The 121,896-nt window shown below is 39.3% G+C and overlaps 1 protein-coding gene and 2 pseudogenes across 1 annotated transcript; 1 reads left to right on the top strand and 2 right to left on the bottom strand.

The window, feature by feature from the left end:
• Positions 1 to 12,962: 12,962 nt before the first annotated feature.
• IMPG2 (interphotoreceptor matrix proteoglycan 2) lies at positions 12,963 to 121,446 on the bottom strand. Its single transcript, XM_053565260.1, has 19 exons — positions 121,143 to 121,446; positions 120,464 to 120,712; positions 105,793 to 105,959; positions 99,042 to 99,073; positions 82,966 to 83,015; positions 81,389 to 81,471; positions 76,929 to 77,090; positions 71,607 to 71,665; positions 68,747 to 68,767; positions 47,372 to 47,616; positions 43,516 to 43,598; positions 29,357 to 29,660; positions 27,177 to 28,411; positions 26,386 to 26,605; positions 20,542 to 20,752; positions 17,978 to 18,166; positions 16,271 to 16,469; positions 15,632 to 15,711; positions 12,963 to 13,113 (listed from the first exon to the last, which is right to left on the bottom strand). The coding sequence occupies exons 1-19, from the start codon at positions 121,225 to 121,227 to the stop codon at positions 13,101 to 13,103; spliced, it is 3,687 nt and encodes a 1,228-aa protein (XP_053421235.1). The 5' UTR covers positions 121,228 to 121,446; the 3' UTR covers positions 12,963 to 13,100.
• LOC128567764 (E3 ubiquitin-protein ligase makorin-2-like) lies at positions 64,132 to 65,360 on the bottom strand (annotated as a pseudogene).
• LOC128568342 (uncharacterized) lies at positions 81,550 to 81,665 on the top strand (annotated as a pseudogene).
• Positions 121,447 to 121,896: the final 450 nt, after the last annotated feature.

Below are 121,896 nucleotides of genomic sequence, written 5' to 3' on the forward strand. Positions count from 1 at the left end.
TAAAAAAGCACTAATCCAGTCTGGGTAGGCATGGATCTGGATGAGGGTGTCTGTGCATCTACATCCATGTGCATATGGGCACACATATGCATGTTTCAGAACCTGAAATTGATTCACATTAATTCATTCCCTAAAACTCCCAATCTCCCTGGTATCAACAGCATGAATTTATGGCTTGGTGAGTTCACAATTAGGACCAATTTGAGTGTGAATGTCCACACTCAAAGAACAAATTGAGTTACTTTGTTTATCTTAAAACAAAAAGAAATAAAACTTAAGGTCTTCAAATCAGTAACACTATGCTAATTAGGTAATTAGGCTGGAACATAAATGGCTCATTTATAAGAAAAACTTCCTACTTTTCAAGACTAAACTGTTAGCCTACCAGTCAACTATCTTCCCACTCCCAAATTTACAATCTAGCACTCTAATAACAAAACCTCAGAAAACAGGGGCCCATGGAGAAGCAAAATCTATTTTTTTTTGGCGTCGTTATGAATCAGCTTTATTCCACTTTAACTAGGTTGCATACAATTACATCAATTGGTTCAATTGTTTCAATACACACTCTAGAACTAATCAAGACAAAGTTTAGCATAGAAAAGTTGTAAGAAATAGGTTCCTAAACTACAGAAGTTACAAAATTCAAAAAGAGCATTAAAAACTAAATTTGAGAACCCCCTTTATTGTTCAAAGAAATACTTTCTGTAAAAATATATGCAATTTTTACAGACATACAAGTTGTTTTTGTCTTAAAAACTGAGGATCGCCGGAAAGGCTATGTTAACCACTGTGATAAAAATGTGTCAAATGGCTTATGAAGTGAGTGTATGATGCCCCATAATCATATCATTGTATACAGTTATGATTTAATAAAAAAAAAAAACTGAGGATATTCCATACCTGTAAGTAATTATTAAGACTTAAATCAAGTATTCATGGTCATTACACTAGGCTAATAAACTAAGAATCATTCAAACGAAGCTAAATCAAGTTCAGTTCAACAACAAGCAAACGGGCCATGGAGGAGGACTTTTAGATTTCATGAAGACTGTAGGCTGAAAAGACATTTTCTTGTTGAGACCAGGAGTGTGGCCAGTAGTTGGATTAGTCATAGAATTCATTAAATATGCTCACAAATTCTTGTTTTCTTGAGGAATAGAAAGTTCAAGTGTTCAGGCAAAATCTATTTTTAAAGCTGCCATAAAGTCACACCAAATCTAAGCTTTCCTGTTTCTAGTTAAAGACTCCTTAATGCTCCTAGGACCCAAAATCAGAAAATTTAGAATTGATTTTTTTTCCTTTTCCTTTACTTCATATCTAGCCAGTCTTCAAATCTTGTCAAATTTTCTCTCATAAAATTCCTTAAAAGCATTCATTTCTCTAAAATCTTCTGCTTCCATATCTTCATCACCTCACACCTGAACTATGACAACAGTCATTTAACTGGCCTCCTTACCTCCATTCCTTTGCTTTTCTAATATGATACACCACAGAGGCAGGAGGGAAAAATGACAAGGTCCCCCAGTGCTGCCATCAGGATGTTTCTTTCCTCCATCAGAGCAAGTTTAAAATGCTGTCTGGGGCTCCACAGCGGATGGCCACTGCCCCTCCCACCCAGCTAAAGTTATCCCCCCACTACTTTCCACCCTGAATGCCCAGCCTGGTGAGGCCAGTCTCCCTCCCTGCCCTTCTCACCTATAACATCCACTGGACACAACCACCCTTCCTGGTTCAGCCTGTGGATCCAACAGCGTGTCCTCACTGCCTCTGAGCACTGGGAGGGAGTAGCCTGCTCCACTGAACTAGTGGAGTCATGTGCCACGTACTAAGACAAACTACTTATATGATAGTGGCCCTGGAAGATCACAGTACCGTATATTTGCTGTAACTTCTCAACATTTAGGTGCACAAATACTTCTGTCATGTCATGACTGACTTCAGTGTTCAGCACAGTAACGTGGGGATGTGCTTGCAGCCCAGGAGCCGTGGGCTTCAGTACACAGCCCAGGCGTGCAGCAGACCATGCCCGCTCGGTTTGTGTAAGTGCGATCTGTAATGTCCACCCGGCAAAACTGTCTAATGACACATTTCTTAGCATATAACCCTGCCGTAAGTGACACATGAATGTACTTGATTTTATTCCCTGAAACTTTTCATCTATTTGTGTCTTCCCGACTAGATTGTAAACTCTGTAAGAACAAGGATTGTGTTTCATACATCTTGGACTTTCTCACAGGGTGCTGAGGATATGGAAAATATTTAATAGCAGTTTTTGAAATTATCTTCTTAGAATGTTAAATTAAAAAAATAAAATCTAAGGCCAGGTGCATGCCCATATTCCTAGCACTTTGGGAGGCCAAGGTGGAAGGATTACTTGAGACCAGGAGTTCAAGAACAGCCTGAGGAAGAGACCGTACCTCTACAAAAAATAAAAAGACTAGCCAGGCATGTTGGGGCTTGTAGTCCCAGTTACTCAGGAGGCAAAGGTAGGAGGATTGCTTGAGCCCAGGAGTTGGAGGTTGCGGTGAACTATGATGATACCACTGTACTCTAGCCTAGGTGAAAAAGCAAGACTCCATATAAAAAATAATAATGACAGAAGATGAGTTGTAGGATGTAATCTAAAGAAATGAGGATGAATGGAAGGGAAGAAACAGTTTTCCCTTAATAAAAATATCAAGATCAAATGAAAGTTATTCATCTTTCTATATTGATAGTTTCATATAACAGGCTTCTCATTTTGTGTGGAAAAATTTTCATTCAATAGAACTTTTATCACAGAAAACAGATAGTATTCCAAGCATTATAGTCATACACTGAACTTCACCCGAGCCCTAAACTCGAAATTTCTCACAATTCAGTGATAAAAGGTGATTTTAAATGTAATTTGTCTGGGAAAGGTTAGTTCAAATAATGGCCAACTGATTTAAAGTATATGTTTATTATAACCTATTTCCCTTTTTGCTTCCTATTTTGTCAATATGGCTCATTCTAGTCTTTATTTTCCACTCTGTATTGTTCTAGAACAATTTCTAGACAACAATTTCTTTGGAGAAAGAATTTTTGGAGATTGAAATAAATTCTAATGAAGCAAATTCACCTGTATCCATTTTGTTTTGATTAGTCAAATATGGAAATTACATTGCATTCTCTAAACCCAGATTAAATAATAGCAAAAGCAAATTTACCTTACCTGTTAAGAAGATATAAAATATTACCCTGGGTAAATAAGGGTTGCTTGTTGTCATATTTTTCAATAATTTCACAATCATATTGGATACCCAAACAAGTAGGAGACCAAAGAGAGGAATGTAACCAAAAACAGCAGAACTCTCAGAAAAAGCATTCCTTTGGGAATGGAAATTTGACGATAATAGTCACAAGAGACCACCTGATTTTATGTAGTAGTGTTCATCTAACAGGAGTGGTTAGCTTCTGGGCTGTGGAGAAAGATGTAGTATCGTTTATCTGCCACATTTCTACTGGACGCTTTAACAACAGACTGTACTTTCAGCCTCTGTTTGCAGCCACTCAGTCCAAGGAACGCTGGGCACTCATCCACTCAGCACAGTGTTTCACAACTTCAAACACAAGCCTTCTGTGAGGGTGATGACTCTGAAACTCAGACGCTGAGCTCACTTAGAAACCACAAGTATACATGGGTCACTATGGCCAGAGGAGAAGAGGATGCCAGAGCTGGAAGCCATCAGCAACTCACAACATGCAGATGAACAAGAAGCACAAAAGGGGGAGAGGCCAGATCGGACGCACCCATCAGTACAACATCACCTCCCCCCCCAGGGGCAGCTCAGACAAGAGTTAGGTTTACAGGCCTAGGTGGGTTTATGAGTTCTGTACCATCATGGTTGAGGTTTTGGGGAAGCAGATTAATACTAGAAAACTGAGTCTCACATGGCCACCTCTGCTGTCTAGAGTGACTGTTCTTTCCACTCTTATGGATAACAAGAGGAAACTTGCAGGGAGAGAGTTGTCAAGATATTTTACTTATTTCTGCTGCTGAGGCACAGTTTGGGAGTATGTAATATTCCTGGACTGTGTAATATTCTCTCCTCCTTAAATTAGTATAGGAGAGGTTAAAGAGATTACATTTTGGTTCACAGGATTTGGCAATAAAAGATGATCTCAACAGTGAATGTCTTAGGTAATAATTTAACCCGAACCTCTTCTCTACATCAAACCATACTGGGCACAGAATTTTCTAAGACAATTAGATGGAATCACTCTAGGAATGGAATTACAAGTTAACACGTATGTGTATCTACTCAGGTAACACTGCCCTCTTTCCCCAGAAAGTTCCTGAACGGGGAGCAAGGGCTTCAGTTGGTGCCCTGCTGAGCATTCCAAGTGGAGGAGTAAGGTGCTGATGTAAACGTGTTCACAGAAAGCAGCATGTGTCTCACAGGCCAGGAACAAGAAGAAATGATTCAAGCCATCAGTCAGCGTGGCTCTTGCCTGGGCACCACAAAAATACTGGCAAAGCTAGTATTTTTATAACAAGTTCATTAATATTATCAGATTCCTAGTCTTTCTACCATGGCTTAATAAAACTGAGAATCATCTGATTTTATAGATCTTTCCAAATTGTCCATTTTATGTTTTTAAGTTAAAATTAATTTAAGATTGTCCTCAAAATAGAATAATGTCTAAACCTTTTCATTAATGGAAAGACCATTTAAGCTTGCAGCTTTGCTATTCCAAGTTAAATTTTGACTTTGAAACATCACTGGCAAATCTGAAAGTAAAATAAGAAAAAGTGAAGCAATGGAAAAATCTCCCCTGGCCCATAGAGTTGTATAGAAGGCATTTCCAATCCTCACATGTGTTTTAGAGCTTTCTTTTGTGAAGAAGAAAGATCATTCCATTGCCATGTCATGGAGATCACTTTATAACCCAAATAAATCTCTCTAGAAGTGGATTACCTTTACTTTTGCATTTCCAAAAGAAACAGACAACATTTTTAAAGGGCAATTTCAACTTAACAGTCTCCTAATAAAGACATTGAAAAGTGTCACCTGCCCTGGTAATAGCCCATAAAATCTTTTTTCCTGGTAGCAACTGCAGCACAGATTACTGATTATCTACCTAAAAGGAATTGTCACTAAACGGTAGGAGGAGTTACAAATGCTCATTTTATTTGTGGCCTCTCAAATTCAAATAGTATTTCTTTTTTTTTTTTTTTAAGACAGAGTCTCATTATGTCGCCCTCAGTAGACTGCCATGGCGTCACAGCTCACAGCAACCTCAAACGCTTGGCCTTAAGCAATTCACTTGCCTCAGCCTCCCAAGTAGCTGGGACTACAGGCACCTGCCACAATGCCTAGCTATTATTTGGTTGCAGCTGTCATTGTTGTTCAGCAGGCTGGGCCGGGCTCGAACCCACCACCTTTGGTGTATGTGGCCAGCACTCTACTCACTGAGCTACAAACGCCAAGCTTCAAATAGTATTTCAAAAAGAAAAAGCAAAGAACATTTTTTCATCAACTTCTCTCATTTATAGTAAATAAGTTACTGAGATATGAGAAAGCATAAATTATTTGAGGAAAAAATATTTCTCAAAATCTTTCTATATATTAACTTCAAAGGTGGAAAAATGGTGTCATGGTAAAAGAAAAAGGCGGCAGGGAAAGGGATAGCTGAACCAATTATCACTAAAAAGCAATTAGAACAAGGGCAGCACCTGTGGCTCAAAGGAGTAGGGCGCTGGCCCCATATGCCACAGGTGGTGGGTTCAAACCCAGCCCAGGCCAAAAACTGCAAAAAAAAAAAAAAAAAAAAAAAAAGCAACTAGAAGATTAGACTAAATTCTGTTCTTAAGTAACTACAGTTTAGTTTTCCCTCACATTTTGAAGAATTCCTGTTTTATTTATTCCGAGCAAAAGCAATTTAAAATTTGAATCAAAAATGGGCTGTTCAGGCAAGTGCAGTGGCTCACACCTGTAATCCCAGCACCTTGGGAGGCCAAGTGGGGGGATCACTTTAGGCCAGGAGTTTGAGATCAGCCTAGGCAACACAAAAAGAACTTTCATTACAAAAAAAAAAAAAAAAAATTAAAAATAGCCAGGTCTGGTTACATGTGTACTCCCAGCTGCTCAGGAGGCTGGGATTACTTGAGCCCCAGAGTTAGAGGCTGCAGTGAGCAGTGATTGTGCCACTGTGCTCCTGCCTGAGCAAGAGAGTGAGATCCTGTCTTGAAACAAAGCAAGGAAGAAAGGAAGCAAGGGAGGGGGGAAGGAAGGGAGCAGGGAAGGAAAGGAAAGAGGGAGGGAGGGAGGAAATGAAAGTTAAAAATGAATTTTCTACAGTCATTATAGCAAATAGTTAACATTTGTTTTGTTGTCACACAAACCTTTGGTGGTTACACAGTAGTAGCAGTATAATCCTTGTTGAGTTTTGCCAATTATCTAACACTGAGCAAAATGAATACCTGTTCCTGAAGAGTGTAGAACCAAATAGATGTTTCCAAATACCTGCATCAAGCTGGGGGCAGTACAGGAATCTGTCCTGAAGCCTTCTCTCTGAAGGGCCTTTGTTGTGGAGCACCTGAACACACGGATGGAAAGTCAAGCAATTTTCCCCTCACAGTAAACCTGGGGAAACTTAGAGGAAATAACAAAATTGGGAGCTGCTAGGTTCAGGACAAACAGGAACAATTTTGAAGGCATATCCGGACTAACTTTCAAGAAAGATAATTACAGAAGCTTAAATAAAACTAATGGGTTTAACCAGCTACTTATCACTCCAGATGGTAGTGTTTTATTAAGAAAGGGAAAAACTGGCTCAGCACCTATAGCTCAGCGGCTAGGGGCACCAGCCACATACACCAGAGCTGGCGGGTTCGAGCCCAGCCCAGGCCTGCCAAACAACAATGACAACTACAACCAAAAAATAGCAAGCATTGTGGTGGGCGCCTGTAGTCCCAGCTACTTGGGAGGCTGAGGCAAGAGAATCGCTTAAGGCCAAGAGTTTGAGGTTGCTGTGATGCCATGGCAACTTACCGAGGGTGACATAGTGAGACTCTGTCTCAAAAAAAAGAAAGGGAAGAACCAAGTGACACCTTCATCCACATCCTGCTGATACCTAGGTTATTTTTTCTTGCTCTACACAATAGAATAAACGAGGAATAAAATCGCTCTTTTGTAAAAACTGTTTTTTAAGTTTAAACAAATGCCTTCCATGTGCATCATACTCCCGACTCTAAAGACAGAAAGTTGAATATTTGTCCCTACACACCCACCTATCTTTTCAAGCTTCTCAATCTTTACCCCGCCCTCTACCCCAGCACCTGAAGCTTTTTTGTGCTCTCTCAGCACCACTTCTCAAACCCCTCCCCCTCTGCATCCTGCCTTCTCCTTGAGTCTATGGTTAAGAAACTCAGGTCACTAAATCCGCATATAGCGGTCCATACATTCTGTGAATTACTTAATGAGCATAAGATAGATATAAACATATCAATCTGATCTCTTGAAATACTTAGGGTTATTTTGAAATCTCTATAAACCATTTCTTTAAAAGTGTTCTGGAAACCACTCATAGGTCCACCTAATCTCTTCTTGGAATACAAGGTAATCATTTGCTTGCTGGTCATGAAAGAGATATCTGTCCATTATTTCAAGACAATACAATTACTAATTATTGTAAACGAACTCTGTATCAAGTACTCTTTGGTTTAGAAAATAACAAATGAGCACAACATGGCCCCAACATCAAAGAGCTGTTTAGTGAAAATTCAGTGATGTAAATAAAAAATTATAATACAGCTTCGGTGAATAACAGAATGGAATACATATACATAAAAGGGCATAAACAAACAATTTCTTGAGGTTCATGGAAAGGCCCACCTGACAAAAATATGCATGTCCTTCCCCCCTCCTGCCACAATGTGTGCAATATTGACAATCAGAGTTACTCATTTGGGGGGTGGCACCTGTGGCTCAAAGGGGTAGGGTACTGGCTCCATATGCTGGAGGTGGCGGGTTCAAACCCAGCCCCAGCCAAAAACTGCAAAAAGAAAAAGCAAGTTACTCATTTGGGGTAAGGAACTGTTCTCCCAAAGTCCATATGCAATGTAAGCGTTACTTGGAAAGACTAAGTATCTAATTAGCATGGTTTCATTTGTTCTTAAAAGGGGGGCAGGGTGGGACACAAGATATGTGTGTTTGGATGAAGATAATTTAATGGTTGGTTCATGGGGTACAGCCAGTAAGGACGAGCTCAGAAGTCTAGAGAGCAGACCAGCATCGTGAGGGCATGAACTGAGATGAACAGGACTTGTCCAGAACAGCCCTCTTAAAAACAGGGTTATTACTGTTTCTCCTTAAACTAGGTCACTAATTAATCAATTAGGCACATTTCTCCCACATTGTGTTTTCATAACATGGCCTTTGGAGTCAAATCAAGACCACCCTCATATTTTGTAAGATGGATTTAGGATTTCCTCATGTCCTATTGCCAGCAAGACACCATGCAGATGTGGGAAGGAAAAAATTCTGAAAACTGTGGTTTCTGATGCTGCCATATTAGGAAATTGTGTGCTTAGATAACCAGTAGCTGATTTTCCTTCTGTCCCTCCCAGGCAAGTTTGCTTTGGGTTGTTGTTTCCATACGTACGTGTTCTCTGTCCTCTTTAAACAGGTCACCAACTTCGCTTCTCCTTACAGGCAGCTGGAACTAACTACGCCATCTAATCTTTGTTTAATCCGCTCCATCAGTTTCTTTCCATCCTACTTTAAGCAGATGAGGGTGAAAAATGAAAGTTTCTAAAACTTTAAAAGAGAAGCCAAAAGTTTAAAAGTTCAAGAAAGGCCAAATAATCACTAATTTTCACCAAAACTCAAGGTAACAATTAAGCTCCAGATTTGACTCCTGTTCTTATAATCCTGTATAAGGATAAATCTAATACTGATCTTCATTTTCACACTGTGTTCACACAGTATGTGTCTTTGAATGGTAATTACAATTCAACTGTTGCTAAGATCTATGATTTTTCTTCTAATTGACAAAAAAAAAAGATGTAGACAGATTCTTGAAACAGATGTTTATTACTAACGAAAATAGTACAATTATATACATGGGAAAAGAAAAGATCCTTATATGTACACAAAAACTTTAAAAGCTTTCTTTTTCATTAGCCAATAATAAGACCAGAAAATTTCAACAAAATCGTACAGTAATATGAATTTATGTGATCTACAATCTAGATAAAATGTCAGTATAAACAAAATGAAAAAGAAAAGTCTTTCACTATCCATACTCTGTATTAAACACACATTATGTACATTACCACGGAAGTGTCATCACATCAAGCTGATATAAAAATTACACCTGTATTCTCTGATATCATGATTATTTTTTCCCTATAGATGTGCTTAATCTTTAATTAAATATAAGAGAACAAAAAAAAGGATGACGAATCACTTAATCTATGCTGTGGCTATTAATTGTGGCTGAGGGTAGTATTTTTAACCTGTGTCCTACTATCCTGAGGGGAGTGATTTAATCTTTCTCTTATTAATTCACAAGTGTAGTGTAAGGTTTTAGAAAATGCATGAGTCAAGGAAATTTCCTGGCAAATTCTTAACATCATCAATGACATTATGGTACCCTCCCACCTTCCCACCTCTAGCCTGGACCCTTTGTGGAACACAGTGCAACGGAGTTGAGGATTGCGACCTTCACATCATTTTTCTGCATTTATTACACAACTGGGAACAGAGGGAGCTAGAACCCTGATTCATTGCAGCTAGATTGTAAATAAGGAAGGCTTGCCCCACCCATTCCTGCTGGGAATTGATAGAAATATTTTAGAAAAAAAGAAAAACACACAACGACCCATATTTTTCCTGGCTAAAACAATCCTTACTTTGATACACTTACTCTCCTCTATCAACTCTTTTCTTATAGAGTAAATATATTGTCTTCTCTTCCTCTTGCAAAATGGAAATTCAAATCAGAGACTAAAACATGTCAAAGTATTTGTTACTGAAAACAGAGAAATGACACAAAAATACCACCTACCTAAAAAATGAAAAAACGGAAGGCAAACTTAGAAAACAAGCATGCAAACCAATAGTTCAAGAATCATATTTGAGTCAATCTATGTTTAGAGCCTACAAAGAGTATTTGTACAGTTCAATTTTTTTGTTAGAAGTAAGAGTAAGACAGTGTTGTTCAACTACATTCTAATTCACTACGGTGGCAAATATAAAAAAAATTAGGAGGCAGGGAGCCAACTCATGGTGACTAGACAATGCGAAAGAAAAATCAGATAAAACCTGCACTCATTTTATTATGTAAAGTAAATAGTGAACAAATACCCTCAAGCCATTGCAATACTGAAAATGGAGCCCTATTTATCAAATAAATTTACCTTTATCCATAACCCATGAAAAAATAATAGTGTACTAACTCAATTATAAAGGCTATGTTTGTAAAACTTCACAGTAACTTCTGAATCAAAAAAGAAAGGTTATTTACCATCCATTTTTAGTGCTAACTGCATTTTACATGTATTGTTTTCAAAGAAAGTGATAGGCTTATTTGAATATTATGTTGCTAGGTTAATGAGGATGTTCTTATATTGAGAACATTTCATTCCTCAATTGTATAGCCTAAATGAGAATTTAGCCTAAGACTTTCAAATGAATACATGCCATCCTACCACCTTGAGAAAGCTCTTTTGAAAGGAAGGTCTTTCACACTGGTAGCTCCTTCCATGTTTTACTTCCAACGTGAGTGAGTCTTCTTCATGGAGACTGCCTTCTTCGATCAGTTACCAGTGATTCAGTTATCACAAAGGTAGGACTTAAGCCTTTATTCCTGAACTGAGACCTCCTTTTTCCCTGATTGTTGAGGGGTTCTTTGACTCTTCCATTTCATTGGTGTAGAGCATACATTCATACAGAGCAAAGTATTTTACTCTTGCATGAAAAGGTCACATGAAAAGAAATTAGAGATGCTCTGGGAGGCTGAGGCAGGTGGATTGCCCTGAGCTCAGAGGTTCAAGACCAGCCTGAGCCGAAGTGAGCCAGAGTGAGACCCCGTCTCTACAAAAAAAAAAAAAAGAAGAAGAAGCCGGGTGTTGTGGCCAGCTTCTCTATTCCCAGCTCCTTGGGAGTCTGAGGGCAAGAGAATTGCTAAAGAAAGAAAAGAAAATTTTTAAAAATCTTCAAATGAAGACAATTGAAAGCCAGTTGAAAGCAAAAAAATTTAAAAAAAAGAAAAGAAATTAGAGATGTGACATGTGTCAGAATTCCCCAATTCCCACTTCACTGTTTGGCTTGCAAAAACCAATGATCTCCTTTGGCTCAGTCTGTGCTTCTCCTAAGTGTTCTGCATGGTGACCAGCCTTTGATGGATTTATGTCCATCTAGAATTCTTCCAGCAAGCACAGATTCAAAGGGTTGCATTCTAGGATTAATTTGTGATAAAAAAAAAAAAAACGCATTTTCATCTAACACAAATCATTCAGTAAAAATGTTAAAAATAATTAAGCAGAAAACTTTGAAGGTTTACATTTACAATCAAACATTTAGTGGCGATAGATATTATTAGCACTTATAATGCTTTAAAGATAATGGTCAATTACTTTTCAAATGAGCCCCGTCGCAAGTGTCCCAGGCATGGCTTATATCACAGGGTGTAAGTGTCCCAAGAGTGCTTATACCTATGGTGAACTCATGGAGGATCCATTATGTGAGAAAGGAATAAAAGGGAATACTGAAATAAAGGAGCTATCTTGATACATACAAACACACACCAAAAAAACCTGTTATCCATGCATACTTTGCAAAATATCGAGGCTCTCTTTTGTAAGCAAGAATTAATGTCGACAGGAGGCATTATACAAAGGAGAAGCAATGCAAATGAGCTAATCTATAGTATGTGAGGTAGTGAAGTGCTGTTTCTCAAATTAATATACCAGGAACTAGGAGAGATTCAGGATTTTTTCCACACTTTTAGGTCTCAGAAGCAATCAGGGAATGTATTAGTTCCAACTCAGTCCACCAGTCAGTTGGCCAAGTTTATTTTCAGCACCATGGCCTTGACTGATACCTACACCCTTCCTGCCCATGTGATCAAATTCATCTTTACATTCTTAAGGATCTTCTAAACTTTATACATATGTGTTGTTCCTAAAAGCTTATAAAAGTAGGATATTGACATACTCAACATAGCAACAGTGCGATCTTAAATAAGAAGCTCAGGAAATTAAAAACGCTGGTAGAAGCACAAAATGCAAGCTTAATTCTATACTGCAGCAGCAAAAAGGTTGCTTTTTCTTTAGCAATTTGATGATAAAAAAAGAAGACATCTTATTTAGACGAATATCTGATTATAAATTATATTATGACTCCTTCAGGCTCGGCGCCTGTGGCTCAAACAGCTAAGGTGCCAGCCACATACACCTGAGCTGAAAGGTTCGAATCCAGCCCGGGCCGCCAAACAATAATGACGGCTGCAACCAAAAAATAGCCGGTGTTGTGGTGGGCACCTGTAGTCCCAGCTACTTGGGAAGCGGAAGCAGAAGAATCGCTTAAGCCCAGGAGTTGGAGGTTGCTGTGAGCTGTGATGCCACAGCACTCTACCCAGGGTGACAGCTTGAGGCTCTGTCTCAAAATAAAAAAAAAACTCCTTCAAAGGCTTCCCCATTTCACCTGACAATAACAAATATGCTACAAAATATTCACTTTCTGATTTCACCTTGTTCCAACGGTATCCGCTTGTTTTCCTGCCGGGAACCCTGAGGCACGGTTCTTAGGAGACATCCTCAAAGATTCAGAAGCAGACAGTAATTGCAGCCCTAACTCCAAGGTCCAGCTTTTTTCTTATAGAATATTTTCCAGAACTCACATAGTTTTGAATTTCTTTAAACACAGATTTGGGTGTTTGAAGAAATAACATCTGTTACTACATTCTGAAATTATAAGCCAGGGATAAAAGTGTACCCTACATTTAACTTTTTTAAGGAGAAAACTCCTCTTCCAACAGTGTTCAAAATCCAGATTAATCATATAACGTAGATATCAAGCAATCTCCATCTTCTCCAGGCTTCTAATCCATTTCAAAATAGGAGTGGGTTAAAGCTCTTCCCTGCCATGAAAAAACAGAGAGTAATTCATTGAAAAATTAAAGAAGTACTGAAATGCATTTTCATTGTAATACATCACTAAGCTATATTCCTAAAATCACCAGTACTTTCTGTTTTTCTTTCTTTCTTTGAAGGAAAGTTATCCTGTGCTATGCTAAGTTTAAAACAAAAATTCAGTCTACAAGACTCTGTAATGCTTTCACTAAATCCTAAATCAAGTTGATTAACATTTTCTTGGGCTACCTAGTGGGAGAAAACTCTGAAACTAAGTGGAAATGCTGTATGGATTATGTACCCAACATGTTTTCAATGCCATGCTCCCTCTGCGAACATCTCCCTTAAGGTTGTAGTATGTATGTGGGCTTTCTTTTTTGCAGGATTTTCTAGTTCCAATCTTTATTTTGTGGATTTTTTTGGTGTATTTTAATGTCATGGAGTTCACCAGAAGAAACTAAACCATGTAATCAATTTTCCTGTCCCTTGTTAGGTTCTTCTAAGTCCTTTCTTCAGATATCTTAGCCTGGATGAGATACATTTTTAATTTAGGGAACACATTCAGGCCTGTGGCTCTGAGAGGCTTATAAAGGGTCTTAGGAAAGACAAAAATTTCATCCATGTTCTTTCTATTGGATACTACAGAAATGGAGCCATGGGCTATCTTCTGGCTGAAGATGCAGGGATGACTGTATGGTTCGGTTTAAAAGGCAGATTTAAACTGGCACGCGGTGACCCATGCCTGTAATCCCAGCACTCTGGGAGGCCGAGGTGAGTGGATTGCTTGAGCTCAGGAGTTCGAGAGTAGCCTGAGCTAGAGCAAGATCTCATCTCTAAAAAAAGATATAAAAATAGTCAGGCATTGTGGCAGGTGCCTATAGTCCCAGCTACTTGGGAGGCTGAGGCAAGAGAATCCCTTGAGCCCAAGAGTTTGAGGTTGTTGTGAGCTGTGATGCCACAGCACTTTTTTTTTTTTGTGGGTTTTGGCCGGGGCTGGGTTTGAACCTGCCACCTCCGGCATATGGGACCGGTGCCCTACCACATTGAGCCACAGGCACTGCCCGATGCCACAGCACTTTACCAAGGGTGGCGCAGTGAGACTCTTTCTCCAAAATAAGGCAGACACATAGTGATATCGCTCTGACAGCATTCTGCAAGGTTGGTAGCGCCTCCTGGGGGGCAAGTCAGACATTCAGAGGTTTTTTTAGATGAATCTCCATCATGTATAACAAATTGAAAAAAGATCGTCCTCAGTTTCCTTAGGTATCAAAGTTTCCCTTTGATATCAGAGAGGGACATAAGTAAAGAAGCTGCCTATCAGAGAAAAAGGACATGGAGCAGAGGGGCAGAGGTTCCACTCAGGACCATGGATATTATTTTGATCCTTTGTCGATTTATTTTACAAGCACATATGAATTGCTCTTGTTTCTTCTTCTAAAATCCAGGTGAAAAATGCCTGGCTCACTCTCCTGTGGGCAAGCACCTCTGTGAAGACAACATTAGGAACTAACATCAGTACCAGATTGCAATCCCATCCACTCCACTCAGCTAATGCCCACGATGATCTCTTTACAAGATAGCTTATTTGTGCAACCTAAATCTGGTTATAGATCCTGCAGAATAAAGAAAAAACATGACAAGCACTTGCCTAAAACGCATGCTTGAGAAAAGCAAATGGAAAGAAAGAGTGAAATTGATATAAACTTGATAGAGGCAAGAGATGTGTGATTCAAAGCACCCTGAAAGTGTCTATGGAGATGGAAATGGAGGATATGTTAAAACGTGAGGATTTATGGCTGTTCAGATACTTCTCATTGAAATCACCTACAAAAAAATGAACCATGAAAGATTGAAAGCAACTGAATTCATGCAAAGTTATGTGTTCCTGCCACAATGGCATACAACTAAAAACCAGTACCTGTGAGAAAGTCAGATAGTCTCCAAACACTTGCGAATTAGTCAGCACACTTCTACACAATCCATGGGTGAAAGAGGATATCTCAAGGTAAATTTGAAAAATATATAAACTAATGGAAAATTAAAATACAATGTATCGGGCGGTGCCTGTGGCTCAAAGGGGTGGGGTGCAGGCCCCATATTCCGGAGGTGGCGGGTTCATATCCAGTCCTAGCCAAAAAAAAAAGAAATCACCTACAAAAAATATTTTATAGCATTAGATTACTAGTGAGATTTAAGATAACAAGAAAGTAAATAAGGCATAGCCCAGGGATCTCTAGTTGAAAACAGTGTCTCAGTTTTAAATCTTCTCTGCCACCTCCTATCAAGTAAGTCCCTTCAACTTTCCAAGGCTTCCTTTCTTCAGACAAAAACACTCAATTTATAAAGTCATCATACTTAGTAAATGAGATCATCTGTGTGGATATGCACAAACTTTAAAGAGTTGAAGAAATGTTGGGTAAGTCAAGTCCCCCGTCACACGGACAGGAATGGCGCGCTCACCCTGGTGGCACCACTCTAAGGCAAGCAGTGTAGACCCTGGGTTGGGAGTTTCTTTCAAATGCTTACATTTGATGTTCTCTCACAAAAGCTGCAAACTCAGGGTCATTGGCATACAGCTCCAGAACCCTCATTCTCTCTTGAATTTCCTTAAGGAAAAGAGCATACACATTGCATTAGAAAAACCTCAACAGGTTTATAAGAAATTGTGAGTTTCTCGGCTATTCAGGGGAGAGCTCTAAGAAAGAATTGCCCTTTCAGAGAAATGGAAGGTTCCCCACATAACATTTCTCTGGATATTGCATATACTGCTCTAACGCAGAAATATTTCTTAAAGAAGAAGGAGGGAATATAGAATATTCTGCTACTACCCTATTTCCCTGAAAATAAGACAGCTCCCAAAGATGTGCTAGGTCTTATTTTCAGGAGATGTCTTATCTTTCCTATAAGTAGGTCTTATTTTCAGAGGATGTCTTATTTTCAGGGAAACAGGGTAACAGGAAAAAGAGCCACTGGGTGGGAAATAGGAACAGCTGAGAACGGAATACCTTCTATATGTTGCACTGGGAGGTAAGAGGTAAAAAACAATCATGGGATAATTTTCACCTTTTCTGGAAGCCCATGTACCTGCACGCACACACACACACACACACACACACACACGCACGCCAGCAGCAGCAGTGCACCAGCAGAAATGCAGTTTCCTACCTCTCTAGAAAGCTCACTGCTCTCATACATCTGTCTGATTTCTTCTCTGCTCAGGCCACCAATCATCTCTCCACCAGCAGAGCTGCAGAAGGGCAACTGGGGATAGAGTCCCTCATACTGCTCACATCTGGCCATGTGGCTTTCATACACGGGGTTGAACTTCAAAGCATTCTCAATGGATGAGAGGCTGTCAGGCTCCCTGATGGAGGCACAAAAAGAAAGATGTGATTAATTCAGGTTCTTCTTAGTAGGCCCAACTACTTGGAAGGCTATTTACCTGGAACAATACTTCTGTTGGAGAAGAAAAGAGGTAAACTGGACACATGTTGGGGGTGGGACGGTAGAGCGTGCAGTGTGAAAAATAGCCAGATCATCTCACAAATGACTTATCAGGTGTTATCATTCTCTCTCAAGGACCCAGCAAGTCGCCTGTGGAAGTGACCCATGTCTCATCTACCTTATTTTCCCTCAGTGCCTGACACTCAGTAAATGTTGGTTGGGAGCCATGTTTGCCAATATACGATATTTCATTAAACAAAGGCAGGTCTCTCATTCATAGAATTATACATATCAAAAATCAGTGTGTAGCCACACAGAGAATCTGATCAAACTATAAACTTTGGGGTTGGGGGTAGCTGGGCCTCAAATTTGATTCAAATCTATGAATATTTACTAAGCATTGATTATGTGCCTAGGACTGTTCTAGAAGCTGATGATACAAAGAATTTGTTGCAATCTCTACCCTGAATGAGACTACAGTCTAATGAAAAGTCAGACTCGATAAACAGTATAAGAACAATGATGGAAGTATCTCCTGGGTGCTCTGGGAACCCAGGAGGGGTATCTCTTTAGGCAAGGAGGGAAGGTAAACTAGCCGTGAAGTGGTAGTTCTTGTAGACTCTAGCACAGAAGCAAAGTGCAACCCAGGATTACGACCACATAACAGCTCAAAGGATCCTTGGATGCCTAGCAGAGCAAATGGACCAGGTTTTATCTCCCTTACCACTGAAGCAACACTTAACTAACAGAATCAGATTTCACATAACAGCCCTGGATGCCTAGCCCAGCAAATGAACCAGGTTTTATCTCCCCTGCCATCGAAGCTACACTAACTAATAGAATCAGATTTCCTTTCTTGCCAGATTCTTACCTAGATTTAAAATCTGGCTAACTGCCACTGATATGAGCCAAAGGGGAACAAGTTGTCACAGATCTGCTTCTCACACAAGGGAAACTAAACTTTTCCATCTCCTCTCCACCAACCTCTCTCCAAAGGCTCCCCACTGTGAAACAGGCATTCTGGGCATATGTAACAATACTTCCCTGCCCTCCCCCTAAGATTCATGCTTGCCTCCCCAACTTTGCTCATGCTCATTCAACTAGCTAGAGATTATCCCACCCCAAGAGTAGCAAAAGCCTACTGTTTGGTCCAACTAAATGTTTACCGGTCAACAACTATCATTAAAAATTTTAAGACCTCTCCCCCAAGCAAAACTAATTTGTGCCTATTCTGGGCTCATTAGCATCTTACTCATAGTGCTTTTTGATTTGACACCCTTTGAGGTCAGTAGCCATGCTTTTATTTTACCTGATAGCTCTCTCCCACCCAGTCCTTGTCCAATATTTGGCACATGGGAAGTCAAAATGAAGAATAAATCAAATGTGATTAATTTTTGAGTTCTTCAGAGAGTTCTTTTTCTTATTTACCTGGAGGGCCTCTCTCTTTCTCTCCTGGCATGCTGTGCTTGAAAAGTTCTCACAAGGAAAAAGATGACAGCAGAAGACAGCAGAAGAAGTCCAACCACCGAGGCTATGGTGATGCCTATGACCAAGGGCTCAGACACAAACTCCTCACAGTGCTCTCCTCGGTACCACCAGTTCTCACCCACTCTGCATCTGTAACCAACAGTCCAAAATCTGAATCCATCTGCTCAGGGTAACACTTAACAGCAGAAACTTCAGCGGGATTGAGAAAAGGTTGAGAAATAAATGCTGACCACAAGAAGCTTCATTACCGAGTCAAATATGCAGGTTAAATGACCATACAATTCAAGGCTGTGTATAATGCCTGGCAGAGACCAAACAGGCCCTCAATGACTGTAAATGATTGAACAGAATATTGAATAGATTTAAATTATTAATACCTCCATATATGTACATAACAGAACAGCAGGCCCAGGAAAGGCAGAGCCTGGCCTTAGGTCACACGATTAGCTACAGAGCCAAGTCTAGAGCCCAGGCCTCCAGACTCCTCACATCCTCTCACCGTACGTACTAAAGAGGTCCTTCAAACCCAAAGGGCTTATGAAACTAATTTATAGCTTTCAAATGAAAGCTATAACCCAATTATAACCTAAGAATATGGGGAAAGGGGAAAGGGAGGGGAGGGGAGGGAGAGGATGGGCGGAGGGAGGGTGATTGGTGGGATCACACCTACGGTGCATCTTACAAGGGTACATGTGAAACTTACTAAATGTAGAATATAAATGTCTTAACACAATAACTGAGAAAATGCCAGGAAGGCTATGTTAACCAGTGTGATGAAAATATTTCCAATTGTATATAAAACCAGGGTATGGTGTACCATGATTGCATCAATGTGCACAGCTATGATTTAATAATAAATTAATCTAAAAAAAAAAAACCCTAAGGGCTCAGACTGGTGAGAAAACATTTTCAATCCCCACAGCAGCAAGGAAATCACTGCATTTCAAAATAATTCTCATTTCTCTGAACACCAAGATTGTTTTTACTCTTAGTAATCCAGCTAAATTGTATACTTTTTTCACATTCTAACATTTTATTCTAAAATAATTGTGTACCTACAGAAAAATTACAAAAATAAAAATAAATAACATAGAAGCACTAGCATACTCTTTATGCAAATTTACATTTTTAACATTTTTAATGCATTGTTTGAAGATGTTACATAAGAGGAGGGATATTTTCTTACATAACTACTGTGTACTTTTTCATGTGGAAGAGGCTAACTCATCTCTACCTGTCTTCCTCTATTTTTGGCATCCATGCCAACATTTTCCCATTTTGACTTTACGAATTTATGTTTCTCCTGCTTATTCTCAGCATCCTCTTCTCTTACAATACATCTTTGTTGTGTGTGGTTCACAGGCTAATTTGTTTGCCTTTGTTTAAGAGAAGTGGCAGAAAAGGGTATTTAGGCTGAGTCTGCAACGTTCTCCTTGCTTCTACCTTTAAAATGGATCTCAGAACTGCTTTCCTTTGTTTTACCTGTCATGATCAATAAAGTGAGTTCTTTGATGGAGTGAAAAAAAAAATGGATCTCAGGTGTACCTGAAAAACATTTTTGTCTCCACTTTGAATACTTCAAATACTTGCTTTTCTTTATTTTTTAATGAATACTCAGTAGGACTAAAAGGAGTTCAAAGTCATTAAGAATATAATCCAAGTAGAACAATAAAATTCCTTCATTTTCACTTTATGCCTAAACCTCACTTAAAAACCTTACAATCACCATTAAAAACTACAACACGGGCTTGGCGCCTGTGGCTGAAGCGGCTAAGGTGCCAGCCACATACACCTGAGCTGGCAGGTTTGAATCCAGCCCAGGCCCGCCAAACATCAATGATGGCTACCAAAAATAGCCAGGCATTGTGGCGGGTGCCTGTAGTCTCAGCTACTTGGGAGGTGGAGCAGAAGAATCGCTTGAGCCTAGGAGTTGGAGGTTGCTGTGAGCTGTGATGCCACAGCAGTCTACCCAGAGGGACAGCTTGAGGCTCTGCCTCAAAAAACAAAACAAAAACTATAACACAAAGCTTTCCAACTACTCTAAGTAGGAGCAAATATTTTAGATAATATAGAGGGTGCCTAAAAATATATACACATTTTCAGAAAGGAAAAAATGGTACTAAAATTGTAATACTCAGTATATAGCAACAATAAAAGATGAATACAAGTTACATTGAGTACCTCCTATAATTGCAGAAGTCAAATGTGACTTGAGTATACAATATAGCTTTTTTCCTATCTTAAAATATCTATACATTTATTTGGTATTCTCTGTATTTTTTATAGCTCCCTAATGCATAAAATAACCAACTAAACTATGCAAAATCCTGTCCTATTAAATGACTTGGTTTTTACATGATAATTAGATGTCATCCAACGATTGGCTAGATGTAATTTCTATAATAAATACTATCATAATTATCCTAAAATTATACATGCAGATCCCTTTTCTTTAGAGGAAGTATCTACAGCCTACATAGCCAAATTCCCTAACTACAGCATACCTACAAATGGCCCCATGCCCAGGCATAATGTCACACTTCCCATCGTTCAAGCAGAAGTCAGGCTGTAGGTCACAGACACTCTGACAGGGCAGTTCTTCCACACTCAAGTACCCAGGGTAGCATCTGCACATTGCTTCTCCACTCCAGGGGTTGACCAGACACTCTGAAAATTCATTGCATGCCTGAAACTTGCAAGGGTTAGCTTCATCACCTAAAACATCAAACAAACCAAAGAATAATACAAGGAAAAGCAAAGCACAGAAATTGGGGTACACAAAACCCCTTACTGAAGCTCTCCCCAAACCTATCATGGGACAACACCCTTCCTGAACCATTAAAGTACACTATTACCACCAATACCATGAAAAGTTTCTGGGTCGACGCCTGTAGCTCAGCAGTTAGGGCACCAGCCACGTACACCGGGGCTGGCCAAAAATAATGACAACTACAACAAAAAAATAGCCGGGCGTTGTGGTGGGCGCCTGTACTTCCAGCTACTTGGGAGACTGAGGCAAGAGAATCGCTTAAGCTCAAGAAAGAGAGTTGGAGGTTGCTGTGAGCTGTGACGCCACAGCACTCCACCAAGGGGGACATAGTGAGACTCTGTGTCAAAAAAAAAAAAGAAAGAAAGAAAAGTTTCTGATTCATCTTAGATTGATCAAGCTTTTGTCAAATTACTCTAAAACCCAGAGCCAGATTATAAAACCTATGATGTGGCTAAGCTTTAATATGTTTTATCTGGGGGGGGGGGATGTAGAAGCTTTAAAATCCATGCTGTGTAACTGCAGATCTAAATTGAACACAGTTTTCATGTACCACTCTTGAAGGGTAGGCTTCTGCCTACCCTAACCTGCTGTAATGGACTGCCACTCTGTATACACTGCTACATGTCCCACACAACACCGAGAGTATGAGGTGGAGAGCCCAGAGAAGAACTGGTAGGAGCCTAGGGAATGGATATAGGCCAGTAAGATCAGTCAAGGAACAGTCAAGATTGGCAGAAGCCAATGTTAGAAAAATAAACCAGCCCTGCACCTCCTCAGGCCATTCTCAATAATATTTTGACTTCAGTAACTTCATTTTTCATTGATGGGGTGAAGGAAAATAACTATTTTCAAAAAAATTAATTAGGACGGCTCCGTGCCTGTAGCTCAGCAGCTAGGGCACCAGCCATATACACTGGAGCTGGCAGGTTCGAATCCAGCCTGGGCCTGCCAAACAACAATGATAACTACAACCAAAAAGTAGCTGGGTGTTGTGACAGGCACCTGTAGTCCCAGCTACTTGAAAGGCTGAGGCAAGAGAATCCCTTAAGCCCAAGACTTTGAGGTTGCTGGGAGCTGTGATGCCATGACACTCTACCCAGGGTGACATAGTGAGACTCTGTCTCAAAAACAACAAAAAAATTAATTAGGAAAATAACTGTGAAAAATGGTTGAAGACATTGACCATGGATGGGCCTTTCATTCTGGTCTCCCCGTGTTCCTCACTAGTGTGTGGCAATCCATGAATGCCAAATGGGCAAATGATAACACAAACACTGAAAACAGAGGAAATTGGTGGAAGTGATCCGTGGAAGCACCCATATAAAAAAGTATAAAGTTTAGCTAGAAGCCTACAGGGAATAAAAAGAAATAGCATAGTCTTTTACTTTACAGAAAAATTAATATTGCTTTGAAAATCAATGATTTTCTTGCTAGTCTGGAAATTTAAGACAACTTTGCACAAGGCCACCCTCTTGGAGTTTAAATGATCTCAGAAGCTGATCTCCTTTGGTCCTACATGGGAATAGGGGGATGTACTTGGTTGAATAGTGTTCCCCAAAAGTTCACATTCACCCAGAACCTCAGAATATGGCCATATTTAGAAATAGAGACTTTTTAGATAGACCAAATTAAGAAGAGGCCATACTAGATACTAATTCAATTAGGGAGACCCTAATCCTTATAAAAGAAATATTTGGACACAAAGACACAGGCACACAGGAAAGAAACTATATACAGACAGAGGCAGAGATTGGAGCAAGACACTGACAAGCCAAGGGATGTCAAGGATTGCCACAAACCTCAGAAGATGGGAAAAAGCGAGACAGGCTCCTTCCCTAGGGCTTTCAGAGAGAGCAACACTGATTTTGAACTTCTAGCCTCAAGAACCATGAGAGAACAAATTCCTGTTGTTCTAAGCCACCCAGTTTGTGGTTGTCTTCTCAGCAGCCCTAGGAAACTAATGCAGGGGACCACTACCAAGGTGCTTACACAACAGCAAAGCAGACAAATGTGCTGCAGAGGGGCCGTTTCGACAGGGAACTCAACAGCAGGACTTCGCTCTGTATTTCCTAAGGCTGCACCTCTATATCCAAGTATTCATTTTGTGATTTTGCAATCAAAAAGTAATATAATCCTGACCAGCAGTGAGGAATGGGAGTGTATACTGAGGTTGGGAAGATGGCATTGCATAGATTCACTTTGTTAATGGAAGTTCAAGAGTTTCTGAGACATTACATGTGAAAATAAATTAGGCAAGAGAAAAGTGTTGCTCTACGTGGGCATGGTGCTCATGCCTGTAACCCCGGCAATCTTGAGACTGAGACTTGAGGTGGGAGGATCCCTTGAGCTCAGAAGTTCAAGACCACCCTGAGCAAGACTAAGACCCCTATCTCTACTAAAAATAGAAAATTTTGACAGGTGTTGTGAGTACCTGTAGGCCCAACTACTCATGAAGCTAAGGCAGAAAGATAGCTTGAACTCAGGAGTTTAAGATTGCTAAAGCTAGGCTGATGCCACAGCACTCTAGCATGAACAACAGAGTAAAACTCTTCCTCAAAAGGGTACATGTCAAATCTACTAAATGTAGAGTATAAATATCTTAACACAATAATTAAGAAAGTGTGGTGAAGACTATGTTAACCAGTTTGATGAAAGAATTTCAAATTGTATATAAAACCAGCACATTGTACCCCATATATGCATTATTGTACACAGCTATGATGTAATAAAAATAATTGTCTTTTCTCTAGTCAGGGAGATATGGGGAAAAAGAGCTCACTCCTAGGTATCTTAAGTTTGAAATGTGCAGAATACATCTAAGTGGAGAGTAACAAGAAAATAGTTACATACTGATTCTGGAGCTCAGAAATAAGTTTGATCAGCTTATAAAAATGTGGAGAGTTATTGATACTCATATAAGACTTAAAACATTAGATCAGGAACCAGGCAAGGTTGCCCATTGTCTCCATTGCTCTTTAACATTGTAATGGAAGTTTTAGCCATTGCAATTAGGGAAGAAAAGGCGATCAAGGATATCCACATAGGGTCAGAGAGATCAAACTTTCATTCTTCACAGATGACATGATTGTATATCTGGAAAACACTAGGGATTCTATTACAAAACTTTTAGAAGTGATCAAGGAATACAGGCTACAAAATCAACACCCATAAATCTGTAGCCTTTATATATACCAACGATAACCAAGCCGAAAAAACAGTCAAGGACTCTATTCCTTTCACAGTAGCACCAAAGAAGATGAAATATTTGGGAGTATACCTAACAAAGGACATAAAAGATCTCTATAAATAGAACTATGAAACTTTAAGAAAAGAAATAGCTGAAGATGTTAATAAATGGAAAAACATACCATGCTCATGGCTGGGAAGAATCAACATTGTTAAAATGTCTATACTACCCAAAGCAATATATAATTTTAATGCAATTCCTAATAAAGCTCCATTGTCATATTTTAAAGATCTTGAAAAAAATAATACTTCATTTTATATGGAATCAGAAAAAACCTTGAATAGCCAAAACATTACTCAGCAATAAAAACAAAGCAGGAGGAATCACACTACCAGACCTCAGACTATACTATAAATCGATAGTGATCAAAACAGCATGGTATTGGCACAAAAACAGAGAAGAAGATGTATGGAACAGAATAGAGAACCAAGAGATGAATCCAGCTACTTACCATTATTTGATCTTTGACAAGCCAATTAAAAACATTCAGTGGGGAAAAGATTCCCTATTTAACAAATGGGGCTGGGTAAACTGGCTGGCAACCTGCGGAAGATTGAAACTGGACCCACACCTTTCACCATTAACTAAGACAGACTCTCACTAGATAATATATTTAATCTTAAGACATGAAACTATAAAAATACTTGAAGAAAGTGCAGGAAAAACTCTTGAAGGAATCGGCCTGGGTGAATATTTTATGAGGAGGACTCCCCAGGCAATTGAAGCAGTATCAAAAATACACTACTGGGACCTGATCAAACTAAAAAGCTTCTGCACAGCCAAGAACATAGTAAGTAAAGCAAGCAGACAGCCCTCAGAATGGGAGAAAATATTTGCAGATTGTACCTCCGATAACGGTCTAATAACCAGAATCCACAGAGAACTCAAACGTATTAGGAAGAAAAGAACATGTGATCCCATCTCAGGGTGGGCAAAGGACTTGAAGAGAAACGTCTCTAAAGAAGACAGACACACGATCTACAAACACATGAAGAAAAGCTCATCATCCTTATTTATCAGAAAAATGCAAATCAAAACTACTTTGAGATATCACCTAATCACAGTAAGAGTAGCCCACATAACAAAATCCCAAAACTAGACTTGTTGGCGTGGATGTGGAGAAAAGGGCACACTTCTACACTGCTGGTGGGAATGCACACTTATACGGTCCTTTTGGAAAGATGTTTGGAGAATACTTAGAGATCTAAAACTAGACCTGCCATTCGATCCTATAATTCCTTTACTAGGTTTATACCCAGAAGACCAAAAATCACAATATAACAAAGACATCTGTACCAGAATGTTTATTGCAGCCCAATTCATAATTCCTAAGTCATGGAAGAAGCCCAAGTGCCCATTGACCCACGAATGGACTAGCAAATTGTGGTACATGTATACCATGGAATATTATGCATCCTTAAAGAAAGATGGAGACTTTACCTCTTTCATGTTTACATGGATGGAGCTGGAACATATTCTTCTTAGCAAAGTATCTCAGGAATGGAAGAAAAAGTATCCAATGTACTCAGCCTACTATGAAGCTAATTTATAGCTTTCACATGAAGGCTATAACCCAACTATAGCACAAGACTATGGGGAAAGGACCAAGGAAGGGGAAGGGAGGGGGAAGGTTAGGGTGGAGGAAGGGTAATGGGTGGGGCCACACCTACGGTGCATCTTAGAATGGGTACAGGCAAAACTTACTAAATGCAGAATACAAATGTCTACATACAATAACTAAGAAAATGCCATGAAGGCTATGTTGAACAGTTTGATGAGAATATTTCAAATTGTATATGAAACCAGCACATTGTACCCCTTGATTGCACTAATGTACACAGCTATGATTTAACAATAAAAAAACTTCAAAATTTGTACATTTTAAATGTGTATTAGTTATTTTACATATTAATTATACCTCAATAAAGCTAATTGGGCTTTAAAAAAAAAGACTTACAACAAGTGGAATGGAAAAACAATATAGAAAGGCAGGTAGTCCAGATATTTTGGGCTTATTTGGGCTGGACAACATAAAGACATAGCAAGAAAAGACTCAATGGCTAAGTAAAAGAGAAAAGCCAGATAGAATAGACAGAAATGGGAATGAGAGGTGAGATAGTAAAGATAGCATGTGGACATCACTTTGAAAAGAGACTAATATTGATGTCCTTAAAAGAAATATCTAATTATCAAAATGTGGAAAATTTGTCTGACATAGAATTCTTTTTTTCCTACAAGTATTGGATTCACCTTGACTCAGTGAGGGAGAAAATCCATAAGAATAATCACTGGATTCCACTAAAAAACCACAAGGGTAGGCAATGTCATTACCTGATTCCACATCAAGGGAGTATTTATCAATAGCCAAGTTCATGGTCTGGTAGGCAGTGGTACAAAATTCTTCCAGGATCATGTATACAGCACTGTTGACATTAGGAGGGACAGAATTGACAAACTTCATCCGGCTGTTCACCACAATGCTGCCATTTCTGAAGTTGAGGATTTCCAAATTCTGGAACCCTGTGAGATTTGACTGGAGGTAGGGAACCAGCTACAAGACATGGAAAATGGTAAGATTATCGACAGGGTTTTGCATTTTGTTCAATATATACCAAAAAAAAAAAAATGAGCTCTTCCCTCACTTTTCTAGATTGTATTCTATTTACATTTAAACTTTTAATTAACAAAAGTATCGATTAGGAATGATTTTGAGAGCATAAATTAGGAATATCATGAGATTTTCATAGTGATATTTAGGAACCCCATGGAACTCATAAACTGTTCTATGAGAGTTTTGCTCTCTGTTTCACTGAAGGATCACAACAGTGAAAGCATCAGAGATATCCACAAAACATTGGTCTCACAATAACATGTGAAAAGAATTTTCAAACTTATTGCATTCCCACAATTCATGGAATACACTCTTCCATGTAACCTGTCACATCACCATCACTTCACTGTTGTGTTCTCTGTCTCTTACTGTTTTCCTACCAACCTTGACACTCTGTGGGTGACAGAAAATGAATGTCCACAGCAGATCACACTTTCTTGGGTTGGAGGAAGGGAGGGGTGGCTCATACATGATGAGTCCCTAATGCCCATGTTTCACTTTTTGTGCTTACCAGTTCTAAGAATCTTTGCTCCAGGGCTTTGTACTCCAAAGAGTTTTTATTAAATAGATCTTCTGAAAACAACATATTAGTCACTCGGAGGCTGAAGAAAACCACCAAAGCTCCTGCAGTCTGAGAATAACTCAAGTCACCTCCTTTTGTTGGCCGAGCCACACTAGCCATCCCTGTGGGGTGGACTTTTGTAGACATTTCCACATAACTACCAACCTTGCCATTTTGTTCTTGGATTAGCTCAGGCTGGTAGTAATCTGTGCCTACCCGGTCCAGTTCTAATGAAATATCCTGTACGCCAATAATTACTTCATCTTCCAACAGGGTGGAGCTTGTGGTTGGAGGCAATTTTGGAGACTGTGTCATGGAAGCTTTCAACCAGAGTCTGTCAGTACTTTGGGGTATACTTGCCAATGTGTCTGTGGACAATTTCCCTAAGGAAGAAGTTCTTGCCCAAACTATATCTGATTCTGGCAATGCAGTCCACAAAGGTTGCATATCAGGTTTCACCTTGCTGTCAAACCATTCTAGGTTGGGTGACTCTGTAGTTTGTTCCATATCCTCCCTTAGGAAGGTATCTACTTGATCAGGCTTATCAATAGAAGCAGAGAATGCCACAGATGCCAGTAGAAGAGGGCCTTTTGTAACTGAGTAATCATCAATGTCGGGAACCTCTGAGGTGTGCTTGGGGAGAGTTAGAGATGCTGACTGAGTTCCACCAAGGGGCTCTTCCTCTGTAAAGTTTGTGGACCTATCATCATGCCCATATTTTGAATGGTCAATAATTTGGTCTGTGGAGTCCATTTTGTCTACCATAACTAGTTTCTCATCTTCACCCTCAGTTGGCAAAAGTGAATCCTCATCTTCTGGCCATAACTTAGACAGAGGTTCAGTGCTCTTCTCTAATGAAATCTCACTCCAGGGCCAAGTGATCAGATCTGCCTGTTGCCCAGACCCTGAACCTAAGCCACTCTCTGATATGAAGTCTTTCTCCATGGATGTGTCCGGCAGCAAAGGGCTCACTTCTAATTGGTCTTTGACCAAGCCAAAAGGTACAGTTATTTCTTTAGCAAGATCTAAGCGGACAGAGGAGGTCAGATATGGTGAGGATGTTAAGGACACACCATAGTCTTCCAAGAATGGGACTGTTTCTTTTGGCACAGGTTGAGTGAATGAACTTGAAGGCAATGAATCAAAAGGAAGAAAATCTTCTGACTCTTCAACATTGGCTAATCCTAAAAATAAAAAATTTTATTAATTAATCTACAGAGATACCAAAATATATTTCTAGTTCTTCTAAAACAACTATTTTCTGTTTTTCCCATTAAGTTGGTAGGGATACTTGCTGACTTTACTGGGCTATATCTAGCAAACAACAAGAAGATATAATATATTTTTAATATAGTCACTCATGAAAATACCCTCCTTCTTCAGGAGGACTATAAAAATAATCTTCAAACACTTAATTTTTTTATTCCAGAAATATAAAGAGCTAATAACAACATTGATACCAAAGACTAAATTCAGTGGTATTTCAGAAAGAAAATTCCCTTAAAAATGTGTTTCTCTTTGAATCCTCATTTTTTCTGTTGTTTATTGTCCCTCACCCTTCCAATTTACATAATGTTCAAAATCCTGAACTCACTATTTATATCTGTGTTCACCTTCATCTTTGAAGTCACACTGATTTTTCCTTTCCTCTCTACAACATCTAGAAGACCATCTGTTTCATTTTCACGTCTTTATCTCTTTTGTGGCTGCCCTAGTTAAGGTCCTCTCCTCAAGCTAAAATCTTTAGACTTGGCCTCCCACAATTAATCCTATTATAAGCTCCTGGAATAATCTTCTTTGATGCTGTTTGTTTACCACTCTAAAATTAAGTAAGGTGGTTCTTTAGTAGTAGTAGTAATTGAACTAAATTAAATATTCTTCACTATTACCTTCAAAATATCTACTAATTGATCCCCAACCCAGGTCTCCAAGTTTATTTGTTACTACTTTACCAATCTGGACTCTCACTTACAACCAATTAAATCTGACTGATTCCTCTCTCACACAAGTTTCTAAAGACATTTTCCCCTTAATAAATGCTTTTCTCATAACCACAGTCTTGTCCTCTCATCACAACCCTTGTCATCTAATATGATAAAGAAGTACAAAAAGTGATTGGAGCTCCTCACCATCTTCTAAGAAGTGAGATCCAGAAGTCCTCTCCTCAGGAGCCACAGGCACGCCAGTCTGAAGCACTGCCGGGGTGACAGAAGGAAGAGTCAAGCTGCTAACCTCTAAACCCTCTGGGGAAGAGCCGAGGCCCATTTCCGAGGGGAGGGCTAATTCGCGTGTAGACACTAAATCACCCAAAGGACTTTCTGACCAGAGTTCCCTGTCAGTGGCTGAGGGAGGACCAGAGCTGAAATCAAGTGGTGAGACACTGCCGGAGGTGGATTCATCTGCTGAGGGCCATGCAGCTTGAAGGGTATTATCCTGGGGGAAAAAAAGATAAATCACATCATAGATAAAAGAAACACATAGAAAATTATTTCAAACCCCTCCTATCTATATTCCTAGGTTTCCCAGGGACAAGGGAACAATGTAATACGATGGGTGGAAGCAGACATGGGCTTTAAAGACAAACAGATCTGTAGTCAAATCCCAATTTAGCCACATACTATTGGAAACTGCAGAGAAAATTTGTTATATGTAAGCTCTCAAAACTCATGTGTAAAGTGGGGAGAGATGAGATAGCATATTTAAGAGACCCCCCAACACCGTGAATTTGTGGGAGAAATGTTTCTCTTGCTTTACATGCTTCATTTCCATCTTTTTAGCTTAAATGAGTTACACAGAAGTTACTAACACCTGTAAAGCCCACAGCAGTAAGATTAGCAACTTTACCCATCATTCTGAAAGCTATTCAATTAATTAAGGCCCTCCGTGTTGATCAGAAATGTCAACACATCAGATGAATAGAAACACCTGTGAAATGGCATCACACGTACAAAATAGAAACAATCTCCTCTTTCTAGTGACTTTTTACTAATGTAGTACTAATCTTAAATTTTAGCTTCAAGAATAGAAAAGTAGAAAGAAACATAATCTTGAACATAGTAATTATTTAATTTTTTTTAGGTTTTTATTTTTATTTTTTTGAGACAGACTCTTACTATGTCGCCCTCAGTACAGTGTCGTGGCATCACAGCTCACAGCAACCTCTAACCCTTAGGCTGAAGTGATTCTCTTGCCTCAGTCTCCCAAGTAACTGAGACTATAGTAGCCCGCCACAACGCCTGGCTATTTTTTGTTGCAGCGGTCATTGTTGTTTAGCTGGCCCCAGCCAGTTTCAAACCCGCCTGCCTCGGTGTATGTGGCTATCGCTGTAACCACTGTGCACAGGCGCTGAGCTGATGGTAATTATTTAATCTTATGAAAAATAGCGTATGTAAAAAGAAGGTTAATGATGATATCAATAGGTAAAATGGCCATGGCATTTGGCAGTTTATGTATTTCCATCCAACCTGGGGGATATGAATAACAAAGAACAAGAAGTACCAGACACATAGAAGGAAATCATAAAATATTTCATGGGTATATGAAAACTAAAGAATGAAAATAGAAAAGAACAATCATTCTCAAACATAAACAGGTATTAGAAGAAATCACACTGAAGCTTTTTAGAAACACCACTTCCCAGGCCCCCTACCCGGGCACTCAAACTTAATTGGCCGGCGAGTAGGACCTAGATACTTTTAAAAGCTCCCTAATACAACAAACAGCCTGATAATGTTCTGGGTATGCTATTCCTGCCTGGGTTTCTAACACACTTCTATCAATTGCTAAATAGTTACATTTCTTATCAACTGGAAGATTTAAGAAATTCCTCATATTTATAAACCTATCCAAAGACTAGATAGAATTCATAGAAGAGAATAAAGTGAAGCCCACGAAAACTAATAAGAAACTCTGAATCTAACTCTCCATCCCTCCTCCAGGACATTCCTATCAGTGGAAGTGAATTTGCACTGGTAGACGCTCTCAAGCCTAATATGCTTTTTGAACAAAAGCACACAATTTTAAGGTGGCTAACTAGAGTTCAGTCTATGGCCATGAAATAAAACAGAACCTTCTGGCCTATGGAGGAAGTCAACCCAACACATGGCCTCTTCTACACACCTCAACATCCCGTTTTTGCTTCCTTAACCCTGTCCACACCTCCATTTAGGCAATTGGTCCACTAATCCATCAAGGCAATTCTGCTACTATTGAGACCTTACAGACACCATATTATACAAATGCACCACCATTTTTTAGCGCAGGGCATTTAAAATTTTATAAATGTTTGAATCATTTCTGTCAAAAGGGATAATTTATAATGAAATATAAATGTCCAGAAATAAGCAATGAAACTCAATTAAAATAACATCATCAACCAAAAATGATATCATTCTGCTTAAATATAATTAGAATTTAAAATCTGGAAAGGAGTGATTAAAAGTGTGTGGTATAATATTAGTAAATATTTTTGGCAATGTAGCTTTGATTTAAAAAAAAATAAAAAGGAATAGAAGCAAAACCTATCTGGGCATTAGACCGGAGTTTAATAGCCTGAGTCTGTTGACGTGAAGTATATGGGGGAAAAGGTGAGACATTTATAAAGAAAGAAGAAGCTGAAAGCCACCCTCATATGATTAGATATAATAGCAAATGGGCTACAAAGGAATGGAAAGGCTTCAAGATAATAAATTCCCTCCTGAGGAATCCCATACCAGAAAAGAACTTGAGGATAATATGACTTGGTTCATGAGTCAGCCCCCTCAAAATGACGTAATCGGAGAGACTACTTCTGGCAATTTTCTAGTAAACTTTAAGTGCATGCAATCACCAGAAGTAGATAGCCTTATATTACTTCATACAGGGGAAGTGACTTGGGACTGCTGATCTGTGTACAAGGAGCATGTATACAACTTAAAACTAAATACACAAATAGCTGTCATGATCTAAGTCTTTCTGCCTACAAGGTTTAAGTTATTTTGGGTCTTCAAGAATTGACCAGATGGCAAAAGCAAGAGTTCAAATCCAGATAAATAGAAGACAACAAATTGAAGTTTAGAAAGTGAAAGAAAAAAAATTAAGTAAAAATATTGGCTTTTATCTTCAGAAATGTTCATGTGTTTTACAAGACCATTCATCGTTTAGTTTATAAAAATCTGATGTTGGGAAGGGGTGCTGAGCATGCACATGCAAGTGAACATAACAAAAGTATCAAGTTTTAAGAGGCAGACTCTTAAGAATCATGTAGTCCAACCCTGTCTGTTAAAGTCAAAAAACTTGGGTCCATGCTCATTTAGGTTAGCCTAGTCCAGGACAAGGCCCAGGTAAATACAGAGGGGAAGGACAGAAGGAGGCCATTTCCTAATAGTTAAATGTCTGCTCTATGGAATGTGGAGGCTGTTTATATAGAGAGAGGGGTTTCTTCCTTTTTCCTTTCTTTTTCTAGTATCTAAAATCATAAATGTATTCAGAGGAAAGTAAGAAGGCTATTGGCTCAATATCAAGTTCTGTTTTTCAAAAAAGAAGTTACAGTGTGCCAGGAACTGTTGTAAACATGACATATATTAGCTCATTTAGACTTAGAAAATCAAACTGACATAATTTCTTTTTTTTTTTTTTGTAGAGAGAGAGTCTCACTTTATGGCCCTTGGTAGAGTGCTGTGGCCTCACACAGCTCACAGCAACCTCCAACTCCTGGGCTTAAGTGATTCTCTTGCCTCAGCCTCCCAAGTAGCTGGGACTACAGGTGCCCGCCACAACGCCTGGCTATTTTTTGGTTGCAGTTTGGCCGGGGCCGGGTTTGAACCTGCCACCCTCGGTATATGGGGCCAGCGCCTTACCGACTGAGCCACAGGAGCCGCCCAAAATGACATAATTTCTATTACTTTTTCATTTTTTTTTAAAAAAAAGTAGACTCCATGACAGGAAATTCCCTTTTTTTCCTCTTAATTATCTAAAAGTATTTTAAGAGATATGTTAAAGCTATTCACACTTCCAGCTGAATCAAGCATATTTACATTCTTGCAAAATCCAAATGTGCATCTCCTTTAAATTCCACGTCAGATGGTGTAAGCCCTTTAATCCATGCTTAAGAAATTAAGTTTTTTCAGAAAGAGTCTATGACCTGACACACATTCCAAAGGCAGCTTAATCCTTGGGGGAGAAGTACTCAAGCAATATACTATACTGTTTCATTTTACCTATAAACTAAATGCCTTTTTGTTTTGCAAAAAAATCAAAGGCAGAACAACATATAAAGACTGTAATAAAAATCAAGTCACCCATACACAACATAAAATATGAAAGTAAACAATTTAACTTCTTTAAAGAAGAAAGACCACCCATTCCAATTAAATACTCCCTAAGAAATGGCATGGCAATGAAGCTTTCTTATACATTTTGAAAGGTAGGCACTTAGATGCCAGAAATATACTCCATTTATTTTTATATCATTAGATGTTCCCATAGTAACAAATTCAACTCATGAATTCTTTAAGTTCAATGTAGTATATTGACAAGTTTAATACTATAGTGGCCAGTTTTGTTTCTGCTAATGCCAACTGAAAAGTTTGGTAGTGCTATGGAAAGCATACTTTGTGATAAGTGATTTTCCAAGTCAGGGTGCCAGAAAGTTGTCAAGTACAATAATCCAACATTCCTATCTCTAAAAAAAATTTTTTAAATCAAATCCAGTAAATAAATACCCTGTTTCCTCGAAAATAAGACATCCTGATAGGTCAGGGGGGGAGACAAGATGGCGGACTGAAGCCAGCTTTCAACAAAGGCTCCCGTCCAGAAGGAGAGTTAAGGGACAGGAATAGTAAGTATCCTGGTGGACTTGAGCCTCACCAAGAGAGAAGGCTGAAGAACGCACATCAACACCGCTGAGGCAAGTTGTGATCACAAGGACGCAAACAAAAGGTACAAAATCCACCACCAAGCGGACGGGAGTCCCCCTCCCCCATGAGACCGGCTCATGAGCCCCACAATTGAACAAGCGGGCAGAAATTAAAGGCCCTCCCACTCCACTCCACGGGAGAGACCTTCTAAAAACTGGACCTACCTCCCCTACTGGGGTGCCGTGGCGTTCTCCTGCCGGACATAGGGCTGAATAAAACTTTGGGAATCCTTTGCCGGCAACCCTGAATCCCCGGTGCTCCCCTCCCACCCACTGAGGTCTGGAGGCCTGTCCCCCAGGAATTCGGATCCTTGGGTGATTTCTCAAGGGGAGTGGACAGTCCCCGAGTTGCGACTGGTCAGCATTGACTCTGAGGCGCGCAAGTGAGGAGAGGGCACTGGGCTGAGGGGGAGTCACGCCTTGCGGCACTTCCCTGCGGTGCAGTGCACCAACCCTCCCCGGGCACAAGACTGAATAAGACTCTGCCCTCCCCGCTGAGAGCTGAGAGCCCCTACTCTCACTCGGGGTCTGAGGGCCTATCCCCCCGGAGTTCGGCTCCTTGGGTGATTTCTCGAGGGGAGTGCACAGTGCCTCAGCTGCGTCAGGTCAGCGCTGACTCTGGGACACGTGAGCGAGGAGAGGGCACTCTGCTGAGGGGAAATCAAGCCTTGGCGGCACTTCCCTGCGGTGCAGTGCAGGAGCCCTCCCCGGGCACAAGACTGAATAAGACTCTGGCCTCCCCGCTGAGAGCTGAGAGCCCCTACTCTCACTCGGGGTCTGAGGGCCTATCCCCCCGGAGTTCGGCTCCTTGGGTGATTTCTCGAGGGGAGTGCACAGTGCCTGAGCTGCGTCAGGTCAGCACTGACTCTGGGACACGTGAGCGAGGAGAGGGCACTCTGCTGAGGGGAAATCAAGCCTTGGCGGCACTTCCCTGCGGTGCAGTGCAGGAGCCCTCCCTGGACCGTAGTATTGCGTGAAACTGAATGAAACTCTAGCTTCCCCCCGCCCCACTCCCAATCGGGGTCTGGGGGCCCATCCCCCAAGAGTTCTGATTCTTGGGGGATCTCTTAAGGGGTGTGGACCCAGCACAAACTGCGGCCGCTCAGTGCTGACTCTGGGGCGCGGGACAGAGGAGAAAAGGGTCGCCTGAGTGCCCACACCAGAGCAGCAGTTCCCTGGAGGTAGATCAACAGCCGTTTTTTCTTTAACGGCAGAACGCTCACTTCTGGATATTCTGAGGCCACACCCCCTGTCTCCCTGGGCAACCAGAGGAGGCCACCAGTGACGGCTCACAAACCCGGGAAGCTTCCAGGGCGGGGCCGACCCACAGAGGTGTTCAGACGCAATTCTCCAGCAGCAAAGACATTTGAACTCAAAACAGCCCGTCTTCTGTAGGCCACGACAGGAACAGAGACAGAACCTCACAAAGTTGTCTGTTCTGTTCTGTTCTGTTAGCAGCATCCATCAGCGACGGGGCTAAGCCTGAGTGAACACCTCCTTCCCATCACCTGCATCAAACACTCAAAGATGTCAGGCCCCATCTCCTCCTGCTAGATAGCGGCAGTCTGCGGGGGCCTGGCAGACTTCCTTGCGATTCAGGCAGGTGCAAACCCCTGGAGTGTCTGTTCACTGCAGGCAACTGAGTTAGCCATCTGCAGAGATACCAGTGACTGGGTCCGACGGAGGGGCGAAGTGGGGAAGGAGACGTCAACCTTCCCAGACTGCTCTGTTTGCTGGGTGGCTCCTCCTGACTCCACGCTGCACTGGGGTGAGCTGTGTCAGAGGAGTCACCAGGCCCCTGTGATCCAGTTCCCAGAGACCTCTTGAACCCTTCCACCCGAGACAAGTGCCGATTGAGACAGTTGATTCGGACCTTTTGAACTGGGCTAATAGACTGAGGACTTTACAGGCGGTGCCCTGGGTGTGCGATTGTAGGAAGGTTTGATTCTCCTTTTCCAACTGGGGCCAGAGGTGGGCAGGTGGGGTGACTTAATTGCTGATTTTTCCACACAGCTGAGACTTCAAGCCAGAGTAGAAGTTGCAATAGGATCAAACAGAAACCAGCTGAAAACAAGACAGAACCACTTTGCTCCACCACACCAGACAGGGCCCCAGTTTCTCAGGCCACAACACTGTACGGGCCCTCGATAAAACCCCAGGGGAAAAACCAAAGGGAGTAAACCATGGGGCGGAATCAGCGGAAAAACTCTGGTAACATGAATAACCAGAATAGATCAACCCCCCCAAGAAAAGATACGGCAGATGTGATTGAAGATCCCATTCATAAACAACTGGCTGAGATGTCAGAAGTCGAATTCAGAATTTGGTTTGCAGACAAGATTAATAAAATGGAATTAGGAATTCGAGGAGAAATTCAAAAATTGTCTCAAGAATTTAACGAATTTAAAGACAAAACCATCAAAGACTTAGACACACTGAAACAAGAACTTACAGCCCTCAAAGATATGAAAAATACAGTAGAATCCCTCAGTAACAGAATGGAGCAAGCAGAAAAAAGGATTTCTGACATTGAAGATAAAGTCTTCGAACGCTCCCAATCTCTCAAAGAGGAAGAGAAATGGAGAGCAAAAACGGATCACTCACTCAGAGAACTCTCAGATAATTCGAAAAAAAACAACATAAGGGTTATAGGAATTTCGGAGAACGATGAAGTAGCTGCCAAGGGCACAGAGGCCCTTCTACATGAAATTATGAAAGAAAATTTTCCAGACATGCCTAGAGAATCTGAAATTCAGATAGCAGACAGCTTCAGAACCCCAACACGATTCAACCCCAATAAGCCATCTCCCAGACATATCATAATTAGCTTCACTAAAGTTAACATGAAAGAGAAGATTCTCAAAGCAGTCCGGCGAAAGAAAACTATAATGTACAAAGGTAAGAACATTAGAATAACTGCAGATCTCTCTGCTGAAACTTTTCAAGCAAGAAGAGCCTGGTCATCAACTTTTAATCTCTTAAAGCAAAAAAACTTTCAACCCAGGATCTTGTATCCAGCTAAACTGAGTTTCATCTATGATGGAGAAATTAAATACTTCAATGACATTCATATGTTGAAAAAATTTGCCATAAGTAAACCAGCTCTTCAGGATGTTCTCAGACCTATCCTCCACAATGACCAACCCAATCCTATACCACAAAAGTAAACTCACTCAGAAACTTCGGATCAAACTCCAACTTCCACACTGGCGAAAGGATTAAAAACGTCCACTGGACCTTTGAAAAACTCGATACCCAAAATTCCACCAGACTTATCAATACTCTCCATCAATGTGAATGGCTTAAACTGTCCTCTAAAGAGGCATAGGTTAGCTGACTGGATACAAAAACTCAAGCCAGATATTTGTTGCATACAAGAGTCACATCTCAACTTAAAAGACAAATACAGACTCAGGGTGAAAGGATGGTCATCCATATTTCAGGCAAATGGTAATCAGAAAAAAGCAGGTGTTGCAATTTTATTTGCAGATACAGTAGGCTTTAAACCATCAAAAGTAAGGAAGGACAAGAATGGTCACTTCATATTTGTTAAGGGTAATACTCAATATGACGAGATCTCAATTATTAATATCTATGCACCCAACCAGAATGCACCTCAATTTATAAGAGAAACTCTAACAGACATGAGTAACTTGATTTCCTCCAGCTCCATAATCGTTGGAGATTTCAACACTCCCTTGGCAGTGTTGGATCGATCCTCCAGAAAGAAGCTGAGCAAAGAAATCTTAGATTTAAACCTAACCATCCAATATTTAGATTTAGCAGACATCTACAGAACATTTCATCCCAAAAAAACTGAATACACATACTTCTCATCAGCCCACGGAACTTACTCCAAAATTGATCACATTTTAGGTCACAAGTCTAACCTCAGTAAATTTAAAGGAATAGAAATTATTCCATGCATCTTCTCGGACCATCATGGAATAAAACTTGAATTGAGTAACAACAGGAATCTGCATACCCATACAAAAACATGGAAGTTAAATAACCTTATGCTGAATGATAGCTGGGTCAGAGATGAGATTAAGAAAGAAATCGCCAATTTTTTGGAACAAAACGACAATGAAGACACAAACTATCAGAACCTCTGGGACACTGCAAAGGCAGTTCTAAGAGGGAAATTTATAGCACTGCAAGCCTTCCTCAAGAGAACGGAAAGAGAGGAAGTTAACAACCTAATGGGACATCTCACGCAACTGGAAAAGGAAGAACATTCCAACCCCAAACCCAGTAGAAGAAAAGAAATAACCAAAATTAGAGCAGAATTAAATGAAATTGAAAACAAAAGAATAATACAACAGATCAATAAATCAAAAAGCTGGTTTTTTGAAAAGGTCAATAAAATAGATAAACCTCTGGCCAACCTAATCAGGAAAAAAAGAGTAAAATCTCTAATATCATCAATCAGAAACAACAAAGACGAAATAACCACAGACTCATCAGAAATCCAAAAAATCCTTAATGAATATTACAAGAAATTTTATTCTCAGAAATATGAAAATCTGAAGGAAATAGACTGATACTTGGAAGCACGCCACCTTCCAAGACTTAACCAGAATCAAGTGGAAATGTTGAACAGACCCATATCAAGTTCAGAAATAGCATCAACTATACAAAACCTCCCTAAAAAGAAAAGCCCGGGACCAGATGGTTTCACGTCAGAATTCTACCAAACCTTTAAAGAGGAATTAGTACCTATATTATTCAACCTGTTCCAAAATGTAGAAAAAGAAGGAAGACTACCCAACACGTTCTATGAAGCAAACATCACCCTGATCCCCAAACCAGGAAAAGACCCAACAAGAAAAGAAAATTATAGACCAATATCACTAATGAATATAGATGCAAAAATATTCAACAAGATCCTAACAAACAGAATCCAGCAACACATCAAACAAATTATACATCATGACCAAGTTGGTTTTATCCCAGGGTCTCAAGGCTGGTTCAATATACGTAAATCTATAAATGTAATTCAGCACATAAACAAATTAAAAAACAAAGACCATATGATTCTCTCAATTGATGCAGAAAAAGCTTTTGATAATATCCAGCATCCCTTCATGATCAGAACACTCAAGAAAATTGGTCTAGAAGGGACTTTTCTTAAACTGATAGAGGCTATCTACAGCAAACCCACAGCCAATATCATATTGAATGGAGTTAAATTGGAATCATTTCCACTCAGATCAGGAACCAGACAAGGCTGCCCATTGTCTCCATTGCTTTTCAACATTGTAATGGAAGTTTTAGCCACCGCAATTAGGGAAGAAAAGGCGATCAAGGGTATCCATATAGGGTCAGAAGAGATCAAACTCTCGCTCTTCGCAGATGATATGATTGTGTATCTGGAAAACACTAGGGACTCTACTACAAAACTCCTAGAAGTGATAAAGGAATACAGCAGCGTCTCAGGTTACAAAATCAACATTCATAAATCGGTGGCCTTTACATACACCAACAACAGTCAAATTGAAAAAGCAGTTAAGGACTCTATCCCATTCACAGTAGTGCCAAAGAAGATGAAATATTTGGGAATTTACCTAACAAAAGACGTGAAAGATCTCTATAAAGAGAACTATGAAACTCTAAGAAAAGAAATAGCTGAAAATGTTAACAAATGGAAAAACATACCATGCTCATGGCTAGGAAGAATCAACATTATTAAAATGTCCATACTACCCAAAGCAATATATAATTTCAACGCACTCCCTATTAAAGCTCCACTGTCTTATTTTAAAGATCTTGAAAAAACATTACTTCGTTTTATATGGAATCAGAAAAAACCTCGAATAGCCAAGACATTACTCAGAAATAAAAACAAAACAGGAGGAATCACACTACCAGACCTCAGACTTTACTACAAATCGATAGTGATCAAAACAGCATGGTATTGGCACAAAAACAGAGAAGTAGATATCTGGAATAGAATAGAGAACCAAGAGATGAATCCAGCTACTTACCGCTATTTGATTTTTGACAAGCCAATTAAAAACATTCAGTGGGGAAAAGATTCCCTATTTAACAAATGGTGCTGGGTGAACTGGCTGGCAACCTGCAGAAGACTGAAATTGGACCCACACCTTTCACCATTAACTAAGATAGACTCTCATTGGATTAAAGATTTAAACTTAAGACATGAAACTATAAAAATACTAGAGGAGAATGCAGGGAAAACCCTTGAAGAAATTGGTCTGGGTGAGTATTTCATGAGGAGAACCCCTCGGGCAATTGAAGCAGCTTCAAAAATACACTACTGGGACTTGATCAAACTAAAAAGCTTCTGCACAGCTAAGAACACAGTAAGCAGAGCAAGCAGACAGCCCTCAGAATGGGAGAAGATATTTGCAGGGTATAACTCTGACAAAGGTTTAATAACCAGAATCCATAGAGAACTCAAACGCATCAGCAAGAAAAAAACAAGGGATCCCATCGCAGGCTGGGCAAGGGATTTGAAGAGAAACTTCTCTGAAGAAGACAGGCACACGGCCTTCAGATATGATGAAAAAATGCTCATCATCTTTAATCATCAGAGAAATGCAAATCAAAACTACTTTGAGATATCATCTAACTCCAATGAGACTAGCCTATATCACAAAATCTCAAGACCAGAGATGTTGGCGTGGATGCGGAGAAAAGGGAACACTTCTGCACTGCTGGTGGGAATGCAAATTAATACATTCCTTTTGGAAAGATATATGGAGAACACTCAGAGATCTAAAAATAGATCTGCCATTCAATCCTGTAATTCCTCTGCTGGGCATATACCCAGAAGACCAAAAATCACAACATAACAAAGATATTTGTACCAGAATGTTTATTGCAGCCCAATTCATAATAGCTAAGTCATGGAAAAAGCCCAAGTGCCCATCGATCCACGAATGGATTAATAAATTGTGGTATATGTATACCATGGAATACTATGCAGCCTTAAAGAAAGATGGAGACTTTACCTCTTTCATGTTTACATGGATGGAGCTGGAACATATTCTTCTTAGTAAAGTATCCCAAGAATGGAAGAAAAAATACCCAATGTACACAGCCCTACTATGAAACTAATTTGGGACTCTCACATGAAAGCTATAACCCAGCTACAACTTAACAATAGGGGGAAGTGGGAAAGGGGGGGGTGGGTAGAGGGAGGGGAATCGGTGGGATCACACCTGTGGTGCATATTACAGGGGTATTTGCGAAACTTGGTAAATGTAGAATGTAAATGTTTTGGCACAGTAACTGAGATAACGCCGGAAAGGCTATGTTAACCACTGTGATAAAAATGTGTCAAATGGTTTATGAAGTGAGTGTATGATGCCCCATAATCATATCATTGTATACAGTTATGATTTAATAAAAAAAAAAAAAAGAAAAAGAAAATAAGACATCCTCCGAAAATAAGACCTACTTACAGGAAAGATAAGACGTCCCCTGAAGATAAGACCTAGCACATCTTTGGGAGCACACCTTAAAATAAGACACTGTCTTATTTTCGGGGAAACAGGGTAAGTAAACCTTAATTCTATAATACAGTATAATCTTGCTAATAGTTGGGAAAGGAAGAGAGGGATAGAGGGTGGGTTGATGGGAGGGAAGGAAGGAAATAGAAAGTAATAACCAGATGTAATAACTAAATGTCTCCTTGAATTATTAATGCCCTAGAGTTACCACTATTCAAAAATAAGGAATTGGCTTAAACGCAAATGGAACCAATGCAATATAAATGAACAAATGAGCCCAGTTAGTCAGTGCTTGCCACCATCTTTAATGGGGAAGCCACAGCCAAGCTCTAGCCACCTGCCACAAAGAAATCTGAACTTAATGGTATCAGATCTTCCTGGTTTTCAAAAGAAACTAGCAATCTTTATTTTTTATGTAAAAATCTCCTGATTTTTAAAAATTGGCTTCTTTTTTAAATTCTGGCCCCAAAGTGCATGTCTAGAGCTAGATCTAGTGGGTCTCTAGTTTGCAACCTCGGGTTTCTGTAGGAATTCCTGTCTTTACACTGTGATTCTAAAATATCAAAGCTCCTCCCTGTGTTTAGAGAAATCCCAGGCTCTAAACCTGGGGGTGATTAGAAGTAGAAACTAGTGGTCCCATCACCATTTCCTGCCACCGCCCCCTGGATGGACTTCTAGGGCAGCATCTGCATCACCTTGTTTGTTTAGAAATCTGTCTACTGCTACCAGACTGGAAATTTCTTGTAGCCAGGGACACACCTCATTCATCTTAGTTTCCCCAGCATTTGGCACATGAAAAGCACAAAATAAATACATTTGAATGGATGAATAAGTGAATGAATAAATACACATCAAATGAATGTACTCTGTCAATCCCCCCAATCATTTTTTTCTCTAATATTTAACTCAGTGAAAAAATTATTTCCAGTGATTCCATATTGCAAAGTTTAATTGCTCTATAACTGAGTAGCAGAAATGACTAGAGAGATCAATGATCAAATAACTTGGGAGCAGGCTTTCTAAATTTCCATTGCTGGATTAAATTTAAGAAACAAGTATTTCAAACAGATGGTCTGAAACACAGGAGAAGTCTTAAGAGGGTGGAAGGAGGCAATATAGATGAGTCTACTGTGTCTGTGGACAATCAAAGATTTCTGTACTCATTATAGACAGGTAAGTCTCTAGTGGTGTTGTAATTGTAGTTGTTATTGCTGGTGTCCTTTAAGAAACACTTTAAGGACACTTTAAGAAAGCCATTTTCTTTTCTACCTGATGCCTCCCTATAAGTGAAGTGGCAGGTGAAGATGTGGAAGGGAAAGGCAATTCCTGATGGAGCTAAGTGGTAAGAAAGAAAAGTAGCTTATTCCATGCTGTTTCTGCGCAAATGGGACAGTTTTCAGTCCAGGTTACAAAGAGGCCTGATTTAGAATCTCAGTCACTTGTCACTAGCTAATATTTTTACTTTTCTTTGTCTTCTTTCCACACCACACACACTATTCTCCATGCTTTCCAGTCTAAACTTTTTTTTTTCATATGAGCCTTGACACAAAAATCCATACTCTGTACCTATATACATCAATTTATAGTCTTGGCTATAAAAAATCTTTCTGGATAACTCTTAGAAAACAACTCAGTGGGCATTTAATAGCTTAATTACCTACCACCAAAGTAGGAACCATAAATAAGTTTTCTACCATGTGTGGAGTTTGGCAATGCAGACATTGTGGAAGGCTTAAATTTTTTGAACCAACACTTGGTACCTAGGAGCTGACAACTATGAGTAATGTTCCAAGGATGATGAGAATATCTGAAATGAGAACAGCTTGGGAAAATCATGATGCCAAAGTAAGGGGGTAAGAATACAAAGAAGAGAAAATTGAGAGCCTGGTTCTAGGCATAAAACATAGAAACATACCGGAATAGATGATGGCGTTGCCTGAAGACTTGAACTTTGAGTGTTCCAAACTTCTTCAGCTTGGGGAAGCAAAACTCCTCTCACTGGGAAAAGAACAATATTAAAGAACACTTTTATTTTTTGTTTATTTTTTATTAAATCATAGCTGTGTACATTGATATGATCATGGGGCATCATACACTAGTTTCACAGAGCGTTTGACACACTTTCATCACAATCGTTGACATAGCCTTCCTGGCATTTTCTCAGTTATTGTGCTAAGATATTTACATTCCGCATTTACTAAGTTTCACATACACCCTTGTAAGATTAATTAAGACATATTGGATTTGAGGTGCATAAACAACTTAAAGCCAAGTTCTGCAATTTTGGCAGAACAGGTGGGGCAGACTTGCTTGAGAACATTTGCTGCTTTATTCAGATACTTTATATATATATTAACACAATCTGTCTGAATTCTAAAAATCTAACATAAAATAAATGTTCTTTCCATTATTATATTTAGGACACTCCTCTACTATTTCCTTTCCCTTCTCAAGTCAGTTATTTTTTTGGTGTCTGTTTGTTTGTTGAGACAGAGTCTCATTCTATTGCCTAGCTAGAGTGCCAGGACATCAGCCTAGCTCACAGCAACCTCAAACTCCTGGCTTCACATGATCTTCCTGCCTCAGCCTCCTGAGAACTGGGACTACAGATGTCTGCCACAATACCCAGCTAATTTTTTAATTTTTCTCAAGTCAGATTTTCCTTTTTTCAAGATTCATATGAAAGTTATTTTTAAATAGATTTTTTTATTTTAGGTTTAAAAATTGTCTTGAAATTTCAATTCATTTGGTTGATGCTAACAATGGTAGAAAAGCATGAAAAATTATTTTTTTTCTGTAGTCCCAGCTGCTCGGGAGGCTGAGGCAAGAGAATCGCCTAAGCCCATAAGCTGGAGTTTGCTGTGAGTCCTGTGATGTCATGGCACTCTACTGGGGGCAGTAAAGTGAGACTCTGTCTCTACAAAAAAAAAAAAAATGAAAAATGATTTTTTTATCGACAGAAAGCATCTTTGAGAAACAGGCTAGGACACAAAAAAACTTTACTGCTATAACAATATTAAAGACCAAATAAAGAATTGGGAGTAGATTGTAAAATTCAGCAAAGATTTACTGGATGCTTGCTATTTATCACAGACTTTACCAAAGTTGAGGCAATAAATATTAATAAAGCTAAATATTAATAAAGCTCTTCTGACAGCGCTGCCTGTCAGATAAGCACAAATTATAAAACTAGTGAGGGGAACACAGACACAGAAGTAACTGATTTTTCCTGGAGGGAAGAGGGAATTAATTAAAAGCTAAAAGGAAGGGATTTCCAGAAGGGTGATCTAATGTTTGCAACCACAAATGTCAGCAGAGTCTCTTTATTCACCTGTTTCCACTGACCCAAGAGAGAGAGATCAAGCAGAAGCCAAAATCCCTATTTGGTTTAAGCATTTTCCAAAACTCTTTTCAACTGAGTATACAATTATCTTGTCATCTATGGAAAATTAGCTCCATGAGATCAAGGATGATTCTATCTCTTTTGAGAGATGATCAGGTTACCTAGAAAGCTGCAGCCATCCAGAACTATGAAGTTGGCATCAACAGAAATGGATTTTAGGGACAAAGTTCTGAGTAATTGAAACATACATCTAATGAAAAGCCAAGGCACCTGAATTAGTTGGTACTAGATATTTTAAGGTATTTGTTGAACTTCCTTTCAAATTCTAAGAGAGTTGTCAACCTCTTTTTTAGGACACCTTTTAAGAGGTAACTCCTCCCCCAGTCTCCATATTAAAGAAAGATCTGGCAAGAACGCTTAGTGTTTCCCAAAACACTTCACTTTGCCTATCACGTAGTATTCCTCACACCATTCTCTCACCACTCTGGTTACCAATCTAGTGTTTACATCTTCTGCTCCACTTAGGTTCCAATCTCCTTTAGGAGACCTCTTGACTATGTCCTTTCTCTGTTAGATCCCAATATTCAGACTCCTAGACCTTTCTGCCCATACACTGTCCCTATGGTTAGCACCTAGCTAGTCTCTATTAGCCTTGCACAAAAACCTTCTGTAGTTTGAGATCATAACAAGCTTCTCTTGTTTTATCTAGCCCAAGTATTCCAACAAGATTCAACAATGAAAAAGGAGTATATGAGGAAGTGGTCCCAGGGTACCCAGCTTCCAAAATACAAAGACTCTCTAATGTTTAAGAACAGATAGCTTTATGTCACTGTCACCCACTGGAGAGAGAGTTTCTCCATCTCAAAGTCCTAAGAAACTCACATAAGTTCAAGCCAATTTGTGGCCCTGTCTCAGCAGAATATCACATCAAAGAAACATCAGTCCAAAAACCAAAATAGTTAAAAAGCAATTTGAAGTTTTACTCTAGCCTCTCAAAAAACAAACAAACAAAACTCCTATTTGGAGAATAAAGGATTCTATCACACACCATAAAATTTTATTGAAGTTTTTCTCATTCTTCCTCTCTCTCTCTCTCACACACGCACAGATAAACACATACACACCTGCCTGAAAAGGCAAGACTTTCCTTTCTCTGTCTAAAAATCTTTCCTCCAAACTCCAACCCAAAAAGTCTTGACTCCCTAAGTACTTCTCTATCTCACTTTTCAAATCTATTTTTTTCTTTTCCATTAATAATTTTCTGTTCTCCCTGTGTCAATCCAACTAGCCTCTCTAGCATCTGTTTTTGTTTATTTGCCTTCTCTCACACGCACACACACACACAGAGACCTCCAGGTGATAGCTGCCTTAAAGGATAGAGGCTCTTTTCTCTTTAAAATGTGTGGGAGATGGAGAGGCCATCAAAATGTATCATTGTTAGTTTTGCTTCTCACATGAGGATTTTCTTCTTTGGCAGCTGGTACTTCTCTGATACTGCCATTTAAATAAAACATACTAGTCTCAGCTACTCAGGAAGCTGAAGCAAAGAGATCTGCTTGAACCCAAGAGTTTGAGCTAGGTTGCTGTGAGCTAGGACACCATGGCACTCTACTCAGGGCACAGAGTGAGACTCTGTTTCAAAAAAATATAAATAAATAAATAAAACATACTCCACTGAACATCGTAATAGCTAAACTACCAGTGAGCAAAGAAATCATGGAGAAGCAAATATGAAGTAGCAAGTAAGATAACAGGACACCATGTCGCTGATAAGACATTGGGCACTAGTACCCAGACGCTAAGCAAGCTTCAGACCTAGGTTGACCAGGCCACCCTTTAGCCTCCAAATCCAGAGTAAAGGCTCTCTTTGTGATGATCCTGGACCCACCTATTCATTATAGATCATAACTGGATCTCTACAGCTATCTGAATGTAAAGTCAGCATTGGACTCTCTTGGGTTCTGCCCAGCCCCCATGATCAGTTCTTTGACCTACATGTTCCATTAACTTACCTGCTCCTCTTCTAATCTCTGACTGTTAAGCCTTTACCAGCTGACTGACTTAATGGGAGACGTCATGTCTTGGTCATCCCAGCAGCGTTATAATAGCCTGTTTCAATTCAGACTTCCAGGTCCTACTTCCCATTTTCTTACACTTCTCTCCCACTTCTCTAACCTATTTCTGTCACGCTGTTCTCCATTTCTCCCACTCCATGGGCTTCTGTCTACAGATACTCCAGACAGCCCCTGATTAATCTTTCCAAAATAGCTGCATGGCTAAAGCTCTATTCATATCAGGATGCCTCCTATTTCATACAGTGTAGAGAATGCTCAGAACCATATATATTTAGGGAAATTAGTTTTAACCAGAGCATATTGGAAAAGAAACCAAAACTGTACAAGGACTTCATGATAGATATCAAACTCACCATTGATAAGCTGAAGGGAGTGAGGATCTGGATTCAAGGAGACATTCCCCAGCAAAAAATTCTGGTGCAGTGTCTCAGCAATATAATCTCTGAAGTTACTAATTGTATAAACAGCAGTGGGCTTATCATCCAATTCCACAAGGCCATGGTTTTCTACCTTGTTGGAGTGAAGGCTAATGAGATCCCAGGTGGTATTGCTGATGGCCTGGCCATTGAAAGTAACAGCATAATGAACATCGATGCCGCTGTAGATGAAAAGAGAGAATAGATTAGGTCCAGCTAAGGAAGCACAAAGGAACACAGACCCCACGAAAAACAAACATTAAACTTGGAGAGGGAGTCTCAAAAAGCATGGATTCACCATTTTCTGCAGACTCTGCAATGCTTTGCCATCCCTTGTCCTTTTTTAGAGGATAGTCAACTCTGAGAACAGGAAGAGTTCTGAGGAGGCTGGAGAAGCAACCCCCACGTTCTCACCCCATCTACCCTCCTTCAAAACCAAATCCATCCTTCACGATCAGCCTGCTTCCTTCGTTCCCTATTAGCATTTCTCCTTCCAATTAAAAAAAAAAGCCTCTTCTCCACAATGGCATATCCTCTCATATCATTTTATTGTTGTTGGATTAATGATAAACTCAAACACAGTTATTTACTATGAAAGGAAAAACATGAAAACTTGGAAATAAAGCAAATTGATGATTATTTTCTTTTCAAATGTCGTGCTAGAGTATTTTCTAATGACAGTTCTTTCAGGAGACATATTTTTGTTTGATAGCCCAGACAATTTACAGTTCTATAAAGTTTAAGATTAAATTGTGAAAAATTATTATGATGTGATTTTTGTTCCTTGGTCTGGTAGGAAAGGCAATTCTAAAGTTTATGATTTTACTACCCTCCAGGGCATTAACCAATTTTGTGTCTAACTTAGTAATCCTTTCCCAATAACAAATACTCTAAAAATTAGCTTTTTCTTTTTTCTCTTTTTTGATGACATCCTCATTAATGAATTATGTAAAACCTTACCAAATGCAAACAAATAACTTTGGGAATTAGACTTTTTCCATCAACCATCTTTCATAAGCAAACAAAGAAAAGACTTGTTGGAATAAAAGAAAAGAAAATAAATAAGTAGGACATGATGTGTATTTGACATTTTGTTAGTCATTTGAAGAAATGACACCAAAATATAAAATTTCAAAGCAAATAGAAATACTCCTCTAGACTCTAACTCAGATTTCTCTATCAACAAAAAGCTAACATTTTGTAAGTGCTTATAATGTGACAGGAATTTTACAAACTTGATCTCACTTAATTTTCATAATAACATGAAAATGGCTTTATTATCATCAGAATATTGTTGAGAAAACACAACTTTATAGTACTTAAAAGACTTCTTTAAATTTCATAACAGAAATGTGGTAGAGCCAGGAATTAAACATAGGAGCTGTTGGACCCTGTCACCTACATTCTGAACTATTACTATGTTACAACTCTCAGTAGCTCTAATTAAACTTATTACTAGAAAAAGTCATTCTGAGGACAGGCATCACTCTGACTTCCAGCCAGTCCCTGGGCACAGGCAGTACCCAGAGCAAGCCGTGCCAAGATCCCTCCAGAGGAAAAGAGAAGGCCACCTGCCCAGAGATAAACCGCTTCAGACAGACACGCAGTAAAAGCAATTTGCCACCTTCAAGTTGCCACTATCTCAGTCTCTCCTTGACTTTTTTTTTTTTTTTATTGAGACAAAGCCTCAGGCTGTCACCCTGGGTACAGTGCCGTGCCATCACAGCTCACAGCAACCTCCAACTCCTGGGCTCAAGCCATTCTCCTGCCCCCACCTCCCAAGTAGCTGGGACTACAGACACCTGCCACAACACCCGGGTATTTTTTTTTTTTATTAAATCATAACTGTATACATTGATATGATCATGGGGCATCATACACTCGCTTCATAGACCATTTGACACATTTTCATCACAATGGTTAACATAGCCTTCCTGGCATTATCTCAGTTACTGTGCCAAAACATTTACATTCTACATTTACCAAGTTTCACAAATACCCCTGTAAGATGCACCACAGGTATGATCCCACCGATCCCCCTCCCTCTATCCACCATCCCCCTCCCTCCCCTCCCTTTCCCACTTCCCCCTATTGTTAGGTTATAACTGGGTTATAGCTTTCATGTGAGAGCCCCAAATTAGTTTCATAGTAGGGCTGAGTACATTGGGTACTTTTTCTTCCATTCTTGAGATACTTTACTAAGAAGAATATGCTCCAGATATTTGCAGGGTATATCTCTGACAAAGGTTTAATAACCAGAATCCACAGAGAACTCAAACGCATCAGCAAGAAAAAAACAAGGGATCCCATTGCAGGCTGGGCAAGGGATTTGAAGAGGAACTTCTCTGAAGAAGACAGGTGCACGGCCTTCAGATATATGAAAAAATGCTCATCATCTTTAATCATCAGAGAAATGCAAATCAAAACTACTTTGAGATATCATCTAACTCCAGTGAGACTAGCCTATATCACAAAATCCCAAGACCAGAGATGTTGGCGCGGATGTGGAGAAAAGGGAACACTTTTGCACTGCTGGTGGGAATGCAAATTAATACATTCCTTTTGGAAAGAGATATGGAGAACACTCAGAGATCTAAAAATAGATCTGCCATTCAATCCTGTAATTCCTCTGCTGGGCATAGACCCAGAAGACCAAAAATCACAACATAACAAAGATATTTGTACCAGAATGTTTATTGCAGCCCAGGTATTTTTTGGTTGCAGCCGTCATTGGTGTTTTGTGGGCCCGGGCTGGAGGCGAACCCGCCAGCTCAGGTGTATGTGGTTGGCATCTTAGCCACTTGAGCCACAGGCACGGAGCCTCTCCTTGACTTTCTTATTTTTTTATAATTTCTATTTTGAAATATTAGAGTGTACAAGTGTTGTTGTCATATGGATGAACTGTATGATGGTGAAGACAGGGCTTTTAGTGTGCCCGTTATCAGAATAGTGCACCCAGCAGGCAAGTTTTTATGCCTCACCCCTCCCACCTTTCCCCTTCTTAGTCCCCAGTATCCTTTTCACCACTTTATGAGCAGCTGTACCCATGGTTTAACTCGCACTTATTAGTGAAAAAATATGGTGGTTTTTTTTCCATTGCTGAGGTACTTTACTTAGGAGACTGTTCTCCAGGTTCATTCAAGTTGCTGTAAACGATATTATTCCATTCCTTTTTATGGCTGAGTAGTACACACACACAGTATACCACATTTCTTTATGCACCTTATCAACTAATCGGCATTTAGGTTGACTCCAGATATTTACAATTATGACTTGTGCTGTGATAAACTTTTGGGTACAGGTGTCTTTTTGACATAATGACTTCTTTTCCTTTGGGTAGATATGTATGGCAGGATTGCTGGATCAAATAGTAGGTCTCCTTTTAGTACTTTAAGGAATCTCCATACTGTTTTCCATAGAAGTTGTTCTAATTTACATTCCCACCAGCAGTGTACAGGCATTCCTTTTTCACCGCATCCATAACAAATTTACTATTTTTTGATTATTTTAACCCTGACAATTAGTGATATTGAACATTTGTTCATATGTCTGTTGGCCATTTGTATATCTTCCTTGAAAAACAAGGCTAGGGGCTGTCCTAACGTGTGGCTCCCGGTGACTAGGAGCCACCCAGCAGGCAAGGTTGGATGCTGGGGGTGTGGTGGTACAGTTGCCGGCGGGCATCCTTGGCCCTGCCCTCTGCTCCCCACCGGTGTGGGAAGTTAAAATAAAACCCAAAGGGAGGGAGGCATGGTGGTAGGAACAGATGGAGTGATGGGAAGCACGTGAGTGGAGTAAAGAGGACAATCTGCTGAGTTTGATTACCTTTCCCACCTCCTCTGAGTAGATAAATATCATATTGTTTGGTTTCTGGTTATATGGATCACTGATTGAATAACAGATGACTTTATCCTCAGTCTCACAGGAGCCTTGCGCTCCTTTTCAAATGTCACCAAGCAAGAAAATTATAATGAAGACATAGCTGACTTAAAGCCATCCAAACTTCATGGACAAGTTTTAGATTTGGGCCTGACATGGAAGAAGATAATAAAATTTTTGAATAAAAAACTGGAGAAGAATAAAATGCAATATGTAAATGAAGAGTTAAAAGAAACATTACATGCTGGAAAACAAATAGCTGCAACGGACAGTGGGAGAGAAGCGACTGAAACTGCAGCTGCGTTTCTCCTGATGACATTTACATTTCACTTGAAGGACACTGTTGGGCACGAGGAGACAAAGACTATAAAACCGAAGTTTGGCCCTTTTCCGTTTCATCTGCCACTGCAGCTTGTAATGGTACTAGTCTAATTATTTCTCATTTTAGTCAAGATGACAGAAAAGGAATATGGCGATAGTTTGTTTTGGTAAAAATTTAGCATGTTCATTTGACATGCACGATTTGTACCACTTTGATGAACTGCCAATAAATGGTGAATCTCAGAAAATTATAGGCCTAAATTACAAGAAGTTTCTGAATAAACGTCTCCAGGAGCACTGCACTCCAGAGCTCAAGCCTGTGGAAAAAACAAATGGCCCCCTTTTTGGTGTGAAGCTGGGAAATACTTACATGCAACTATGAAGGAAATGATTGAAGCACCAAGAACTGAAGATCTTTGCTGCATTTTACATGATACGCTTTCTTCCGTTAAAAGTGGTGATGAACTTCAGGATGAGATACAGTTGAAGTTACAAAGTTTTACACTATTGTAAACTACCATTATGAAATAGCCTTTCTAAACATGGGTAGTGAGCAAAAAATGTACTCTTATAACATTGGGTAAAGTAATCCAATATATTGCCAAACGGTTTCACATCAAAAATGTTTTATATACTTTCCCACTGGATAGTTAAAGGAAGAAAGCAAGGGGAATGAGGGGAAAAAGAGTCAGAGGGCAACAGCTGGTTGTCTACATGTCCTGGTTACTGGGACGGTTCTGGTTACATCTGTTCTTCCCTTGTAATAACTAATTAGTGCCCCTTTTACTCCAAAAACTATAGAGGTTTCAATGATAAACTATGTGCTCACACTAGTCATAACTGTTAAACTGTATGTCATTTTGGCTCTGTGCCCGTAGCTCAGTGGTTAGGGCGCCAGCCACATACACCGAGGCAGGCGGGTTCAAACCCAGCCCGGGGCCAGCTAAACAACAATGACAACTGCAAAAAAAAAAAAAAAAACAGCTGGGCGTTGCAGCAGGCGCCTGTAGTCCCAGCTACCTGGGAGGCTGAGGCAAGAGAATTGTTTAAGCCCAAGAGTTGGAGGTTGCTGTGAGCTGTGACACCACAGCACTCTACCAAAGGCAATATAGTGAGATTCTGTCTCAAAAAAAAAAAGGTTCGCAATTTTATATTTCTGAGCATTTTCTAATGAAAATATAATAAACTTTAAATTTTAGAAAGAAAAAATGTTGTTGATTTCTTTTGCCCACTTCATAATGGGGTCATTTGTTCTGTTTGTTTTAAATTCTTTGTGAATTCTGGATATTAGCCCTTTGTCAGATATATAGTTTATGAATATTTTCTTCCATTCTGTAACTCATCTGTTTACTCTGTTGATTATTTCCTTTGCTGTGCAGGAAGGTTTTAGTTTCATTAGGTACCATTTATTTATTTGGCGTACAGTTTAACAGTTATGACTAGTGTGAGAACCAACATTTTGTTTCTTTGATCCTTTGTATTATATTTTTGGTTTCCATTTGTTTATTTCTGCTCCAACCTTTGTTCTTTCTTTCCTTCCACTAGCTTTGGGTTTGGTTTTCTCTTTTTCTAGTTCCTTAAGTGTGACATTAGGTTGTCAATTTGTGATCTTTCTGTCTTTTTCAGGTAACCATTTAAGGTTACGAACTTTCCTTTAGCACTGCTTTTGATCTATCCCATAGAAGTTTATATCCCCTTTCTCGTTCAATTCAAAAAAATTTTATTTCCATCTTGACTTCTTCAATAACCTAAGGATCAGCAGGAGGCTGTTTGCTTTCCATGAATTTGTGTAGTTTTAATAGTTCCTCCTGAAATTGAATTCTAATTTTAGCCCAGTATGGTCTGAGGAGATATATGGTATGATTTTAAGTTTTCTAAATTTGCTGAGATTTGTTTTGTGTCCTAACATATGATCTATCTTGGAAAGTATCCCGTGTGCTGATGAGAAGAATGTATATTCTGCAGTTTAGCGGTAGAATGTTCTGTAAATGTTTGTTAGGTCCATTTGTTCTAGAGTCCAATTAATTCCAGTGTTTCATTGTTGATCTTCTTCCTCAGTGATCTGACTAGCTGTGTCAGAGAAATGTTGAAGTTCATCACTCCTATCATGTGGTTGTTTCTTTCTTTCCTTAGATCTGGTAGAATTTGCTTCCTGAGTCTGGGAGCTCCTGTGTTGTGTGCATATATATTTAAGATTACTATATCTTCTTATTTAATTGACCCCTTTATCATAAATAATGACCATCTTTGACCTTTTTTACCATTGTTGATTTAAAATCTATTTTATCTGGCTTGGCGCCCATAGTACAGTGGTTACAGTGCCAGCCACATACACCAAGGCTGGCAGGTTCCAGCCCGGCCCAGGGCCAGCTAGACAACGATGACAACTGCAACAAAAAAATAGCCAAGAGTTGTGGCAGGCACCTGTAGTCCCAGCTATTTGAAAGGCTGAGGCAACAGACTCACTTAAGCCCAAGAGTTTGAGGTTGCTGTGAGCTGTGATGCCACGGCACTCCGCCAAGGGCAACATAATAAGACTCTGTCTCAAAAATAAATAAATAGTCTATTTTATCTAATATGAGAATAGCTACTCCTGCTATTCCCATGTATATGAAATATTTCTTCCCACCACTGTGTTTTGAATTTCCCTAAATGAATTTTTTATTTCCAGAAATTCTATTTGCCTTTTTTAACATACCTATCTCTTCAGTAAATTTTTCATGCATCTCCTGAATTATTTTTCTGATTTACTTGAGTTGGTTTTCCTTTTTCTTTTGGATCTCATTGAGCTTCCTTAATCTATATTTGGAATTCTTTATCTGTCATTTAGTAGTTTCATTTTGGCTGGGATCTCTTGATAGAGAGCTGGTGTTCTTCTTTGGGGAGGGCAGGGGAGTCCTTTCATTATGATTTTTCATACTTCCACAGTTCTTGTGCTGATTTCTTCTCATCTGGATGGAGCAGCTGTTGCTTCTAATTTTTGGATTGTCTTTTGTTTAGATGAGACTTTTTTTCCCATAATGGGTATGCTTGTAGCATATATTGGGTAAAGACCTTTGGCTTTACTTGTGTGTACTTTGATGAGGGTGTAGGTCCTGTATGGATACCCTTGATTATAGGTATTCTTCATGTGGTGGTTTTCTCTGTTGCTATTTATTTGTAGGCTATAGCAGGGGTATACCATGTGCATGGACAGATTCCCTCTCTGTTGTTGACAACAGAAGCCTTTGAAATCCTTTCTCTTTCCCCAGCCCTGTCGTCTTCTCAACAGTGTGAATTCCATTTGGACACCTAGTTTAATCTCTGAGACAATAGTTGGTGCTTATGAGTAAGAATCAGCCATGCCCTGTATGATGAGTCAGTAAAATGCTATAATAGGCTATACAACTTATATTCCCTGCTAGTAGGAGGTGCCTACCAGAAAGAGCCAGCTGCAGTGTTGTTTGGGGGGAACCTGTGACTGGAGCTAGTCAATCAGGAATATATCTGCAAACCTGATCATTTATTGCACTGGCTGCTCATCCATTCTGTCCGCATAGGGAAATTTACGCAGCATTATAATAAAATGTTTTCCACTGTAAAAGCTTGAAATCAGAAAAGAGAAGTTGCATGATCTTAACATCCAGTACCAGCAAGCCATGCTAGCTACTGAAGTGTAGGTGGGACCTTGGAGCTCCCAGGTTACTCCTTCTTGTGCTCCACCACAACAGAGGCTATGGAGAGAGATGGAGGAGAGGGGCTGGGCAGGGCTCTGTCAGTTGAGCCTGGGTTCAGGCTCCATAAAGGTTAGTACTATGAGAGCTATCTCTGCAAGTATCAACATAATAAGGATGATATCATGGTGTTTTTTCCAAAAAGGAATTAGACAACTAATTCATGTTACAGCTTAGTGGAAAGCTTCTGACCAATACATTGGAACTCCCTTATAGGTTAAACCTGCAGATTGGGATGTCAACAACAAGCTGGCATGGTTTTGATGGTATTAGATGTCAAGATCATGCAGCTTCCTTTTTCTGATTTCAAGCTTACAGAGGAAACTTTTTATTATAATGCTGTATAAATTTCCCTATGGGACAGAATGGATGAGCAGCCAATGCAATAAATTTTAAATAGACCAATGGGCATCCTAGAGAATTCATTATCTCTTGTAGTTTGAGGTTAAGAGACCTCTCCTTCCTGGGAGTCCTGACTGGACTGGACTTCTCCTGGCCGGAATGGTACAGATCACATACCCTGGACTGCAAGGGATGCCATGGAAGGTGACACCCCCACCTGTCATACAAGCAGCCAGACCTCTTTGATGTTCCTTTCTTGCTCTGAGTCACCTCTACATTGTTTTCTTCCCAGATCTGATAAGCTGCCTCATCTAATAGGATGGTTCAGGGCTCTTGAAAGTAGCAACTGAGCACTTTGACAGTTTGATTCTCTAATGAGTAAAAACATCTGCTTATCTCTGAAACTTCCTTCAATCCCTTAAGCAATTAAAGTCTTTTTAATTTTGCACATCAGAATATGTTAATTCATACTTAATTCCCAATGTTATTTACAAAGGAATAAATTCAGTAAAATATACTAAAATAACCAAGTGGCAGTTCCAGAGTGAAACAGTAAGAGGGACACCTACTGGTCAGAACTTAGCACAGCATACTCCCTTATGAGCGTTCAGTCAATCCAATCTGTGGCAGGCCACAGGCCCCACACACGGCTCTGTCTCCCGATCTTTGCACATACATTTCTTTCTGTCTGCAATGCCTGTTATTACCTTCCATCCCATACATCCTCCACACACATATCTACACACACATACACACAGCTTCTTCACCCGATATTTCTTTTTGCCTCAAGTGACATCTGCCACCTCCCAGGGGAAACTTCTAACACTGAAGATGCAACTGGTGCTCATGTTTTATCTCCCCACCAACCAAACAGGCACAGTTATTATTCAGCTCTGTGTCCCACACATCTAGCACAATCTAGCACAAAGCTTGGCTCATGGTAATTCATAAATACTTTTTTAAAGATATTAAGTAATGCATTTTATAAAATATTTGGTATCCACAGCTTTTTTCTTTTTTTTTTATTGTTAAATCATAGCTGTGTACATTAGTGCAATCGCCTGTACCCATTCTAAGATGCACCATAGATGTGGCCCCACCCATTACCCTCTCTCCACCAAAACCTCCCCCCTCCCTTCCCCTTCCTTGGCCCTTTCCCCATAGTCTTGTGCTATAGTTGGGTTATAGTCTTCATATGAAAGTTATAATTTAGCTTCATAGTAGGGCTGAGTACATTGGATACTTTTTCTTCCATTCCTGAGATACTTTGCTAAGAAGAATATGTTCCCGCTCCATCCATGTAAACATGAAAGAGGTAAAGTCTCCATCTTTCTTTAAGGCTGCATAATATTCCATGATATACATACACCACAATTTGCTAGTCCATTTGTGGGTTGATGGGCACTTGGGCTTCTTCCATGACTTAGCAATTATGAATTGGGCTGCAATAAACATTCCGGCACAGATGTCTTTGTTGTATTGTGACTTTTGGTCTTCTGGGTATAAACCTAGTAAAGGAATTACAGGATCGAATGGCAGGTCTATTTTTAGGTCTCTAAGTATTCTCCAAACATCCTTCCAGAAGGAACGTATTAGTGGGCATTCCCACCAACAGTGTAGAAGTGTGCCCTTTCCTCCACATCCACGCCAACATTTCTGGTTTTGGGATTTTGTTATGTGGGCTACTCTTGCTGGGGTTAGGTGATATCTCAGAGCAGTTTTGATTTGCATTTCTCTGATGATTAAGGATGATGAGCTTTTTTTCATGTGTTTGTAGATATTGCGTGGGTCTTCTTTAGAGAAGTTTCTCTTTTAGTCCCTTGCCCACTCTGAAATGGGGTCACATGTTCTTTTCTTCCTAATACGTTTGAGTTCTCTGTGGATTCTGGTTATTAGACCTTTATCGGAGGTATAACGTGCAAATATTTTCTCCCATTCTGAGGGCCGTCTGCTTGCTTTACTCACTATGTTCTTGGCTGTGCAGAAGCTTTTTAGTTTGATCAGGTCGCAGTAGTGTATTTTTGATACTGCTTCAATTGCCTGGGGAGTCCTCCTCATAAAATATTCACCCAGGCCGATTCCTTCAAGAGTTTTCCCTGCACTTTCTTCAAGTATTTTTATAGTTTCATGTCTTAAGTTTAAATCTTTTATCCAGTGAGAGTCTATCTCAGTTAATGGTGAAAGGTGTGGGTCCAGTTTCAATCTTCTACAGGTTGCCAGCCAGTTCACCCAGCACCATTTGTTAAATAGAGAATCTTTTCCCCACTGAATGTTTTTAATTGGCTTGTCAAAGATCAAATAACGGAAAGTAGCTGGATCCATCTCTTGGTTCTCTATTCTGTTCCAGACATCTACTTCTCTGCTTTTGTGCCAGTACCATGCTGTTTTGATCACTATGGATTTACAGTACAGTCTCAGGTCTGGTAGCGTGATTCCTCCTGCTTTGTTTTTATTGCTCAGTAATGTTTTGGCTATTCGAGTTTTTTTCTGATTCCATATAAAACGAAGTATTATTTTTTCAACATCTTTAAAATATGACAATGGAGCTTTAATGGGAATTGCATTAAAATTATATATTGCTTTGGGCATTATGGACATTCTAACAATGTTGATTGTTCGCAGCCATGAGCATGGTATGTTTTTCCATCTGTTAACATCTTCAGCTATTTCTTTTCTTAGAGTTTCATAGTTCTCTTTGTAGAGATCTTTCACGTCCTTTGATAGGTATACTCCCAAATATTTCATCTTCTTTGGCACTACTGTGAAAGGAATAGAGTCCTTGACTGTTCGGCTTGGTTATTATTGGTATATATAAAGGCTACAGATTTATGGGTGTTGATTTTGTAGCCTGAGACATTGCTATATTCCTTGATCACTTCTAAAAGTTTTGTAGCAGAATCCCTAGTGTTTTCCAGATATACGATCATGTCATCTGCGAAGAGTGAAAGTTTGATCTCTTCTGACCCTATGTGGATACCCTTGATCGCCTTTTCTTCCCTAATTGCAATGGCTAAAACTTCCATTACAATGTTAAAGAGCAATGGAGACAATGGGCAACCTTGCCTGGTTCCTGATCTAAGTGGAAATGATTTCAATTTAACTCCATTCAATACAATATTGGCTGTGGGTTTGCTGTAGATGGCCTCTATTAGTTTAAGAAATGTCCCTTCTATACCAATTTTCTTAAGTGCTCTGATCATGAAGGGATGCTGGATATTATCAAAAGCTTTTTCTGCATCAATTGAAAGAATCATATAGTCTTTATTTTTAAGTTTGTTTATGTGTTGAATTACATTTATAGATTTATGTATATTGAACCAGCCTTGAGACCCTGGGATAAATCCAACTTGGTCATGGTGTATAATTTTTTTGATGTGTTGTTGGATTCTGTTTGTTAGGATCTTATTGAGTATTTTAGCATCTATATTCATTAGTGATATTGGTCTATAATTTTCTTTTCTTGTTGGGTCTTTCCCAGGTTTGGGGATCAAGGTGATGTTTGCTTCGTAGAAAGTGCTGGGTAATATTCCTTCTTTTTCTATATTTTGGAAGAGGTTTAATAGTATAGGTACTAGTTCTTCTTTAAAGGTTTGGTAGAATTCTGACATAAAGTCCTGGGCTTTTCTTTTTAGGGAGATTTTGTATAGTTGATGCTATTTCAGAACTTGATATAGGCCTGTTCAACATTTCCACTTCATTCTGGCTAAGTCTTGGTGGGTGGCGTGCTTCCAAGTATTGGTTGATTTCTTTCAGATTTTCATATTTGTGAGAGTAGAGTTTCTTGTAGTATTCGTTAAGGATTTTTTGAATTTCTGAGGGGTCTGTTGTTATTTCATCATTACCATTTCTGATTGATGAAATTAGAGATTTTACTCTTTTTTTCCTGGTTGGGTTGGCCAAAGGTTTATCTATTTTATTGATCTTTTCAAAAAACCAGCTTTTGCATTTATTGATCTGTTGTATAATTCTTTTGTTTTCAATTTCATTTAATTCTGCTCTGATTTTGGTTATTTCTTTTCTTCTGCTGCTTTTGGGGTTGAAGTGTTCTTCTTTCTCCAGTTGCTTGAGATGTTCCATTAAGTTATTGATTTCCTCTCTTTCCGTTTTCTTGAGGAAGGCTTGCAGTGCTATAAATTTCCTCTTAGGACTGCCTTTGCAGTATTCCAGAGGTTCTGGTAATTCGTGTCTTGATTGTCGTTTTGTTCCAAAAATATGGTGATTTCCTTCTTAATCTCATCTATAACCCTTCTATCCTTCAGCATAAGGTTGTTTAGCTTCCATGTTTTTGTATGGGTATGCAGGTTCCTGTTGTTATTTAGTTCAACTTTTATTCCATGGTGGTCTGAGAAGATGCAAGGAATAATTTCTATTCTTTTAAATTTGCTGAGGTTAGATTTGTGGCCTAGAATGTGGTCGGTTTTGGAGTATGTTCCGTGGGCTGATGAGAAGAATGTGTATTCAGGTTTTTGGGGATGAAATGTTCTGTAGATGTCTGTAAAGTCCAGATGTTAAATGGTTGAGTTTAAATCTAAAATTTCTTTGCTTAGCTTCTTTTTGAAGGATCTATCCAGGACTGCTAAAGGGGTGTTAAAATCTCCAACTACTATGGAAGTGGAGAAAATCGAGTTGCTCATGTCTGTTAGAGTTTCTCTTATAAATTGAGGTGCATTGTGGTTGGGTGCATAAATATTAATAATTGAGATCTCATCATATCGAGTATTGCCTTTAACAAATATGAAGTGTCCATCCTTATCCTTAATTATTTTGGTTGATTTAAAGCCTATTGCATCTGCGAACAGGATTGCAACGCCTGCTTTTTTCTGCTTTCCATTTGCCTGGAATATAGATAACCATCCCTTCACCTTGAGTCTATATCTGTCTTTTAATATAAGATGCGATTCTTGGATGCGGCAGATATCTGGCTTGAGTTTTTGTATCCAGTCCGCCAACCTATGCCTCTTTAGAGGACAATTTAAACCATTCACATTAATCGAGAGTATTGATAAGCCTTTCGAGAGACCAGTGGACATTTTTAATCCTTTTGCGACTGTGGAAGTTGGAATTTGATCAAAAATTTTTGGGGTGGGTTTACTTTTGTGGTGGAGAATTACGCTGGTCTTTATGGAGGATAGGTCTAAGAATGTCCTGGAGAGCTGGTTTAGTTGTGGCAAATTTCTTCAACATGTGAATGTCGTTGAAGTATTTAATTTCTCTGTCATAAATGAAGCTCAGTTTAGCTGGGTACAGGATCCTGGGTTGAAAGTTATTTTGTTTTAGGAGATTAAAAGTCGATGACCATCCTCTTCTAGCTTGAAAGGTTTCAGCAGAGAGATCTGCAGTTATTCTGATATTCTTCCCCTTGTAGGTAATGGTTTTCTTTCATCTGGCAGCTTTCAGAATTTTCTCCTTCATATTAACTTTAGTGAAATTGATTATGATGTGTCTTATTTGGGTTGAGTCATGCTGGAGTTCTGAAACTGTCTGCTACCTGAATTTCGGAATCTCTTGGCATGTCTGGAAAGTTCTCCTTCATAATCTCATGGAGAAGAGACTCTGTGCCTTGTGAAGTCACTTCGTCACTTTCAGGGATCCCTATAAGATGAATATTGGTTTTCTTCAAATTATCCGAGAGCTCTCTGAGAGAGTGGTCTGTTTTGCTCTCCATTTCTCTTCTTCTTTGAGGGTTTGGGAGCATTCGAAAGCTTTGTCTTCAATGTCAGAAATCCTTTCTTCTGCTTGCTCCATTCTGTTACTGAGGGATTCTACTGTGTTTCCCAGATCTTTAAGGGATGCAACTTCTTGTCTCAATGTGTCGAAATCTTTGGTCATTTGTTCTTTGAATCCATTGAATTCTTGAGATAACTTTTGGAATTCTAATTTGATCTTATTTGCTATCCAGATCCTGAATTCAATTTCTGACATCTCAGCTATTTGTTTGTGCATGGGGTCTTGTGCTGTTTCTGCCACATTGATCCTTGGGGGAGTTGATCTACTCTGATTATTCATATTGCCAGAGTTTTTCTGTTGATTTCACCTCAAGATTGTTTTTCACCGTTGCCTCCGGCTGTCCTCAGAGTTGGGGAGGTGTCTCTCCAAGATTTGACCCCAGCGGGATCACTCTATTGTTGCTGGATCTTTGTAGGGAGTGACCCCATGTAGTTCCTCTGGGGATGCTCTAGCTAGGGAGTTCTGGTTCTGGAAGCAGCTCCGGTTTGTGACACACCCGGATGCAGCAACAGGGCTGGGGGTGGTGCGCACGGTTCTGGGAGTGCCAGGTGCCCAGTGACTTTGGCACAGAGAGCCCTAGGCTCCAGCAGTCTCTGGCCAGGAGAAGAGCTCTGCGCAGAGGCAGGGAGGGGTCCAAAGAGCACACAGCTACCGGAGTCCCTGTCCAGATGAACGGGCTAGTGTGGAAGCTGGGAGGACACAGGAGGGAGGACGCAGGGTTGAGTGGCTCCCGTAGTTCCTGGTCAGGGAATGCAGAGGCCCAGTGGGTGCGGGTCACCGGTCGGGGGTCGCTGCACAGCTCTTATGGAGGTCTGGGTGGTGCCAAGCCCAGGAGTTTGAGGTTGCTATGAGCTGTGACGTCACGGCACTCTACCCAGGGCAACAGCCCAAGGCTCCAGTGTGCCAAAACCATCTGACTCTGCCCCTAAGGATTAAGGGTGTAAGGCAGCTCAGTCCCCGCCTTTAGGCTGCTCAGTCAGTAGGTTACTTTGACCCGCCCAATCCTAGCTCTCAGACCCCGAGGGCGGAGCTTGCTGGGGCAGTTCTTTCACAATGGTTTCCTGCGCCCAGCTCAGTGGCTCCGTCTGCGGCCCCAGACAATGCCCAAAGTTCTCCACACTGCTGCTCAAGCTCTCCCCAAGGCAGTTCAACTGAGTGCCAAGTCCAAGAACACCGAAACAGTTTACAGGTTTGCAGTCTCACTGCTTTCCGGTTTGCAGTCTCACTGCTGCTTGTACTTACAGTTGCCGGCATGATTAGGTTAATTGAACACACAGAACCACTTGCCAGTTTTCCACTGTTTTTGTCCTCCTCTTGGGGTCCAGAAGTCCCTTGCTGGCTCCCTGTATCCTCAAAGGGATGATTATAGGCAGATCCCGCCGGCCAGAGATGCCTGGAGTCTTGTATCCCCAGACTCGCTGTTCCCAGTTGCAGGGAGGCTGTTACTCGGCCGCCATCTTTTATCTCCCTTTTTTCTTTTTTTTAACAAAAATAAATTCAGGGTTGGAACGAGTTTGTTGTGGTTCACAGGTTGTAATTGCCCTCAGTCTTAACCACTCCTGGGCCAGAAACAAAAGTTTTCACAAAATTCCTAGTTAAAGTCCAGCTTTACCAATCAGACAACATGGGTTGAGCATGGCACACACACTACAGAAGCACACGTGTGTTCTAAGCCCTCAAAGCAATCATGTAGATGGGCAGGGACCCCTCCGCTCCAGACCTCAGCACCAGCCGGACAGGAGGCTGGACTGCCACCACCCAGTACTTCCTGTTAACTTCTAGAATCTTCTAACAGAGAAAAAGATTATATACTTTCACTTTGTTTGCTGCATTATGGCAACAAGATTACTCTGACCTGGGACATTTTGAGAGAACTCAAAAGAATGACTATCCTTAAAGCCTTCAATAAAGTTTTATGCCACAGCTGCGCATAAACATTGTCGTTTTTGGAAAGCTCTACAAAGTGAAAATTTTGACCATGCACTATTTAAATACACTTAGAGAAATCTGCCACAGGCAGCTTTTCATAGAGTTGAAGAAGCATTTGGTAAGAAAAAGCTGGTGCATTAAAGACTGGGAGAAAAAGATCAAAAAGGTCAAGACCTAGGTTTTTAAAAAGCAGTCACTCAAATCAGTCTGAATGTTTAGCTGGTCCCCCCAGGCTTGAAGGGTAACTAAGTATATAGCAATATACTTAAAATAGCAATAAAATAAAAATAGCAATTCCAGGCTCTGCACCTATAGCTCAAGCAGCTAACATGCCAGCCACATACACCAGAGCTGGCGGGTTCAAGCTCAGCCCGGGGCTTGCCAAACAACAATGACAACTACAACCAAAAAATAGCCTGGTGTTGTGACAGGCACCTGTGGTCCCAGCTACTTGGGAGGCTGAGGCAAGACAATCGCTTAAGCCCAGGAGTTGGAGGTTGCTGTGAGCTGTGATGCCACAGCACTCTACGGAGGGCAACAGCTGAGGCTCTGTCCCAAAAAAAGTAAAAAATAAAAATAGCAATTCCATACACTTAATTAGGTTATTTTATGCCCTTCACTCTTCCCATGCTTGTAGTAATGGAGAGTAGATGAGACGAAGGTACAGACGCCCCACTCAAATCTGAGCCACACACCACCTCAAGCTGCAGCACAGGGAAGCTCACCTCCTGACTTGGGAAAGTTTTGGCTGGCAGAGCCCAAGATGCAGGAGTGACCATCTACTCTCTAGGGTTCTGACGACTCGACTCCAGAAAAGTGCATGAAGAGGTCCCCAAGCTCCGTCATGTCAGCATCTTTGGTGTTGGGGACATGCTGGCTCTCTCGGTTCTCGATGAAATCCCAGAGCCTCACTGAATTAAAAAAGCTCACGGTGCCTTCAGAACTGAACTGTTCCAAGGTTTCTCAGGCTCTGGTAACTGCCCATCAGGGTCAGCATGGCGATAAAGGCATTTGCTTCCAAATGGGCAGTTCCTTTCCTTGCTCAAAATATTTATAAGGTTTTTTTCCCAACCCTTGTTTGAAAGCCTCAATCAATTCATTCCACCCAATATACACTTGGAATCACAAACTCTGATATCACATAGCATTCCAGACAAGACTTAATGATCATGTTTTCAAACTGCTTGGCTCACCGCCACTGCTGGATGCAGGACAAGCAGTCCGTGTGGTTGCAGTTGGAGAGGATCCCAAACCTCCTCTTGAAGGCAGAGGCCTTCTCAAAGATCACTTCCATGCAGATACTGCACACTTTGTCCTGACTTGCCTAGAAAGCAAAGGCCTTTTCCATTTCGAGTTCAAACATGGACGTGCAGACCTTCTCAGGAGCTTTCCTCTGCTCTGGGTAGAGGGATGCAGGACTCACAAGCTACATATGTCACATACTTCACCATGTAGGTAGACACAGGAATCCCCAAACTGGCACTCCCCAGTGGCCACATATGGGCACAGCTGCTTCTTGCTGCTGTAGGAGCTGCTGGTTTCCAAGCGATCAAGGCCACTCCTGATGACATCCAGGTAGGACCGCAGTTTCATCTGAGGGCTGGGCTGGGGGTCACAGTAGCTGCCTGGATTACTCACCAGACTCGAGTGTGTCTTTTCTGCAGCCATGCCAGAGAGATTTCAATCTCTAAGTACCAACGTTCTCCTTTCACGCTTCCCAGGTTCAAGTGAATTAGTTTTCACAACAGATGTGGTGAGATTGAAAGAAGGGTGAAGGCTGTGGAAACCTGAGGAGGGCACACTATGGGGCACGGTGCCCACGGCACCACCAGATGCAGCAGAGGGCCTCGTGGGATCGTATCTGCACTGAGTTCGGTAGGCCTCGTACCCCTTCTGATAGTATTTATAGGTAGTGGACAGCTTGCTGTTTGCCAAGTCATGTGACAACAGGCACTGGCTTCCTTCCCGACATACATATGCATAAATGACCTGCAAGTGACCTGTTTGGTACTCATGGTGTTTGGGCTGGAGGGCAGTCGTCACTCCGCCGTCTCTCTTTACTGCCACTACCGCCTCCTCGGCCCTCCAAAAAATATTTTTGATAATGAAAAAAATGGTCAATTTTGTTCTTTAATGCAGGCAAATAATTGAATTTGTGCCACTTACAGTATGTGATACTCACGACTTAATCAGAAATATTTTCAGGCTTTCAATATAAACGGGCAATTTTTCGCCCTAAAGAACATGCATATAATCTTCATACATTTGTATCTTCTGAGTAATCATTTTGGAGACATTATTTCATGGCCCAGCTGTGTGAGGATGTGCACGTTCTTCCCAAGCTCAGCAGGATGGACCAACCAAGAAAGATGGGCTTCTCCTCAGGATGTGTGTACAACCTATTAAGCTTACTTCTAGCATTAACGTGACTCTAAAACAGGAATCATTGATAAGGAAAAAAAGGAGCAGGAACATCTCTGCCAGTTAGCACTTAAGTTGGTTCCTAGGCAATGCAGAAAATCAGACACAGAGTCCAGTATTACCAGGAACCTGCCAGGTGCCTTGCACGACTTTCAAATATTATAAGGAAAAGGTCAGGAGAAATGATCCCGCTCAATCTGGAATAAATTACTGGCCTTACTTTACTGGCAAAATACTCTTTGCCTCCCAATGTTTCCATTGGACATCTAAACATAATACTTCTATTACAATGAATCTACCTAGTCTAGTGAGGATAAATTCATTAAAGAAGATAAAATGCCTCAGAGAGATGCTGCAATTTATTATCATGTTTCTGTCCTGGAAGGAGAACTCAAAGAAATGCTTGAGATACCAAAAAACCATCTACTCTCAGGGCCAAGAACATCACTGTGACCCAGAACAGACTGAGTTCTGGAAAGGAAAATGGAGGACAGAGATGTCTCAGGATGAGGGACAGAATAAAAGAAAGGCAAGAGGCCACGGAAGTACATAAAAAGCAGAACACACACTGGTAGACAAAATATCATTCGATTGAAGAAAACTGTGCTGGCTCTCCACGCTCAGCCACTCTGAGTTAACCAACCATCACCATGTTGTGACTGTTCATCTTCTGAGCTGGACTGAAATGGGAATGTCTCTGCGTTTCTAACAGCTGTTTCCAGAAAAACATCATGTGAAAGTGAAGGTCACCGTTTCTTATTCTCTTAGCTCAGATGCCCTGATTGGCTGTTTGCACATACATATTTTTAAAAGTTAAAAATAGTGCTATCATAGTTCATTAAGATCAACCAAAATAAGAATATTTCAGAGAAATTCAAACACTCCTTCTCTAACACTTCTTCTAGGAAGAGGTATACACTTAAAAAGCCTGGAGCTAAATGGATGAATTGTGTCTACCAACTGGAGACATTGCTGATTCAATTCAAATGGGTTCTACTAAGTTAACATAACGAACGCATCTTGAAAGATATAAAGAGCAAATAGAAAATTTCATGTGCGTATAAATACTAATGGAGAAAGGGCAAGAAAAAGGGTGAGAGAGGTGTTATGTTTTTAATGAATAGACTATTTCTGTACCACATATTCATTCATATATAGTTTAGAATATAAGTATGCCAGAAAATTACAAGTAAACTTCATCAACTGGTAACTCCTGACAATGCTGAACAACTTTGAAAACTGTTCCTAGGTTAACAATTCCATCATGAAATCCTGATACTAAATAATGCCTACGTCCCTAAAGAGGACTGTTAATACTTCGGAAATGTGTACCACTGTTGTGATCATAGGATTAATATCAATATTTGGGTTGTTTTAACATTCTAATCACTCTAAGAGGGCAAAGAGTTAGCAAGCATGCCTTTTGGTTGCATATAGACAACCAACACATCTACCTGTAACATACATACACAGAGCAGTTTACTACAGTAAAAGCATAGAAAACAAAATTCTGATTACCAAGCTCAAAATATCTGATTCTTCCCAGTTTTATAACTTTTAGCAAGTCATATTGCCTCTCCAAGGCAAAATTTTCTCACCTCCAAAAGGAAAATGAATATTAATTCTCATTTTTACTATTTCATAGGGATACTAAGAAAATAAAATGTAAGAAAAATACCCCAGTACTTTGACATATCTCTGAACGTTCTTTTCTTTTTTTTTTTTTTTTTTGTAGAGACAGAGTTTCACTGTACCGCCCTCGGTAGAGTGCCGTGGCGTGACACAGCTCACAGCAACCTCTAACTCTTGGGCTTACGCAATTCTCTTGCTTCAGCCTCCCAAGCAGCTGGGACTACAGGCGCCCGCCACAACGCCCGGCTATTTTTGGTTGCAGTTTGGCCGGGGCTGGGCTTGAACCCGCCACCCTCGGCATATGGGGCCGGCGCCCTACTCACTGAGCCACAGGCGCTGCCCGCTGAACGTTCTTTCTGAACGTTCTTTTCATTCAACTGTGTTCTTAGAGTATGAAGCCCAAGAGATATTTATGTATTCATAGGGCTTGCCAAATTACTAGGCGCTTAATAAATATCCATTAAAATAATGCAAATAAAAATTAGAAAGTCAGAAAACTCTTTTCAAATATATTACAGTGAAATTCTGTATACTAATACTGTAATTCTAAACATATCCAGTTAGCCAATGAATTTGCTTCAGAAATTCCATATTATATTTAATCAATCTTCTAACTGAAAGTTAATTTTAAATAAATTTGGTATCCAAAGTAAAAAGTAATAAGCAACCTTCACAAAGCATATTGACTATGCTTTTATATTATTCTTCTAAGAAATTCCAGACAGCAGCTGTTTTCCCAAATGAGCTATTACACAGATCAGCTTTCTTCTCTTCATTTACCACTTAAAATAACACTTGATTATACTATTTAATGATGTAGTGTACTTTAAAATATTAAAGTACTGTAAGTTATCCCTATTTTAAATTAAGTATAACTCAGTATTTTAAAGTACTTATCAGTCAGCAGTCTGTAACAGGGGACTGTAAAACTGTACCCTCTGAGCTAAATCCAGCCCATTATGCACAAATGAATGGATTTTACATTTATAAATGGCTGGAAAAAATTTAAAAAATTTTGTGTGACATATGAAAATTATATGAAATTCAGATTCCAGGGTCCATAATAAAGTGTTACACAGCTAAGTTCATCAGCTTATAATGTATTGCCTACTTTCACCTGATAGTGGCAGAGTTGAGTAGCTGCAACAGAGTCTGTAAAGCCTACAAATTATTTGCTACCTGATCCTTAATAGAAAAGTTTGCCAACCTCTGATCTATAAGGAGCTAGACAGTGGTATTGGAAGTGACATAAAATATGAGTGATGCTCCCTTAGACCCAGGGTCCCGTATTTTCTACACTACCTCCTGACTCAACGAACAGTACAGAAATTGACAAAAAGTACTCTACCTGTCATTTTCCTTTGGGGACCTGAAAAAAAAAATGAAAATATTTAACAGAATTTGAGACAGTTATTATAGTCATGTTAATCATCAAAGTGCAAATATTTCTTTTTATTTTCTTTGAAATGCTTCCTGAAATGAAAACCCCTGTATGGTATCAGATGTTGACAAACTCCTATAGATTAAAAGGAGTAAGGTGGAAATGCTTTTTCAACCCAGTGTCATTAGTGTCTTTTAAACAAATCGCATGTAGTTATCACTTCTTTTTTTTTTAGAGATGGAGTCTCACTTTATCACCCTTGGTAGAGTGCCATGACATCACAGCTCACAGCAACCTCCAACTCCTGGGTTTAGGCAATTCTCTTGCCTCAGCCTCCCCAGTAGCTGGGACTACAGGCACCTGCCACAACGCCCGGCTATTTTTTTTTGTTGCAGTTTTGGCCGGGGCTGGGTTTGAACCCACCATCATTGGTATATGGGGCTGGTGCCCTGCTCACTGAGCCACAGGCACCGCCCGTAGTTATCACTTCTTAAATACACTATTTTTAGTAAGTCAGCAAAGAATTTGAGTTGTTGGCATAAACAAAACTGAGAATCTTCTTTTTTGAGATAATGTGTTATGTAGTATTAAAATCGTATGACACACAGTGAGTTCTTAAGGGACTAACTTAATGTCAGGATTGACTAATCCATAGAATGTTGTACAACTTTTACCATTTATTTTATGTAGCAGATGCTTAAATAGAATTTTCCTTTTCCAGGAACTGTGCTAATCATTTTATAAAAATTCATTTAATCTTAATTAAGATTTATTAGTATCCCCACATCACAGGTAAAGAAAGTAAGGAAATAAGAAGCTAAATAATTTTCCCAAAGTATTTCAAAAGCATTTTTTTCCTTGAGACAGAGTTGACCTCGGTAGAGTGCTGTAGTGTCACAGCTCACAGCAACCTCAAACTCTTGGGCTTAAGCAATTCTCTTGCCTCAGAGGCCTCCGTGTAGCTGGGACTACAGGTGTCTGCCACAACGCCTATTTTTTCTTTGTTGCAGTTGTCGTTGTTTAGCAGGCCCGGGCCAGGTTCAAACCCGCCTGTCTCAGTGTTATTTGGCCGGCACCCTAAACACGGAGCTACAGGCACCGAGCTCAAAAGTATTTTTTAAAAGCAGGATTAATATATACAAATGAGAAGTTAAGTCCTGACAATATACCCAAAAGTATCCAGTCAGAGACTAAAAGCAGAATTTAAAGCCAGACAAGTTGGCTCCAAAGGCCACACTGCCCTTCACGCGCTGCCAAAAGAGGGAGGTCTTCAAAGGCCTCACATTCTGAGGTTCTCATCTGAGCTGAGTCAGAGCTGGAGGCGACATTCTGTGAAAAAACCTAAAACTGAACTGGAGAGAATGGTCATTGTGTAAGAGTGGGTAGAGGGTGCATTTTTCATGCTCAGCCTCTCTTCCTTAAGCCTGCATCACTAACTAGCTAAGCACCCTTGTACAAATTAAATTCCTTCTCCTCTGATTTCCTTATTAGAAAAAAAAAGAAAGTAATACTGACTATCTCACAGCATTGATACCAGAATTAAATGAGTATAAAGTATATATATATATATAGAGAGAGAGAGAGAGAGAGAGCGCCTGGCATGGTATAAATGCTATTTAAGTGCTTCCTGTTATTTTTGGTAAACCCAGAAGTTTTGACAAAAACATGGCAAAATTGAGATGTTACGTTAGTTATGCCAGCATGCTGCAAAGTGCTGCCGCCTGTCCTCCCTAGCACTGGAGCACTGGGACAGCTATCACCTAAATCACAGTATTGAATCTAGTATGAAGATTCAATACTTGGTCAGAGCAAGAGCTATAAAGTCAACCACTTCGTTTCAAAATTCTTCATCCACCTTTTTTGTAAACCACAGAGTTTACAAACTCTGACTTTGAGCTAATATTTCATCCCTTTAAACCTGTTTCCTCCCCTATAAAATGAGTATCTATCCTGAGAAAGTTGAAGATTAAGAGAGCTAAGGAATGTGAACTGCCCAATACAAACCATTCGCTCATAAATGTTCACAGACATTATGTTCTGAGTCTTTTTCCTTTTTTTTTTTTTTTGAGACAGAGTCTCACTTTGTTGCTCTTGGTAGAGTGCCATGGCATCACAGCTCACAGCAACCTCTAACTCCTGGCTCAAGCAATTCTCTTGCTTCAGCCTCCAGAGTAGCTGGGACTACAAGTGCCTGCCACAACACCCGGCTATTTTTTTTTTTTTTTTTTTTTTAGAGATGGGCTGGGGGTCTCGCTTTTGCTCAGGTTGGTCTCGAACCAGGGAGCTCAGGCAATCCACCGCCTCAGCTTCCCAAAGTGCTAGGATTACAGGCATGAGCCATTGTGTCTGCTATGCTCTAAGTCTTAAGCAGGGAAGAAATATCTTAAAAAGAAGTCTTTTTGATTTACTCATAACTGTTATATTTGGAATGAGGACTAATGCATCACTTCCAAAGTGTCCTTACACCAAGATATCAAAATCACAACATCGACAAGCTTTAGGAGGACGCTGAGGTCACTTTTAATCTGACTTCAGGCTCCCACCAATGCCAAATAAGAGCTGTATAACTTGTCAACAGCAAGCTGTAGACGTGAATTCCTAAGTTCCTATCCCAGCTCAACTACAGACCTATTATGTCTCCTTGAATACATTTGTCATTTTCTAATTTAGTTTCCTGACCTGAAACAACAGCATGAAGAATACTACTTTACTCTATGTAGCGCTGAGTTATAGCATTCGAATACTTTGTTGTTAGAGTGTATGTGATAAATACAAAGGACATTCCGTTTGGAATAAAGAGTGCTTCTCTATCAGTAAGTTTACTTACCTGAACTCAAGTACACGGATACCCTTGTAGCCTGGTAACCCAGCAAATGCATTTTCAATCTGTTAAAAATAAAAATTATAACAACATCAAACATGAAAAAGTATATTAAAAATATTTTTAAGAATAGAGTAGGAAGTGTGAATACATAAGGACAGAGGAGTCAGAAAGCAAAAGTAAAAAACATTTACAATAGTTACAGTGTTAGAAAATAGTTTTTACCACCGCACTGCCGCATTCTTTTGTCTTGTAAGGTTTTAGTGTGCTTTAATATTCACTTTTTTCCAAATGATAAAAAGCATACTTGTTGGCAAAGCATTGTTTTTTTCCACATGTGATGAAATGTGAAAAAAAAGTTCGCTTCAAAAGAAACCATAATAGCATTTTTAAATAGTTTGGATTAGAACCTGGCCACAGCTCACACACTGACCAACAGCCTAGTGTTTGTTTTCTGTTAAGTGTGAAAGTGCCTGGTAGCGTCTGTTTCCTGCTCCTACAATACACGAGATCATGGACATGGACACACTCAACATTAGAAAAACATCTGCGAGCCCTGAGGAGCCTCTGGAGGGAGACCTTGAGGACTGCTTAGCACAAAGGAAGATGCCAAGCAGTGGCCGGGTAACTCAACTGGTCAAAGATCAATTTATGAGCATCACATCTGCAGGAGCCCCTTTTATTACTGGGTCTTTAAAATCCAGTGACTGGAGGGGGAAAAAAGAATTGCTAGACTGGAAGAAATGTGCAAAAATAATCAGGTTGTGCACAAATACATATTTTAACAAAATTGAATATTTAATTCATAACATTCCAGAAGGGGAGAACTTCACCAGGTGAGTCACCATGGGGCCAACATCAAAACAAAGGAAGTAAGTTAATGGACCTTGGTGACAACCCTGGGCATCTGCTTTTAACCAAATCCTCATATAATCAGGAGAATGGGATTTTTTTTTTTTTTAACCTTGGTTCACTGAAGATCTTCATGCCTTTAAGAATAGGGGAGGGAATAGAGTCCTTAACTGTTTTTACAGCTTGACTATTGTTGGCATATCTAAAGGCTACCGATCTATGAATGTTGATTTCGTAACCTGAGACGCTACAGTATTCCTTGATCACTTCTGAGAGTTTTGTGGTAGAATCCCTGGTGTTTTCCAGATATACAATCATATTGTCTGCGAAGAGCTAAAGTTTGATCTCTTCTGACCCTATATGGATACCCTTGATCGCCTTTTCTTCCCTAATTGCGATAGCTAAAACTTCCATTACAATGTTAAAGAGCAGTGGAGACATTGGGCAGCCTTGTCTGGTTCCTGATCTGAGTGGAAATTGTTTCAATTTAACTCCATTCAATACAATATTGGCTGTGGGTTTGCTGTAGATGGCCTCTATCCCAAGTGCCCATCAATCCACGAATGGATTACACCATGGAATATTATGCAGCCTTAAAGAAAGATGGAGACTTTACCTCTTTCATGTTTACATGGATGGAGCTGAAACATTCTTCTTAGTAAAGTATCTCAAGAATGGAAGAAAAAGTATCCAATGTACTCAGCCCTGCTATGAAACTGATTTATGGCTTTCATATGAAAGCTATAACCCAGTTATAACCTAAGAATATGGGGAAGGGGGAGAGGGAAGGGAGGGAGGGGGGAGGATGGGCAGAGGGAGGGTGATTAGTGGGATTACACCTGCAGTGCATCTTTCAAGGATACATGTGAAACTCAGTAAATGTGGAATATAATTGTCTTAACATAATAACTAAGAAAATGCCAGGAAGGCTTTGTCAACCAGTGTGATGAAAATGTGTCAAACTGTGTATAAAACCAGTGTATGGCGCCCCATGATCGCATTAATGTACACAGCTATGATTTAATTAAAAAAAAAAAAAGAATAGGGGAGAGGAGAAGAAAGGAAGAGCAGAGAGAGGGAAGGAGGGCGAGGGTGGGGCCTTGGTGTGTGCCACACCTTTTGGGGGCAAGACACGATTGCAAGAGGGACTTTGCCTAACAAATGCAATCAGTGTAACCTGGTCTATTGTACCCTCAATGAATCCCCACCAATAAAAAAATAATAAAATAAAAATAAAAAGAAATAAAAAAAAAAAGAATAGATATCCAAACCATGAAACTTTTTGGCTATAGTAATTTGCCTTGTTTTACTCTCTGAAAGGAAAGAAAGAAGTATTATAATTCTTATAGGAAGGTGGGAAGAGTAGAATCAGAAGATCGAGGGTTAGTCTCAGCTCTTTTTAGCTGGCACAGTGACCATGCATATGTCTTCTTTTATGGAACTAATACTGCCCTACCCACCCACCACATCTATTTTTTTTTTTGTCTTTTTTTTGCAGTTTTTGGCCAGGGCTGGGTTTGAACCTGCCACCTCCAGCATATGGGGCCAGCACCCTACTCCTTTGAGCCACAGGCGCCGCCCCACATCTATTTTTATAAGATTAAAATGAATGTACCTAAAAGTACTCCATTAACTAAAAAATGTTCTATGACTATGTATTATTACTAACCCCATCTCAGCCTGGTATTGCCATCTCTTGAGTCTAATGTGCAGGTATTGTATTCTAATCTATCATATCCATGAACGTACCTCAAAGTACTTCAGTAAGTGAAAAATGTTCTACGACTATGTATTATTACTAACCCCATCTCAGCCTGGTATTGCCATCTCTTGAGTCTAATGTACAAGTATTGTATTCTAATCCATCATATCATACTATACAAGTGCCCGGTTGTAAGAAGTTATTCTACTTTATTAACATCAATATTAATAATAGGTACAATTTATTGAGCAACTACTATGTGTCTGGTGCTTTGCAATATTATTTCAAGTCCTTGCAACAATCCCAAGAGATACATATCATCACAATTTTATGGATGAGAAAACTGAAACCATAAGATATCCACTAACTTGGCCAGAATCACACTGAAGCCCATATTCTTCCCACTGAATTACACTGCCTCTTCCTCTTTCACCTGCCTCATGATAAATACACTTTAGAATTGGGACCAGAACTGGGAAAACTATGAAGTTCACCACAACTCCCCTCCCTGAATTAAAATGAAGGGGTCTGTAATATATAAAGGAAGGGGCACTTTAACAGGCAAGAGGAAACCTGATTTTCCCTCTGCTTCCCCAGAGGCCAAAGTGAACATGAAGAAGTTACTTGGCCTCTGAGGCCTTGTCTGTCACATGGAGATGCTCATCCACATCACTGCTGTGCGCAGACCAACAGCAGCTACAGAGCGTGAAGCACCACGTGAAGACACTGTGTGTTGACACTGTCACAGCCTTCAGGGACCAACACCCCCAAGCCTCTCGCACGAACCTTTCCCTTTCCCGATGTCATCGTTTGTGTCATCCCAAGCTACTCATCACCTCTCTTTCTCTTACTATTCTCTTCACAAAGAAAAGCAGTAATAGCTCCTGAACCTCACCCTCTCCAAGCAAGCATTCTTGCTTCCTGTATGCCTTCAGTAATACCTACAGAAGCTGAGGGAACAATCTGACTGTGCCCTGAAGGGTGAGAGTTGGAGGCCCCTTTGGTTTGTAGTAAACACAGTGCCAGAGATATGTCCTCCCTCTCCCCCCATTCTACATAAAGGGGCTGTTAGTGGACATTTCACTCCCAGTAAGGGGGCAGGGGTACAGCCATAAGCCAGAGAAAGAGGTATTTCATTGTAGAACTAGACCTTCATCACCCTCAAATCACCTCAAGCCAATAGCTACCTACTTCATAAAGTCCCTGCTGCCAAAGTTTTCCAGACTGTTTATAGGACTTTCTCCAAATCTGCAGTCATTCCATGCAATTGTTTACCAAAGCACCCAGGCATATTAGAGATTCCTTAATCAAAGCGCAGCAAAAACCAGACAGTCAATCCAAGACACGATCTGATGCCAGGTGGCCACTGGCCTGGCTGACATTTCTTCCACATACCATACAGCCTTGCAAGTTGAACTTGGCCACACAGCTAGGAAAATGAATTGTCTGGCCTACACTCCCCTTGTCTGATGGCTGCAATGATGCTGTTTGCCTGACACATGCACATTTTATTTCCCATCTGGACACAGTGTCCGGGGAAGGAAATTAATCCAAGGTAATGGAATTGACAAACTTGGCCAAACAGAACCACATTAAGAGAGAATGGAAAATAAATAAACAGGAAGGAATGATGTATCTTCAGAGCGGGTCAGATGGGCATTCAATGCCTCATTACACAGGAACACTGACTTAATAATCTCATGCTTCCACGGCACTCGACTGAGGGTGACTCTCACTATGTCACCCTCAGTCGAGTGCCGTGGAAGCATAGCTCACAGTAACCTCAAACTCCTGGACTCAACTGATCCCCTTGTCTCAAATCTCCTGAGTAGCTGGGACTACAGGTGCCTGCCACAATGCCCAGCTAGTTCATTTAGGGATACTCTTGCTCAGGCTGGTCTTGAACTCTTGACCTCCAGAAATCTACCCATCTTGGCCTCCCAGAGTGCTAGGATTACAGGTGTGAGCCACCAAGTCCAGCCCCCAAAATCTATCTTTTAAAAAAACACCTCCAACCACCAGCCACATACACCTGAGCTAGTGGGTTCGAATCCAGCCCTGGCCCACCAAAACAACAATGACAGCTGCAACCAAAAAATAGCCAGGCGTTGTGGCAGGCACCTGTAGTCCCAGCTACTTGGGAGGCAGAGGCAGGAGAATCACTCGAGCCCAGGATTTGGAGGTTGCTGTGAGCTGTGGTGCCATGGCACTCTACCCAGGACGACAGCTTGAGGCTCTGTCTCAAAAAAAAACCAAAAAAAACACCTCCAACTAAGGAATAGAGATAAAAAAAAAAAATTATTTTTCACTGGGTATTCTTTTGTATTTCAAAACTTTGTACCAGGTATTACCTATGCTTTAACTATTCAAAATTTTTCAGTTTAAAAAATAATACTAAAGATGAAATTAAAAGAAATCAAATTTAATGTTTTCTTAAGAAAAACAATACACCATATAGAGTTTCTCAAAGAACTTCATTTCTCCCTATAGTGTTAAGTCAAACCCTGCCACAGAATACATTTTTCCTTGGCTACACAGTAAAGGTTGGCAATAACATCTATTTATTAGCAGGGAAAATTTTTGTTCCTATGAAAGAACTCCTCTATTTTGTGAACTTTTCACAGTTTTCCATAGAAATGGCTAAGTCAACACCCCAGGAACCAAGTAAATAAACAGTTTGAATCCTAAATTTACCTTTTAACACTGTTGTGAATATGAAAAAACTCAGATCGCCAGCAAACTATCTTCTTTACTTAAACAAACAAACCACCCACCTCTGAAATAAACTCTTCTATGAGGTGCTGGTAGTGGACACTGGAGGGGTCCTGTAGTTCCTCCCTGTATTGCTTTCCCAAAAGGTGGATGCTGAATTCTGCAATCTGTTCTGTTGCTGGGTTTGTGGTTTCTTCTATCACACTCTCAATTTCATTGCTAATCTGGATTTTAGCAGAAAGAGAAAGAACAATAAATGTCAATGTGTATTCATTCAGCAACAAATATTTCTTGATATTGCCTACAGTGTGCCAGATACAGTGCCAAAGGCAACTTCTAATGACAACCTTCCATATATTTGACTTTGGAACAAATTGGGTATACTTTATAAGACATAGGTGAATATTAAAATTACTATGCATTTGTACATTCCTTTGAACACAAACTAAACAGTTCAGAGTAAAGTAAAAAAAAAAAAATGTAAAAAGCGAGTAAAAAAGTAGTTGACTATGCTATAATTATCATTTAAAATTAGCCTAGAAGAGTGGTTCTCAAACTTTTGGTCTTAAAGCCCCTTTAAACTTTTAAAAATCATTGTAGAGCCCAAAGAAGTTTGGTTTACATGAGTTTTACCGTAAATAATAACAAAACAAAAAGTTTACAAAGAAATGCTTTTTAATACAGGCATTTATTATTTTGAAATAGTAATCCTAATACATGTAAAAATAAAATATTCTGCAAAATCCAGAGCAGTGATTCAGTGTTGAAGGTGGCAGTTTCCATGGAGCATCTGCAATCCTTTGTGACCTGGACTTTGGTTCTGGACATCCTGAAGGGGTAGAACACGGAGTAGAAGGCCTATACACGTTGGAAAGTGAGACCAAATACTCCCACTCAGGCTCGGCGCCTGTAGCACAGTGGTTAAGGTGCCAGCCACACACACCAAGGGTGGCAGATTCAAACCCAGACTGGCCCAGCTAAACAACTGCAACAAAAAAAAATAGCCGGGCGTTGTGGCAGGCTCCTGTAGTCCCAGCTACTTGGGAGGCTGTGGCAAGAGAATCGCTGAAGCCCAAGAGTTTGAGGTTGCTGTGAGCTGTGACACTACGGCACTCTACTAAGGGCAACACAGTGAGACACTGTCTCAAAAAAAAAAAACAAATATTCCCACTGAGTTCCAAAAACTCAATCAACAGTTTGAAGAACACATTAGACTAAATTGAAAGAAAAATAGAAGACAGAACTAAATGTAGCACAGAAAGACAAAAAGTGAAAGTTATTAGCTAAGAAACATGAGAGAGAAAATGAGGCCAGACACATAACCTAATCACAAGAGATAACAGCTAAGAATTTCTCAGAATTTATGTTAGACATAAAGCCTCACATTAAGGAAATGCAACAAATCCAAAGCAAAATGAATAAACATCAATTTAGACCTGTACCCACTTCTGTGAAACTGCAGAATCTCAAATATAGATGTATGTGTGTGTGTGTGTGTGTGTACACCCACACATATACACACATATATTTGAAGATATATATCTTAAAAATAGCCAAAGAAAACAACCAGATTACCTGAAGTGAAGACTGAAGTAGTAACAATACAAGTCAGAAGATAATAAAACAATAATTTGACAGCAAAAGCTCTCATCCAGAATTGGATATAGATTTAAGATATCTTTCTACAATTAGAAGATAAAGAAGAAATTTTCAGGTGATCAAAACTGAGATTGAACCAGTGAGAAACTCCTTTTTTTTTTTGAGAGAGAGAGTGTCACTTTGTTGCCCTCAGTAGAGTGCTGTAGCGTCACAGCTCACAGCAACCTCAAACTCTTAGGCTCAAGCAATTCTCTTGCCTCAGCCTCCCGAGAAGTTGGGACTACAGGCGCCCGCCACAACACCCAGCTATTTTTAGAGATGGGGGTCTTGCTCTGGCTTAGGCTGGTCTCAAATCCGTGTGCTCAGGCAACCTGCCCACCTCAATAATACCCAATAAATGCTGGTATCACTGGCATGAGCCACCATGCCCGGCCAAGAAACTTTTGATAAAGTAACACAAGAATTGTGTATATCAGAAGGGAAATCATCCCAGAAGAAAAGTCTAAAATGCAAAAAATAACTTTAAGAAAATGAAATACTAAACATCTGGGTAAATGGGAAACAAACTTTAACTATATAAATCAAATATAATACAGTCTAATCTGTAGGATTAGAGAGGTAGGCTGGGTGCGGTGGCTCACGCCTGTAATCCTCACATTCTGGGAGATTGAGGAGGATGGATCGCTTGAGCTCACGAGTTCGAGATCAGCCTGAGCAAAAGTGAGATCCCGTCTCTACTAAAAATAGAAAAAAGTGAGGCAAGAGGATCGTTTGAGCCCACGAGTTGGAGGTTTTTGTGAGATATGACACCATAGCACTCTACCCATGGCAACAGCTTTGAGACTCTGTCTCAAAAAAAAAAGAGAGGGAAAGAGAAAGAACAAACATATTGAAAAATAGCATATAAGTCAGGGGGATGATCATTTGAATTACAATTTTCTAATGTTCCTACATTGCTCAGAATAAAACAAAAATGTTGAAAAGCTTAAGCTTTTGTTAAGTTAAATACACATTATCATTTATAGCGTAACTACCAACAAACACAAATACAGCATACAATCTCTAGGAGAGAAGACACAAAAATACATTAGGAAAATAATCGAACTATAAAACTATCCCTTGGGCTTCATTTTAAACTAGAGGTACAGGTAATCTAACTTTTGTCAGGCATCTCTATACCGTTTTGTTTCCCAATGGTACTCTGCTTTGGATATTAATTCATTCCACACAATTCCTTTATTTCTATTACAATGAATGCTATCTCATACTATAAGGGGAGTCCAACCATCTGACCTTTTCTTTTCTGCTGCATATTGAAAGAAGAGTTTGTCTTGGGCCACATGTTAAAAATGCAAACACTAAAAAAAGCTGATGAGTTAAAAAAAAATAATAATAAGTCGGCTCAGTACCTATAGCTCAAGCGGCTAAGGGGCCAGCCACATACACCAGAGCTAGCAGGTTTGAATCCAGCCCGGACCTGCCAAACAACAATGACAACTACAACTAAAAAATAGTCAGGCATTGCAGTGGGCTCCTTTGTAGTCCCAGTTACTTGGGAGGCTGAGGCAAGAGAATCATTTAGCCCAGGAGTTGGAGGTTGCCGTCAGCTGTGATGCCACAGCACTCAACCCAGGGCAACAGCTTGAGGCTGTGTCTCAAAAAAAAAAAAAAGTCCATGCATAATATTTGCAATATAGGCTCAAATAACCTGCATGCAGAGCAGCCTGCAGCTTGGACACCCCTTAAATTGACCTAATATTCAGAGATTGGACATGTATCACATGTACATACCACTACCGCAGACTTAGTTCCTTATGTTGATCAGTTTTTTACAGTCCCTTGGGTGATCAACTTACAGAGGTTCTATTGTATTTATAAAATGCCAATATTTTCTAGCACTGCCTACTTGGGACATGGTTATACTTTGGGTGAAAGTATTGAATCAGGTGTTCACTCTAGGGATCTCAAGTTACCACCAGCCTTGTTCAGTGACAGGCAGGACAATGAGAGGCAGGTTGACTTCACCTGATGTCGTAAGTTAAAATGCTCCAGTTGAGAAGGGAAGGAACAAGGTAACTAAATTGCATCTTTCCTGGGAATATGTTCAGTTAGCGTTTACTCTGTATTAAATACACTAGGATTTATGAACTGCCAATTTTTAAATACAGAATTTAACAAAATATCTAACAAAATATTTTTCTATCTTCCTGGGCTGTGTGTAATATTTTTGTTAATGTGTAATATTTTTTATCATGGTGACTTAGCTAAAGGATCTGATGTTGTGTGGTGGACAGGTTCCTGCTAATAATGGTGCCCTTAAATGCATGGTAATTTCTGATTTCTAAACTACAAAAAGTCTCTATTCTTTCTCCCTATTGAAGAGAAGACTAACACCTGGTCTATTAAAGGATAGAAGAACATAAGCCAAAACCACCTTAGTAAATCACATTGCCTAGCCCACAAGACGCAATGGGCTTCCCACATGACAGTTCTCCAAGCCCCATGTCATTTCATTCACAACTTGAAGCCCTCCCCACCTAGAACTCACAAATAAAAGATTTATTCAGCTCTCTAAGGAATCTCAGATTTTTGTAATTCTATTTTACTTTTTTAGAGATGGTAGTCTCTGTCACCCAGGCTGGAGGGCAGTGGCACAATCATAGCTCATTACAGCCTCAAACTCCTGGACTCAAGTGATCCTCCCCCCTCAGCCTCCCAAGTAGTTGGGATTATAGGCTTTTGTCATCATGACCAGCTTCAGATTCTTTTCAACGTACTGGTTTTAGAATCTACAACATTGCTATAACAGGGTTCTACATGAAGTTCTGTGTAGTCCAGCAGTGAAATATAAACTCTCTCTTAACCACTATTCTTCACAATCAATTCTTCTAAAAATTGATTTACAGAACAGAGCATAACTCACACTCTCATCCGGCCTTTCCAAGCTGCTCTCTGAGGCACCTTCGTGGGAGGCCACCCCTGGGTATGAAACACTGAGAGCAGCACCTAAATAAGAAAACAAAAAAATATATATGAATTCAGTCCCTAAGTTGAAATTCGCATCAGGAATAGGAACTGACTTTAATCGCTTCTCAGCCTTCTGGCTAAGATCAAGTGTAGGAACTGACTGCAAAAATCATTTCTATAAGTTGCTTGCTTTTTGTAGAAATTCAGTACCTTCTAACATCAAAACACATTTCACAGAATCTTCTCAGAACAAGAAATAATTACGACTCATTCAATAAGCATTTATTGAATACCTACTACATGCCAGGGTCTGCACAAGGTGCTAGGGATAGAAAGACTAAGTTCCTACCCTTATGGAGCTATCCCATTAACAGGACACATAATGAAAGAAGTAACTCTACCAGAGGGGAAGTGGGTGACAGTTGGAGATTGGCCACAAAATGACAATTGTTGAAAATGGGCCTCATTTTGCTAGTGTGCTTTTGTACATGTTTGCAATTTCTAATACAGGCATACCTCAAAGATATATTTTTTTTTGGCTTCCTAGGGCATATAAAAGATAGGTTTACACTGTACTACAATGTGGTAGTGTGTGACAGCATTATGTCTATAAAACAACGTACATACCTTAATTAAAAATGTTTTATTGATAAAAAAAAGCTTACATAGGGACACCAAATGAACGTGTGCTCTTGGAAAAATGGTACTGATAGACTTGCTCGGTGCAGGATTGTCACAAATTTTAAATTTGTAAAAACACAGTATCTGCAAGGCACAATAAAGCATAGTGCAATAAAATGAGCCTGTACAGAGACATCTGTGGTTTTTTAAAATAAAAATAAAGCTACTACTGGCAGGGCATGGTGGCTCATACCTGTAATCCTAGAATTCTGGGAGATAGAGACAGGTGGATTACTTGAGCTCAGGAGTTTGTGACCAGCCTGAGCAAAATCAAGACCCTGTCTCTACTAAAAATAGAAAAACTGAGACAAGAGAATCACTTGAGCCCAAGAGTTGGAAGTTGCTGTGAGCTATGATGTCACCACACTCTACCCAGGACAAGAGCTTGAGACTCTGCCTCAAAAAAATATATAACATAAATAAAGCTACTACTAATGTACATGAATTATAGGGGTCAAGGAACATGTTAAACTATATCACAAAATGCAATCATAAAAATTCTGACTTTGAAAAACTCTGCAAGACAAATGTCAAAGGCTGAGGCTAGAAAGGTTCTACTTTTTGCCATACGTAGTGGTTACAGAGTGTTTGCCTTAAAAGAATTCATTAGGTCACACATTTGTTTTAAATGGTGTTTTGATTTGTATTATACCTAACAATTTAACATTTTTAAGTGCCCACGACATAATGAAATTAGAGAAAATAATTACTTTTTCTTGATACTCTCAAACAGCATAGACAGAAACCAGATATTTTTTTAAATGTGAACTGAAAAAAAGTACTCGCTTACAAGATTCTCTTAAACTATAAATAATTTAAAAAAGAAAAATGAGTAAAGGCACAAAAGCATACCTCCCAATGTTGAGGTATCACCAACAGGAACTGGAGATGATAGTTCAGGGCTAGGGAAAAAAAATGTTTGCTGTTAATAAAATGTTAGAAATGTGAGGATTTCCTTTGGGTTTGGGGGTTTGTTTTCTGAAAAGGAAATAATTAGTTCTTCAAACAAGGATTCCCCAAACAAAGTACCATTTAACAGGCTCAGCGCCCGTAGCTCAGCAGCTAGGGCGCCAGCCATATACACAGAAGCTGGCAGGTTCGAATACAGCCTGGGCCTGCCAAACAACGACAACAACTACAACCAAAAAATAGGGTGTTGTGGCAGGTGCATGTAGTCCCAGCTACTTGGGAGGCTGAGGCAAGAGAATTGCTCAAGCCCAGGAGTTTGAGGTTGCTGTGAGCTATAACACCACAGCACTCTACCAAGGGCAACAAAGTGAGACTCTGTCTTAAAAAAAAAAAAAAAAAAAAAAGAAGAAGAAGTACCATTTAGCAAAGTTAAAAAAGAATTAATCCTCATAATCATCTATTTTACATTTATTGATGCTTATTCAACTAGAAGCACCTACTTAAAGTACTTCCCAACTATTTCATCATCCTGTTTTATTTCTTTTCAAGTCTATCACTATGTTAAATTATTTAATTTATCTACTTATTTCTATCCCCATCCCTTAATTCTCTAGAACAGTATTGTCTAATTATGGAAGCCGCTGGACATGTACAGCAATTTAAACTCATTAAATTTAAGCAAAGTTAAAAATTCAGTTCCTCATTCTCATTGGCCACATTTCAAATGCTCAATAGCCACATGTGGCCAATGGTTACCATACTGGACTACAGCAAAGAACCCTTCCAACATCACGGTAACTTCTACTGAACAAGAATGCATTCAGGATCTAATTCCATGAGTTTAGGGACCTTGCCTGCCATATTCCTGTTATATCTCCACCACCTAAAACGGCATCGGCCTTTTAGTAGGCATTAAAAAGATACTGTTGAGGGCGGCACCTGTGGCTCAGGGAGTGGGGCGCTGGCCCCATATGCTGGAGGTGGCAGGTTCAAGCCCAGCCCCAGCCAAAAACTGTAAAAAAAAAAAAAAAAAGATACTGTTGAAATGAATGACTACATGATACTATATGCCAAGCAATGAGCAAAACATCTGTGGTTGATGAAAGTTACTGTCCTATAGGTTAGCTGACTGGATACAAAAACTCAAGCCAGATATTTGTTGCATACAAGAGTCACATCTCAACTTAAAAGACAAATACAGACTCAGGGTGAAAGGATGGTCATCCATATTTCAGGCAAATGGTAATCAGAAAAAAGCAGGTGTTGCAATTTTATTTGCAGATACAGTAGGCTTTAAACCATCAAAAGTAAGGAAGGACAAGAATGGTCACTTCATATTTGTTAAGGGTAATACTCAATATGACGAGATCTCAATTATTAATATCTATGCACCCAACCAGAATGCACCTCAATTTATAAGAGAAACTCTAACAGACATGAGCAACTTGATTTCCTCCAACTCTATAATAGCCGGAGATTTTAACACTCCTTTGGCAGTGATGGATCGATCCTCCAACAAAAAGCTGAATAAAGAAATTCTAGATTTAAATCTAACCATCCAGCATTTAGATTTAGCAGACATCTACAGAACATTTCATCCCAACAAAACTGAATACACATACTTCTCATCAGCCCACAGAACTTACTCCAAAATTGATCACATTTTAGGTCACAAGTCTAACCTCAGGAAATTTAAAGGAATAGAAATTATTCCATGCATCTTCTCGGACCATCATGGAATAAAACTTGAATTGAGTAACAACAGGAATCTGCATACCCATACAAAAACATGGAAGTTAAATAACCTTATGCTGAATGATAGCTGGGTCAGAGATGAGATTAAGAAAGAAATCACCAATTTTTTGGAACAAAACGACAATGAAGACACAAACTATCAGAACCTCTGGGACACTGCAAAGGCAGTTCTAAGAGGGAAATTTATAGCACTGCAAGCCTTCCTCAAGAGAACGGAAAGAGAGGAAGTTAACAACCTAATGGGACATCTCACGCAACTGGAAAAGGAAGAACATTCCAACCCCAAACCCAGTAGAAGAAAAGAAATAACCAAAATTAGAGCAGAATTAAATGAAATTGAAAACAAAAGAATAATACAACAGATCAATAAATCAAAAAGCTGGTTTTTTGAAAAGGTCAATAAAATAGATAAACCTCTGGCCAACCTAATCAGGAAAAAAAGAGTAAAATCTCTAATATCATCAATCAGAAACAACAAAGACGAAATAACCACAGACTCATCAGAAATCCAAAAAATCCTTAATGAATATTACAAGAAACTTTATTCTCAGAAATATGAAAATCTGAAGGAAATAGACCGATACTTGGAAGCACGCCACCTTCCAAGACTTAACCAGAATCAAGTGGAAATGTTGAACAGACCCATATCAAGTTCAGAAATAGCATCAACTATACAAAACCTCCCTAAAAAGAAAAGCCCGGGACCAGATGGTTTCACGTCAGAATTCTACCAAACCTTTAAAGAGGAATTAGTACCTATATTACTCAACCTGTTCCAAAATGTAGAAAAAGAAGGAAGACTACCCAACACGTTCTATGAAGCAAACATCACCCTGATCCCCAAACCAGGAAAAGACCCAACAAGAAAAGAAAATTATAGACCAATATCACTAATGAATATAGATGCAAAAATATTCAACAAGATCCTAACAAACAGAATCCAGCAACACATCAAACAAATTATACATCATGACCAAGTTGGTTTTATCCCAGGGTCTCAAGGCTGGTTCAATATACGTAAATCTATAAATGTAATTCAGCACATAAACAAATTAAAAAACAAAGACCATATGATTCTCTCAATTGATGCAGAAAAAGCTTTTGATAATATCCAGCATCCCTTCATGATCAGAACACTCAAGAAAATTGGTCTAGAAGGGACTTTTCTTAAACTGATAGAGGCTATCTACAGCAAACCCACAGCCAATATCATATTGAATGGAGTTAAATTGGAATCATTTCCACTCAGATCAGGAACCAGACAAGGCTGCCCATTGTCTCCATTGCTTTTCAACATTGTAATGGAAGTTTTAGCCACCGCAATTAGGGAAGAAAAGGCGATCAAGGGTATCCATATAGGGTCAGAAGAGATCAAACTCTCGCTCTTCGCAGATGATATGATTGTGTATCTGGAAAATACTAGGGACTCTACTACAAAACTCCTAGAAGTGATCAAGGAATACAGCAGCGTCTCAGGTTACAAAATCAACATTCATAAATCGGTAGCCTTTATATACACCAACAACAGTCAAATTGAAAAAGCAGTTAAGGACTCTATCCCATTCACAGTAGTGCCAAAGAAGATGAAATATTTGGGAATTTACCTAACAAAAGACGTGAAAGATCTCTATAAAGAGAACTATGAAACTCTAAGAAAAGAAATAGCTGAAAATGTTAACAAATGGAAAAACATACCATGCTCATGGCTAGGAAGAATCAACATTATCAAAATGTCCATACTACCCAAAGCAATATATAATTTCAACGCACTTCCTATTAAAGCTCCACTGTCATATTTTAAAGATCTTGAAAAAACATTACTTCGTTTTATATGGAATCAGAAAAAACCTCGAATAGCCAAGACATTCCTCAGAAATAAAAACAAAACAGGAGGAATCACACTACCAGACCTCAGACTTTACTACAAATCGATAGTGATCAAAACGGCATGGTATTGGCACAAAAACAGAGAAGTAGATATCTGGAATAGAATAGAGAACCAAGAGATGAATCCAGCTACTTACCGCTATTTGATTTTTGACAAGCCAATTAAAAACATTCAGTGGGGAAAAGATTCCCTATTTAACAAATGGTGCTGGCTGAACTGGCTGGCAACCTGCAGAAGACTGAAATTGGACCCACACCTTTCACCATTAACTAAGATAGACTCTCATTGGATTAAAGATTTAAACTTAAGACATGAAACTATAAAAATACTAGAGGAGAATGCAGGGAAAACCCTTGAAGAAATTGGTCTGGGTGAATATTTCATGAGGAGAACCCCCCGGGCAATTGAAGCAGCTTCAAAAATACACTACTGGGACTTGATCAAACTAAAAAGCTTCTGCACAGCTAAGAACACAGTAAGCAGAGCAAGCAGACAGCCCTCAGAATGGGAGAAGATATTTGCAGGGTATATCTCTGACAAAGGTTTAATAACCAGAATCCACAGAGAACTCAAACGCATCAGCAAGAAAAAAACAAGGGATCCCATCGCAGGCTGGGCAAGGGATTTGAAGAGAAACTTCTCTGAAGAAGACAGGCACACAGCCTTCAGACATATGAAAAAATGCTCATCATCTTTAATCATCAGAGAAATGCAAATCAAAACTACTTTGAGATATCATCTAACTCCAATGAGACTAGCCTATATCACAAAATCTCAAGACCAGAGATGTTGGCGTGGATGCGGAGAAAAGGGAACACTTCTGCACTGCTGGTGGGAATGCAAATTAATACATTCCTTTTGGAAAGATATATGGAGAACACTCAGAGATCTAAAAATAGATCTGCCATTCAATCCTGTAATTCCTCTGCTGGGCATATACCCAGAAGACCAAAAATCACAACATAACAAAGATATTTGTACCAGAATGTTTATTGCAGCCCAATTCATAATAGCTAAGTCATGGAAAAAGCCCAAGTGCCCATCGATCCACGAATGGATTAATAAATTGTGGTATATGTATACCATGGAATACTATGCAGCCTTAAAGAAAGATGGAGACTTTACCTCTTTCATGTTTACATGGATGGAGCTGGAACATATTCTTCTTAGTAAAGTAGCCCAAGAATGGAAGAAAAAATACCCAATGTACACAGCCCTACTATGAAAGTAATTTGGGACTCTCACATGAAAGCTATAACCCAGCTACAACTTAACAATAGGGGGAAGTGGGAAAGGGGGGGTGGGTAGAGGGAGGGGAATCGGTGGGATCACACCTGTGGTGCATATTACAGGGGTATTTGCGAAACTTGGTAAATGTAGAATGTAAATGTTTTGGCACAGTAACTGAGATAACGCCGGAAAGGCTATGTCAACCACTGTGATAAAAATGTGTCAAATGGTTTATGAAGTGAGTGTATGATGCCCCATAATCATATCATTGTATACAGTTATGATTTAATAAAAAAAAGAAATTAAAAAAAAAAAAGAAAGTTACTGTCCTATGGACAATGCGGACACCAAATAAATGATTAAAAATGCAATAAGCAGCCGACAGGAGAATACTAGCTGCCCGGGGAGGCAAATGTCCATGAATCACATCCACTTGGGGTGAATCTCTTAACGTAAAGAAAGCCAAGCTTAGAGGAATGACTTGTATCGGCCACACTGTTGACAGGTGTTCTTTAAGTCTCATAGCTGACTTTCACCACGCCGTCCTGCGACTCCAAGCAAAGACCAGAAGAGATGACAACCTGGGAAAGTCCCTGGTCTTAAAGGAAAGACTGTAGGTTTCCTCAAGCCCAGACTTTCACAGATCCCAAAGCATAAGGTTAAAATATAGCGATTTGGGGATGTTAACACTAACATTTGTATATGTTGGTCACTACAAAAGTTTCGAGACAGACTATGTTGTGGTCCATTATTTCACTTCCAAGAAACCCAGTCAACAGTGTCCTTTCTGATCCACCCGTCCAAGTTTCAACTTGCTCAGTTTATTGATGCTGCTGGGAGAGCTTCATTTATGTCCATCCATGCAAATTTTACATTTCTTAATTTTTGTGTATCTCAAAACTTTAATGACCCACAACCCTAAGGTGAAAGGTTGTTCCATTAACCTTTTCCAGAAGTACTGGATCAGTGGTAACAGTGTCAGTTTTCAAATCATAGCTGAAATTAAAAACTGACCAACATTACACAAGCCAGCCTCCTGTGGTGATCTGATCACAGTTAAAAATGTCTCCCTCCTAGGGTGGTGCCTGTAGCTCAAGGAGTAGGGCACCAGCCCCACATACTGAAGGTGGCAGGTTCAAACCGGGCCCTGGCCAAACACTGCAAAAAAAAAAAGTCTCCTTCCTAGACTTGCCCAGGTGCCAGTAAGTCCCATCTCCAGAACCACTCTTTTAGATTACCCTGCTGCTCAAAATTAGGTCATAAGAACTCAAAAACAACAAATAAATAAGACATTTTAACATTATAATAAACATGGCTATAGTATACAGTACAATATAAAGTTTGAATGAATATTAAGAGAAAATATGATAATTCAAAGGCATTTTGCAATTGAAGCTGGAGTGGGAGGGTCAACTAGAGGCATGTTCTCTAAACCTCAGGCTTTGGAAGGAAAGCTGAGAATCAGCAGGTTAAGGAAAAAAATATGAGTCAGTGTGGTGACTTCCACCTGTAATCTTAACACTTTGGGAGGCTGAACCAGGAGGATCACTTGAGGCTAGGACCTCAAGACCAGTCTGAGCAAGAGTGTCTCTACAAAAAAATAGAAAAATTTGCTGGGCCTAGTCCCAGCTATTTGGGAGGAACAAGGATCACTCAAGCTCAGTGAGCTACGATGATGTCACTGCATTCTAGCCCTAGAGAAAGAAAGCATGACCCTATCTCAGAAAAAAAAAGAAAAAGAAAAATCTCACCATAATTATACTTCTGATTTTTAAAAATACTATCTAAAAAATATATTTAACTATTAAACTAAACCTATCACTATTGGTTATTTAAAGCACACTTACATGAAATTACTTACTAAGTGAGCTATCATCTAGAAGAAACTAAAGGAAAATAAAATATGGACAAATCGCTTTGAAGAGCAGAAGAAGGCCTGAATGATGAAAAAACATCAGGAGGCTTCTTGGACTGCAAGAGATAGAGCTAAAAAAAATGGGATTCAGATGCATTTGGAACAGATATCAGCTTAAGCCTGAATAGTGCCTGTCAGTTTTCCATAAGGCAGTACCCACTTCTCAATACCTTCATTTCACTGATGAAAAACATGAGGTCCAAATTGGTAAAGCAATTTTCCCAGGCTCACACAAAAGTTCTGTCTCCAGTTCCCTTTCACAGAAAGACTAATTACAACTGAATTAACTGAGCCCTCATCATGTGTCAAGCACTGTGCTGAGGGCTTAATTTGGTTAAATCACTTAATTCTGGCAACCGCCTTAAAAAAGAGATCTTATTATCCCCATTTAGACAGATGAGGGACTAACGCTAAGAGAAGCCGTGATTTAAATAGGCCCACTGAGCCCTATAAACCTCCCTCTCACCCACTTCAATTCACTGCCTCACAACATGGCCCCTGTGTGGCTCAGACTCTTCAAAAGACTCTTAACCTTCATGATTGTAGCCTATGAAAACTAAACACCCCAAAAAATCAAAGTATGTAAGGTCCTAAAAAGAGGAAGGGAAACCTGGTCAGAGCTGGAGACCTATGGACAGCAACCAGGTAGTGAGGACTAAGGTAGACAGAGGGAAAACAGCACAACCACAGTAACTAGCACAGGATATTGGGATAAGACAATTATCCCCAAGAGAAATTAAACCTCACCTGGGGTGGGCCAAATGGTCCCTCACATGAAAATCAAATTTAAACTCGTTCTCTAAGCAAGCATTCAGAATGGAGAAGTTTGATTACTTCAGTGGAACTAGATTCACCTTACTAAATTCAAAATGACATTATTTTAATGATGGTAAGTAGAAAACTGTCAGAAATTTAAATCACTTGTCTGACACTCCAACTCTTACTCTTTCCACTCTCCTTTCAAAAGACAGTCAAGAAGGGTGCTGCCTGTGGCTCAAAGGAGTAGGGCACAGGCCCCATATGCCAGAGGTGGTGGGTTCAAACCCAGCCCCGGCCAAAAACTGCAAAAATAAAAGACAGTAAAGAACACTTAACAAAAAGAATGTTTTTACATGTTTTCATTAAGTACACCTCTTGCAAGGATCCCTTAAAATGTCACTCACAACAGCACTAGAACACATAGGTGTATGGAGTTTAGTGACAGAAATACTACTTCATTTCTAAGCCAAACCACAAATTTGAAAGTTGTTCAACTCAGACCTTTAGCTTAATACCAGCAGCAAACAACCCTCTACTGTCTCATTTCCTCATCTCACCCAGCACATCTTTCATTCTTCACCACCACTTCTTAATCATGTGAGTGGAATTCAGGTGGGATTGTGTCAAAAGACACATAGAAGGTAAGTTTAAAGACACCATGAAACGAGCCAGACATAGGTTCATATGCAGATTATTACTTACCTTCATTACTTTCTAGACTTTGCTTTGCTCTTGAATCTTTTACTATCATCAGCATGTGACAGACAGCAAAAGAGCTCAAGGCGAGGAGTCTCAGAATCCTAGGTGCTAGTCCAAGTCGTATCATTAACTTTGTGAAAATACCTTAGCTGCTTTGGGCCTCAAGTATTTAACCTCTAAGACAGAAACAGCCTCCTAAAAAAAAAATTCTATTTGGCTTTGTGATCCATGACAGACCTCCTCAACTACAATGTTAACTGAGGCATGCACTCATAAAAATTCCCAAAGAGCAGTCCTTATGCTGAGAATATCACCAGAAATCTGACTTGGGTGACCAGCAGAAATTTAGTATCATTTAACAAATATTTAGCAACCACACATCCTAGGCCAGGCCTTGTACTGGTTTTTTTTTTTTAATCAGGAAAATGCTTTTATTCAGAAGGATTCGGCAGATGTGCACACTGCCTAGGGCTCTCCGTGCTTCCTGAGGCAGTGTGGGACTTTGAAACAATCTTTCAATCTATGAAATGGGCACAAGATAACCACTGCCTACAGACAGTACAACCCCCCCCCCCAAGTAATTTATCTCTACCCCTGCTTTAGTCTTGCTCTGTTGTTCATCTTTTATCTCCATCAGAAGGAAGGAGGTCTGCACCAGGGTACTGAGAATGATACTTTCCTCCTCTTGGAGCTCAGCCTCTGCTGAGCCTTGTTAGCATTGGAGCAGAGCTGAAAACGTCCCTCACTTAGGGGTGTGTGGGGCCCTGGAGAGTCCTCTTCCTGCAGATCAGTATTCAGAAAAGGTTTGTGCCTTTTACTGAAAATCTCTGCATGATAGGAGTTGGTCTACAGGCTTGAGGTTTCTGCGTTTGGGCCTGGATGAGTGGATGAAATGGCTCATCAGCGGTGCCTGCTGCTGCCACAAGTCTAGTTCAGTGGGCTCCTTTGAGAGGGTCCCATTCTGCGATCAGAGCTTGGCAGATCTCATCTCACCATTGTACAACATAAGATAAGTCAATGTTGGGACCCAGATGAGTCCCGTCCAGGAGAAAGGACAGGTTGATTTGGTGCTGCTGAAACAGTCTGATCTGGTGTTCTGTTTGGGGCATCTATCGAGAAAGGCACGGGCTCCCTTTTGCTCTGCTTATCACACAGAGATCTTCGGTTCTGAAACCACATCTGAATTCTTGATTCCCGAAGGCATATTTGTTTAGCCAGTTTCTTCCTGGTAGCAATATCAGGGAATGGGTTTCTCTCAAAGGCTTGAACCAGTTTGCTTCTCTGATTTCTTGTGATGGCTTCCAGGTCTGATTTGGCTTTTTTGGGTATGCATTCCTGACACCAACACTGAGGCTGGTCGTGCTTCTGGTTTTCATCTTTTCCTGAAGAACATTCTGAATTTAATTGTCTCTGTCGTTTTATTCTGTAATTTTTAAACCAATTCTGGATTTTAGATTCTGGAACACCAATTTCTTTGGCCAGTTGTTCCCTGGCAACTTTATCAGGGTGAGAGTCACGGCTAAACCATGCTAGGAGGGTATCCTTTTGATTCTGGTTATAAAAAACCCGGTCTCCATGGGTTTCTGTCTGTAGCATGCCACTTGAAGGGCTGTTCGAATTCATCTTGGGAAGAGAGTCTAGTCTGGGAGATACCAGGCCTTGTACTGGTTATTGAGGGCGTAACAGTAAAACCAGATAGCAGAGAGTTAAACAGTCACTGGGAGATTCTTTGAAAATGGCTGGCTGTAGTAGAGACAAGTGCTAGAGGAGAGGTTTTTTTTTTTTTTTTTTTGGAGACAGAGTCTCACTTTGTCGCCTTCAGTAGAGTGCTGTAGTGTCATAGCTCACAGCATCCTCATATTCCTGGGCTCAAGAGATAAATCCTCCCCAGCTATTCAAGAGGCTGAGGCAAGAGAATCGCCCAAGCCCAAGAGCTGGAGGTTGCTGTGAGCTGTGACGCCAAGGCACTCTACTGAGGGCGACAAAGTGAGAATCTGTCTCTTTAAAAAAAAAAAAAAAACTGCTATGTTTAAAGAGACCAGGAGGTTTCATCAATGAGTCCTGTCCAATCTTTAAGGCCAAAGAAAAATATTAAAATATCTCCAATTTATTTTGTAAAGTTAACAATACCTTAGTACCCAAACCTGATAATAAAAGTATAAAAAATACATTTAAAAAAAAAGATAAATCCTCCTACCTCAGCCTCCTAAGTAGCTGGGACTACAGGCACCCAGCACAATGCCCACATATTTTTAGAGACAGGGTCTTGCTCTTGCTCAGGCAGGTCTCAAACTCCCAAGCTCAAGCAATCCACCCACCTCAGTCTCCCAGAGTGCTAGGATTACAGGCGTGAGCCACCACACCCGGCCAAGAGAGAGAGCCTTTTTAAAAAGAGGTAACATGGAAGAGACTTGAGCATGTTTAAATACTAATGAGGAGTTAATAAAGAGATGTTGAAGACTCAGGAGAGAAAAACAGGCAGAGGCTTCTAAGAAAAGATGGAATGCAGTACATTCTGAATACAGGTGAAAAATGTTTAATTAAGAGATTGGGCAAATGATAGTGGGGGAAGCTTAAAATGGGATATAGCAGGATATTTGTTATAAGTCATACATTAGCAAATGAGTTAGAATTCACACAGAGTCCTACAATTTAAATTACACAGAAGAATTGTGAGAGGCAAAATAATAGCCTTCCAAAGATGTCCATATCTTAATCCCCAGAACATGTGAATGGGCCAGGTTACATGGCAAAGAGGAATTAAGGCTGCAGATAGAATTAAGATTGTTAATCAGCTGACCTTAAAATAGACAGAGTATACTGGGATATACAGTAGGCCCAACGTAATCACAAGATCCCTTAAATTTGGAAGAGGAAGGTAGAAAAAAGTTAAGAGTGCCATGATGGGAGAAAGACTTAACCAGACTTTAATTGCTGGCTTTGAAAATGGAAGAGGGTGTTTAGCCAAATGTGGGTGGTCTCTAGAAGCTGGAAAAGGCAAGAAAACAGATTCTCCCTTATGGCTTCTGGAGAGAAATGCAACCCTATCAACACTTTGAAACCCCCTGAGAGATTTCTGAACCACAAAATTATAAGATAAGAAGTCTGTGTAGTTTTAAGCTGCCAAGTATGGGTTAATTTGTTTCAGCAGAAGTAGAAAACTAATACAAGAATCCCTTAACATGGAGAATATAAAAATGATCCCCCAAAAAATCACAAAAATAAATTTGAATATAGACACGTGATAGGCAAATTAGGATTTTAATGGATGACTATTGAGAGAACCAGACCAACGCCATCTTGGGCAGCTGACGCTATCTTAGGAGTTAAGCTTCGTTTTCTCCACCATTTTGTTTTGGAAGTTTCACTTTCCTGTAAAAGCAGGCATTTCCCCGAAATCATGAGGCAACCGCCTCCCAATCAGGAACTGCCCTCTGGATCAGGCCATATGGCAGGTCCAATGGCAGCCAATCCAGAAGCAGCTCCTTTGTTCAAGTTGTATACACCCCACTTGCTGCACTGCATTATAAAAATCCCCTGCTTCAGAGCTCGGGGCTCTTGGCTTGGATCCATTGTAGCCGAGCCCCCTGGAGCCCAAGCTAGAGCTTGCAATAAAAGGCTCTTTTGCTTTTGCATCGGAATCGGCTGCCTGGTGGTCTTTGGGGACTTCGTGATCTGGGCACAACAACTATAATACCTAATTGGAGAAAGACCAGCTTAGTAAATACTTAGGTCACTCCCTTGTTTCCCCTCCCTGAGCAACCTCACTCCAGGTCACCCCCTCTCACCAGCTAACACAGTTGACAGTTTCCATCTGACGCCAATCTGATTTGCCTGAGATTCATGGGAAGATACAAAGTTTTAAATTCTCGAAATTCACTTATATTTTAGTTTGCATGTATTGTTATTTTTGCATACTCCCTATTTCCTAAGAATAATGAATAATATTTTGAGTCCCCTATTATACCTAACATAGGCAGTGCCTTATCAAGAAAAATACAAGATACAGCCGATTCTGCTATGATATTTACTTGTGAATTTGCTTCAACATGATTAATATATCAGGAAAAACTGAGTATAACACAAATTTCTCCATTACTTATGCACAATTTCACTGTGAGAAACAATTAGGTGAGAAACTATACCCAGATGAAGAGAGGTCACATAGGAATATACAAAGCGCTCACAGGCACCATACCTCAAATATTTTCTAGTGACTTCAGTTTGCCAAAAATGTGTTGGGAACAACGCTCATCCTCACCTGGTATTACAACTCCCCAGCTGACTTCAGATCACCCTCCTTCCATCACTTTGTAGTAACTCACAAGCTACAAACTTCCAAGCTGCTACTTTCACAAGCACATGTTAGGGATTCTTCCAAGTTAAGTGACATATTTATTAGGTAATTTATGTATTTCTAACCACATGGGATATTTAAACTGTGCTGCCATGTTTATTAGGTTTCTCTCTTTTTAAGTATTATTAACAAAGGTTTTGATTGTTGTGCTCATAGCTTTATTTTTCCCATTGGCCCTGTAGTTTTTATTGCATGATTTTCAATAGTTTTTAGGAAAGCATATATACCGTGTAGCAGAACTAACTGTATGATGAATAAATTCTGCTTTCATAGAAAGTTTCTGGGTAAACCCTCATGTGTTTGTTTGTTCTAAGGCTATCTTTGTAACATAGTATGATATTCACAGTACTTAGCAGTTTGTCAAAGCCACAGGATAAATTCTACTCCATTCCCCTAAAGCTGCCAGTTTTCTGTAGTAGTTGAGGAAATAAATCATTGTATATAAAACACATACTGACCTATTATAAAGTAAAACACAAGAGTACATGACGTTTTAAGAAAAGAAAAGGAAGTCTGAATTTCTGAAAAAACTCTTAGAGCTATTCTATTCATACTTTCTGCCCTTGGGGAACTCAATGAGAGAAAAGTTGATAAACACTGTTCTAAGCAAATTTTAAAATTCCCTTTGCTGACAAAGAATAATAAAAGAAATAACAAAATCACTCTGGCTGCTGTGTTGAGAATGCACTGTAGAGGGAAAGGGTTAGAACTGTTAAGAAGCTATTGCAAAAGTAAAAGATGCTGGTTGCTCCATTCAATGGTAGCAGATGGTGAAAGTGCTCAGAGTCAAGGTGTATTTTGAATATAAAGGCAGCATAATTTCCTTATGGATAGGATGTAAGGTATGAGAAAAAGGGGAAAATAAAGAATGACCACAAAGGTTTGACAGATATAATGATGTTGTCACTATAGGGATAGAGAAGGCTGCAGCTAGTAGAGTTAATCAGGGTGGGAGCATGGGAGGATCGGGAGTTCAACTGCAGATATGCTGGGTTGGAGATCCCTATTGGACATTCAGGTAGAGATGTCATCATAAATATGAGCTGTCTTCCTTTCACTTAATAGATAAGGACACTGTTTTAAGTGATTCATCTAAAACCAAGTGGCCAGTTAGACGTGGAAAGAAAAGTTCTTTTGACCACCAGGCCAGTTGTATTCCTACGCTATCCCCAGAGAGCGGAGTACGTTCCATTAAAAGAGACTCATTGTTTTTTTTTTTTTTTTTTTTTTTTTTTTTTGTAGAGACAGAGTCTCACGGTACCGCCCTCGGGTAGAGTGCCGTGGTATCACACAGCTCACAGCAACCTCTAACTCTTGGGCTTACATGATTCTCTTGCCTCAGCCTCCAGAGCAGCTGGGACTACAGGTGCCCGCCACAACACCCGGCTATTTTTTTTGTTGCAGTTTGGCCGGGGCTGGGTTTGAACCCGCCACCCTCAGCATATGGGGCCGGTGCCCTACTCACTGAGCCACAGGCGCCGCCCGAGACTCATTGTTTTAATGAATCTGACGAGACTCATTGTTTTAATGAATCTGACAAACAACATTTTTATTGGTAAACAAATTCTAATATTCAATGTAAAAAACTAAATGAAGATCTATTTCTCAACATAATCAGCAACAGAAAATTCTTTGAATGGCAAAAGCAGAACGTGATTATATTGCCTAGGCAGTCAACAAACAAAAAAAGTTTAAACATATTAAGTTTAGCAAAGATAAAATGTGTGCCTAACGGTTTCCTAAATAAAGTTAAATGAGTCGTCCTAGGTGTGCACGTAGGATTTCAATGCACTCCCTACGCCTTGTTCGCCATGTCCGCCATCATCTCCTAGAGCACAAGAGTCAGAGCAGGTTTGTCTATATGTCTAAGGTATTTCATAATTTAACTTTTTTTCAGAGAAAAAATATTTTTAAATAGAACTATTACTGAATTTGGGGTGCTTTCTAATAAACCCCAACTCAAAATTTTTATACTATCAAATCAGTTAATTTTCCTTTTCCTCACATTGCTATACAGAGAGTCAACCACCAACCAGTCCAGCAAATTCACAGATAACAAAGAAACATCAACCAAATGCCATCTTTCATCAACACAGGTCTCTGAAGTAGAATACCCAACCCAGAACACTTTATCACAGCAGACTCTTGATGCCGCACAATTGACCCTCTGCTCCATCTTTCCTGTCACACGAAATAGGGGCAAGCATCTCAGAGAACCCTGAAGTAACTAGTATGGAGATTCCAAGAATAGTCAAGTTCCTTTAAGTTCCTCATCATTTCAAGCCCTTATTTAAATTTCTTTCTCTGTGTCAGGACCAGCATAGGCCTTTACCATACAACCGTGAAAATTACTGGGACTGGTAGGACTCTCCAGAATATTTAATCCACTGTCTATTGTGATGGCAATCACAAGGAAACTGAGCTCTGCCTCTCTGTGGTGAAGAGACCCTCCCAAAAGACCACATGGCCTCTCATCTAAGTAGATGCTTAATCCCAAGCCTCAGTATTGGCTGTAGGAACAAATCCTCGGTAGTATTGGCTGCATGAACAAAACCACAAATAGTCTACTTCCTTCCTATTCAAATGCTCAAGTTCAATTCGAAACCTAGATATACCCCACTACCACACACATGTAAACTCCAACTATGCTTTTGCCTTAACTCTGCAGCCCAAGCTATGTCTCTGGACACTGACTCACCTACTTAGTTTTTCACGCTTTCCTTACCTCTAATTTGAGGCAAATTCTGGACTTTGATCTAGATTGCATGCCCTAATGGTACTTTCCTATGCAACCACCCCCACAATGTAGATATTCCGAGGGTGGATAGTATTGGGTAAATCCCTATAAACGTGAAATCCCACACTTTCTGTGATCTACTATATACTACTACTGCCTAGGAGCCAGACATGGCCTTAGCCCTAAGCCTAAAGGTCAATAGAGCCAACAGTCACGACAATGACACTGATGGATTCATCAAGGTTGTGCTTTTCCTATATTTCAAGACTGTAAACATTAATAGTCAAGAAATTGATGCATACTACCTCCCATCCTTTTATTAATAATAAACTATCCTCCACTATGGTGTACCATTTCAGAATAATTTCATCCCTAGCCTTTAAACCTCAACAACAGTAGATGATTCTGTATAAACTATAGACCTGTTTTCTTATCCGACAGAGGAAAAGTTCTGCCTCTTGATAAAGTCAGACAGTAAACAGCACAGTGGCTACAGGGCAGTCTAGAAAGGGAGGTGGCCTGAAGGTGAGAAAAAATATTTGGAACTTAGCCACAGGCCTGGTCATTGCAGGAAATAGCAAGAAAATAGAAACACATCATTAAATTTGGGGTGAGTCTTGAATTAGGTGTGACGCATCTATGTTGCCAAACATGAACTTAGGGAAAAAGAGACACTCACCTACTTACAGTTTCATCTGCATCAGTCAGTTTCTAAGGAAAACAAAGATATAAAAATGACTGAGTTAACAAGTTATTTAGTAGTAAATAAAATTTATTCCATAGAGAACTCTACTGTCCTATCATGGTAGAATCTATGTTACCAATCTCTAAGGTTAGACAAATTATAAAACCAAGTACTAACATGCCAAGTTTGTTTTGTAACTGAGAGTGGCTCAATATTCAGTCTCTGTTTTTGTGCCCCAAAGTTTCTGTGCTCTCTCTCTCTCTTTTTTTTTTTTTTTTTTGTTTGAGGCAGAGCCTCAAGCTGTCACCCTCAGTAGAGTTCCCTGACATCACAGCTCACAGCAACCTCCAACTCCTGGGTTTAAGCAATTCTCTTGCCTCAGCCTCCCAAGTAGCCAGGACTACAGGCGCCTGCCACAACCCCCTATTTTTTTGGTTGTAATTGTCATTGTTGTTTGGCGGGCCCTGGGCTGGATTTGAACCCGCCAGCTCTGGTGTATGTGTCCGGAGCCTTAGCAGCTTGAGCTACAGGAGCTGAGCCTCTGTGCTCTCTCTTAATGGGCACAGATCTACAGACTTTACCTGCTTATCATTGCAACACGGTCAACAAGTTACAGATTGGTGGAGTTTTACATAAACCTTGTAGGATAATATTTAGAAATAAACATATCCTACATCAAGCACACAAAGTGAATTCAGTGTGAGTTTAAAATGGCTTGCTTTTTTTCCAGAGGCTTAAGGGACCTTGGCCTCCCCAGTACACACGCAGAGTTGGCTTCCTTGGAGTTAAAAATTCCACAAGCCCATTCTCTGAAGCTGTGCACCCCGTGAAGCCTGAGATCAAAGGGCATGCCACCCTTTCCTCAGAGATACGGGCCAGAGGGTTGATGTATGTTAAAAACATATTGTCAGAGGTCTATAGGTGCTCTGCCCTGAGGAAAAGACACAGTCATTACTTCATACTGAGTAAACTGAGTGAACACTTGAAGATACTCTTCCATTACCTCTGTTCCCCTGTGGCTACTTTCTTCTTTGTGCTCTTTATTTAGATACCTGCCCAGAGATTAGTCAGTGTCTAGAAGAAGATGTTTACTACAAAAGTGATTTTGTTGATATGGTAACAGGATATTTCCTTTCAAGTTAATTTCAGATAGGTAAAATGAGGCAATGGTGAAACTAACAGATGATAGATTAAGTGTGTACGTGACTAGAAAGGTATAAAATCAAAACCCTGAATAAAGAATCTCACTACACGCCATCCCATCCTATGTAGTCTGTTTCTTGACTTAATAATACAGGAGCGAGTTTACACCCACGGCAAAGCTGCTGTTCGTTCGCGTCTCCGGTCACACAACAAACCTGCCATGAACGAACGTACAATAAATAAATTTTGTGATCTAATGTATTTATAGTAACTCTCATTCTAGAACTACATAAATGTGGAGAAAATAACTATTAAAACTGTTTCTGGGCGGTGCCTGTGGCTCAAGGAGTAGGGCACCGGTCCCATATGCCAGAGGTGGCAGGTTCAAACCCAGCCCTGGCCAAAAACCAAAAAAAAAAAAAAAAAACTGTTTTACAGAACTCAGACAAAAAGACATATCAATATTTGGATTATTGCTCAGGGGCCTTCCAAAGCAAATAAGCAAATTGTATGCATGTTTTCTCTGTATTAGTGGTTTTATTTTGAAACCAACATGATGAAAAGAACACTAAGGGTGGAATCAGGAAACCTAGTTTCAAACTCCAGTTTCCTCTCCTTAGCTATACGAGCAAATACCAAAGTCTCTCTGATGCCAGGCCTCTATTTCCTCATCTGTAAAACAGAGAGACTGTTACTTTAAATACCTCTCAATGTATTTACAAGTGATTCACTGATCTTCTTACTCTACTCTCTCAAAATAATCTCAGCCACTCTCACAATTGCAATTACAGTTATTCCCCCAATATACTGCAGGTTCAGCTCCAAACCAAATGAAACACAATAAAGTGAACATTGCAATAAAGCAAGTTACTCAAATTTTTGTTTTTCAGTGCATATAAGAGTTACATTTACACTATAGTCTGTTAAGTGTATAATAGCATTATATCTAAAGAAAAAAGTACATGCCTTAATTAAAAAATAATCTAATTCTTTTACCCCATAAATCTATTTTTTAAACTTTTTAAAAATAGAAAAAAAAAACTTTATTGCTCAAAAAAATGCTGACAACCATTTGCACCTTCAGCAAGTCATCATTACTTTTGCTGGTTGAGGGTCTTACCTCAATGATAATGGCTACTCACTGATCACGGGGGTTGGTGGTTGCCGAAGGCTGGATATGGCAATTTCTAGTCTCAGACTACAATGAAGTTTGTTGCATCAATTGCCACTTCCTTTCATGAAAGATTTCTCTGTAGCATGCTATACTATTTGATGGCATTACCCACAGTAGAACTTTCAAAATTGGAATCAATCCTCTCACCCCATGCCACTATTTTACCAAACAAATTTATGTAACATTCTAAATTCTTTGCTGTTGTTTCAACAACGTTCATAGCATCTTCATCAAGAGTTTATTCTATCTCAAGAAACCATTTCTTTGCTCATTCATCTGTTCATGTTTGGTCATGAGATTACAGCATCTCAGCCCCATCTTTAAGCTACACGTCTAATTCTAGTTCTCTTGCTATTTCTACCACATCTGCAGTTACTTCCTCCACTGAAGGTGGGAACCCATTCAAGTTATCCATGAGGGTTGGAATCAACTCCTTCCAAACTGCTATTAACGTTGATATTGTGATCTCCTTCCACGAGTCAAAAATGTTCTTAATTCCATCTAGAATGATAAATACTTTCCAGAAGGCTTTCAATTTATTTTTCCCAGTTCCATCAGAAAGTTCACTATCTACAGCAGCTTTAGCCTTATGAAAACAATTTCTAAAAAACACTTGAAAATCAAAATTACTCATTGGTCTACAGAATGGATATTATGCTAGCCGTCAAGAAAACAATATTAATCTCCTTTATGTCTCTACTGGACTTGAGTGACTAGGCAAATTCTCAATGAGCAGTGATGTTTTGAAAGAAATCTTTTCTTCTGAGCAGCATGGCTCAACAGAGGGGTTAAAAGATTCCGTAAATTATGCTGTAAACAGATGTACTATCATCCAATTTTTGTTGTGCCATTTAAAGAGCACAGGCAAAGAAGATTTAGCATCATTCTTAAGGGTCCTAGGATTCTGGAATGGTAAATAAGCATTGGCTTCAAATTAATGAGCAATTCACATTTCACACAGGAAGTTCAAATGAACACATTCAAAGTGAATTCATTATCCCTGCTAATCTACAAACCTACTTTTCTGCCTCAGTTCTCAGCTGTAGTCACCCAAGCTAGAAACTGAAAGGCTTCCTGAGCCATTGCTTCACTGTTTACCACTCCTATCTAATCAATCAGAGCCAAATCTTGTTCCTACTTAAGTCTCTCAAATTCCCTTTCTCTATCCCATTGTCTGGTTAGGACCCTCATCATCTTAGGCCTGGGATACTAAAGCAACACCCTACCTGGTCGCTCTACTCTAGTCTTATCCCCTGTAATCCAACAAATGGCGTGTGGAAGCCATAATGACCTTTTTAAAATTTAAAACTATCGAATCAGCCCTATGATTTACCTACTCGCAACCCTTCAATGGTTTTCTATCATCTACAGAGTCAAATCCAAGCTTATTATCTACTTTTCTAGTCTGAACTCCTGTCATGTCTAATCTACCCTTCTGGCATACTGCCCACACTATTCCCTATAAACAGCTGGCTCATGCTGTCCTCTCTGCCTGGAATGTCCATCTCCTATTCATCTTCATTTAACTAACCTATAGTTACCATTTAAGAATTTCTCCAGGCAACACATCATCCCCTTTGCCTGTTCTACTAAAAATCATTGAAAGTGTATTTTCTATGCCTTCAAATCTAAACTTACTAAAAGTTCCACTTGTAAGAGAAACATTCCAATGTAACATCCCCGGACTCTGTTGTAATAGCAACACTAACTTATTATATATATTTGCTGCTCTAACAGCTGATCCTGTATTGTGGGCACAAATGAGATAGACTATGTTGGGTAGTGCCTGCAGCTCAGTGGGTAGGGCACTTTTCACATACACTGGGGCTGGCAGGTTTGAACTCAGCCCAGGCCTGCTAAACAACAACAACTACAACAAAAAAATAGCTGGGCGTTGTGGCAGGCACCGGTAGTCCCAGCCACTTGGGAGGCTGATGCAAGAGAATTGCTTAAGCCCAAGAGTTTGAGGTTGCTGTGAGCTGTGATGCCTTGGGCACTTTACCCAAGGTGACAAAGTGAGACTCTGTCTCAAAAAAAGAAAAAAAAAATGAGATAGACTATGTGTTATAAGCATAAATATATATGCATGTGTATATGTTTTCCTTTGAGTTCCATGTTAACCATTGCCATTTGTAAAATTGGTAATGATTGAGAAGGGAGGCCCAATGGTATGGGGGAAAGAACATGAATTTTGCAAAAGAGAAATGGGTTTGTATTTAAACTCTATCACATCTGCTTTTGTGATATAGGATAAAGAATTTAATAAGCTCTGATGTCCTTATCTGTAAAATGGGGACCTTACCACCTCCTTCTATGCTCGCTATTTATTAGATATAATGTTTTTAATGAGCTTAATATATGGCCAGGTAATCCTAGATACTGAATAAATGGTAGCTTTTATTATCAATATTGAGCACATAAAAATCTGACGGAGAAAACATATTCAATTTAAAATTCAAAACTGTTGAATCAGCCCTAAAAGTCTAAAGAGACAAACTTTTAGACACGACTTTTAGAGACAACTCTAAAAGTAGAGTTAATTTCAAAACATGCAAAACCTCCACAATTTCAAAATGCTTATTACCCTGCAAAATTTATCTTTGGTCCACCCATGTTTATTAGATCATCCTTCTCTCTCCAACTTGCCCCCACTTAATGAAATCATCCCTCTGTAGGACTAAATATTAAAAGAAAATAACAACATTGCCTCTACTATAAATAAAATTTAAAACAGAAAGAATAGGATGATATATTTTATTACTTGTTACTATCTGATTGATTAGACTCAAAATAACTCAGAGTTATTCAGTCAGTAACTCAGTTCCTGTAAGGTATATGATACTTAGAACAAAATAACATTTATAAAGCTTATGTTGTATAGCAAGTAAGAAAAAGACAATGTGGTTATCGCTTTTAACCTTTAACAAGTATCTATTGCATATTTACTATATCTTAGAAATGAAAAAATGAAGAAATGACATAATCCTTGCCCTTTGAGTTATAGACTAGTAGAGGAATTAGTCACATATGTAGTTAATAACAATAAAATTTTAAAAGTAAAATATTAAAGAATAAAAAAAAATTATGAGAGATCAAAGAATTGGGCTCAGCACCTGTAGCTCAGCAGCTAGGGCACCAGCCGCATACACCGGAGCTGGCGGGTTCGAACCCAGACTAGGCCTGCCAAACAACAATGACAACTACAACCAAAAAATAGCTGGGCGTCGTGGTAGGGCGTTGTGTGAGGCTGAGGCAAGAGAATCACTTAAGCCCAAGAGTTGGAGGTTGCTGTGAGCTGTGACACCATGGCACTCCGCCAAGGACAACATAATGAGACTCTGTCTCCAAAAAAAAGTGTGGGGGGGAGATAAAAGGAGAGATCAAAGAATTATGGAAGCTAAATCTGCTAGGCTAAGGGTAACAAGGGATGTTTCTTCAGAGGTGAGGATATATATGACCTGAACAGGAGGGCAGGGAGACACAGAGAATATAAGACAGCATGAACAATTTGCCATATGTACACATATCTGAATATTTCAATTTCCTTGCCATGAATACATGCATGTCAGGTGAAAAAGGAAAGTTTGGCAGGTAATTTGTATATATGCATGCTTATTTTTTATTTATTTATTTTTTTTTTTAGAGACATAGTCTCATTTTATCACCCTCAGTAGAGTGTTGTGGCTTCACCGCTCACAGTAGCCTCCAACTCCTGGGCTTAAGTGAGTCTCTTGCCTCAGCCTCCCAAGTGGCTGGGATTACAGGTGCCCGCCACAACACCTGGCTATTTTTTTGTTGCAGTTTGGCCAGGGCCTGTTTCGAACCTGCCACCCTCAGTATATGGGGCCGGCGCCCTACCCACTGAGCCACAGGTGCTGCCCAATATGCATGCTTATTTATCATTTCTTGAGAGTAAATCAATGTCTAAAACAAGAAAAATAAGAAAAGTAATTTATTAGAATCATATTTATACCTCATTAAATCAGAGTTTTTGGTACCACTCTGAACATGTAAAACTTTGTCAAAAATGTTTGACTCTCACAGATTTATATTCTTAGCCTAAACCTTTGCTGAATGTTATTTCTAAATATTTACACTTATAAACAAGGTTGAGGTCTTTATCTTGGTTAACAATGTTTACTATAAAGGCCAGAGCTAGGAATAAAAGTCTAGGCCATGCCCTAGGGCAGCTCACTTGGATAGCCCCATTCAACAAAAAATAATAATACAAGGGGGCAGCGTCTGTGGGTCAAAAGAGTAGGGCACTGGCTCCATATGCCAGAGGTGGTGGGTTCAAACCCAGCCCTGGCCAAAAACTGCCAAAAAAAAGAATAATACAAGGATTTGCCCCTTGCTTTTTCTTAGGCCTTAGCTGTATACAAATTCCTACAACAGTTCAGCAATTCTTTCCCTTATTATGACACTTACCTTCATAATTAAGCTTCTATGTTCCACAGACTGACTAAAATTTGTGCCAATCTCAAATATACTGGTTGTTCCATCCTCACACAAATTCATCCAGTAATGATACTCCTCACGCCCAGGAAGTCGATTCCAAAAAGTTCTGAAGGCTTCCCAGACAGCCTCCTGGCACACTGAAAAATGGACAAAGAGACATTTTTATAAAAAGCTAACATGTTCTGAGGATTCTCACAATGATCATGGACTGATTCATTCATATTCCCCTGAGACCCTCTTGCCCATAGGTCCTTTCTGGTGGGATGCAGGTATAATCCTCTGTCAAAGCTCTTCTGTATGTATAAACTTTTCAGATTTGAAGATAATTTATACTCCCCTCAGAAATTAAAACAGTGTGGTACAGGCAGAAGAACAGACGTATAAATCAATGGAATAGAATTTTGAGTCCAGAAAGAAATCATGCGTCTCTGGTCAAGTAATCTTCAGAAAGAATGCTAAGACTACTCAATGGAAAAAGAATCATTTTTTTCAATAAATGGTGCTGAGACAAGTGGATCACATACAAAAGAAAAATAAATTTGGACACTTACATCATATACAAAAAATTAACTCAACGTATTTCAAAGACTTAAATGTATATGCTAAAACCATAAAACCCTTAGAAGAAAACATAGGAGTAAATGTTATGACTTCAGATTTGGCAATTGATTCTTAGTTATGACACAAAAGGCACACCAAAAAAAATAGATAAATTTGACTTCATCAAAATAAAAACTTGTGCATAAAAGACCCAGGGAAGTGAAGAAACAAGCCACAGAACAGGATACTTTTAAATCATTTATCTGATAAGAAATTATGTCCAGAGTAGATAAATGACTCTTACAACTCAATAATAAAAAGACAAATAGCACAACTAAAAAAAGACAAGAATCTGAATAGACTTATTTCAAAAAAAGATATATGAATGACCAACAAGCATAGGAAGATTCCTAATGTATTTAATCATTATCTAAATGCAAATAAAAATCACAAGGTACCACTTGACGTGCAGTAAAATGGTTATAACCATTTTTTTTTTAAAGGAAAGTAGACAATCCAAGATGGCGGCCAAGTAACAGCCTCCCTAGAACAGGACACGGTGAGCCTAGGGAGATAAGACTCCAGGCATCTCTGGCTGGTGGGATCTGCCTATAATCATCCCTTTGAGGATACAGGGAGGCAGCAAGGGACTTCTGGACCCCAAGAGGAGGACAAAAACAGTGGAAAATTGGCAAGTGGTTGCGTGTGTCCGATCTACATAATCCCGCTGGCAGCCGTAAGTATAAGCAACAGTGAGACTGCAAACCGGAACGGCCTTACTTATGAACTGTTTTGGTGTTTTTGGACTTGGCACTCAGTTGAACTGCCTTTGGGGAGAGCTTGAGCAGAGATGCGGAGAACTTTGGGCATTGTCTAGGGCCCCAGACTGAGCTGCTGAGCTAGACGGAGCTAATAGTGTTCGGCTATGGGCTGAGGGAGCCATTCTGAGAGAACTGCCCTGGCAAGCTCCGCCCTCAGTGTCACAGAGCAAAGATCGGGGGCAGGAGCTAGTAACCTAGTGACTAAGCAGCCTAAAGGCAGGGACTGAGCAGCCTTACAGCCTTAACCCTCAGGGGCAGAGTGAGACCGGTTTTGGCACACTGGGGACTTGGGCTGTTGCTCTGGGTAGAGTGCCATGGCATCACAGCTCATAGAAACCTCAAACTCCTGGGCTTGGCGCTGCCAGGACCTCCATAAGAGCTGCGCCATGACCCCCGACCTGTGACCCATGCCCCCTGGGCCTCCGCATGCCCTGACTAAGAACTGCGGGAGCAGGGCAACCCTGCGTTCTTCCTCCTGTACCCTTCATGCCTCCACACCGGCCTGCTCGTGTGTAGGGACTCTGGTAGCCATGTGCCCTCCGGAGCCCTCCCTACCTCTGCACAGAGCCCTTCTCCTGACCAGTGACTGCTGGAGCTTTGGGCTGTCTGTGCCAAAGTCACTGGTCACTAGGCACTCCCAGAACCATGCGCACCACCTCCCGCCCTGTTGCTGTTTCCGGGTGTGTCACACTCCGGAGCTGCTTCCACAACCAGAACTCCCTGCTGGGGCAGCCCCAGAGGAACTAAAAGGGCCACTCCCTACAAAGATCCAGCAACAATAGCGTGATCCTGCTGGGGTTTAATCTTGGAGAAACACCTGCCCAAATCTGAGGACAGCCAGAGGCAATGGTGAAAAACAATCATGAGGCGAAATCAACAGTAAAACTCTGGCAATATGAATAATCAGAGTAGATCAACTCACCCAAGGAACCAATGGGGCAGACACAGACAAGATCCCATGCACAAACTAATAGCTGAGATGTCTGAAATCGAATTCAGAATCTGGATACCAAATAAGATCGAACTAGAATTCCAAGCAGTAACTCAAAAGATATCTCAAGAATTCAACGAATGCAAAGACCAAATGACCAAAGATTTTGACACATTGAGACAAGAAGCTGCAGCCCCCAAATATCTAAGGAATACAGTAGAATCCCTCAGTAACAGAATGGAGCAAGCAGAAGAAAGGATTTCTGACATTGAAGACAAAGCTTTCAAATGCTCCCAAACTCTCAAAGAGGAAGAGAAATGGAAGGCAGAAACAGATCACTCTCTCAGAGAGCTCTGGGATAATGCGAAGAAAATCAATATTCGTCTTATAGGGCTCTCCAAATGACAAAGTGGCTTCACAAGGCACAGAGTCTTTTCTCCAGGAGATTATTAAGGACAACTTTCCAGACATGCCAAGAGATTCTGAAATTCAGATAGCAGACAGTCACAACTCCAGCATGACTCAACACAAATAAGACATGCCCCCAGACACATCATAATCAACTTCACTAAAGTTAATATGAAGGAGAAAATTTTGAAAGCAGCCAGAGGAAAGAAAACCATCATCTACAAGGGCAAGAATATCAGAATAACTGCAGAACTCTCTGCTGAAACGTTTCAAGCTAAAAGAGGATGGTCATCGACTTTTAATCTCCTAAAACAAAATAACTTTCAACTGAGGATCCTGTACCCAGCTAAACTGAGTTTCATTTATGATGGAGAAATTAAATACTTCAATGACATTCACATGTTCAAGAAAATTGCCATAACTAAACCAGCTCTCCAGGATAGTCTCAGATCTATGATCCATAAAGACCAGCGTAATCTTCCACCACAAAAGTAAACCCAACCAGAAAGTTTTGATCAAATTCCAACTTCCACAGTCGCAAAAAAATGTCCACCAGACTCTCGAAAGGCTTATCAATATTCTCAACAAATGTGAATGGTTTAAATTGTCCTCTAAAGAGGCACAGGTTGGCTGACTGGATACAGAACTTGAGCCAGATATCTGCTGCATACAAGAATCGCATCTTACATTAAAAGACAAATTTAGACTCAAGGTGAAGGGATGGTCATCTATACTCCAGGCAAATGGAAAGCAGAAAAAAGCAGGCATTGCAATCCTATTCGCAGATGCAATAGGCTTTAAACCAACTGAAATAAAGAAGGATAAGGATGGACATTTCGTATTTGTTAAAGGTAACACTCAATATGACAAGATTTCAATTATTAATATTTATGCACCCAACCAGAATGCACCTCGATTTATAAGAGAAACTCTAACAGACATGAGCAACTTGATTTCCTCCAGTTCCATAGTAGTTGGAGATTTTAACACCCCTTTAGCAGTGCTGGATAGATCCTCCAAAAAGAAGCTAAGCAAAAAAATTTTAGACTTAAACTTAACCATTCAACATCTGGACATAACAGAAATCTACAGAACATTTCATCCCAACAAAACTGAATACACATTCTTCTCATCAGCCCACAGAACATTCTCCAAAATTGACCACATCCTAGGCCACAAATCTAACCTCACCAAATTTAAAAAAATAGAAATTATTCCTTGCATTTTCTCAGACCATCATGGAATAAAAGTTGAACTCAATAACAACAGAAACCTACATACCCATACAAAAACATGGAAGCTAAACAACCTTATGCTGAAGGATAGATGGGTTATAGACAAGATTAAGAAGGAAATCACCAAATTATTGGAACAAAACAACAATCAAGACACGAATTACCAGAACCTCTGGGATACTGCAAAGGCAGTCCTAAGAGGGAAATTTATAGCACTGCAAGCCTTCCTCAAGAAAACGCAAAGAGAGGAAGTTCATAACTTAATGGGACATCTTAAGCAACTGGAGAAGGAAGAACACTCCAACCCCAAACCCAGCAGAAGAAAAGAAATAACCAAAATCAGAGCAGAATAAACTGAAATTGAAAACAAAAGAATTATACAACAGATCAATAAATCCAAAAGTTGTTTTTTTGAGAAGATCAATAAAATAGATAAACCTTTGGCCAACCTAACCAGAAAAAAAGAGTAAAATCTCTAATTTCATCAATTAGAAATGGTAACGATGAAATAACAACAGACCCCTCAGAAATTCAAAAAATCCTTAACGAATACTACAAGAAACTCTACTCTCAGAAATATCAAAATCTGAAAGAAATCGACCAATACCTGGAATTACACCACCCACCAAGACTTAGCCAGAATGAAGTGGAAATGTTGAACAGGCCTATATCAAGTTCTGAAATAGCATCAACTATACAAAATCTCCCTAAAAAGAAAAGCCCAGGACCAGATGGCTTTACGTCAGAATTCTACCAAACCTTTAAAGAAGAACTACCTATATTACTAAACCTCTTCCAAAATATAGAAAAAGAAGAAATATTACCCAACACATTCTACGAAGCAAACATCACCTTGATCCCCAAACCAGGGAAAGACCCAAGAAGAAAATAAAATTATAGACCAATATAACTAATGAATATTGATGCTAAAATACTCAATAAGATCCTAACAGAATCCAACAACACATCAAAAGAATTATACACCACGACCAAGTGGGATTTATCCCAGGGTCTCAAGGCTGGTTCAATATACGTAAACCTATAAATGTAATTCAGCACATAAACAAACTAAACAATAAGGACCATATGATTCTTTCAATTGACGCAGAAAAAGCTTTTGATAATATCCAGCAACTCTTCATGATCAGAACACTTAAGAAAACTGGTATAGAAGGGACATTTCTTAAACTAATAGAGGCCATCTACAGCAAACCCACAGCCAATATCATATTGAATGGAGTTAAATTGAAATCATTTCCACTTAGATCAGGAACCAAGCAAGGTTGCCCATTGTCTCCATTGCCCTTTAACATTGTAATGGAAGTTTTAGCCATTGCAATTAGGGAAGAAAAGGCGATCAAGGGTATCCACATAGGGTCGGAAGAGATCAAACTTTCACTCTTCACAGATGATATGATCATATATCTGGAAAACACCAGGGATTCTACTACAAAACTTTTAGAAGTGATCAAGGAATAAAGCAATGTCTCAGGCTACAAAATCAGCACTCATAAATCTATAGCCTTTATATATACCAACGATAACCAAGCCGAAGAAAAGGTCAAGGACTTTATTGCTATCACAGTAGTGCCAAAGAAGATGAAATATTTGGGAGTATACCTAAAAAAGGACATAAAAGATCTCTACAAAGAGAACTATGAAACTTTAAGAAAATAAATAGCTGAAGATATTAACAAATGGAAAAACATAGCATGCTCATGGCTGGGAAGAATAAACATTGTTAAAATGTCTGTACTACCCAAAGCAATATATAATTTTAATGCAACTCCTATTAAAGCTCCATTGTCATATTTTAAAGATCTTGAAAAAATAATAGTTCGTTTTATATGGAATCAGAAAAAAACCTCAAATAGCCAAAACATTACTCAGCAATAAAAACACAGCAGGAGGAATCACACTACCAGACCTGAGACTGTACTATAAATCCATAGTGATCAAAACAGCATGGTATTGGCACAAAAACAGAGAAGTAGGTGTCTGGAACAGAACAGAGAACCAAGACATGAATCCAGCTACTTACCGTTATTTGATCTTTGACAAGCCAATTAAAAACATTCAGTGGGGAAAAGATTCCCTATTTAACAAATGGTGCTGGGTGAGCTGGCTGGCAACCTGTAGAAGATTGAACTGGACCCACACCTTTCACCATTAACTAAGATAGACTCTCAGTGGATTAAATATTTAAACTTAAGACATGAAACTATAAAAATACTTGAAGAAAGTGCAGGGAAAACTCTTGAAGGAATCGGCCTGGGTGAGTATATTATGAGGAGGACTCCCTAGGCAATTGAAGCAGTAACAAAACTATACTCCTGGGACCTGATCAAACTAAAAGGCTTCTGCACAGCCAAGAGCATAGTAAATAAAACAAGCAGACAGCCCTCAGAATGAGAGAAAATATTTGCAGATTATACCTCCGATAAAGGTCTAATAACCAGAATCCACAGAGAACTCAAACGTATTAGCAAGAAAAGAACACGTGATCCCATCTCAGGGTGGGCAATGGACTTGAAGAGAAACTTCTCTAAAGAAGACAGACGCACAATCTACAAACACATGAAAAAAAGCTCATCATCCCTAATCATCAGAGAAATGCAAATCAAAACTACTTTGAGATATCACCTAACCCCAGTAAGAGTAGCCCACATAACAAAATCCCCAAACCAGAGATGTTGGCGTGGATGTGGAGAAAAGGGCACACTTCTACACTGCTGGTGGGAATGCACACTAATATGTTCCTTCTGGAAGGATGTTTGGAGAATACTTAGAGATCTAAAAATAGACCTGCCATTCGATCCTATAATTCCTTTACTAGGTTTATACCCAGAAGACCAAAAGTCACAAGATAACAAAGACATCTGTACCGGAATGTTTATTGCAGCCCAATTCATAATTGCTAAGTCATGGAAGAAGCCCAAGTGCCCATCAACCCACGAATGGACTAGCAAATTGTGGTATATGTATACCATGGAATATTATGCATCCTTAAAGAATGATGGAGACTTTACCTCTTTCATGTTTACATGGATGGAGCGGGAACATATTCTTCTTAGCAAAGTATCTCAGGAATGGAAGAAAAAGTATCCAATGTACTCAGCCCTACTATGAAGCTAAATTATAGCTTTCACATGAAGGCTATAACCCAACTATAGCACAAGACTATGGGGAAAGGGCCAAGGAAGGGGAAGGGAGGGTGAGGTAAGGGTGAAGGGAGGGTTAAGAGGGGCCACACCTACTGTGCATCTTAGAATGGGTACAGGTGAAACTTACTAAAGGCAGAATACAAATGCCTACATACAATAACTAAGAAAATTCTATGAAGGCTACGTTGAACAGTTTGATGAGAATATTTCAGATTGTATATGAAACCCGCACATTGTACCCCTTGATTGCACTAATGTACACAGCTATGATTTAACAATAATAAATAAATAAATAAATAAATGTTTCTCAATCCTAAATAAAAGGAAAATAATGCCGGCTAAGATGAAAAGAAATCAAAACCCTCATACACTGCTAGTAGGGATGTAAAATGTTACAGCCACCTTGGACATCTGTCTGGTAATTCCTAATATAGTTAAACATAAGGTTATGAGCAAGAAATTTTACTCACAGGTTTGTACTTAAGAGAAATAAAAACAAACCAAATGGCCATTCACTGGCAACTGAGTAAACTTAACGCGATATATTCATATGATAGACTATTATTATTGGGCTGTAAAATGGAATAAAGTATTGATACACATACAACATTGATAAACCTTGAAAATAATATGCAAAGCGAAATAAGCCAGTCATAAAAGACCACGTATTATATGATCCATTTTTATCATATAGCCAGAATAGGCCATTCTATACAGACAAAAAGTAGATCAGGCTGGGTGCAGTGACTCACGCCTGTAATCTTAGCACTCAGGGAGACAAAGGTGGGTAGATTGCCTGAGCTCACGAGTTGGAGATGAGCCTGGGCAAGAGTGAGACACTGTCTCTGAAAAAAAGCTGGGCGTTTTGGTGGGTACCTGTAGTCCAAGCTACTTGGGAGGCTGAGGCAGGAGGATCACTTGAGCCTAAGAGTTTGAGGTTGCTGTGAGCTGTGATGCCCTAGCACTCTTTCGAGGGGGACAGAGTGAGACTCTGTGTCAAAATGAATAAATAAATTTAAAAAAAATTTTAAAGTAGATTAATGGTTACTGAGGCCTGGTGAGAGGTGGGAGAACAATAAAAGAATTGATAGAATGAGAGCTAAAGGGCATGGAGTTTCTTTTTGAGGTGATGAAAACATTCTTAAACTGACTGTGGTGATGTAGTGTATCTGTAATTATACTATAAAACCACTACATTTTGTATTTCAACTGAGAAAATTATATGATATGTGAATTATATCTCAATAAAAGCTGTAAAAATGCAATTCCCTCTGAAAAGTTAATGCAACCTTGACTTACCCAATGGCTTTTGGTTGGGAGCTATCTAACAAGAAGGTCCAGTTAATAACTAACATGGAATTATAGAATCCAGAATAATTTAATAGAGAAGGAGAACTGGGGGCAGTCTGGAGCATTCACACAGCTCAGACAGGAGACATTTAAACAGAACACTGCCGTATAGACAGACAAGAGCAAGATCAGCATGATTCCAGGGGAAGTACTAAGACAGACAAATCTCCACTACAAGCAAAGGCCACATACTTTGCTAATTTGGCCTATGGCTAGACCTGTTCAGAATTCTCATCCTTGCCAAACAATTTTCATTCAGCCTTTAGTAACTGCTGAAAAGGACGGAGGGAGGGGGGTGGGGCCTTGGTGTGTGTCACACTTTATGGGGGCAAGACATGATTGCAAGAGGGACTTTACCTAACAATTGCAATCAGTGTAACCTGGCTTATTGTACCCTCAATGAATCCCCAACAATAAAAAAAAAAAAAAAGAACTCTATTTTTGAGAGGATAATGAATCTACAAATTTCTCTCTTCTTGAAGAGATCAACTGCCCTGTAAGCTGGTAGGGGAAGGGGAAAATGTGATGATAACATTGTGAAGAAGAAAATGCTAGGGTTTAATCTATATTTAATCCTTTTACTAGGTCGCAGGCGGTGTGCCTTCTCTAACACATAGAAATCCAGGAACCTAGTATGGAGCTATCTTTTTTTTAGCGTAATGTATATTCCTTTCAGAATCGTGGAGCCCAAAACCTGTGGAACAGTCAACCTTGGAGCAATTAGGCTAGAAAAAGAAATAAAAGACATACAAATGGAAACAGTAAAACTCCATTTCCAGATGAAATAATTATCTATCCAGAAAACCCTTAGGAATATACAAGAAGCTGTTAGGACTAATAAGTGAGTTCAGCAAAGTTGCAGGTCAATATACAAAAATCAGCCGTACATGTATATATATGTACAGACATATATATATATATATAAAATAGTGATGCCAAACACCACAGTACATATATCTATACATGGACAGCTGGGTATGCAGCTATGTAGGTGTATATATATATACACACATACATACACATATATATACACACACACATATATATATATACTAGGAAGGAATAATCAGAAATTAAATTTTTAAAATTATCACTAACAATAGCATGAAAAACTGTGAAATCCTTATAAATAAATCTGATGAAAGATTTGCAAGATCTGTCCACTAAACAAAGCTGGTTACTGGTATGCTCCTTCCACTTAACCAATGACACTAACATCAGTTTGGGATATCCAATGGCCCTAGCAAATAACAATAATAATATTCTTAATGGTCTTAGCTAATATTCACTAAGACCATTAAAAATAATATTATTATTTGTATTTCAAGGGTAAAGAAAATGAGATTTTTGAAAATTGAATAATTTTTCTAACAAACCTGCAGATCAAACTGAGATTTGTATAGTACTGTGTCCCAGATATTGCACAGGACATATAAACTAAAAAGATTACTTTTAGTTTCTCTCAAATCCAAATTTACTTTAGTGCCCTGCATTTATATTTGCTAAATCTGACAACTGCATGTGTGGGTCAAGTTTGGGCTGTGAATGGCCTCATCCCTGAGGACTCTACCTACCCCTACCATAGTGAGTTTTAAACAAATAGAGCTAGATCCAGCTTTGGGGTCCTGAGACCTTCCATAAGCTGTTTCCCACTCTGATTCACTAGAAAGTGCCACATTCTCCAAATCAGGACTTCGACCACCCCTGCCATGCACAGTCATTCCCATTTGTGTCCTTACTGCATGGATCACAGTCAAAAGACAGGCACACAAAAACAGACTCTCCCAGTCTCCTTCAGGATAACAATATATCTTTTCCTCCCATGCCCAGATTCTCCCACCAACACACCACAAAGGGTAATAAAATGGCACCTGTGTAGGCCAAATGCACCAACATCAGTCATAAATAAAATACAGTAAACTTTTAATCAAAACATAGCATCGGAAGGGGAGACTAAAAGCTGCCATTGTTGCTGCTATTATTTAACAGCTGATACAGGTATTCTGGTGATGATACTGTTCTGCTTAGTTAACCTGAACACATTATTTTTTCACTGGATTAATGCTATGTTTAATTTTTTAGCGGTAAAGTACTTATGGTGAATAAATATAAGAGAATAACTGCTTATTGGTGGCATATAAATTCAGAGTCAGGAATAATAGTGACGCCAAATAACCACAGATCGTCCACTGGGGTGACTGAGATAGTGAAACCTACAATGGTTCAATACACATGAACTTTGTTTCATATATAAAACAATCCAGAATATTGTAGGGAGAGGGGAGAGGCGAAGAGGGAGGAGGATCGCTGTGCTCCCACCTAATGGGTACACTGTAAGGGTATATGGCACAGCTCCTGGGTGCACTACATCAGGGACTTTACCTAACAAATGCAAACATTGTAACCTAGTCATTTGTACCCTTCATGTTAATCTGAAATCTTAAAAAAAGAAAAAATGTGCATGATGCAAGGGTACATTTTAAAACTATTAAGAAATGAGTATAATTGTGATGGATGTGTTACTTAGTTCTATGTAAGCATTTTACATTGTATATTGAAGTAGTACCCTGAACCCCATAAATGCATCAATGTACAAAGTTACAATTTAATAAAAAACAATTTAAAAAATAAATAAAAAATAAAAAGCAATTAAAAATGAATAAATAAATAATAAAATGAAAAAAGAAATTAGTAGAAGTGTAAAAAAAAAAAGAATATTGTATTAGATCCTGTTCAGGCTATAATTTCACATTTGGACTTGGGTCCCATCCCCAAGATACCTCATCATGTATATGCAAATGTTCTAAACTTTGAAAAAAATTAAAACCTGAAATATTTCTGGTCCCAAGCATTTTGGAAAAGACAACCTGTTTTATTAAGATGACAATTTTCCCCAAAGTGATCTAGACTCAACACAATCCCAATCAAAATCTCAGCAGCCCTTTTTATAGAATTTGGCAAGCTAATTCTAATATTTATATGGAATATAAAAGTCTTAGCATAACCAAGCAAATTTGAAAACAACAAAGATGAAGAACTTACATTATCTGATTCAAAGACTCATTATAAACTATATAGTAAGAAAAACAGTATAGTATTAGCATGAAAATAGTCAAATAGATCAGCAAATCTGAATGCAGAGCACAGAAATAGATCCATCAGAGACAGAAGACTAATTCTCAACAAAGGTGCAAAGGCAAGAAAGAATGATCTTTCTAACAAATGGTGCTGAAACAATTGGCTAAGCATATGCAAAAAGTATCTACAAAATATTATCTATAAAAATTAACTCAAAGTAGATCATAGACCAAAATATAAAATCTAAAAACTACGAAACTTCTATAGAAAAATATAAAAGAAAATACTTGGTGATTTTGGATTAAGCCAACATAGATCCAACACCAAAAGCATGACCCCCCAAAAACTGATAAACTGGACATTATCAAAATTTAAAACTTCTCCTCAAAATATTTCATTAGTAAAATAAAAAGACAAGCCACTGACTGATTGGGAGAAAATATATGCAAAAAATATATTTGACAAAGAACTTGTACCTAGAATACATTAAGAATCCTTACAACTTAATGACAAACAACACATTTTTTTAAATGGGCAAAATATTCAAAAAGACTCTTTACTAAAAAGATACACAAATGACAAATAAGCACGTAAAAAGGTGTTCAAAATCATTAGTTACTAGTCATTATAAAAATGCAAGTTAAAATCACAGTAAGATACAGACCACTAGAATAGCTAAAGTTAAAAAAGACTGACCCTACCAATTGTTGCAAGGATGTGAAGAAATGAATCCTAAGACACTGCTGATGGTATAGTCACAGGAGGAAAGTTTGACAATTTCTTAAAAAGTTAAACATATACCCATTATGTAACCCAGATGCAGTAGTATTGTTTCTCAATAGAAATAAAAATATCTTCTCACAAAAACTTTTATCCAAAAGGTCAAAATTTCTTTCTTTGTAATCAAAATTGAAAACAATCCAAACATCTCAAATTATGTTATATACACAAAATGGAATATTACCCAACAATAAAAGATAAACTATTGATACACACAAAAAAAGGATGAATTTCAAAATAATTACAATGAGTAAAAGAAACCAAACCAAAAAGGAAGGGTACATAATATGATTCAATTTATATACAGAAGTATAGAAAATGCAAGCTAATATATAGAGAAGGCAAATTAGAAACCACTTCAGTAATAGGGTATGAAGCGGTAGTGATTATAAAGAGTCATGAGGAAATGTTTAGAAGTGATTGATATCTTGGGCAGTGCCTGTGGCTCAGTAGATAGGGCACCGGCCCCATATACCAACGGTGGCGGGTTCGAACCCGGCCCCGGCCAAACTGCAACAACAAAAAAATAGCCAGGCGTTGTGGTGGGCACCTGTAGTCCCAGCTACTCGGGAGGCTGAGGCACGAGAATCGCCTAAGCCCAGGAGTTGGAGGTTGCTGTGAGCTGTGTGACACCACGGCACTCTATTGAGGGCGATAAAGTGAGACTCTGTCTCTACTAAAAAAAAAATTCATGATTGATATCTTAATTGTAATGATGGTTTAAAGGATAAATTTTTCAAAACTAATAAAATGAAATACTTTAAATATCTGTAACCTGGTGGCGCCTGTAGCTCAGTGGGTAGGGCGCAGGCCACATACATGGAGACTATGTTGAATACAGTGGAGAAGTTAAGCTTCCTTGTCTTGTTCCTGATAGCAGAGGAAACACTGGAGTTGTTTCACTGTTGGGTACAATGGTATCTGAGGGCTCGTTTACATGACCTTATTATGTTAGATGTATACTTTTGAATGTATACTATTTTGAATTTTTAATCATGAAAATGTGGTGAATTTTGTCAAATGCTTTTAATGAAATTTTGAGATGATTAAAAGAATAATAATAATAATGATATAAAGTAAAAATTCAGGTAGTAGAAATCACATCTTGATAAATTAACAACTCAATTCTCCTTCACATTCAGTGTCTTTATTCTCTTCCCATGCTTTTAGGAATTTTCCATTTCTGGCATACGCCCTATACACAAAATGTTAGGTCTATGGATTCCACTTAAAAAGGAAAAGGAAAGTTTACTGTTTACTAATGTTTGATAGCTCCCAAATACAATCAGGAAATATAAACACACTCATAAAAAAGAGCTGCAAATACCTTGTACCACTTTAACAAACAAAAGTATCAAATACATAAACAGATGTAATATCTACTATTAAATTTAAAATTTTATTGAAGTAAAACTTTTACTTTATTTCAAAAGCTCTGGTGAGGGAGAAGAAGAAGAACATGAAAGGAAAATAAAAACAATAAAGTAACAACCCAGACAGGTATGCCTTGAAAATAGTAGGGGTTCAAAAAACATTTGTTGAATAAATGAATGAATAAATGCATGAATAGATAAGCTTGATTTCATAATCATTTCATTATCTATCTCCACTTTATTAACATCCTATTCATATTAAGGCTTTTTATTAGCTCTTGAGCAGCAAAACACAAAGTTGGGGAATCCTCCAAATGTAAATTATATACTATGTTCGATTAAGCAGTGTTGGTACATAAAAGAAACAGAATAAATTCACATAACAAGAAAGTATAAAATCAAGGATAATACTGTTTAATTAAGAACCAATTTAAATAAGAACCAAAATTAAATTCAACTTGTATTGCTTTAAGATCCATTGTGAGAAGTGTCATAATTTTAGATGTAAGAATTTTAAGTATATCAACTAGAGAACAACCTGCAGGAATCTGTGGAATATCTAAGCTATAAAATATAGAAATTGATTATATTTTCGTGTATATAAAATAAATAAGTGGGCAAGCAGGTGAGTATACTTTAGTAAATACATTATGTTGGTATATTTAGGTAAATTACTGTAATAAAGTAAAAACTGTAATGAATTTATATAGTAACATGAACTCGTATTTTTGAAGTGCTTAAAAAGATCTATAACATTTCCTCTCTTAAAATAAACTTTAAAATAAAAATAATCTTTTCTCTGTAGTTAATACTATATTCTTAGCAAGTCCTTTTTTTAACAACTAGTAGAAAGAATATTTGGCTCAGCCCTACCTAAATTACCACAAATTTCAATACAACAATGTGATTGAACTATATTTGAACTTCATTATAGAGCACAAGGATTTGGATGTCTGCTTACCTCGGACTTTAAAATACTTCACATGGTTTGCCACAGCCTCTGTAACACTTTCTTCAGGGCAGATTTTTACTCCATTAGGAAACAGAATAGATCTCCGCCTTCTGAGTAACCACTGTCTCTCAGCTTCTCTGTCGTCCAGAGGCTGTTTCTTTTCAGTAGATAGAGAAGGGTCTGTTGATTCTTCAGGCAGAAGAAAGGAAATTGCACTCTTGGGTTCTTGGATCTCCTCTAAAGATAAGTAGGTTTGTGCTACAGAGGGAAAGCATAAGCAAGTCTTCCTCTGATGAGTGAAGATACGGTACAAAAAGTAACAAAGAAAAACTGAGGCATGCTACATCTGCAGGTTAGAGACAAGCATGTGTGTCTAAGGAGGAGAGGAGGGAGGCATTCATTCTTCTTCCATTTAATTCCCACTCCTTTAATTCAAGATTGTTACTGAAACCAAGTACACATCCAATTTCAACATAAGAAATAAAAGGAAGTAAGACTTAGAACAGGAATGAAGAAGGAAAAACAACATTATCAGATATATTTTAAGTTTAAATGAAGCAATATCACAGATTACAAAGTAGTATTTGAATTCAATTTCCTACAGCAATCACATCAAATAATGCTATTTTTGAAGAGAATATACTACCGATATATAGAAAGATGAAAACAAATGTAGACTTTTAAATACCTGTTAAAGATGGAAGGTTTCCTTCTATCAGAACAAGTATCAAAATACCCAGAGAAATCTTCCTAAAAAGAGGAAACATAATCATTTGGGCCCAAACCAAAGGAATAAGGAGAGGGCAAAATCCTTAATTGAATGTCCAAAGCCTTGAAACTTCCAATAATAAATCCTTACAGGAAAGACCTAACATTTAAAAGTTTATGTTTAAGAATGGACAACCACTCCAAAACCATTATAAATTAGCATGAAGAAAAAGCTTGTCCTTTCAAAGTAGCTCTCACTTCTTTTCTGAAATAACCAGCATGCTGTAAAAGCTGGTGAGATAAGCTAATTAGAGCAGATGGAGAGAGACAATTTCTTTATTCTAATCTAGCTAGCTAAGCTCTTTACTAACACTCTCCTTGCCTTTAACAAGCAGCCGATTCAAGAATAATGTTTCACGTATAACTCACTGATTTTTCCAACTATTCTGAATTTATTAGTTGAAATCTGATAGATTCATATGTACTCTAGATTATCCTAGGGGATAATATGTATACACATAAAATATCTAGACTGACTATATCTATGTACTTCAGTAATACAGAGCTACATTCAAAACAATTAGTTTTTGTAATAAAAATACTGTCTTGTAAATTTCCCTCCTTGATAGAAAAATTTGAAATCTTTCACTATAGCCACTTACTTTGTCTCTTTCCTTACCTATAAAATCGGATAGAAATAGTAAACCAAACTCATGGTAGAGCTATTTGCAAGG

The sequence above is a fragment of the Nycticebus coucang genome, chromosome 16, assembly GCF_027406575.1.
Source record: "Nycticebus coucang isolate mNycCou1 chromosome 16, mNycCou1.pri, whole genome shotgun sequence".
NCBI lineage: Eukaryota > Metazoa > Chordata > Mammalia > Primates > Lorisidae > Nycticebus > Nycticebus coucang.

What these genes read in the sequence shown, in the direction of transcription:
- IMPG2 (XM_053565260.1), bottom strand. Translation starts at nt 121,227, where the DNA reads ATGATTATGTTTCCTCTTTTTAGGAAGATTTCTCTGGGTATTTTGATA. An exon ending in ATAGAAGCTTAATTATGAAG is followed by an intron (nt 99,074 to 105,792) that starts GTAAGTGTCATA and finishes TGTTTTCCTTAG; the next exon opens with AAACTGACTGATGCAGATGA. An exon ending in TCCCCAAAGGAAAATGACAG is followed by an intron (nt 47,617 to 68,746) that starts GTAGAGTACTTT and finishes TTTCATCTACAG; the next exon opens with CGGCATCGATGTTCATTATG.